This window comes from Colius striatus, chromosome 6 (assembly GCF_028858725.1).
Source record: "Colius striatus isolate bColStr4 chromosome 6, bColStr4.1.hap1, whole genome shotgun sequence".
NCBI lineage: Eukaryota > Metazoa > Chordata > Aves > Coliiformes > Coliidae > Colius > Colius striatus.
In genome coordinates, this window is record NC_084764.1 from 35,189,539 (window position 1) to 35,333,717 (window position 144,179).

Genomic DNA, 144,179 nt, shown 5'->3' on the forward strand with positions numbered 1-144,179 from the left:
AATCCCCTTTTGTTTACAGCATTTAAAGAGAGATCTAGTGTAGATCCAGTAGTGCAGAGGGCTAATGCAGCAGTGACCTGATCCAACTCCCAAGTGCTGAAACACAAACCATGCACATTTGGAAATACTTCGCATGTTCCAAATATAAAAGGAGATTCTCCTTTTATGCTTAAGTTCTCCTAATTAGGAAGAGCTGATTAAACAACTTATCTGGAAAGCCAGCAATGTAAACAAAAGCCTGTTTTCTGGAGCAGAGGTGCCAAGCTTCCTGCTCTTAGAGGGTTATTTTAATTTTTAATGACTGTTCATCAACCAAGGTAAACATGTCAGGAAGGAGAGTTACAACTCACCACAGCTAGGAAGATTTTTTTTGCAGAGATCCACAGTGAAGCAAGGTCCTTTACGCTGACTGAACATCTTTGTTGGGTGTTGGTCCACTGCTTTTATAGCAGCACTGTTTCTGTCATCTTCTTCCTTTCCCATTCCCCTCTACTCCTCTCTTACCGTTTTATTTGTATTGTTTTGCCCCTCACTGCCAGAGGGACACTGAGGGGCTGCAGTGTGTCCAGAGCCGGGCAGTGGAGCTGGGGAAGGGGCTGGAGCACAAGGTGATGGGGAGCAGCTGAGGGAATGGGGGTGTTCAGCCTGGAGGAGAGGAGGCTGAGGGCAGACACGAGCACTCTCTGAACTCCCTGACGGGAGGCTGTGGTGAGGTGAGGGTCAGTCTCTTCTTTCCAGTAATAAGTGATAGGACAAGAGGAAATGGGCTCAAGTTGCCCCAGGGCAGGTTTAGATTGGAGCTGAGGAAGAGCTTTTTCCCTGAGAGGGTTGTCAGCCCCTGTGCCAGGCTGCCCAGGGAGGTGGGGGAGTCCCCATCCCTGCAGCTATTGCGAAGCCGTGGAGCTGAGGTGCTGAGGGCCATGGGTTAGTGGTGGGCTGGGCAGGGTGAGGGGTTGGACTCCGGGAGCTTAAAGGGCGTTTCCAGTCTTGTTGATTCTATGATTCTATCCCTAAATGCACAGCCCCAACACAAAGGTCCAGCTCTCTGTTCCTTCCCCACTGCACCCCGCACCAGGGAAACAAGCAAAAGCCCAAATAATATTTGGGAGAAGAGCCCCCCTCTCCCCTCAGAATGTCGGGAAGGGCTGTCTGGTGGTTTCCACCTCTCTGCGCCTCGGGCTGAGGCTGTCTGCTGCTGAGGCTGATTTGCCCCATTGGGTTACCCTGAGAACATTGCTGTTTGCCCCACACCACAGCCTGAGGTTTTTCTTTTTTAACCAAAGTTTAGATTCTTCAGCTTTTACATATGCCTTACATATCATGCCTTAGCCAGATGCAGCTGGGAGCCCATACATACATCTGACACTCCCGTTCTTGAGCCTTCCACGTTGGTTTAAAATCTCAGCAATGACCTTGTAGCGTTTCATTTGGAGACGATTCCCTTCCATCACAAGACTTACCTCTTGACTTCTCCCGAATTAGTTTCAGATACAAACCTCCTCTAAGCTCTGGTATTCTCAGGCCTCACCAAGTTTGTATCTGAAACTCTCTGTTCTCTTGTGCACAAATACACATATACACACATGTTATACAAAAGCACACGCATGTTTAACAATGGTAAGCAGAACACAGCTGGATCCTTTGCAAACCAAGTCAACACTTGTGACCTAAAGAGGCAGAGGAAAACCTTTGAGAAGAACACGACTGATGTTTGTGTGAAACCACAAATATTTATTTTTAATGAAAAAATACTTAAAGTGTGCCACAGTGTCCATATATTCCTTTGAATAAGTAGTACAAAGATATGCATTTCTGAGAAAAAAGTCTTAACACTGTAGAAAATAAACGTGGTTCTTAAATTATGTCAAAAGAAATCAGTAAAAAAAGTAATATTTTATACAGTGGAATAAAACAAAACAATTAGAGATAATAATAAATTAAAATTACAGTATTTCAAAGATTTGCTTAACGATTTTGTTTTCAGCATTAGTTTCTACAGGTGCCACTTGTAACACGCCCTCAGAAGCCAGCAGTCAGAGTGGTCTGTCAATGGTACTGTGGGTAGTAGGATGTGGAGCTGAATAAAGGCCTGGAAGAATGACACCGCTGTTTGTTATTTACTGGTACATAAAACATCAGAACGTGGCAGTTTTAGGTTTGTATCTAATGTGTGTTTTTGTTAATGGAAATTAATTTAGCGTTGTCGGGTTTTTTAATTAACTAATCTTTTAAACTTTGATGAACTAAACAGTAATTACAGTCATTAACAAGTATGTCACCCAAGCACATTGCACAGCCGTGCTTATGGGATGCTGCGTGTTGCATTGGCTTTTTATAAAGCCAGAGTCAACAAGAACTGGGAACCATTTCAGGTCTAATTAAGCACTGCAAAATGTTTAAAACCAGAAAGTGTTTTAAAATACAAACCATTTTTGCTCTTTAGAAAGAGGAAAAAAACCCAAACATGCACTTAAACCTGAAACCTCCGTGCCATATACTGGAGTTCAATGGTAAAACATCAATTCTGTGCCATTTGGTTTAAAATCTCCTTTCCCATCCCACCCCCAGTCAAAAATTCAAACAGTGTCTAAATCGGGTTTGTCGGTATCTTCTTGGTCGTGTTTATGCATGAAGGTTAGAAGGAAAAGAGCAACATCCAGAGAGGACCAATAGGCAGTGTGCGATGTGACTGCAGACCACAATCTGCTCTCCACGAGACCTTCCCTGAGCTCGAAATCAATCCTGTGCTCCAGTTCCACTGGAAATTGAATGAGAAACAAAAACAATGTCAGCGGAAGAAAACAGCAGCGGTGTGTTTCTCCAGCAGCTTTAGGTTCTGATGCTACTTGTTGTATACAACATGCAGGTGGTATCTCTTTGCCTACGTTTAACAGTACACCGGTAGAAAGCGACTGTGATACATTTTGATGCAGCTGCATTTAGCACAAACCTGACCTAACAATAGTGCTTAGTTCTAGGAAAACCAAACCAAACCAAACCAAACCAAACCAAACCACTAACCTAAAGCTTGGAAACAGCTGGCATTTTTCTTAAGCAGCTGCCTTCCTTATAGTAACTACACTTAGGTGTTGTGTATTTATATAAATGTATATGCCTATTATATATATATACTTTTATGTATGTTGAAAGTATTTATATAGTAAATACATTCATTTATACACCTTAAGATAACTACACAGAAGTACCCAGCAAGTGTCAAGGTGCTGTGAGGAAAATCCTGACTTTGAGAAGGTGGATGCTCAAAGCTTTCTGAAGCCAACAGTCTTCTTGCACCTTTAGTGGCTACACAAGGAGGCTACACCTGATGTCACAAATCCTTTCTGAAGGCCAGCTGGCCCTACAGAGCACTAGCCCCCTTCATTTCCAGATCACTCCAAATACATTTCAGCAGTTATCCCTTCATTTCAATGGTTGCTTTGATTAACGCCACATTCGAAGCCATTTTCGCTGTGTGTTTAACTGGGCCAATGGGTAACCTATTGTTAAGGCACTTGGGCGGTTAGAAAATCTCTACAAGGAGCAATTGAATAAAAAAGACAAAACTCAAAAGCCTGCTTCGCTCCAAAACCCCATATTGAGTAAAAAATGCAGCCATTTATCAAAGCCAGCCTCAAGGAATTTCAACTCTTGGCTCTAAGAGCACACAGAGGGAGCATTGCTTGGGCACTGCATCCACCATTGGAGCACAGCAGTGCTCGGGGAACCCCCTGCCTTGTCTCTTCACCAGAGAGCAGCTCTGTGCTGCAAACGCAGCGAGGAGAGGCAGTGGGAGCCTTTGAATACCAGGAGACAACCACAGTCATTTCCACTGAGACACATCTACTGAGCAATCCCAGTGGCTCTGCAGGAAGGACACCCCGAACAGCTCAGTTTTCCTCTGACGAGAGGCCACTGCTGGAGGCTGGGCAGCAGCCAAACCTTCCCCCACAAGCTGAGCGGCTGCTCTCTCAGAAGCAAATACTTTGGTGGCAGATTGCATCATTCAGTTGCAGCCTCACTGGCCTCTGCTCCACGTTCTCCTTCTATGGAGCAGGGACAGGCTTTTCAGCAGAGAGAACCCTGTGGGAACCCTGCAGAAGGCCCTTGACGTGCCACCTACTCCCCTGAAAGGACCTCGTCAGCAGCTCCACAATATCTGCTGTCGTGCCACTCTGTTTTCCTCAAGTTTTAAAACCCTGTCCTCAAATACTGACTCAGACAGGTTATCTGTTGAAGTTAGCAGTGATGAATGGACAGCAATGTATCATGTGAACCCTATCACAAGATACAGCATACTTGTGACTCCCTAGATTGCAGAAATCACTCCCCCCATCTTTGCAACAGTGCCAGTCAGAAGTTTAGAAATAATAAGCATGAATTTCTGTAAACTATACTTTTCAAACAAACCAGCTGCTCAAATGGCACTTTCTGTTCTGAGTGGTTCAGATAAGGACAAGGACAGCTGCTGTTTTCAGTCCCATGTGCCTTTAAATTCAGATTGCTTCAGAATTGCAAATGTATGGGAGACTTTAAATAAATCCATTTGATGATAAATGGCAAGTGGGATTCCCTGCAGCAATTCCTTTGCTTTTACTAGTGGGGGTCTAGGAACTTCTCACATGCAGATCTCATTAGCCCAGACTCACACATACACACATATATATCTGGTGTACATGTATGTACACAAATATATATACAGATAAACCTCCTTTGAGAGAGGAAAAAGGGATTAAAGTGAGAAAAAAGAGTCAGTCATCAGACAATCTTAAGACATTAAAAAAAGCAGGAATGGATTCAACATTTGCCCCTTTAGAGCAAAGCAACACAATTAAACAGGGGCACATGTTGTTATGGTATTTCCAGCCTCTCACAACGTATCAGGGTCTTGTTTCGATGAGGTGTGGACTTGTCACTCACCCATGGGTTCAAGAAAGCCCGAGCTGCTGCGTGGGAGAGGTGGGGTCCCAACAGTCGTGGCCTTCTTGTTGTCCCCCTCGGCTCCATCTTTTCCTGTCTCAAGTGGCTGGGAGGTGGGAGCACTGGATCCACCAAAACTTGAAAAGAGCATCCCCCCGAGGCCCTTCCCGATACTTGCGGCTCCTGCATTCGGCACCAAGAAAAGAAACAACAAATAAGCACACGGGCAGCTAAATCAAACCCCAAATTAAGGTGGTATATGTCAATTAAAATGATAGACAAAGGAAAACAGCATTCATGCTTTTCTAGAGTGGGAACAGCTTATCTGACATGAGCCTGTGCTGTTTATCATGAGACTAATGGAGTGGACACGCAGAAGCTGTAATTTGGAAACTGTAGTTAGGGGAACAAAAACCCACAAGAACACTTCTGCAGCAAGAAATCTGGTACTTTTACAGATAGGTTGTAATTCCTCTTTCACAAAAGGTCTACAACAAAAATGCTTTATAACCACGTTAGCACCTTCTGCATGTAAGAATCCCATCAGGACATTTATGACATTTCTCTCATTAGGGACTTTGTGTTGGTTGGCATTGTCCTTACAGACGTTTCGATGTGCTGTATCACCCTTTAAAAGGACTGTTTGGGTTGCTCAGGAAGAGAGGTGTAAAAGATTAGAACAGATAGGAAATGTTTTCTCCAGACTTTGCTGCCACCTCATGGACAAGACATTAAAGTTAATACAGTAAGAGCAAAAATCGACCTTGCTTTGGAAAGCCACATATTTCTACTGAAAGACTAAACTGCTTTTATATACTTATTCTACTGGGAAGATTCCTGGCACTAGCCTTCTTCTAAATCCCACACAGAGAGCTAAAGAAAAGCCTCGGGTCAACAAGAACTGCAAGTGCATGCTAAGCTACAAGCTCCAGTAACGGAGAATTTAAGCTCACTTAAACCAGAGCTTATTTCCAATCAGAAAGCCAAAAGGGGAACAGTCTGAATTTCCTACTGTAAAAGCATGAGTTAAATGTACCTGTCATAGCTTATACAGAGTGATTCTTCTCCTCTTTGCCAATACCAGGAAATGTAGTCACAGAATAAGTTTTATTTATTTTCCCTATGAGGCAGAGTGGCAGATATTAAATCACCAGGATTTTACTTCAAGAGGCCAGACAACAACAAGGCAGCAGCAGCATAAACTCCCTGATCCACATCCTCTTCCTGCAAGCCTTGACTCCAGTGCACACAAACTGTCATTTCTTCAAAGTGAATGTCACCTGGGATCACTCTCTACAACTCCCTGACAGGAGGCTGTAGTGAGGTGGGGGTAAATCTTTACTCCACAGTAACGCGTGACAGAACAAGAGGAAACGGGCTCAAGTTGTGCCAGGGGAGATTTAGATTGGAGCTGAGGAAGAGCTTTTTACCTGAGAGGGTTGTCAGCCCCTGTGCCAGGCTGCCCAGGGACGTGGGGGAGTCCCCATCCCCGGAGCTATTGCACAGACGTGGAGCTGAGGTGCTGAGGGCCATGGGTTAGTGGTGGGCTGGGCAGGGTGAGGGGAAGGCTTGGACTCAAGGAGCTTAAAGGGCTTTTCCAACTGAAGTGATTCTATGATTAAAACAAGCCATACATCTACACAGAGCAAACTGAAACAGCCAGGAATAATTTGCTTACAGTTGCTCCTCAAACACCACACCGCAGAGCAGTGAAGCTCCACAAGAAGGTCCTACAGACACAAACCAAAGGACACAAGGAACAATTACCTAAGATACTTGCTTTGCCGATGTTCGTTATGGACTCCCCGTAGTGGCGCCGCACCATGACTGGTGAAGTATTTGGGCTCGATGCAGTTGAAACACTTTCACTATCAGTAACTGAGGTAGGTTCTTTTCTGGGATTGATAAAAATTGGCTTCATATGCTCATAAGGTAGAGGGTTTGCTGTGTCGTACCAGTGGATCTGGATAGGCAAAATGTTGCTGTAGTGTTTCAGAATTAAAGGTTCTAACCTGTAGGCCTGTGAGAGTAATACAGGAAAGAAAATCCTCAGTGTTGAGACTGAAAAATCACATTTCCATCCCAAACACAGTCCTCTACGACCTCAAATCCAAAATATCTGTAACGACTGAAGCCTAGAAAGTGACAGAACTGTGGCATTATGTTCTGATTCACAGCCTGGAAGATGTATTAGCTGCCCAAGTTGCTTGTGCATTCACTTTTGCACATTTCTCTGCAATGTTTGTGCTTATAAACACAAAAGTTACCAATAACAGATGTTTGTTACTATACATTAAAATATATACAGTCCTGCTGATTCTGTACAACAGAGAGGGAGGAACTGGTTATGTAAACATTTTGTTCGATGTCTCTTCATTGATCCCTGTGCAAACCATGAATTGATAAAAAAAAAAAATCTATTGATTTCTTTGTTTACTTAGATGCAGAGATGCATTCTGCACTTCTTATCTTAACACTAAGCCAAGATACTGTGGGGACCACAGATTGCAGCCTTACCAATTCTCCTACATGTCCCAGGAAAATTCTGGTTATGGAGATGAAGGAGACCTTGAGCTGAGCAGAAACAGCGTGTTTGGACTGAAGTCTGAAGATTCAGATACAATTTAAATGCAAGAATACCCCCAAATTACTATTCTGCAGTGAGTGTGAAATCCCAAATCAAGCTGGCATCAAAGAAGTTGCCAAGGTGATACAGATCAAAGGTGATACAGATGACAGCAAACACTGGCTGTCTATGGAACCATGTAAGTAAGGATAGGGTCAAGCTATACCAGTATTGCCCTCCCAAGTACTAAGCCCAGCCTCTAACAGTCTGTTACTCAGGTCCTTTGGGGAAAAGCCCATTATCTTTGCTTTTCTATAGTATCTTGTAAACTGCTTGTGAAGAAGCCTTTTTTAACAGGAGTAGTATCTTTGGACCAGTGATGTTCAATGGAAGCAAGTTCAATACAAGTAGGAACTTGACCGAGAAGGATTATTTCTCATGCAAAAAAAAACCCCATAGACAGAGTAATCTCAAATCTTATGCTTATCAATATGAAAAGAGAAGCAAAGTACATGGTATTTAAGGCAATTATTTGTTGGAACTATCATTCCACAGTTTACAAAACGCCAGACATTGGACAATAATCATTAACAAACAGTCCTGTGCTGGAACACCCTTGTGATGATTCACATACTCTGAAGATCACACATGATCCCAGAGCTGATGCTTAAAAACAGTCAAGGTAAAATCTTGCAATTGTAATTAAAACTCACCACTGGATCTGTTGGATGAAAAATATTTAGTAAGCGGTTACAAATGGTTCTGGGCAGAATATGATCCTGACTGCCACTGTTTCCTGGACGGACGCCACGCAACGCCAGAAACACTGCTAATGGAGAGCCCATACAGAAGAAATTCTCCACCTAGAGAAGAGATTTCATCCAGGTTAATGAGGATGGAAAGAATGCTTTCTAGCTTGGCTGGGTTGGATTTCTGTTTCAACTGATTGCTCAGTTTCAACTGAGGGACTCGTACAGTATTAGTGTCAAACTGGAGAAGATCACTATAACATACATATTGTGACAGGAAGGTTGAGTTCCCCATTTCCCTTTGCTGTCAGAAGAGTTACATGTTGTGGCGCTATGTTGTTGAAAAACAAGTTGGGTATTTGACGTGAGAGAGGTCTAGCACCCCTAGGAAGGCTGAAGCAAGAAGAACTGGGAAGACACTGAGGAAATGTGACGAATTTCACAAGACTGAAGTTTTCATTTCTCATGAAACTTCCCAAAGCTCATCTCACCTCCTTAATCTCACCCTAGCCAAGTAGTTCATAATTTGTTTTGCTATACACACCCATTGAGGAAATAGAAATGCAAGCTACAATGAGTATTAAATACAACATAGAGAATACTGGTAGTAGTCACACACACATATAGGCTGGTGTTCTGTACAACCTCTTAAAAACACCTAGTGTTAAGTGAACAGAATGGTGCTTGTCAAAAGTGTCATCACGTCCCACATTAGGAACCACCATCAGGAGCAGTTACAGCACCCTGTGAGACATTGTGGGCTCCTCTCACATCATCCAAAGCTACTGTGACTTTGCTCTACAAGAACTGCCTCTAACTGAAAGGCAACTGAGTAAACCTGAACTGCAGCCACTAACCCACCTGACAAAGGTCACTGACTATCCATCAATGCTATTGACTTTTGGTCACTATCAACCTGGGCTGGGATTCAACAGTGACCTAGAGGTGAATAGCTTTGTATCTCATTATCAGTTCTCAAACATTGTCTCCTAAAAACATCAAATGTAAAACTCTGTCGCCAACAATATTTCTCTAGGTCAAAATTACCTTTTAACCTTTACAGTAGTTTCTTATATGGCACAATTAATTTTACCATTATCAAGAACTTCACTGCAACAGTAGTGCCCAGTTTGCAGGGCACTACAGCTGAGGAACTCCTAGAGTGCTTCTACTTAACCAGCAAGAGAAATTGCTGCTTTCTTGCTAAGTACATGTGGAGGATGCCTGGATTCCCACATGCCTTCGCTGCGTGTGAGCACATGGGTGTAGGAATAATGGTCTGTTTCATCTCTCAGATTCCAGCACTGCACAAAACATTCCTCCTCCTCCTCTTCCTTCCAAAAGAATGCACAAGTCTCAATTCAACGGGAAAAACCACCAATAACCTCGGTCTTCAGCAAAGCTATTCAACGCCTGTGCTGCAAAGCACTGTTCTGTCATCTGCATTGTCCCTCTAGCCCAGTGCAAAGCTGCTCTCCTTTCTTATCATCAAGCTTTTACACAGACCTTTACATTTTTGCAGTCTGGACAAAAAGCTTTCTCATCTCATATAACAGAAACAGATATTCACAGTGCAATCCTTTAAAATGAATAAGTAACCCTTAAACCCCTCCAACTGATCCTGCTGTATTGAGCACCTGGAGTGCACAGGTACAGTCTTTCTGCTTCACAAAGAGATCAGAAAGTGACTGCCAGCTTACACTTGCTAGCAGATGCTTAAAAGACGTTTTCACGATTTCACCTAAGGCAACAAGAGACTAGGCAAAAATCTCAAAAGGTAAATGGTTTCAGTGGTTACAAGGCACATGGCACTTGTTCCATTGTTTCTATTGATAAACACGGGATTAATTGTGTCCACTGACAGATTCCTTCTTCTTGGGAAGGCACTGTTCTTTGCCATGTATTTTCTTATATGCACAAGCCTTTCGATATGGTCTTCCAGCTCTGGAAATGCTTACAAAGTACCAGCTGGTAGGTACCTTAATGAGTGGCAATGGACTAATACCAAAGCAGTGGATGTGAAAAATCAAAAGCCTGTCTTCCAAAAATAACATCCTTTGCACTGCAGCCATTAGACTCTCAGTGCTGTTGCAAAGTGGCTGAAAAGAAGGCTGCTATGACATGAAGCCTAGTTGGAATAGAAGACTAAACTCTTTCTAGAAATGATGCATTAATTTTGGTGCTTCTCCTAGAAGAAGGAGTGAGGCACTTCACAGATATGCCTGTAAATATTTAGAAACAGAGAAGACATGTTTAAGAACATGACCTTTCAGGATAGCACTTTTCTCCTGGGTATGATTCATAAATAGAAGACTTAATTTATTTGAGCCAGATAGTCATCCATTCAACTTAAGGCTGCAGTATTTCCAGAATGAAAAAAAAAAAAACCTGAGCTGAATAAGCCCAGATAAATGAGACAGTACAGCCCTTTTGTGCACAGATACATGTTGGGGACAAATGAATGTTGTTCATTCGTGATGTTAAAAGAGAGGACACAGAAGGAGATCACAACTTCTGTTTCTGTGCTGCCTTTCAGCCTGGAGGATCCCAAATGTCCTCCCAGAACAAGGAAATACAGACCTCTGCAGCAGCCTCTACTCAATCCTGCAACCCAACAATGTTTTGCAGCCTTGGAAGAAAAAGGGAACAGACTTACACAGTATTACACAGGGAATTTAACTGGGTGGTCATGTGCTGAACTGCCGTGGCACTGTTTTGCACTCAGTTTAAAGGCTTCCTCTCCCCTCAGATAAGGGATCATGTCAGCATCCCATTAAGCTCTCGTAATTCTCCTACATGTGGTAAATCACTACTATCTCATAAATAATTTGTGACAGTTGTTATCAACATTGACATCACTGTCAAATGATGCTACATAGAAACCAGAAGGTCAAGTGCAAGCTGGAGTCTCTTCTGGAAGAGATTCTGTAGCCCTGGGTAAATGAAAATGCTGAGGGCTTTGGACCAGCACATTGTCAGGTCCAGATGTAAATGAGTTTTGTTTTCAGTATTAAGGAGCAATTGCAGTATGTCCCACCCTCTCCTTCCCACTGTTATTAAAAATCATCCTACCACATGGTTATTTTCATGTACTAGAGAGGTAGATCTCACACCATTCCCAATGTTTTCATGTTCTTCAGCCCTTTATCCTTTAACTCTGATTCCTCTTACACAGTTTCTGGGGAGAAGGCTGTGCTTCCAGTCTTTACATTTCCAATGGGCTGTTGGTTTTGCTTTTGACCCATACAGCTCCTGTTGGTTTAGCAGTTTATTCAACTATGCCATCTGAGGAGAGGTAGAGGAAGAGAGACAGATATCTCATCCTCAAGTTCATATTCTGGTGGCTTATCCAATGTAGTGTTAGGACAAGACAACCTTCAGGTTTGTCTTTTTCTCCCAAAAGACCCAGTCAAACACTCAGATAGTTTCCATGAATATTAAATACCACCCAAGCTAGCTGCTGCACTTATTCTTGCACTTGTCTTGTCAAAAGCTACCTTTGTGCTTGGCTCAACATCAAGCCAGCTTAACTCTGCTTAATGTAGGACTAGTGACTTTGTCTCATCCTGGGAAGCTTAATTTGTTCCACTCCATAAAACAGGCTTCTGTATATAGGTTTCTACATTGACAGTGGCTACCCTTTTTCATTACAGCTGTATGTGACCATTTTGCTGTGTAATGCAGCCTAAGGAGATCAGTGACCAAAGACGCTCCTCTCCTGCATCACACAGACCAAAGCAATGTGTGGATCAAGCATTTGTGCTGAACAGCAATTCATGATCAAACCAGAGCTCTGGTCTGCCATGAAGAGCCAAGGTGCAGGTAGTTGGTCTCTACAAAGCAGATGGTTCTCTTTCAACAAGCTAGTGACCCTCAGTAAGCTGGACTGGCTTGCTGATGAGCAATCACCTTTCAATCATCCCACTGAAGTCCTGCCTCGGCAGATGCACTTTGTCATCACGTTCATGGAAAGCCTCTCTCTTCCCCTGGAGCTCTGTCTCAGGCTTGGAACTCAAGCAATGTGAGTCATGAGTGTAAAGCTTCACAAAAACAAAACACCTTGCTTTTGCTAAGGGTCGGAAAAAGGATGTACTGTAGTGGAAAATTACCTAGCAGTCATTTAGATAGATACAGTCCTTTTTTCCTCTTCCTTTCCTGCTCCCTCTAAAAAGCATCTATTAAAAAAAAGTCTTCAGTGTATACATGAGTGAAGAATAATCTCACACAGAGCTGAAGGAGTATCAGCCTGACCCCAGCTTCCTTGATGGCAGAGATAATAGTGCGATACATGCTTCTAAGCAGTGATGAAAAAGAGAAAGCTATGACAAATTGAATTATGGTTAGTTTCCTCTTTTTTATGGCTCAAGGCTGACCTTGGCTTCTACAAGTTCTTCTGAACTCAGAAGGAAAGAAAAATGGCAAGTTAAGAAACTATTTTGTTCTCATCTATCATGTCACATTTTTATGGTTTAATACTCCAGGGTTTTGTTGAGTAACCAGAAAGTGTTGCACATCCCATCAAGAAGCCAGAAGATGCCTTTTCACAAAGATAAGAAATTCAAGCAATTTGAAGAGCTGATTAGCATGCAATCTATTTCATGAGACTACAAGTAACTTCTGCTAACTGTCAGACCTGAATAATTTGGAAGGAAAATGCACTGCTGGAAGAAATTCAATCAGATTGGCTCAGAGATGTGACATGTTAGAAGTAGTCCCCAAGGAAAAGGCATTAGTCAACAAAGCAGAAGTGAAACTGTTTAAGAGATGTGATTAATGATGACATTTGTCAAATGGTTTTACCTTCCCACATAGTTGTATGCATGTGTGTGCAATATTAACAACCTATATACAGGTTTATATGTCTAGGTATAGACATATAAGTTTGTAATAAATAGTAATCTATGAATACAGTAACATATTTACACATAGGTACATAGAATTTGATCAACATATTAAATTATTCTACCATCATCACATCTAGGGACATGCAAAAAAAAAGAAGTGAGTAGAATAACTCATATTGCATGTGTACTTTTAGAGTAAGCAGAACATTCAGTAAAAACCTCTCAAACACACATACCTTAAATTTTAAGACAGGCGGTCCTGATATGGTGGATGCCTTTAACTCATGGAATCTCTCATCTACTTCTCTCAACCTAGAAAATAGAGATCTTCCTGAGATACAATAAAAAATGTTACCTTAACCTCTCTGATCCAAAAAGGCATTCCTGTGGGGTCCAACAGTTTTGTCTGCTGGGAAGAAAGAGTGATGGCGTCAGTATTTCTTGGAGGCAGTCCAACTGATTAAGAATAAATCTATGTGAAGACCTGTTTCTCTCACCACAGAGGAACTATTCAAGACATGACAGATTCCCTGTTTACCACCTGAAGCACCTGCCCACTGTCAGGCAGCTTCCTTGGTGTTTTTGCAGTCAAATCACCTGTTTTGGCTTGTTTCTTGTGGCCACGGTGGGTCAGTCTCTTCTCTCCAGTTAAAAGTGACAGGATGAGAAAACAGCCTCAGGTTGCCCCAGGGGAGGTTTAGATTGGTGATTAGGGACAATTTCTTCCCCAAAAGGGCTATCTGACCCTGTCCCAGGCTACCCAGGTAGGTGATGGGAGTCCCCATCCCTGGAGGGATTGCAAAGCTGTGGAGCTGTGGGACATGGGTTACTTGTTGCCGTGGGAGTGCTGGGGGTACAGTTGGCCTCCAGGAGCTTAAAGAGCTTTTCCAACCTCAATGATTCTGTGGTTATATAACCATTTCCAGAAACCAATTATGTGTTTGCTAAGCTTACAATACCAGAAATCACAGGATGTCAGCAATGTATTGTCTGTCATTTCATACTGAATTACACTAAGATGGGTCACAAAAGGGAGAGCCCCTCTTTCTATACAGAAGTGTCAGTATCAAATGACACTTGTATCACTATGGGTGCAACCTGAAGCACTTCAGAGGAGGCCTAAGGAGCTGGAGCCAGAATGTGAAAATGGTAATTTTTCCCTTATCATATACTAGTGCTATGCCTGAAGGGTCATCTTACCACTGGAAAACTTCATTAGTGTTCTCACTTCCCTTCTTTCAGAAAGACTGCACTTTATCCAGCCTTGCAGCTGACACAGGTGTCTATACCAATTCCTAATTACACACAGAGTGATTTCAAACACTGCAGAAGATCTGATGTTATATTAATGCTTCCAAAGTACCTCCAGTACTAACAGAGGTTTCAAGAACCAAAAAGAACAGTGATCATGATTTATCTTCATCTCCCACTTGAAAGACTGAGGCTTAAAACTACTATTATTAGATTCTCTACGGTGTCTCATAACACCAGGTTAGGACAGCAAAGTCATCTTAACACTGTGGAGACATCATGATCACCTGTAAGGTCCCCTAACACGGAGAATTTCCACCAATACTCACTGAAACTGAGATCCTCTTTGTCAGAGTGGGCAGGCAGTGCTGCTTTGTGCTTCAAACAGCACAAATATCTTAGATGGCAGTAGAAGAAAGCAGCAGATTAGCAACCCCATAAGTCAAATCACAGCAATTACAACATTTGTAGCCAGTTGGTGGAGCTCAATTCTTCCTAAGCTGAGCCTAGGAAGAAACTTCTCATTTTCCTCTAGAAACTTTGAAATTTCACTTCTCAGGTTCTGCTCAGTATTACAGCTCACTGCCCACCTGCAAGCTTCTCTGTTTCTCCTCAAGTATCTGAAAGGCTAGTGGCCTGGCCTCCTTTCTTCCTGGCTATGACTTGCTCCCAGTGCATCTGGTCAGTGAGCAGTGGCTAGTTGCTTGGTTCTGGTACAGCCTGTAGGATGTGAATTCAGAGCTCCTATAAGTAGTGCCTGCTCAGTCCTGTGTGTAGCATTGACCACAGCCTTCCAGCACCAATAGAAGCTCATCAGCCACAAAACCTAACAGCCATGGTTGGTTCTGGAAACATTCCAAGGGCATCATCTAAGGACGTGGATTTAATAATCAGAAGTAGATACATTACTGTTCTTTAGTGATGTAAAGTTCTTCAGCTAAACATTGCTCCTCGTCGCTCATCCGACGCTCTTCAAGCTCCTCCTTCTTCTTCTGCAGCAACTGTTCATAAAGCCTGATGGAGCTCCAGCCAGTCATGATGTCGTAGGTGATGACACAGCCCAGTGAGTGGGCCACAATCGAGACTTTCCCTCCTTTCTCCTCAAACTCAGGATTCCGGGAGCAGAAAAGTGTATACAGCCGGTTCAGCTCCTGCTGCAGCCCGTTCATCAGCTGTTTCAGGAAGGTAAACAGAGAAAGTTTAATATCTAAACATCACTTCATGTTCATATACTGAGCAGCTTCTCAAGCACACATCTAGGATTAGCATGACAATCTGCTCATTTACACTGGAAGATAAGCAACAGTTTGGTTGACTGTGGTCACTCCAGTTTGGATCATGACTCCAGTGGTTCATCTCTTCCCTCCAGACCCAGCAACAACCACTACACTGGACACATGGTGAGCCGAGAACTGCTACACTAAACAGTCAAATCATAGAATGGTAGGGATTGGAAGGGACCTTTAGAGATCATCTAGTCCAATCTCAGGCACCATAGGCTCTCAGGCACCATAGCCTAATCCTATAGTACTACTGCAATAAATGTATTTGATGCTATGAATCTCTGCAAGCCTTATCTGCTTCACATCCTACACAAAGGTACATATACATAAAAGTGTTCACATTCAGAGGAAGCATTTTCTTAGAGAGAAGCATTGAAAGCTGTGAGAGTTGGGAACTAGACAATGCAAAAATAGGCAGTTTTGCTTGTGAAACTCAGTGTGGTAACTGAGCAATACTTCCAGGCTATGGCATAGAGGAGGACAAACAAGAAACTGAAAATCATTCCCTTAATAGCAACTGTGAATTAAGGCTACAGAACATATAATTTGAACATGATTTTTCAAGAGCCTGTATCATTACTGAATATAAATATGAATGGCACTAGGACTGTCAGTGTTTGATACATGTTTTACTGAGCGAGAATCCACACATCAAACCTCTATGCCTAAAGCACTGTGAAATGATTAACAAAGCCCTGCAACAGCTTGGAGAAGTAAGTATCATAATAGCTATTTTCAAGTATTTTTGACTGTAATGCTGCCTATCCTTGCATTTGTGTCTGTATTATACAGACTTTTGAGCATCACTTTCACACATGAACAAATGATCAGCAAGAATTGAAGCTGAAAATAGAAATCAAGGCTAGCTTTGGCTAGCTGGCATATTCTCCATTTAGAAGGGTTTTATCAAAACACGGAACAAAATAACAGAGAACTGCTGAAATCAAAATGCTTTGGATTCTTGCCAAGAGCTCAGTGAAAAAAACTGCTGTTAACAAGCAGTTTGGGTGGCTGGCTGCCATGGTACCCTCCAAGGGAGCCAACACACATCATGCTGCCACTGGGGACCTCAGCAGGGTGCCTAGGACCCCCAGCCATACATTAGACACTTTGGATGGAGAGCTGGCTTCAGAGTCTGTGGTGTTAAAACCAGCAAGCAAACTGGTGCCGGACTCATCACGGCTTCCAGCATCCCTGTCACTACAGCAGGGATATGAGTGTTGGCATCCTGTTTTAAAAAACCCTAAATAAGCTGTATTAATATATACCAGTGTTCCCAAAATTTTCCTCTGGGAAATATAAGATGCAGAACTAACTGCTTCTCTTGGTTTCTTGCTGCATAAAAGTTATTGTTTCCAATGTCTTACCCAACAGCCCTGTTACCTACTGTCCTGTACTCTATTTCTGCACAGCCTATTTGCCTGGAAAAGCAGATATCTTCCAAGAAGAATGATAGTATGCCAGTTTCCCCATAGTTCATAGGCACTGTGGATAAGTAGAGTGGATAAGTAACCTTCTGGCATGGCATTTCATTACACAGGTCTTGTTCTCTTGCAATCTGGGGGCATAAGACAGCGTGTTCTTATAATGTTGTGGTTGGACACTGAGTTCTATTCTGGTTTTAAATGTCCTGCTCCTTAAAAACATGCTGTTCCTGAGGAGTTATGCCAAAACATGGTCAACAACTACAAAACTGTGCATGGATTTCCAAAGAGCTGCACATTTGGAAGTCTGCAGACCAGAGTCCAAACATTTAATTCAACTAAATCATCCGATCAAGATTGTTTCTAAACTCCAAATCATTGGTTATCTAACTTAATTATAGATTAGAAGGTCTGCTGTAGTAAAAGCCTCCAGATTTTCAGGCACTATGAATGGTCTGGTTTGCTGCTACAACAAAACCAGATGCCCTCCACCTGCAGTGAGCACTTACAGATATTTGTTTTCTTACCAAAAGTTCTGTATCAGTACTAAGATTAGAAACCGAATTCTTTGGTACACAGTGAGGAAAAAAAACCAAAGAAAAAGCATATTCATTCTAAGTCCCAGCTAAAAAGTTATTTAGTTAAGCAGTATATGAAGTTAAGATAATATTTAATCCTGATTTGCTTTCTTAGTCTTAAAAAGCATACGTTCTTCTAACTTGTTAAATAAAAGCTTGGTTTGAAAAGGGCTTTAGTCTAGCAAGTGTAACATGAAGTGCTTTAAAATCTCTTTTGCAGTTACAGCTTGATATATATCCTAACACTCCACATAAAAATACCTTCCACAAACATCCATTTTCTTTATATTTGTTAAAACCAATCACTTTTTTCACTGAGATTAAACATGAAAAAGATAACTACCTATCAAATTTTCTCTTCTAAACACCAATTAAACCCAACCTTTTAAGACACTTTTTTTTTTCTTAATCTATAGCTTGTCTTCTTGCTCACCCAGAGCTTGCTGACAGCTTCTCCTGTTCTAATTGCACCCACATCCATGACATTCCAATGACGGGAGCCTTTTCCTTACTGGTTTCCTTGGTGCTTCTGCCAAGCCCAAGCCTCACCGCATGCCAGTTCATAGGATCTATTTTGTACTTACGAAGCACCTGCTGGTTTTGCCTGAGAACAGGAAAGCAGGGATCAACCAAGATAAACAAAAAAGAAGTGGAATAGTGATATGCATCATGACCAGAGTCCTCCCTCTCTTTCCATCTCCCCTACTGTCTTCTCCCTCCCAGTTCCCATCTTATTCTGGGGACCAGTGGAGCTGAACCTTCACAAAGTGCCGTTTCTCCATCCGTGCTGTTCTTTGGCAGCCCCCCAGTAGTGCTTTCAGTAGGGCTTCCCCTCAGAAAGGCTAGACTTTCCTTGAGTTGCTGCCCAGTCTGTGTTACTATCTCCTAAGGCTTTTCCCATAGACTAAACAAGCTCAAATATCTCACAAAAGAATAAGTGTGACAGCAGTCAATGGAGTGGATTTTTTTTTCCCTGTGCAGCTGCTTCCACAAACCTTGCTTGCTACTCTGACTACTAATCTGCTGGCTGCTCTGCTCTGTTACCCTCAGCTCTTCCAGAAGGTCCTCTGAAATTCAGCACACTTACATGTCTGTTACTGAACAGATCAAAGCACAAGGGGAACACTTCCTATTTCTTCAACATATAGCCACGTCGAATCCCTTCCTCGCAGCTGACCTTTCTACCACAGCATTAGTTTAAGCATCACTCTAAGGACACTACAACATTTGAAAGAAAGGTACAGAAAAATCTTTCAGTGTTCCTATTTTCTTCCCCAGAAACGTCTTTCCTCCCTGTTCTGATTTTCAAGGAAAAGTTTCCTCTGGCACCTTTGGCAGACCAATTGTTTCAGTGCAAAAGTTCAGAGCAGGATTAAATTGCATCAAGCCTTGTAGAAGTTTCACTGCAAATACTCACAGATAATTAGAGAAAAATAAATACAAATAAAGAAAGGTTTTGCAATGCCTGAAGCCTTTAATGCAATCAAATTTCTAAGACTGATTTCATAGCAAGTAATAATCAGGCACATGAAGCACCTCACAATCCTCAGGCTGGGGAGAAAGCCCTTATGTACTATTAACTTCTCTGACTTGCTCAATCACAGTCACAGAATGGTGGAGGTGGGAAGGGACCTGCAGAGCTCCTCCAGCCCAACCCCCTGCTAAAGCAGGTTCCCCTCCATCAGGGGGCACAGGAATGTGCTCAGGTGGGTTTGGAAACCTCCGGAGAAGGAACCTCCACACCCTCCCTGGGCAGCCTGGGCCAGGGCTCCTCACCTCAAAACTGAACAAGTTTTTCCTATTGTTCAAGTGGAACTTTCTGTGTTCCAACTTATGTCCATTACCCCTTATCCTGTTGCTGGAGACAAAATCAAAAAGAGCCAGCCCATCCTCTTGACAAACAGCTTTTAAATACTTGTTAGTGTTGATGAGTTCCCCCCTCAGCCTTCTCCAGGCTGAACAGCCCCAGATCCCACAGCCTTTCCTCCTCACAGAGATGTTCCATATCCTCAGCGTCTTGGTAGCCCTGTGCTGGCCTCTCTCCAGCAGTTCTCTGTCCCTCTTCAGCTGAGGATCCCAGAACTGGACACAGGACTCAAGATGAGGCCTCACCAGGGCAGAGCAGAGAGGAAGCAGAACCTCCCTCGGCCTGCTGCCCACACTCTTCTTGATGCCGCCCAGGATGCCATTGGCTTTCTTGCCCACGAGGGCACATTGCTGGCTCATGTTTATTTGCTGCCCACCAGCACTCCCAGGTCTCTCTCCTGGAGCTGCTCTCCAGCAGGTCACTCCCAGCTTGTACTGGTGCATACCATCAACCTGGTCAATACCAGTAGAAGCACTATCTTTGATAGTTTGGCCAAGAAATAGATGGATTTCCTGCATCTTCTAGTCTGCTCCCAAAGGGTAAGGGAGAGACCTGATTTCTGGCAGCCAAAGATCTCAGTAAAGCAGAGTGAATGGAGAAAAAATGCCCCTAGACACCTCAGCAGGTGGTATGGTGCTCTTCCCCCGTGAAGCTCTTCTGGGAATGTGTTTCATTTTTGCTTCCTGAAAAGCAGATTGATTACTAGTTGTCTGAAGCTCCCTTTATCTGCTGAAGTTTTGCCAATAAATCTTGAATGCAGGAAACTCAAGCCTCTAGGATCAAGTTGCTCAGAAGTCATCAGCTTATATCTTGACAAACTGAGGTTACATGCTCTGTGCCCTTCACAAGCCAAATGAAAGGCAGAGTGAGGAATGATCTTTCTGCACGCTCACAGAGAGCCAGCGTGACAGCCACACAACTTGAGGGGAAGCCAAAAACCAGATTGTTGACCAAGGAACAGCTTGCTGGTCTTGATCAGGCCAAAACCCACCTCTGCTTTCCAGTTGCCTGCTTGACATATGGCTTCTGAGAAATCAAAAAAACCAGCCCATTCCACCCATTCAGGAGTCCTTGTGGCAAGGGTGTCTATCTTATAAAGACAAGACGGGAGTCTGAGTCAGATGAGAGACATCACTGCCATCTTGGGCAGAAGGAGGAGCTGTGGCAAGGCTGGTACTAAGGGCAGAAGGTTCATGTCTCTAATCACCTCTTGGGTATTGAGTCGGGACCAGGAGCAAGTAATCATGTAAGCAGTGAAACATGCAGAGCTGCTGTCTGTTTCAGCTGTGTTGATCATTAACAGCTGAGCTGGAAAAAAACCTGAAACTAAATCCCTGCCACCAGCATCTGAACAAGCTGTTTGTTCCTCCTCTAGTGCAAAAGAAGTCTTGTGAGACACCAGGACAAATAAGCATGCCTGTTTCTGCAAAGCAGAGGAAAGATAGCTGTGTATGTGGTGGACAAACACTTCCTGGACCCAAAACAATGAGATCCAGACAAGAAGAAACACTTCACCTCCTGCTGATTGTAGCAGGCAGATTGTTGGGGTTGAAGGGGCTTTTCAGTGCATCTCAAAAGTTATAGGGTAGAAAATGACATTTTACTCTCAATATCCAGGAAATGGAGGGGTTTTTTTCAAGAAAACAAGGAGTACAAAACTCCTGCTGGTACCCTGAGCAAAGAAGTAACACAGAGTAACTCTGCTCTTGCTCAAATTCTCAGACCCACTTGCTGATCAAACTTGGATATAGCGCTCCAGTCCCAACCTTTTGATCTGTCAAGGTCAACAAAATCAGTTGCTCTCCTCTTAGGCTATGTTGATGGTCCTCTTCTGAGATTGCCTGCAGCCCTGACCACCCCCTTGCTTTAACTGTCAGAGGTCCTTTCTCTGCCATCTCCAAAGGACCCTTGTCCACTGGACAACCTTCTCACATTGACAGCTTGAAGCCCAAGAGAATAAAATAGCTACATATGGAAAGGCAGTGCAGGAAACTTGACCTCTGCACCCCTCCAGCATGAAGAGCATGACTGTTTTTGTAGGAAAGAAATTTTAAGGAGAGCTAAGGAACAATGAGTTTTGCAAGCAGCTCTCTCCAAATGTCAAGAGAGCTTCAGAAGAAAGTGCAAATTCATTTGAAATTCAGCAAGCAGGCAATAAGAAGGTGTGTGAGCCAAGTGGAAGTAGAAGGTGGTCCTTAACAGCCAATGAAAGAGCTGCAGCTCTTCAAGGATAGATTGTAAAGGACCATGAAAGCAAAGACAAGGAGTGTTTGTTTCATGAGAACCAGGAGAGTGTTGCCAGCACACAACATGGAGATGGTGAGCCTGCTGACCTTCCAGAACACAACAGTTGTCACACTCCCTGATGGCATCACTGATAGATGCCAGAAGAGTGTCACAACAGCAGATGAGAGGCCAGAATGAGATGTAGCTATATGAACAGACAGGAATGCACAAATACTCTGTTCAGCTTTGGGTGTCTCACTACAAGAGGGACACTGAGGGGCTGGAGCGTGTCCAGAGCTGGGCACCAGAGCTGTGGAAGGGGCTGGAGCGCAAGTTTGATGGAGAGCAGCTGAGGGCCCTGGGGGTGTTCAGCCTGGAGAAGAGGAGGCTGAAGGGAGACAGGAGCACTCTCTACAACTCCCTGACAGGAGGCTGTGGCCAGAGAGGATTGATTGTCTGCTCTGGAGCTATAAGTGACAGGACAAGAGGAAATGGGCTCAATTTGCCCCAGGGCAGGTTTAGATTGGAGCTGAGGAAGAGCTTTTTCCCTGAGAGGGTTGTCAGCCCCTGTGCCAGGCTGCCCAGGGAGGTGGAGCTGAGGTGCTGAGGGTCATGAGATAGTGGTGGGCTGGGCAGGGTGAGGGGAGGGGTTGGATTCAATGAGCTTAAAGGGCTTTTCTAACCAAAATGACTATGATTCTATGAATGGCTGTGTGTCTTAGTGATGTTAAAGGATCTGCAGATCTGCCCAGACCGGACTCTCTCTCTCAGTACCCCCTCTTGCTGTTGAAAATTAGAGTCTAATCCATTTATAACCAAGACACTTGTGTTCAAGATTCAGTTGAGGTTCAGCCAGTTCCATAACCTATCCCTTTATAAAGTTGAGAATACATCCAAGGTCAATCAAATGAATTAAGTGAGCCATTAAAGTGCTGCCAAGCAGCGTGTTGACAATTAACTTCAAAAGAGTAAGAAATTACCAGTGTTGAAATAGTCTAAGTAAAAAATTTCCTGCCTCGCATCCCTATCATTTTCAAACACACATATACCAATTGTCTTTTACTGGTGAAAGTGTGTAAGAGAAAGACATTTCCATTGCAATCTCATATCAAAGCAGGATGAAACCTATAGTAAAAGGTAATATTTGTCTCAAATATTTAGAGCATAGTCATTGATTCCCCTTTTTAATAGATGTATAACAGCAAAGCATCACGTCTTTTCAAGGTGGACAGTCAAGTCTGCCTAAGGGAGCAACGCTAGCTTGGCTGCATTGCACTGCAAATTTCTTGGCCTCCTAAAGCCTATAATGCACCTCCAACACCAATCCTGCAGCCACCACATCCCAGACCCAGGCATTGTTTCCTTTCCTTGTCTGGTGAGAGGAGTTCCATACTCACCGTGTTTCTCTGCTCTTCAGCTGTGGCACCTGTAATCTATACAAATCTCCTACAAATCTTCTCAGGCTATTGCAAGATTTGCACTAAATCTTTAGGGATTCTAGGATGGCAGATGTGAATAATATTTATCATGTACTAAAGGTATTTTCTGTTAAGACACATATCAATAATTTACAGAACTACAATTAGCCTGCAAGTAAGTACAGTGGAGATCATGAAAATAAACACTTAACAATACAATGAAGGTGACAACACTACATTTACTATGCATCAATTAGTCTTTTTAATCTGTTACAGACATTTATTATTAAAGAAATATGAAGCCACAGTGACACAGATGTACAGTGAGGTCATCCTGTGAAGACAGGAAATCCCAAGACTACGTTACCATAGCTGGCACTGGCAAGGTCAGAATTGAAATGTGAAGCGATCGGTTGTTTAGAAACAGGCATATGTGGATCAAAATATGAATATATTGCTTTTCCCTATTATCTGTGTAACATTTGAAGAAGGATTCTGTTTTACTCATCATGGACCACTGCATAGATGAGGATGTATATAGCACAGTTCACTTGCAGCCACAGCTGATCTGTTGGCTGTTAACATCCTTCAGACTGAAGTCTGAGACCAGACTGAGACCTTTATAATGCTGTACTGAATTATTAATACACATCTAGTATCACACTACACGTCAGAAGGACCTTGTGGATATTTTTCTACCATGCTGCAGAAGAAACAATACTTGGAAATCAGAGAGGGGATCATCCATGATGGTCCTGTAATGCTTAGCAGAAGAATCCAGCTGCATCTGAAATGTCTCTCTGCTGTTGCATGGGAAAGCTGATATGACAAGTCTTCTTCCCCTTGAAATAAGATAGTGCCTCCCTACTTGCAAATCTCTTAATAAGTTGTCTGAGAGGGGTCAAAAGCTTTAAAAAGCAGTTACGTTACTTCTGGATGTGGAGAAAATCCTTGGAAGTACAAAGAAAATTCCTACCACAGTATTGTTAAGTGTTGTCAGTCGAATAGCAGCTTTGCTCTCCTCTAGGCTGAAATTACACCACTGCTCAATTTATTTCACAGGGGCACAGGGAAGTTTCATTCACTCCTCTGGGATAGTTCCAGGATTTCTAGATGGAAGGCATTAGAAGTGCCCACAGTATACAAATAATTGGGTAGGCTTGGTGAAGTGGAGGGCAGGGACACAAATTATGAGCCACAAGTGGCCAGGTGAATACTTGAAGACAAGGCTCATTTCTGAGCTGGACTGAGCACTCAGGACAAAGTGCAAGAAAACAGTTCCACACCAAATCTGGTAAAAACTCCAACTGTTTTTACAGAAGAATGTTTAACTTCATACTATTATTTTGAAACTCTGCAATGGTAAGTCACAGAAAATAAAACAGGACAAGGAAACCAAAAAGATCCAAGAACCAAACCACAACCACCGTTATGTAGGTGAAGGCAAAAGAAAAGGTGAAAAAAATATACAAAAAACTGTTTCATAACTATGAGCTTTACACAACTCCCAACCAACTGAGCAGAATCAAACAAGAAGTCATGACCCTGACAACTCACTGGCAGAACACGAACTCTGTAGCTGAATGAACAGGGAAACCTGCATCCCATACGTTTTGGCTGCAACACCAAAGACGCATTTCAGAAACCTGTTATTCAAGGTTTTAACATTTCATTTGTAGCAGCACTTTCTTTTTTGGAGAAACACTTGCAATTTGATTTGTACAACTCTTATCAATGCACTCTGAATATGGTAAAGGTAATGATCCACCTGCTGTAAATATGTCAAGGAAATTTACTTCCCTCAGTAACGAAAACAACTTAGTCTTTTGTAATCAGATCTAAGCACAGGCACAGCAGACTCATTTCATTTGTCAATTCTTGTACTTCAGAGATGGTGATGTACCTGCAAAACTACAGTTCTACTGGGCAATGAACTAAATTTTTCATGCATTGTTGGCCAGCATACCTGAACTTTACTCATCAATCCATTTCCCATAAGATGCCCACAGATGTGCCAAGCCTCTAATGCAGTTTAATCTGTTCTCAAGCTGCCAGAGAAGTTTTCATCACCTGCTACAAAAGTTCATGCTGATCTCAGTTACACAACAGACAGAGAAACTCAATACACAGCAGAGAACTTAGAAGCCCTGAATGATGAACTTTGAATCCCAGATCAATAAATAAGAGAGGTACAGATTTTGGTAAATCTATTGCTACTGATGGAAGCTTAAAAGGCTCATAGTGATCTCACCACTGTTGCTATCAGGAAAAGAACTAATATTAGGTAGTTTAAGGATTTTCAATTATATTGCCAGTCTGAAGGGCTTACACAAATCTCATTTTAATGAAAGGTAGCATCAACTCCTCAGGTAAACTTTGAAAGCCTCTCCTCTCCCTGCCCCAGCCCAATCACGCACAGAGCATCAAGGCTGCAAAAAGATTACTATTGCTCCACACATAATGTAGTAAATATGGAAAAAAAATCCCTACAATTACTATAGAAAATAATCCTAAATCATCCCCACCACAAAGACTTTCAGTAAGTGTGATATACAAAAGATGCTACCAGGGTGATGCACTGTACATGTTTTACAGGCTTCTTTATCATTTATTCAAAGCTTTTCCTCCCTGATTAATGAGGTCCCTCTACAGCTGCACAGATTACAGCCCACATGTGCCTACACACATAGGCAAGGTAAGATGAGAGCATCCAGTACACTAACTGTCCCGTAACAAACAGGTAACCAAGAATTGTCTTTCTTTTCCTGCAAGGCAAGTGTGCACATACACATTGCACATACTGGCTTGGGAGTGTTTGCATGTGCTGCCATCCCATCTGACATAAACAAAATGACAAATGCCCACTGATTTTGCAAGAGGTAAGAAAAGGTCCCTTCCAGCTGAAACGATTCTATGATTCTATGTATGAAAATGCTGTAATAAATCCAAGCTGGTGATGCAGACCCATTTTAGTCATTTCTGCTCTAAATAATTTACAGCAGTTGCACTTTTTACCGTTTCTCTGCTTCTCTTACTCTTAAAACTGTGTATTTTCATCACTATGGATGCACATTACATGCTTGCAAAGTTTTGGTGTCCTTTACGCAGAATGTCTCAGAAGGAAACTTTGCTTGCATTCCTAAATCCAGTTTATTTCAGCCTCTATCCCCTGCTCTGAGAAAACTTACATAAACCCACACTTACTTCATCTCTGTAAAGAGGACTTGTATAATACATGATATCCATTGCACTGCTGTTCAGCAGATCCCTTAAACCTCGGACTTTATCTGGAGTAATCGAGTCCACAGTGTCTGGGGATAAAAAAAGACAAAAAAAAGACTTGAGTTTCATGCAGGAGAATGGTAAAATCTAAAAGAGACACACTCTGGAGAACTCCTGGGGAGAATTTTTCAGACTGCAGCTACTGGAACAGCAAAAGAATCTTTAAGTCATGTACCTCCATCGAGCATAAGTTTTGATCTCCATTCAACTGGGAGGAATTCAACGTGTGTCGCAAAATTGGAAAAATACTTTTCTTCTACTTTTCTGGCATTATCTCGCATCCTAGAAAAAAGAAAAAAGAACATGTTCCTGTCCAGGGTACTATTGGTGCTCTCCTCAAACAAAGACAACGTATTCAGCAGCAAATTCAGTGTGTAATGCATGCTTACCAACACAGGTAAATGCCTGACTTCATGCTTTTCTTATAAAGTACCTAAATTCTCAGATCATGAAAAAATTTGCACATTACATGCTCAAAAGAATGAATTTAAAAATCTCTAAATACATTACACTATGGACTTAAGATAAATCACCTACATTCGACTGAAAGATATCTGGTTAATTCTGGTGGGTTTGGGGTAGAATGTGATTGAAAATTAAGAATTTTACCACTGCCTTGAAATCCTGAATCAACAATTTAGACTGGTATGGAAGGAAGACAATTCAGTGCTTTTAAACACAAAGAACACTATTAAAATATTGCTTGAAAACTCAGAATTTTACTTTCATTTCATATATCATATTGGGAGGCTTGAGAACTCTCACAGCATTTCAACCTCCAGTAGCAGATGGACAGGCCAACTATCCTTTTAAAAGACTTTTCCTTTTAAAGCATACCTGAAGCATATTTCTGAAGAGATGTGAGAAACTTAAAAATACCTCAGAAATGAAGTATATCTGACCTTCTTTGTCGTTAGGGGGAGGAGGGGAATAATGGTATCTTAAATTCTTTAAAAAATGCCACTTCATCAGTGTTGTGTGAAAGACTCAGCAAAAAGTGAAAACTGACATGAAATTATACAAGTTAGTAAGATATCCATGCACTCTGTCAAAACCATTCAGCAACCCAACTGAGAAAGCATTACGTTTTCTTTTCTTTCCTTTACACGAATCTTGGCTCCCCACGGCATCAGCATTTTTGAAGATGAGCACAACAAATGAAATCCGACCGAGGGGTTTCCAGCAGCTGGGTCCCAGTTCCAAGTGTCAGAGGGGTTTTAGTTCTGGGGCAAAACCCAGAGTTTCAACATGGATTTTTTTTTCTTCCTCCTATTTTCAAAACAAACCCCTTTTACTGATTGCTACAACCAAAGGCATGATGACATTCATCCCCCACTTGTACTTCTGCCAGTCTAAATGCAGTTTAGCAGGTTTAAACCCTTAGCTGAGACACTTCCCTAGAATATATTAACGCTTCTCTGTTCCACTTCAATAGAAATGAGACAGTTTAGCCTAAATCACTACCAACACCTGAGACACTAATCACTTAAGCTGCTCCATTTGATGAGCACTGTCTGCACCAGCACAGCATTAGCACTACACAGAGATCCCAGGCAGACAACTCTGCCAAAGTCCTGTCTGAGGTTGCAGACCCCTGTAAAACAAAGTCAGCAGTGCACAGTTGGTAGCTGCCAAAATGAAGTCAAGAGCTGACCAAACCTCCTCCATGAGGTTGCCATTGGAGGTGACAGTAGATAAAAAATGGAAGTAGTATTGACAAAATGTGTTCCTTCATCTCCCAGCGTGGCTGTTGGCCCATTCGGACACAGCTCACGGGCGGCATTTAGGCTGTACAGGAGAGCTGAAGGCAGACGTGTCTGCTGCAACACACTAAGATGAGTTTCATCCATCCGCAGTAGCTCCTGAGGGCTGCAGAGAGATGACATGGTGGCTTTGGGCAAAGTGTCTATGTTTTCATATCAGCCTTATCGGCTGCACAGCAAGAGAAACATACCTCACTGAGGAAAAAGTATGAAAGTGGATGCCTCACAAAAACATTTTCTACAAAGACACTGAATTCTTCTTGATTATGCTTTCCTCAGGGAAAAGAAAAGCCTGTTATGTTACTAAAAGAGCAGATCAAGGACATATCCTATTTTTGAAGCAGGCAGTAAAAAACACTTTTCTATAACTGAACATCTATTTTCTGATGAAAGAAAGAAAAATAAGGAGATGCAGGAGGGGGAAAGGGATGGCAAAGGGAGCATCCTTTACATCCTTTCTTTCAAAGCAACTACTGCCTGCCTAACCAAATAGGCAAGAGATGTAACTGATCAACAGCTCTATTTTTGAAGTCTGGTTTGATTGCACTCCTAATCTCTCACTCTCTAGTACAATGAGCTGGTGAACATTTAAGTAAAGCAAAATGTCTTTCCTGTGATGAGGAAGGAAAAAAACTCACCAAGAGGATCTGCTTAAATCAGGGTTCATTTAAGGCCTGAATTGATGCAGCCTTACAAAGCACAAAACAACCCTCCTCACCACCACTCTGCACAATATGCCTCTAAGGACACTTACTTGAGAGCCACATGGAATTCCTAGCTTATCAAGGAGATAAAAATTCAATTAATACATTAACATTCCTGGAGTCCTCAGTAACCAACACAAAAGAGAAACACAACAAAATCAGATGACTACTAGCACAAAGAAATGCAATTGAATATTCTTTGGAAATGCCAACAAATCTTTGGTATTGCCAAGTCAGCTGAACTTGCTCTGCATCAAAGAGGATAGCGGTCAGCTAAGACGAGTTCAGAAACAGTAAGTTTAGCAGGAAACCAGCCAAGCAGCAATCTAAAGGTGCTAGGCTTAAAAGCAGTAAAAGCAAAGAAAAGCTGGATGAATAAAGCACAGAATTCTACACAGAAACAATTACTTTAAGTGAAGGAACCAGTAAATAATCTGGTACTAACTGTGAAGGAAAAAAATATCCAAACTATTTCTGTATCAGTAGCAGTGATGTATAAAAGTTATGAAAAAATAGCTGAGCCTCTGATGTACCCATCTTCAAATATGACAGCTACAGGATTTCCTCCAGTTCAAAAGAGTCCACTAAACTACTAAAGCTTCTCATGGTCAGACTGACACAGAGTATTAATTAAGTCTCCTTTCTGGGATTTCATGGGATAGGATCTTAGATGGTAGAAGTGCCCAAGAGAGCTGGTTGATCTTAAAGCACCACTTCCTCCTAGCGCAGGATCAGTGTGTCCCCACATGAAAGAAGGCAGGAAAAGGAGGCAGGAGGCCTCCATGGATAAGTCAAGACCTGCTGGGACCACTGAGGGAGAATGCAGCCATCTATGAGAGGTGGAAACAGGGCCTGGTTTCTTGGGAAGAGTATAGGGACATTGCCAGAGCATGCAGGGGTGCAACTAGGAAGGTTAAAGCCCTTTTAGAATTAAACTTGGCCAGGAAAGTAAAGGAAAACAAGAAGGGGTTTTTCAGGTACATCAGCAGCAAAAGGAAGATGAGAGGGAATGTGGGCCCACTGCTGAACACAGAGAGTGCCCTAGTGACAGAGGATGCAGAGAAGGCTGAACTACTGAATGCTTTCTTTGCTTCGGTCTTTACAGCCAAGGCCAGCCCTCGGGAAGCCCAGTCCAGCAAGAACAGTAGGATGGTCTGGATAGCAGAGGACTTGCCCTGGCTGGAAGAGGAAGAGGTTGAAGACTTGTTGGAGAAGCTTAAGGCTCATAAGTCAATGGGTCCTGATGGGACGCATCCAAGACTACTGAGGGAGCTGGCTGATGGGGTTGCTAAGCCGTGCTCCATCATTTTTGAACATTCATGAAGGACAGGCGAGGTGTCTGAGGACTGGAGAAAGGCCAATGTCACTCCAAAAAGGGCAGGAAGGACGACTCAGGAAACCACAGGTGAAGCCTGGAACAACTCATCCTGAATGTTGTCTCTAAACATATGAAAGAAAAGATGGTTATCAGGGGGAGTCAACATGGATTCACCAGGGGGAAATCCTGTTTGCCCAACCTGATGCCTTTTAAGAGTGCATAACTGGCTGGCTAGATGAGGGGAGAGCAGCAGATGTCATCTACCCTGTCTTCAGCAAAGTTTTTGACGTTGTCTCCCATAACATCCTCGTCAGAAAGCTCAGGCAGTGTGGATTGGATGAACAGTGGTGAGGTGGATTGAGAACTGGGTGAATGACAGAACCCAGAGGGTGGTGATTAATGGCACAGAGTCGAGTTGGAGGCCTGTGGAGTTCCACAGGAATTGGTTCTGGGGCCAGTCTTGTTCAATATCTTCATCAATGACCTGGATGAGGGGACAGAGTGTATCCTCAGCAAGTTCCCTGATGGCACCAAACCGGGAAGACTGTCTGATTCCCCAGAGGCTGTGCTGCCATTCAGTGCGATCTCTGGCTTGAGAGTTGGGCAGAGAGGAACCTCATGAGGTTCAACAAGGGCAAGTGCAGAGTCCTGCATCTGGGAAGGAACAACCCCATGCACCAGGACAGGCTGGGGGCTGAACTGCTGGAGAGCAGCTCCAGGAGAGAGACCTGGGAGTCCTGGTTGATAATAAACTGAAAATGAGCCAGCAATGTGCCCTCGTGGCCAAGAAGGCCAATGGCATCCTGGGGGGCATCAAGAAGAGTGTGAGCAGCAGGTTGAAGGAGGTTCTCTCCCCCAGTACTCTGCCCTCATCTCCTGCACCCAGTTCTGGGCTTCCCAGATCAAGAGGGATAAGGGAACTGCTGGAGAGAGGCCAGCACAGGACTTCCAAGATGATCAGGGGACTGGAGCATTTTCCTTATGAAAAAACCTCTGTGCGATCTGGGGCTGTTTAGTCTAGAGAAGAGGAAACTGTGAGGGAATCTCATTAATATTTACAAATATCTAAATGGTGGGTGTAAAGGAGGTTGGGGCAGCACTTTTTTCTGTTATATCTGGTGATACGACAAGAGGTAACGGAAAGAAGTTGGAACACAAAAAGTTCTATTTAAACATAAGGCAAAATTATTTTACTGTTGAGGTGATGAAGCCCTGGCTCAGGCTGCCCAGGGAGGGTGTGGAGGCTCCTTCCTTAGAGGTCTTTAAGATCCTCCTGGATGCATTCATGTGTGACCTGATCTAGGTGGATCTGCTTTGTCAGGGGGGCTGGACTGGATGATCTCTAAAACGTCCCTTCCAACCCCTTCCATTCTGTGACTCTGATTCTAAAGCTACATATCTAAGTTTGGAAAAACAGTGCAGCCTAGCACTTCTGCCAAGGCTTTTGGGAAAAACTTCAAGTGTCCCCTCGTAAAAGCTGTGCCATCTTTTTTGTGTCTAAAAGTTTGTGAAATGCAAAACGTAATTTTACTCTGAGCTGGAGGGTTGCCCCTTGACATCAGCTGAGGTTGTCCAGCCTCTGGCAAAACAGTCCCAAACTTCTGCTAGAACGGATTATGGACAAACACTCAAAAGTGCTCAGGTATGTTTGAAAAACCAAACCCCAACTCTGTGTGCACCTTCCTTGTGCCTGGCAAAATCCGTCCTGGTACAAGTGCACAAAAGCTCCATTTCAACCACCTCACTGATGTCTAATCAAGCATGCAGCAATTGCAGGTCACTGTTTCAAGCGTGCTTCTCCACTGTGACATTCTGCACTGCACACTATGAACCTACTTAACACTCCAAGCTGCTGACTGAACATTTGCAGATTACAAACTATGTTGTTACTAAAATATTTAATTTTTATGCCTTCCACTAAACTTTCTGAGGCAATCCAGCTCAGCATTACTAGTCAAACACTGTCAGAGCTGCCATTATTCTTTCATTACTTTACAGCAGCAATGTCACAGCCATCTCCTCATCACAAGAACCATGGAGGCTTTAAAACACGCCAGCAGAACAATTGCCAGTGCAACAGATCTCATCTACAGCGAATGGCACTACAGAACATCTCCCACTGGTTTAGAACAATAGTTTGATATTATAAACTGTAAAAAAAAATGTGGTGTAATTGCCAAGTGATGTGGTTATGCTCACATGCAAAACCCCAGCCTATAAACCTGCTATACACATGCTTAGCTATTCTGCTATAAATGTGGTGGGATTTCTTTCTCCCTATCTTTTTTTAAACAAAAAATATTTGGAGCTATTTTCATAGAATCATAGAATGGTAGGTGTTGGAAGGGACCTTTAGAGATCATCTAGTCCAATCCCCCTGCAGAAGCAGGTTCACCTAGATCAGGTCATGTAGGAACACGTCCAGGCCGGGCTTGAAGACCTCCAAGGAAGGAGCCTCCAGAACCCCTCTGGGCAGCCTGTGCCAGGGCTCCCTCACCCTCATGGTAAGATAGTTTTTTCTTATATTTAAGTGGAACTTTTTGTGTTCCAGCTTCATCCCATCACCCCTTGTCCTGTTGCTAGCTACTATAGAAAAAAGGGATGTCCCAACCTCCTGACACCCACCCTTTAGATATTTATAAGTGTTAATAAGATCACCCCTCAGTCTCTTCTTCTCCAGACTAAACAGCCCCAGAGCCTGCAGCCTTTCCTCATAAGGAAGATTCTCCAGTCCCCTGATCATCTTGGTGCCCCTGCACTGGATTTTATTAGATAGCAAGTCCCTCTACTCATTTGCTAAATTAACACCAGCTGAATATATACCCATCTGAACAGGTAGAGAATTCTTCTCCTTTCATCTTGAAATATTGTCCCCAGAGCAACAAGTAATTAAATCTATACATTAAACCTACACATTGTAACAACTAAAATTTATGATTTTTTTCTAAGAAGAAAAACCACTCAGGTGCAGATGCAATCCATACCTTAGAAAGCACTTTGACATATTGCTAGTTTCCATGCAAGAAGTAAAAACAGGTACCTTGAGACTCACCATAAATAAAATGTGCTTGGCTGCCTTTCTCTGATTAAAGTAGTAAATAGACCTGTATTTTCACAGGTATACACCCTTACTTAAGCAAGATATAATGTAATTATGATCACTGCTGTGTTATGCTACTAATTTTGCTCTTATGAAACATTCACAAATACTACATTGAAAACTGGAGAGCTACTGGAGTTAACTTCAGCTAGTTCATAAATTGTATAAAGTGACCTTGATAGTTTGTAACACAGCAAAATGCCTCAAGGCTTGAAGATGTTACTTGTTTTATTCCCAAAGCATCTTTGCAGAGTCTCTTCAGTGAGATGACCCATAACCAAGAAAAAGGGAATGTTTTTTTTCAATTTAAAAAACATTACACCAGCCAACCTCTTACTCTGAGCACTTCATGTAAGAGATAGGCCTACTGTCTGCAAAACCATGTGGACTCATTCCTGGATTTTGGTCACACCTTCAGTAAATCATGCTCTAAAGCACTCCCCAACTGCTTTCACTACTCTGGAGTTCCCTCAAATATGACACAGCACCCACGGCCTCTTTGAGGAAATAATACCACGAGTTACTGAGGAAACTCGGGGTTGGCTTGAGCTAAATTTGGTAAGTCAAAGTGAGAGTGGCAGGCATGAGTCATGAAAAAATGAGACCTGCTTAAACCAGAGGAAATGAAAGGGAGGCTGTTTTCAAAAGCACAGCTGCATTGCAGTGATGCAAACTCAAGTCTCACTCAAGATGGACTTCAAAGAGCAACTGCAAGACGTGAGCTGTCTTCTGCCGCTGCTCTTCAGGGATTCATCCACTCTCAGACCAGGTTAAACTGCTGCTCTAGGACACAAGTAGACTCATTTTACTTTGGAAGAAAGACAGAAATTCCAGCACACAACCAAAGTAAGCATGACTGTGACTCACTTCATCCTTTTCAAGAAACTTGGTGTCATCAAAGGAACTCAAGCTGCCTGGTCTGGTGATTACAGGATCCCCAAGATGAGCCTGCAGAGATCCAGATGCTCCCAGTGCAAATGCCTCCTTCCCCAGCACTGCTTTCCAAATGGTGGTAAGGTTGCCCTTCAGAGAGATGCTGGCTTTGACATACAGCAGATTAGGCATTCCCTCTTCCCACTCTCAGCCCGTCTCCTCATCAGTCACTGACAGCTTCCAGATAGGCTTCCAATTTTTTTGATCAACTGCAGTGATCTACTTTACAATAGTACCACACTGACAATGATGCTGGTGTGGGCAGGGAGAGGTCAGCATTTGGCACTAATGAGAGCTTTGGGGAGGACAGGAACAAGAACAAATCTAGAGCTACACCCAAGTCCCAAACAGGCTGTTATAGCTTTTCCAATACACAGTCATGTGTTAGATAAGTAGTATATGTACACAGAACAAGCTCTTACTAGGGTACTTAATGCCCTAACTATGGCCTTTTACCTCTTGGCCTGAACTTCTCATTTAGCTTGCAAGACAAGCTCGAGTCAAAACCTGTCAGACAATTATCACTTGAATACTTAATTTCAGAGGAACATGTAATTATTACCAGCACCAAATAATGGGAAACAAACATATAATAGAGAACCACAGAATCCCAGGATGGTGGAGGTGGGAAGGGTCCTGCAGAGCTCATCCAGTCCAACCCCCTGCTGAAGCAGGTTCTCCTTGATCAGGGGGCACAGGAACGTGTCCAGGCGGGTTTGGAAACCTCCCAAGAAGGAGCCTCCACACCCTCCCTGTGCAGACTAGGTTGGGGCTCCCTCACCTCAACAACAAACAAGTTTCTCCCCGTGTTTAAGTAGAACTTTTTGTGTTTCAGCTTCTGTCCATTACTCCTTGTCCTGTTACTGGACAATACAGAAAAAAGTATCAACCCATCCTCTCGACACCCACCCTTAAGGTACTTATCAGCACTAATAAGGTCCCCCCTCTCCCTCAGTGTTCTCTAGGCTGAACAGCCCCATGTCCTGCAGCATTTCCTCCTTGCAGAGATGTTTCAGTGAGCTCAGTAGACCTGCTCTGGCCTCTCTCCAGATGTTCCCTGTCTCTCTTGAACTGAGGAGTCCAGCACTGGACACAGGACTCAAGATGAGGCCTCACCAGGGCAGAGTAGAGGGGGAGCAGAACCTCCCTTGACCTGCTGCCCACACTCTTCTTGATGCCCCCAGGATGCCATTGGCTTCTTGCCCACAAGGGCACATTGCTGGCTCATGGTTATTTGCTGCCCACCAGCACTCCCAGGTCCCTCTCCTGGAGCTGCTCTCCCGCAGGTCAATCCCCAGCCAGTACTGGTGCATGGGGTTGTTCCTCCCCAGGTGCAGGACTCTGCACTTGTCCTTCCTGAATCTCATGAGGCTCCTCTTTGCCCAACTCTCAAGCTGGTTGAGATCCTGCTGAGCATGCATGTAATGCAATGCAAGCATTTAAATGAAAGTAAGCAAAACTACTAAAAAATACAGGAAAAATATTCCAGCAGTGTGTACTCAATGCAGTGAAAGGCCTGTGAGAAGCTCTGCACTCTGTAAGGGCTTGCATATCACTGGAAATTTACCAAAATAGCTATTCTGAAGTAATTATTATAATGGCAATCCACAATGAAAATGCTTTCTAATGAGACTTGCAATAAAAATGTAATTGGTGATTACAGAATGGCAAAATGATGTTGCTTGGGCAGAGAGCAATTTTTGTGCTACAACCAGCAGCACAAGCAAATATAATTTTCAAATCAAAACAGGAGATTGAGACAGAGACAGACAGATACCAGCTTTAGGGTAAGAGCAGCCAAGAAGCATCACAATATTATAGCTATTACAGAACTGCACAGAACAGTAACTTCAATTTTCAAGCCCAGGAGATGACTAAGTTTGGAAGGTCGGCCTCAAGGTCTGACCTTTACCTCAGTCAGGTAAATCAAATTAATTTTTTTAAAGGAGGTCAGAAGCTTGGATAGTATCATTCCTTTTTAATATATGTAAGGACATCCCAGCCTTACCAATGTAGAAGCAAGGCTCAACAAAATCAGAGATTAGGCCTCAGTGATAAAAAACATCCCAAATAACAACACACAAGTGTGTACAGTAAAGTCGTAGGATATCCCAAAATGCTTTTTTTTTCTAAAGCTAATATTGTACTTTATCTAAAATTTAGTAATCCCAGAATACCACACCTGTTGGTAAATAAAATCCCCTCCAATTAAGTACATTATGCCATAATATCTTAGTCTATATTATGCAGAAATACAGAATATAGTGTCTTCTTCCTTGAATAGTCATCCCTACACTAGCAAAGTGGCTCACAGCACATTATTCCATTCATGTTAGGGCAGCTGAATCAGTGTTCCAGCCTGGAGGAGGTACTGTCTCTTCCCAGATGAGTTCTGCAGTTAATATCAGTGCTGACAGGAGCAGGTTGTTGTACCAGCTGCTGTGCTACATTTAGGTAATAAATGTGTTTAACTACACTGTGGAGAAACAGAATCATGTCACATCTACCAAAGATCTGTTTGTTCAAGCATCGATAAAATGCATCTTTTCCATTTACCTACCTCCAGGACACCCTGCCACCACAGCATCTAACCCAGTTAATGACTGGATTGAACTCCCTTCCTTAATGAAATTAGTGCATATTATTTCAATTTACCCTGGAAGAGGAGTTCTGCTTTCACCTCCGTAACCAACAGGATGTGCCTAATGATGCGGATGCATCACATGAGTTGCATCAATTTCTTTGCAAGGCAGTAACCTGAGGACAGACCATATCAGACAAGCTCTAGTAGGGTCTCTCATCAGCCTGTGTTACAGAGAGCCTGTTCCAAGTCTGGGTTAGAAAATGTGGTTTTGCACTTCTCTTTCTTTTTCTTTCTTTCTTTCAGGATCACTTGTTCAATTGAGGCTACATTTTTGTGCTAAGAACTGAAGTGTTGCCTTCACATAGGTTATAAAAGTTTTATCTCAGAGTAGAAATAACCCTAAAAAGGCAACAATAAATATATGTAGCAAAGATAAAATGCATATGAGATTTTTTTTTGGTGGATGGTAGAAGGGGAAGGCACCTGAATAAATATTCCATTATGCATTCCCTGGAGCACCATAACAAAAAAAACCCAAGTGTGATGCAGTTTGCCTCGTCTCTCCCCATCTGAGCCCAGAGAGGATTGGTGGCACTCTGCAGAGGAATGCAACTTATTATTTGTAAGGGGCTCAAACATCATCCACCCCAAAGGTTCCCACACAGGCATATGCATATGGCAAGTGACATCCAAGTCCTTCAAGGCTGCATGCGGTCCAAGACAACGAGGGGCTCTCAGGGTTGACAGTGCCTTGTACATCTCCTGATGGTGCACAGATATTGGTGAGGGAAGAACAAAGCAGTGACATTGATGGACAGACCTATAGCTTAAGTTACAGTTTTAGCATGGCTGTAACTACAGCTTTCCTAGTAAAAAATGTGCATTTAAAAGGAAAAAAAAACCCCACTGAAGTCTGTTTTCCTTAGCTTCTACTTTAACGTGTGAACAGTAAAAAGAAATTTCTCCTTATCCATCTTGCAGTTTTTCAAAAGGCAACATTTGACTCCCTGTGTCTTTAATGCAAAATAATGTGGAAAAAAAAGTAAATACATGTATCACTGATGAAGGTGCTAACACAAAGTGTTAGTATGGCTTGCAAGAGCTGCCCTTGTGCTGGCCTGGCAGACATTTCTTCTAAAAATCTCTTTCTAGAACATATGGGATGTTCCTCACTGGTAAGTTTTAAGTCATTAAAAAACAAATTAAAAAAAGATCCTTCAACTTAAACCAGTGCTTTCATTTGCAGATTTTGTACAGAATACACAATTTATGCCAATAATTAGCATTTTAAAAGGCTATGCAATATTGTCTGATATTTCTTGAGGATATGAGTGAGATTTACTTAAGTATGAAAAGTTGTTTCCCTTTTAGAGAAAAGATTTCACATAATGGGCTGTCAACTAAAACAGGACTTCTTACAGAATGAACACCTGTGCACTGTGTCCTGAGCTGAATTTAATCCACCCACACACTCCTGTATGTATGCTCAATGGAAAAATAGGGTAGGGAGAAGGAAAAAGAAGAAAATCTTAATATTCCAAGGTGGAAGTTTTATTTTTGTCACTGTTAAAACAGCCATGTGTATTTAGGGTATTTGCTTTTCCATTGGAATTGCATCCCACAAAAAAATTAAGCTTTTCCATTTATTTTGGTGACTAACTTCATCTTCTTATCAAGTGCTGTGGATCCTTTTTGCTTTGGTTTTGATTGTTTGCTCTTTAAGAACTGGAATAAAAGAGTAGTGAAGTGCCAGAACAGGGCGAAGAGCGAGAAGCAGGTTGTTGCTTTAGCATGACAAATGATACAGCAGTGAAGTCAAGAGGTCTGCTCCACCACACCAGAGGACAGTAGAGTGGAACAAGGAGCTGAATGAACACAAAAGCCTGCTGACATGATGGTGTACTCCACAGTGCCAGCACATAGGCACTGACCTACATTGCCATCCTGGATTTAAAGGGAGGTTCACAAAGCCCTCACTATGAAATCACCAATCCCAGCTCTACACACTTTCACAGGAGTCACTGGTATGTGTGCCACTATTTCTGTCAACTTTGATGGAATGTGGAAGTATTTGGGACACACATACTAAACCATCTGTGCAATACAGATCCACAATTAATGCTTTTTTAGCCCCTTCTTTCAGCTAATGAAACGTTCCTTAACACCACCTTGCACCCCACAATGCTGTCATCACGACTTTACAACTTCTGACCTTCAAAAATCTTTTCAGGGACAACATCCTCAATAGGTCAGGATCCTATTCACCCTACTTAGTCTTCTGAGTTAGCTCAGATGGGAAATCAAAAACCTTTTGCAAACGAGTCTTCACCAAAGACATTCAATGGCAAGATCCAGTGAGTTTTCAAGCATGTTTTACCTTACATCTGGCATCTATGCATGGAATTTCATGAGCAGTCTCACATCAATAGCTTCCAACTGCATGAAGTAACTCTGTCCTGTTAGCAATGCCAACATTTCCCCCAGCTCCCTGTCTCCTCTCTCTTATCAGAATGCATTTCATTTTGCCTGCTAGTTGGACAATCAGCAGGAAAAACAGAGATTCCCCTTGAATTTGACCAAACCAAAAAATCTATTCCCCTTTCAGCAAAGTTGCTGACCACAGGTGCTAGAAATTTACAGGCCAGTCCTCAAAAAGTCATGAGTGTTGGTCATAAAACCAGAATATATCTTTGGTTTTCTTGCTCTTCTGACTTGTAGCTGCTCTCACTATGTCCATAGATCCAAATTAAGAAAGTAGTGTATTCACAGTAGAAAGACTAATGATTCAGGGAAAGAGGAGGAAAAGGAAATGGGAAAAGATACAGCTTAAACCAAAGGGTCTGCTGTCATTTATAATGTCAGCCTTATAGTCAGGGCTAGAGTTGGTACTGCAAATATTACAAAGCACTCACATAGTTGTATTTTTGATGATACTTCCTTGGTCCATTTTCTGTCCAACACCATGCACAACAAATACAATGTGACTAGTCTGTGGTGGCTTGTCTTCTAACGTAGCTTCTTCTACATAGCCTCTATGTAGCCTTGTCCCACTACTTAAAACTGTAGAAAAAACATCATCCTAGATCAGTTACATTCTATGAAGTGCAACGGTCTTATAAGCTGACAGAAGCTTGACTTCTCACAGATCAATACAATCAAATGAAATTTTAAAAAAGAAATTATATATAAAGAAATAGCATTTATTTTAAAATATCTGCAACTTTAAACTCCTGAGATATTTGAGCAACTAGGTGATATTAACTGTATCAGTCAATGCATTCCGAGGCTATTTCCACTGTAATGGTAACTAATCACAGAGATGTTTTAAAAAACAACTTTTAAAAAAACAGTTGTTCATCCACTTTTACAACTTAATATCCTTCTTCTGTGTGTCCCAGACATTACATTTTCTTATATCTCCACCTCACTCCCACAGCATGGGAATGATCTGGCCACAAAACTGGCAAGCGTTGCCTGTCTTTCTCTGACCCAATTAAACAAGCTGGTTGAGAAGCTTTGTAATTTTCCACACTGACAGGGAAAACCCTATGTTTTATTTCAAGCTGATCCAACCTCAAACTTCCTCACTTGTTTTCCAGTTCAGCAGCCAAACCAAAAATCAATTACTCAGGGCAAACCTTGATATTCTCTCAGTGCCACAGGGATGGCTTGAGAAACCCACCGGCTCAGTGTGTCTCCATCCCCCTCTAGTGACAGGCCCACAGAGGACCACAGCCCTGCATGAGTGCTGGCCCTGCATGAATCCAGCAACCCCTTCAGATGGCCCTGAAGAGCAAGGCAGCATCATTCTTGCCACAAAAACTGAATAAAAGAATTTGGTTTGTTTTTAAGGAGTTTTTTTTTGTAAGTTTTTAATTTGTCTATAAGGAGTTTCTTTTTACTACAAAAATGCTATGGGCAGTTTTTATACAGAACAGGCTTCATTCACCAAGTAGGTTTTTCTTTGATATTTCTCCCCCCGAAACGTTTAGGACAGATCTTATACATTATTTATTATAGACTATGCAAATCATGTTCTGGATACAGAATACTTAATTTCTGCTTCTGGAACAGAAGCATTGAATTATATTAAAATTTGGCAAACACTAATTAAATAATTATCCAAGAGCTCTGTGGGGTAAGAAGGCATTAATTACAGAAGAATGGAGATTAAAGCCAAACTTATTACCTGATCCTGTCTCTTCAGAGACTAAGGAATGAATAAGATGTGTACATTCTTGTTTTTGCAGTTGTCCAGCTGTGTACAGGAGTACCACGAGAGAGGATAAATTCTAGTTTTACAGGCTGGAAATAATCTGCCTTTTGCTTGAGACACACCATTCCCTCTTCCAACCATCTCAGGTTGGCTGGCTTTATGACTGGTAGTTTGGAGCTTAAATGACCCTGGACTGCTACTGGAAACAATTTCTGTTTAAATCCTTCACCTCTCCTCTCAGTTCATATCCATTTATTTAACGGAAAAAATGGCAAGAGGTGGTGGGAGGGGAACATATGATCATGTGTTTAAGGATTGCATCACAGTATGCAAGTACAGAGCAGTGAAGTTGGAACACAAAAGCTGGAACACAAGACGTTCCATTTAAACTTAAGGAAAAATGTCTTTACCATAACAGTGAGGGAGCCCTGGCCCAGGCTGCCCAGGGAGGGTGTGGAGTCTCCTTCTTGGGAAGTTTCCAAACCCATCTGGACACGTTCCTGTACCCCTTGTTCAAGGGGAACCTGCTTTAGCAGGGAGTTGGACTAGATGATCTTTAGAGGTCCCTTCCAACCCCTACAACTCTATGACTCTAAGTTAAGGTTGCAAAGGGAACTGTAACTCATACATTGTAGCTGCTAGACTCTGACACTGTAATATTTTCATAAACTTACATAATGCTAACTGCTGCAAATTAAATAATAGTAAAATATGTAATTAAAAAAGGTCATAGCCCATTCACATCTAGTTACAATTATATACAACAACCTAAGAACCTTAATATATCCTTTTGTAAAAAAATGCAATGGCCAAAGCAGGCTAGTCACACCTTAAAACTTGAAACCTCCCTATAGCATTAAAGTAACAAACTTTAAATACTGGTGTTTACAATATTCTTTACAAACTCTGGGAAATATTACCTTTGGAAAACCCCAACTTTTGTGTAACAGTTCTTGCAATTTTGCATGTGGTTCCATCACTGTAAAGATACACTTCATCCACACTGTGCCAGTCCACATGGCTGCGACTCAACTTTAGACAATGAACAACTGCAGCAAAAAGGAACAACATTTAATTTAGATGGGTAAGAGGAAGAAAAAAAAAAAAGCCTCTTCAAACAGAGAGAGAGAGAGATAGAAGGGTAATTTACATACAGGTTAAAATCTAGAGCTCCATTATACCTAAATCTGTATTACTTCTTACCTTGAAAAGTTTTTACATTTAGGATTAATCTGACCAGACCAAGCATAAGTTTGAGACCACCTCTGAGGACATTTCACATAATTCTCCTCCCACCTTCAATTTAGGATTGTAGGTTTCCAAAATATTCCCTTAGCTGAAAACAAAAATGAGGGGTTGCAGGGCAGCGCATCTTGAAATACTGCAGGTTAGTGTGATGACCAGGTGGCTACCCCAGGCACTATCATCACTAGAAAAAGAGTAATTTCACTCCTTTTTCTCATATGTCTGTACAGTGAGATCCCTGGTTTTAACTGTAGTCTGCAGTAACACAGAGGTTTTTCAAGGCTCCATTACTAGAAGGCTCCATTGCATTTCTTTCATTTAAGAAATATCTTGGGAGCTGGAAACACAATTCAATGAGAAAGACACTGAATGAGTAATTTCTGGCACAGAACAGAATCTCTCTCTTTCAAAAGCCACTAAGAGCTCTAGTGGTTTTCTGTGCCATTATTGTGTTTCCCAGATTTGGAACTGACTGAGCTCTGGAATCAGCCTCATGACACACTGCCTGACTGTCAGGATTAAGCAAAGCAGGCATGTTACAATGTAAATCAGAATTTCTCATCTCAGGCTTGGAGCTCGCATGAGCAAAGCAGTGCCACAGCTGTATTGCTTGTAATTCCAATTTCACCTGACTTTGGAAATCTGCTGCTTAGGTCTTAGCTAATGTGGGACACACAACATTTGGAGAGCTGACAGCAGTGATAGCCCTGTGTCAAAAAAACCAAAAGGTTAACTGTCATCATTCTTGTGGAAAAGTTCAAAGTCATGAAGACACACAGAGGGGTTGTTCTGGGCTTGTTTGGGTTTTTTTATTTTCCCATAACAAGTGAAGCTCTGACCTGTCTCCTCCTTCATGGAGTCACTCAATTGATTTTTCATACTCTTCTAAAAACATTCTGAGAAAGCCTAAGCCACCACAATTTCATATTTTAACTCTGTTACAGCACAAACAAGCTACATTAAGCAAGATGCTGTGACCTTTCACCTGTAGCATTTTTTGTTTCTTTGCCAAGGCAGATAGACCTGACACACACTAATGAAAAACTACATGCAGCCTGTAAGAAAAAGGCAGATTAGAAAAGGATTACCCCTTTTGTTATAGTAAACAACCCATTCACAAAAATAACTAGAACTACATTGCTGTTTTACACTGACAGAACAAGAAAGGAAAAGAGACAAGCCTGACTTGGAAGAGCAGACATATCAGCTTCAGGTGAAAACTAGCCAGAGCAAGAGGCAATATAGGGACAACACGCAAATAGATTTTTCATAAACATCCCTGCAGATGTTGAGATGTCCAGAAATCTCAGTTTAGAACTGCAGGATGAAAGGAAATTCCCAGCGAAACTTCAATTTTCAGACTTGGGGACAATACAACACAGACTGTACTGTCCTGAGACAGAAATGAGATCTAGTGCCAATGGACCTCCTTGCAGATGGTCTCTGCCATCTCTTCCACCCTCAATTCCATGATCAATGTAGATGCTTTAAGACTTGCTTAGCAGGCCTTTAAGAGCTGTTCCACTTGTGTTCTGTAAACTTCTTCAAGGGAAGCTGACAGAGGAGGGCTGGAAACTTGATGCCTTTGGAGAGCGTTGTGGTCAATGTCCGAAGCATGCAGAGGAAGAGATGGAGAGGCCCATGGCTGAATCACTTATTACCACTGGAAGAAAAGCACTGTGGGGAGGAGTAATTCTCAAACTCCGTCTGAAATCAAGTCCAGCCTCTCTATTGGAAAGAATATGCAGAAAGAAGTAGGCTACCCCTACCCTGCATGAACTATTAACTTGGGAAGAACAAATTCCTAATTTTTACAGTGTTTTTCAAAAACACCTATGCTGAAGGACACAAAGTCAACCATAAGATGTGCAAGGACTGAGGAACTGCAAATGAGATATCTAACACTATTTCTCTGCATGTTTAGTAATCCCTTCAAACAGCAACCTGGAGAATTTGGACTACTGTTAACACAAGCATCACATGAAACTACCAGTAACCTTCACTAGGACCGCATGTCCTTGTCTCTGAACAACAGAGTAACTTGCCTCTCTGACGTGTTGTTAACACACACATCGCATTCAAGCTCACAAATATTTCTTACAGCACTCAGACTACACATCTTCCCTTTCCACCCAGCACCCAGAATTAACAAAAAAATGTGTTTGTTTCTGCTTCTCAGTTTTCCTTCAACTGAGGAATATCAGGGTGTTTTAGGGAAGTGGCAGCATGCAGAACAGGCATACGGACAATGCTTTTCAGAAAATCGACCAATTTGGCATTAAGATGATAGATTTTGCAATTTTAATTGACATATTTACATTTTACTTTGCATTTCTTATTAAGTTTTGTTTACTAACACGTTCACTGTTTTATTTTTGAGTGCCTGTCCACGTGCATACTATGGAGCAAAGTCCAAAACAGCAGCAGAGAGCCTCAATCACTGAAAAAACAGTGGCTGCAGGACATTTCAAAGGTACCATGTACTCCAGGCCAGCATTTTGAAGAAATGTGGACAACACTTCCAGGATGTCTATCTTACCAATCAGAAGAAGAGATGCTTCCTCTAAAAGTTGACACAATGAAAGCAAGCTAATCTGGGTGCTCCGCTTTGTCACTCTGTTTTGAAATCCCGTGGGATGCCCTGTTTAAAAGGTTTGCCTGAGCATCAATGTACTCGTCCCACAGACCAATCCATCCTCTTACTGAGGTGAGATTTCATCTCCTTTTTTAAAATTTCTATAGACATTGGGATGGTTGCTCATCCTCAGACTCTGGATATGATGTCCACCAGTGGAAAACAAATCTCCTAATAAGGGAAAAAATCTATCACCCTGAGCTCCAGGCCCTCTCAGTGTGCAAGAATACCCCTTCAAAACAGGAGTGACATCTCAATCACTATGATTATTCATTCTCAATCCTTACATAAGCATCTGTTCCAGTGATGACAATGTCTGGGGAGAAAAAATAGTACACCTTTGCAGATTTGTATGGCAGAAACCCAACTGCCTAGCAGAGATCAGTCACAGGGATAAATGATCCACAAGCCATGTGTGCACACACAGCTAGGCAGAGACAGTAGTTCTTTGTCACTATGCACAGGAGACACTCATTAGGTTAAAAAAATCCCCAATCCTGCAGTAAGGAACCTCTTCATGTGAGTCAGCACTTTACTGACTCTCAGGAGCCCAACCAAAAGGAGCTTCTGCTGCTGATAGTTTCAGTATGTGTTAATAGTGTCTTTGGAGAGGATTTGCTAGCAGGTTGAAAATAAGCATCCTAAACAAAAATATCAGAATATGAATATGGGATAACAAGGACTGCCATTGCTGCTTGGAAACCGAACACAAGGAAGAGAAAGTTCTGTTCTCTTAAAGATGATGAGATAACACAGTTTACATTCTCTTTGTGGAACAAATGGTGACTATCCTATAAAACTCTTGCTGCAGAGGTGGTCAAATTGTCAGCTTGAGAGCTTTTCATACGAAGAGATGTCACGGAGTGTCAGGAAGTCATCAAGGCATGTTGTAGCATGGCTGAGGAAGCCAAGTGTCAGCATTGAGATTAGGCAGTGGGTATGGCACAGGAGAATGCTTTTTGTATTCATTCCTATGCTTTCCAGGTCCTTCAGGAGCACACTTTCTACATTTGCAGATTCTCTCCAGGGCACCAAGCTGGGATGCTGCCAAGCTTCACCGAGATCTGACTGTTCTTATGGCAATCTCTGAATATCAGGCACAAACGATAAAAGATGGGGCTCCTGTTAAACCATGGGACAGGAATCTCGCTCCGGGTCAGACTTCTTGGAGCCTTGTTTTCACGTGAACTACTTCTATGACACAGACAACATGCACAGGTTTCTTAGTAGGTGTCTTCATAGATGCATCTTCCCCAGCTGCAGAAAATCCTTTTTCTGTACAATGCTTAGTTTTCTAGTTTGGGATTGAAAGGCAAATCCATGGAAATGAATTAAAATTTTGGTTTCCTTTGTAGCCAGAAACTAGAAAAAAACACTATTTTTTTCAGGAATATCAATCAAACCAGACATGGGTATGAATATGTGGAAGGCAAAACCCCACTGCAGATGGAAGACAGTCTGAGGCTTGACAGGAGTGACCAAGCCATGCAAAAACAAGGAGAGAAGCATAGGGAAGGGAGAAAGATTGACAAAGGGCTTCCTTCAGATGAAGGAAACAACGGTTACTATTACAAAACCTCCACTTTCATCAAGATAGGTGAACATGGAAGGAACAATCCCACTAAAAGTTTAAGTATGAAAAACGAAGAGGCAAACATAAAATACAGAATACGTATTCCTAAAGCCTTGAAGAATCTGACCTCAATTAGAATGCAAAAACTCATATGGAGTCAAAGCAACTGGAAAATAAGAGAAAGTCTGCACTACTTTTTATGCTCCTAGCACGAATCCCACAGAGAGGCTGGGGATGTACACACTGCTAGTGCAAACACTACTAAGTGCTTGAGAGTACCAAGCACAGACAGATAGGCACTTGAAAATGGCATTTAATGCAACCAGCAGTTTAAAATTAAATATCTTTTAAGTTACTTGACACTTTCATCCACCTGTCAAGAGCAAGGCATGAAGTGATTCTCTTCTACCAGAGTTTGACTATGCTCCAGTTAAAATCAATCTAGAAGAAAGCATCTTTGAAGTGCTAAGAGCTGGTATTACCTCCACCTCTGCCATAAAGGCACTGGCATTCCAGTCAGGGCTAAAGACCAGATAAGGAATACATAGTCTGAAAACCTTTTCTGCCTTTTTTTTTGGCCCCCAGGGATTTTTAAATTAATCTGTCTTGCAATCAGTAAGTAGTAGCTTCTGCACAAAAGCTTGACACATTGTACAGGTAGCTAAGAGCATAATTTGCTCCCATTGTGCTTTCTTAAACAACTCTGAAGTTCTCGTATGTAAACCTGGAGTAGAATTTTAGATTTTAAAACTTTTTCTTATTTTAAAAACAAATGCAAAACCATAAAAAAGGCTATTGGTCTTAATTAAAAAGGGCTTTTTCTCATTGCTGTCACCTTGATCACCTCTCAATTCATCAACGTCATTCTTTGTTATACAAGCAGCTACTTTTAATCTTTGTCACATTCATTACCACAACTCTAAATGATTTGAAGGAAACAAAAATAAAAATTGTGATCACAAAATAAAAGGCAGAAGTCCTTTCTTACTGCTAAAGGCAGTAGTTACACTTATTCACCCTGAACAGACCTGTGTTCCGTGTGTGAGATGAGGCAAGAGGTTTTCTATTAAATGTTTTGATTTCAGGCATTTTCATTTGGACCAAATTATAGAACAACATATTTGAAGGAAGCAAAAGGCAAACATTTATGCATGTCAAAATAAATTCTCATACTTTACAGTATCCCCAGGAGCTAAATGGTATGGCCAGAATAACTCTAAAGCTACCATGTGCATTTACATTTTAAATTGACGGTGCAGTTTTCAGGAATCTAGTTCTACAGTCACTGAACTTAGTAGAAGTTTAATCACGGCTGGCTTTAACTGGGGCAAAGAAAGACCAGTGACAAATACTTATGAGCCTTCTGCAACCCTTAACGGCTCCTACCTTGTGAAACGAATTTGCACGACATCAGCTGCTGCAAAATTGGAAGTTGTTTTCTGCCATACAGCAGCCTTTACCATACGTTCTGTAACATGTAATTTTTATATCTTGTGGCCAAAGATTTCATTCCAAAAGCTGCAGTAAAAATGATTTACAACAGAAAATTAAAGATGTGTGCAACAGCCAAACCCCAAAACATTATCTTGTAGAAACCCTCCTTGCCTTCTGACATAATTTCTCTTATACCAGGTCTGCTAAAAAAGTTGCTTTTGGTTTATTGGAAAAGCCAAACCACATATAAAGAGCATAAGAAACAAATGTTTACAGTTTTCATCATGGTCACAATCAATTTTAAGGATTATTGCATGATACTGTTAGCATCTACTTTTCTCTAAGATTCACAACACTTCTGCTTTACTTCTAAGATTTATGATGCTTTTTCCTTCCCTTTTGAAGGAAATGGCACAAACACAGCTCAAGACATTAAAGCATGTAAATCTAACACATTCAACCATTATAAGCAAACTAGAATTTAAAGCTTCCTAAGACAGGAATACTACAAAAAAAAAAGAAATCTACAGTTACTGTACCTTGGGAATACTCTCGCTTAAGACATGAAGCATCTGATTTCTCCTTATTTCCTCTCCATTTGAACAAAGAAGGGAGGGAGAAGCGAGAGAGGCAGTAGCGAACTAAAAGTAAAAACACTCAGCTTCAAAGTAAAATTTTTAAAAAGGGTGTAATTTTTCTCATTATTACCATATTGAGAATAAAAAAAGTTAGCACATTTTCTGAAAGAAGATATACACTTAAAAAACTCCTTTTGTAGCAAAAGTGTCAATTTCTTCACTCTTCATCAACAGTTATCGCAACAAAACTAGAGGCATAAGTAGAAGACAGCTGGAACAGAATACAGACACCCGGTGCCTTTGCATTTACTTGTACAAAAGCATAAATGCTCTATTTGTACAAGTTAGTACACAGTAACTCTTTGTAACTACACATTTGGGAACAAAAACAAACTCCCACTAGCTTGATTTTAAGCACAATTCAATTATTTTCCACAAAGGGTGTAAGAGGATCGTTAGAAGTTAGATCAGATAAAATATCCTACTGTTACCCTGTCCTGAAGGTCTTCAAGAAGCTTCCCTCCCCAGTGAAATGCAGCAGCATGCAAATGTTGCTGCTGAGCTTCCCCTTGATGGAAGAGTAAGTTTGTAACTTTTTATTACTCTTTCAACCATCTTATTTCAGTCCTTGTGAGGACATTGAAATACTGCATAGCAATCCGAAAGATTCCTTTTCAGGGACTCACATGTTGGTGTTGTGTGACTACAGAAGGAATGCCTTAAGGTCAGTGAAAGCTGATGCTAGGGAACAGGTGAAGTTAAGTGAGCAGGAAGCTGCTTCTGGCACTCACACATCCAGAGAGGTGGACTCCCTGTTGCCTCAGTTACAATGGATACCTTCTACACTTCTACAGTTCCCAAGAAGGCTGAAAGTGAAGTCCTACAAATTCTGTCTTCTGAACTACTGCTCTGTGGGCCCTCACTCATATAACCTGTCTTAATTTGCAAGTGTTTCAGCCTCAAAACCTGATACAATCAAGAGAGTGTGTTTAAACTTGATGAGAAATCAAGACTCTCCAGCCAGGCTTCTGAATCCACAGTCATTAAGCTGTAATTACCTGAAATCAGTTATCCTGCTGGGGTGTAGAGAGAAATGCAACTGAATGACATCTTCCCTTACAAACACCAGGAGCAGTTGCTACTCTGATCTAGTATCTCATGCCAGTGCGAGTGAATGTACTCCATGCTTGTAAAGGGCTCTAATTGCTGTAGTTACGCTGGCCCAGGATCATGCCTCTTCACATCCTCAGCTAACAGCTCTGTCAGGAGATGCCTTAATACAGATGCAAGTGAAGTACGTTACTTTAGCATTGCAGTTTTCTTGAGAGGAAAGGAAAATTAGGCTCTTGGTTACTGCATTTGGAACTTGATTGTATAATTTAATCTGTAGACTATGTAACTGGCTGTGGCAATAAAACACTCAAAGAGAATATGAAAAGGACATTTAGGACAAGTGTAAAAAAAATGTTTTGCACAGTGAGATTGGTAAAACACTGAACAGGCTGCCTAGGGAGGCTGTAGAGACTTCATTGTTGGAGACATTCAAAATCCCACTGGAAGCATCCTGAGCAACCTGCTCTCATTGACTCTGGCTTTGTGCAGGGAGGCTGGACTAGACCATCTCCAGAGATCCCTCCTGATCTGTGTGACTCTGGTTCTATGAATATGACTTTCCCAACTAAAGGTTAATTCAGTTGGAACAAAAATCGATATGAACTTTTTTTGAAGGGGGAAAATATCATTTGAAATCTAAGACAAATCAAATCAATTACTTGACGTGCATTTTTTACAGTTTTTGTGGCATCTAACCACATGCTGACATTTTGTAAGAAAAAACCAATAAATTTATGGCTACTTCAAAAATCAATGCAGTAAAAAAACCTCATTCTGATTATGACTCATAAGATTTTTTTCTATGTTTCTTACCATCTATCACAGAATCATAGACTTGATCACAGAACACTTTTTGTCAAAGGGACTGCTGGGGTTCATCTGCTCCAATCCTCTATACAGAGCAGGACCAACTTTTAAGTTGGATCCAATTTCAACTTTGAATCAGGCTGCTCAGGCAATTTCCAGTTGAATTCTGAGCATCTCTGTGTAAATACAATGTACTATATCTATTCCTATCTCACTAATACATACATTAAGCTCTCAGCTTCACTTTATCCTTAATTAGGATGAATATATCTTAAAAAAAGATGATGGAGATGATAGGTACTTCACTGTATTTATGATAGCAACAGCTAACCACATATTCTTAAGGCAGAGATATTAAGCACTTGAGCTGTTAGAGAATACCACTTACACTGGGGACTAGTTTATGGTGCAACCTTTGAACCACTGCTCAGTGGCCTGGAATGGAAGAACCAGAATTAGTCCTTGGGTTAGCCTAGAGCAGTGGGAAGTATCGCCTGCTTCTGCCTTCCCAGGAGCATACTGAGCACTGCTCATGCTCTGCTATTTGGCATCATTGCCACTATACAGAAGGCAAGAGGTGGCAGTTTTATCCTGTACCAAGCAGCTGTGGGTCCCACAGACTGAACCTCCAGCTGAAAGTTGGACTGTGTGACAAAGGCTGCTCACCCATCATTGACCTCATCCCAGCACCTGAAGCGATGGGCATCAGCCTTCTGACAGCTCCCCTGCACTAGAGAAACTCACAGCAAGGCATATGTAGGCTCAGGCCACACAGCAATAGAGAAAAATCAATACTGAAGTAGTGACTTTGACCCTCCATCAAGAAGCTCTTGGTCTGAACATCACTGCTTTTATTATGGTTAAATACTGTTAGCAAAATATCTGTTGTGAGAACCCTTAGGAACCTGCTATGATCCAAGTTCACGCTTGATGCCTTGATATTACTGAAATCTCTTGAAAGCACTGCTTCTTTGACAGACCACTTTAGATAGGTCCTGAACTCACTGCCTGTCTAAGTAGATATAAAAAGTAGTTCCTAAATTTTAGGTTATTCTCTAAGTTTTAAGCTTATTGACTGATAAAAAGGTATTATGATTCTCTTTGTATTGTCCTCAAAAGCGTTGCAATTGCAGTATTGCTTCACAGAACAAGCATTATAACCTGGGCTTTTCTCAGAAATATTTACAGAGTTCTTTTATATTGATAATATATTTCAGTGCAATCACTGGGTATACATACAATACAAGAAAGGTCAGTATTTCTGCACAAAGGCACAGAGATATAACCCATTCTCAGTGTAAGCAAATAAACACCCCAGATGTTTCCACGTTTGAGGAGTTGAAGCCTCTATCAAACATTTAAAATTTTGAACCTAAGAATTTAGATCAAAACATCACTTTCCATCTTATGTTAATACTAATTTATGAATGGTAAGCTTGAAGAATGAACTGTTCTCGAGGACAAGCAAAGCCAATATCCAAAAAAGGCTAGTGTTACTTGGATAAAATAAAGTGAATAAGAGCCCCAAACTCCTCCAATACTGTCCACCTATTAACAGAGTGGCAGAACAACAAATCAGACCTGGAAGCCCACATATACTGTTACAGCAGTGCAGCATCTTATTTAGGGGTTTAAGGTGTCATGAGTTGAGTGTTTTTAGTAGACACTTGTGAGGCAAACGTCAAGCTCTGCTCCACAATACAACTATAAAATGACAATGTGTTGGCTCTCATTTTGCTCAGAAGAATCATGTAAAATTACTTTATGTAATACCAAGTCAGAAGATGCCTTCCTGAATCTGACAATATGCAGATTTGTGCAAATCTGTGATTTGCATTAACTCCAATCCTGGCTGCTGACATTCAGTTTCACAACAGAGCAGTCCAAATGCAGCCAAACCCCCAATTACTCATCCTAAGTGTGGTTTCCTCTTGCAGCCTTATCAATTACTCTGTCTTAAGAGACAGAATAGCATTGTCCTTTCCTCTATCTATCAACAAAAAACCAAACTATTTAAATTGAAAAATGTATGTGGAATTTGGTCAGGATCAAAGCAGACTCTGGAGTGATGAGAACTGAAATAGAGCTTGGTCAAGCTCTGGAGGAGATAAGCAATGCCCTTACAGCATTTGCTTGCACCAGATATTCAGCAGCATTCCTTTGGTCTAGTTTTAGGCACCTCAGGAGGCAGAGCTCCTGGCAGAGTTGGAGAGAGAGGCTCATGCCTGCAGCATCTCCCTGGGTTTGTGGTAGTCTGGGGAGACCACTGTCACATGCCAACATCTCCCACGCATGCTGCACTTCAGAGATCATTGGTGAGGGTAGGTGGCCTTCTATACAAGCATTACAGATACCAACACATTCAGAACCAAGTATCCTTCCAGAAATCTCAGAAATGTGACCAATTTTTACAAGCAGCAGATTGAGCTCTGGTACCTGGGAACCATGTCTGTGAGCTCCTATGGGAATAATTTTCTTGGAGACAATGCCAGCTCAACTGGATATGGAAAATCTAAAGGCCACATTAACCTGCTTGGACAGTTCTAAGAAACAAAGTCCCTTATTTCTGTGTTTTGCCTTAACAAATAATTGACCCAAGAAAGTCACATCACTGCTGAGATCAACCACTCAGCAGGCTCCTGAAGAGGATCAGACACCAAGAGGAGTCAGTGACATCTGGCACTATAAATGCAGTTTATTTTGCAAGGCATGGAATTACTTTGTAAAGATAATAATCAAAATGGAAAATAGAACTTGAGAAATCATTCACCTAAATGCCATCACATCTTCATCAACGACATGGATGAGGGGACAAAGTGTATCCTCAGCAAGTTCCCTGATGGCACCAAACTAGGAGAACTGGCTGATTCCCCAGAGGCTGTGCTGCCATTCAGCGGGATCTCGACCAGCTTGAGAGTTGGGCAGAGAGGAACCTAATGAGGTTCAACAAGGACATGAGCAGAGTCCTGCACCTGGGGAGGAACAAACCCATGCACCAGTATAGGCTGGGGATTGATCTGCTGGAGAGCAGCTCTGCAGAGACCTGGGAATCCGGGGTGATAAAAAACTAAGAATAAGCCAGCAATGTGCACTTGTGGGTAAGAAAGCCAAAGGCATTCTGGGCTGTATCAAGAAGAATGTGGGCAGCAGATAAAGGAAGGTTCTCCTCCCCCTCTACTCTGGTCTGGTGAGGCCTCATCTGGAGTATTGTGTTCGTTTTGGGCTCCTCAGCTCAACAGGGACATAGAACTTCTGGAGAGAGGTCACTAAGATAACCAGGGTACTGGAGCATCTTCATTATGAGGAAAGGCTGCAGGAACTGGGGCTGTTCAGTCTGGAGAAGAGACTGATGGGGGAACCTCATTAATATTTACAAATATCTAAATAGTGGATGTCAGGAGGTTGGATCATCCCTTTTCTATGTATTTATTGGCAGGACAAGGGGTAATGGGACAAAGTTGGAACACAAATGTTCCACTAAACATAAGGAAAAACTATTTCACTGTTGAGGTGAGGGAGCCCTGGCACAGGCTGCCCAGGGAGGGTGTGGAGGCTCCTTTTCTGGCAGTCTTCAAACTCCACCTGGACACATTCCTGTGTGACCTGATCTAGGTGGACCTGCTTTGTCAGGGGGTTTGGACTAGATGATCTCTAAAGGTTCCTTCCAACCCCGCCATTCTGTGATTCTGCGATACACTTTCTGTTACCTTCAGTATTTGCAGCTTCACACTCTCCAAAACAACACTGGAAGGAAGCATGGTCCTTCTGTTACTTATGGGCCACAGGTTGAAGACTCCAATTCTGAATCTTTTTGTATTTTTGGAGGAAGGTTTGCTTTGATTAAGAGTTTAATAATGGGGCATTTGTTCATAAGCATCTTAACACCAACAAAAGGCCGGGATGAAGCTTAGTTATTTCTGTGTTAACACACTGCAATTCAGCAGAAGATCAAATCATTGGAGTGGGAAATACTTTTTTAGACATAAGGGTACTCCCCTAATGTACATCCCAAAAATACAGATATGAGGAAAGAGAAGGGGCACTGTGTTCTGAGTAGATACTCTTCACAGGTAATGTACATAGCGCTCAGTGTCAGTTTTTGCAAAGATGAACTCATCTGTATGGATGACTCCACACACAGATGGGAAGCAGCACCACTTGCCCTGGGATTAAATGAGGTGATTCCATTGCCAGCAATGCTCAGGACAGGTTGCTCAAAAACCTGAGTGTGCGAAACACCTAGTAAACTCACTAGCAATGCTGTTATCATAAAAAGATTTCAGAGGACAATAAAAACAATAAAGACAATTAAAATAAATTGTCAACTAAGTCTTGGAAACTAAGTTCCAGGATATCATATGTTACCCCAAGTTAGCAAGGTAAGAGAAAATTATCCAGAACAGGAGTAGGAAAGTGCAACCTACTCTTATCTTTTCTGCCTCCTGTCACTGTTTAGGGCATGGCTGGAGTCAAATCAGGATCAGACAGGTTTGATTACTGCATACCAACAAGATGTCTGTTGACAAGCTAGTTTTTTGTTATTCATGATGCAAACTGGTACATTCTTATGAGAAAGTAAATATGTGAAAGTACTAGGAGGCTGTTCCAGTAGACTGTCTTAATTTTGCTGAGAAATGAGATAAGAGACGTAGTTTTGCATCATTTACAATGCTTTATCATGGCACTCTGAATAGTCACTTTGCCTCTCAATTTTATTTACAAATTTACTCTAACTTCCACCAGTCTTAAATAACAGCTACCTATAAACCTTGAGGGGATCAAACAGGGGTTTCATACAGGATGCAATTATAATAAATTGCAGTGACAAATTGCACCATTTAAGAAACTTATAAACTGAATTCAGCACTTCAACTAATTATGTTTACTTCACCAGCAAAAATGCCGCTTATAAAGTTTCTCCCAGTGCCACATGCAGATGGCAATCATGGATGCCAGCTGATCAGAGATGTATTGAGCTGCACATTATAATGACAAAAGCACTTTTCATATTTACTGTTAGCTATAATTTTCCTGCAACTCTCCCATTACAAACAAAAAAACCCACGTACTGAAAGTGGTTGGAGGTGACACATTCCATTTTGAAGCGACTGCATACATTGTTTGGGTGCGGGTGTTTTTGGCTTTGCTTTTATTTTTTAACTTTTGTTTTAGAAAAGGCATTGCTGTCTGAATTTGGAACTGTCTGATCTTCCATGTTTTCATAAATATCAGAAATTATATCTTTCTCAATTTTCTCCAAAGTCTCCAACCTCAAATCTGAACATTTCTACTCCACAGTCGAGACTTCTAGAAAAATTGAAAACTCTTGATTATTTGATAAGAAGAATTCAAGTACAACTGAAGCAATGCCTTATTCCATCAGAAACTAAGCTACCAAAGCTTGGAAGCACTCAGCAGCCAGAAAGATGTGCTTTCCACGTAAAAATACCATACCCTTTCCATACCCAGCCACAACCAGCACCTTAACAAAGCTGAACTCCTTATCAGTACACTTGAACAATGAATCAGTACAAGCACACAGAGGTACAGGTAAAAATACCTCTCAGAAGGATGGTTGTACTGACAGAGTCCTGTGGTTCTGGGCTCACATATTCTTATGCACCTACCTGACAGAGCTGTTAAAGCAGAAGACTACACCGAAGGCGCATTATTCACCAAGTCCTCAGTAGCTTTCACAGGAGTTAGAAACTTAACTACTCTCTTACTGTTGAAAAAATCTCCCTAAGTCAATACATGATATTCTGTTTTTCCTTATAGAACATACAGAAGTATGTTGAATATTGACGTGCTTCCAATTTATCAACAAGCTTTTACTTGTGTGGTCATGTAGCTCTGACAGAAGAACTCCTCTATGCTCATGGCCAAAACACAGACACTCCTGCACTTGGTAACTGCCTTGTACAAAGTTGTAGTTTAGTTTAAAGAGTTTAAAAATAAAAGGTGCTTTATAACGAATAACTCAACCAAAATCCTACTAAAACATCTTGTGAGGCCTTTCTACTTGCAGCTCTTGGTTTGCAGGTTGTTCACCGAAGTTGTCAAAATCAACAAACAGAAGTGTGGAAGTCAAAAATACTGACCTTCTGCTGTGCTATACTTACTCTGAGCAACCAATTCATCTGTGTACATTAAATAATAGATCAGTATTTTCAGAAGGCTATTCTTAAAAATGTTCCTGAGACTCCCAGGAACACTAACAATGTCCTCAGCCTGGTCATTAAAATATAAGGAACTTCCATAACACAATGAATGCCCAAGACTTACTATAGTTGAAAACTACTCTGATAAATTCACAGACTGAACAAGAATAGAAAATGAAACGTGATCTGTAAAACTGACACTCCCTTTAGGGTAAAATTAGGAATGCTGGCCAGAGAGCTAGTAGCCAGTATGCATTTGGACACTGATTCTTCTTGTCCCATCCAGATATTTCAGTTTGATTGACATTTCAAACACAATTAAAAGACATGAAACGTGACATAAAACAGGAACAAGAAGTTTAACCATTAGTGTGATTTTTACAGTGTTCATCAAATGTGCTGCAGTAGAAAACCCTGCAACATCAAGATACACTGAAAAATGGGAGAGTAAGCTCATGTCTATAACCACGCTCCTCACTATGTAAGATAAAAACTGTTACAGATCATATTCTTACTTAAAAAAAATCAGATCCCAACTCTCCAGAGCAAATACCATGAAACCAGTGATTTAAACAACCTTACCCTCGTTCCTTTCAACAGGTTTTGATACTTCCATAACAAAGCTTTCTTGCAGCTGGTGGCCTTTGAAACGGTTGAGATGTTCCTGTTCTATTAAGTTACTTTCCTCCTCTTCCAGAGGTTGCCACGTGCCATCGATAAACCACTGTCCACGCATTACAGGAATCTTTTTTGTTTCTACAAATCAAACAAGAGATATATTTTTTTAATACAACAAACCACAAATGACAGGACATGAGAGGGAAAGGGAACTCTGTTTGGTGTTTTGATGAAAAAGTTGAACTCCTGTTGCTAGGGCCTCTAACAAGGTAAACACAAATGCCTCAAGAAACACCACTGTCTTTTCCCATGGGGCTGAAATGAGCAGTGAAAGTACCATTAACTTGTAAACATCGGAGCTAATGAGGCCAAATTTTCAGTGTGTGAGAGATATGGATAGAAGTATGCAGATTTTGTGACATTTATTGAGGGTTTAAGTTCAAGCAACAGTCCAGCTTTAATGGAATATACTCCTCCCTACCCAGTTGCCTTGAATTTTCAAAAAATTGGGAACTTTGTGAGATCTCATGCTCCTCTATATTTGATTGATATATTTGACTGATAACAACCACTGGTTTCAAAGATATCAAGACTGTGCAGAATGAGGGAAGATACAAAACCACACACCCTGACAGCACAGAGCCTTGTTTTCCTTGGGAACTACACTTACAATAACCCAAATTACACATCAGTTCACATAAAGGGTGCTTTTTAAAATGAAAGGGGTCTTTTTTAATTATTAAAATTGGTCTTCCACTAAGTGCTGTTTTCAATCATTGACGTTCTAATTTCAGTTTTAGCCCTCCAAATGAGGAAGCAGAGTGTCCATTTGCTGTCCACATGACAAAAGGAAAGTCTACCAAAAAAACCCCACCAACATATCCTGGTGCTCACTCTTCATCAAACTGTGCTTCATGCCCCCACTAACTACTGGGGTTGGAAGGAGCAAGAATCCTCCTCTCCTACCCATCCCTGCAAAGCAAGTTGAAACAATAATATCCATTGTAACTTAGCTGATAATCTTTCCTCCTGCATCTGGAAAACCAAGTAGAAATATTGTGCATGTCTCTGCTCCACAAGTCTGTAAGACCTCAACCTTGAGCCTGAGGAGACCAGCACAGATACAGGACTGCTGAGGCCCCAGAGCAGTGGGACCACTGACCTCCAGTGCACGCTAACGTGTGCAAACATCTCATGTGTGTGCATACTAGCTGCACAAGTTTAGCTCTCCAAAGCAGTTAAGAACTCAACCAGAGATGAAGAGGCTCAAAAAAGGAGCTGAGGGAAAAAAAGGAAAAACAGGCTTTATCACTCAAAGACCTGTTCCTAACTGGAAGGTGAGGAAAAAAAGATGGTAAGAACAGTTTGGAAAAGATGCAAAGAAATGGTAAATCAAAATTAGGTAAAAACCAAACGACATAGAGATTTTAGAGTTAATGAGCAAAGGAAGGGCTCTATCTGATTTATCACTAGATCAGTTGAAGTGCAGCTGTGTGAGGTGACCCAGCCAAAGGCGATGTTAGCACAGACACTAGTTCAGGTTATAAAGCATCTCTTCCACAGAGCACTATACTTGGACCGGGCACTAAGCTTGATGGTGGCTCAGATATCTCTGCACTGCCCTCCACTACAGATACTCCACTAATGCTTGTTGTGCCCATGGACACTAGTACACACCACAAGTGTTTTTCATACTAACTGCTTGCAGATGAAAATGTAACAGAGCATTGCAAACACCTCCATAATTTACTTGGAACCTCCAAACTATTCCGAGTTCTTCATCCCTCAGACTATTGCACCTGCAAACTTGGAAACTAAAAGGAAAATCTTGCAATCTTTTCCTATGTTTCAAAAAATGTTCCAAAGCCAATGTTGAAACCTTTTCCACAACAGATTTACTGGCAAACGCTGCCTCCACAGGACTAGAAACTATGATAAGCTTCTAACACTACACCTCTGTGACAGAAGGAGGGCACGTTTGTGGGTGATGGCACCCTTAAGTTAGTCCTGAAGCTATCAACAAGGAAAGGTGAATAGCAGGAAAGCTCATGGCAGGGAGAGAAGCGGACACTGGAGGCAGACTCCTGGAGCAAAAAGCCCAGATTACTACTGGACCTTCCTCACTTGGTGCTGGCACACGTGCCCTCCCAGTTACCAAGGAGTTCTCGTGACTGGGAATCCTGCAGACAACCCTAAAAAACAGCCCTTCTGTGCACAAAAGGCAGAAAGCAGTGAGTGAACTTCTCCCAAAAAATGTCTCTGAGTACTGTCAGTTTCTCCCATACTCACTTCCCATAGATCCCAGTTTCCTTTGGCAGGCATTGGGCATCCTGGTTCACCCCTCCCAAGTGCCCCATAGCCCTGTTCAAACCCTCCATCCTTCCTGCGTCATCATCTCTGCATATATATAACATAGACGACTCTGGTCTCGTTGGCCTGACCAGAATGCAGACAGAAGCAGAACAAGACCCAGTTCTGCCATTCAACTCCTGTTTTTACCACCAAAATAGCTACAGGAGTCAATTGTTATGCATTACATTCCTAATATTTGGGATGTTGACAATCCATCAGCTGAATAAAGAGGTTGAGGTGTTCAAAGGGGCACGCTTATTAAATGGAAATGAAACCACACATATCAGATGAACAAAAGGTCTTTAAACTGTAGAAGTTAACATTCACTACAAGTGACACAGGAAATTCAAACTAATTTTGGAGTCTATACCCCATCAATGAACTGTGAAACATGAGTGTTTAGTTTTCTTCAAATTCAACTTAATCATAGCAATACTTGTCGCCATATACAAGTAGCCCCTTGTCACACACTTCATCAACCTTTGCTGTATTCACCTACATTTGACACCTGCTAGATACCAACATTTGCCAGTAGAGCTAATACACACAGATCTAGTTAGGCTGCCTTGACAAACAAAGCACTGTCTGTAAGAAAAAATGAAACACACATAATACGTGAGCGTAGATAAAGGATCTCATTGTTGCTGAAGCAATGACATAGCTACGTCAGATGGTAACACACACTGGGAAAATCTGTAAGCAATTCCTTAATTCTGGACCAAACATTCTGATGAGGCTCCATTCATTCAATTTCTTTAAAGAAAAAAATAATAAGTATACAAATGCTATTTTGTACTCCAACCCAAACGAATACAAGATTCCTCTTTTGCAGTTTTGAAGGGCTTTAAGTATTTCACATGGGAATTTCCACCTACAGATTTCTAAAATTCTAAACATAAAGCATTAAAAGAAACATTTTCAGGCTCTTTTTGCCTGAGAAAATTTTTCCCATAGTGGTTCTTTAAAAGAGTAAACTGTAACACTCAACAGCAGCTCTCAAACATGAGATGGGCAGTGCCTTTTCCAGAAAGGCTCAGCCAGGAAAAACTGGCATGTTGGAAATAAAAAAAGGTATTGTAAAATCCTTGTAGGACAGTTTAGTTTGGTAGTAATGTATCTGGCTGTGGGTCTGGAAAGAACAGTTACGTGGAAGTATAAATCACCTTTAGATTCGAAAACATTATTATGGAGCTTTGCTTTCAGGTTAGAGCTTTAAAACATAAGTGAGGCAATTCTGTTTTCCAAAGCTCAGGGGAATTTTAGGGGGACATAGGAGCTGTTTGCTTTTTTTCCCTTTGCCCCCTCCTTTAAACCATTGCAAACTACGCATGCAACCACAAGACCCTGAGCTATAAGCTGGTCTTACTTCCCTTCACCAGCTGGATGGCAGGTTTGATCACTGTGCTACTGGGAAACAAGAGAAATCCACCTAGTTAAGGAAGCATGGAAAATATAATTCCTTCCATCAGAGGCACAGTTGATTTTGAGAAAAACCAACACTGTCTTTCAGAGCTGAAACAATCACATTTCATGTTACTTCTCGAGGATGCTTGGTAAAGTGGGGAAGATCACCTTCCCCTTACCATCTCTGTTTTCAAAACTGAATGACAATGGCTACATATTAGAAGTGTGTAATAGTGGGCTTCATTCAGCTAAAAGTGTAACTCCAGTCATCACTATTATGATCTACTAATCCTAAATGTCACCAGGTCCAAAAGCAAGGGGCATTGCAGTTGAGAAGAAAGAGAGGTCTGTTAACAGTAACTACACAGAATACTCTGGGTTGGGTGGGGAAGCAAAGTGACCGCAACAGCAGCGGATTCCTCAGTGTAGTCTATTGACTGTGGGAAAGAGCAAGGACACACCTTTGTAAACAGAACTCCTCTCTTTAATCTTGGACAGGTGCTGTTATTTAAAGACTCCTCTCTGATTCTCTGTAAGAATTTGATGCAAGCAATTACAGTAATGACCATTAAAAAGTGATAAACCAAAATTGCCCTTTTAGCACCCAATTTTAGTCACTCCTATCCACCCTCAATAAATATAATTAATGTCCAGGATATTCAGAAGATTTCAGAAAGCTTAAACTACGTTCTTATAGTTATTTTTGGTTTATGGGCAAATTAGAGATATTTACATCACGTTGTAATTTAACTTCTTCTTGACAACACAGAATTCTGAATCTATAATATGAAGTGTTATTTATCTTTGTCCCTACAACCTTGATCCCTAGGAAAGGATTTGCTTTGATTTCTTTACTGCCTTAAGTCTTATGCTATATAATCTGCAGTTGGCAGAGCTTCGAATTGAAAGTTAACAATATATTTGGGCAGTTACACACTTGCATGGTTTATTTATACAAGAATTCCTAAATAAATTTGAATGGAAAGGATTACCAGCTGATGAAAAGCGCTTTTAGTCGTCACACATTTTATCACTTTTAAAGAAAAATAGTTTAAGAGATCTAGATGGTAACAAAGGATTTGTTTTTAAACAAAGGTCTTTTCCCTGAAAATCCAAAGAATAAAAGAATACAAGTGCTAATGTGAAGGAACAAGAACATGAGTGACTTGTGTTATGACAGTCACCTAAATCCTCTGAAGAACAAAAATTATGTTAAACAAATTGCACACAACCTACAGTAAACATATCCAATAGCTCATGTATGTATGAGCCAAGCGACTCCTTTTTTTGTTAATATATATAAAGGGTGGGACCATGTTCACTGAGGTCTCAAGAGACCTTACTGAACATAAATTGCATGAAAAAGCTACACAATCCATCAGAACACAGTATGAAAAGTAGTAACTGCACAGAATTTGCTTTCCTTATTACTTGGTATTTACCAAAATTTAGATATTGTACAGCTCAAACTGTGGTTCATATTCTCTTCCCCCAAGTAAAAAGTTTCCACAAGGGGAAACAGCCAGGAGAAGTTTAGATTGGAGCTGAGGAAGAACTTTTTCCCTGAGAGGGTTGTCAGCCCCTGTGCCAGGCTGCCCAGGGAGGTGGGGGAGTCCCCAGCCCTGGAGCTATTGCAAAGCCGTGGAGCTGAGGTGCTGAGGGCCATGGGTTAGTGATGGGCTGGGCAGTGTTAGGGGAGGGCTTGGACTTAAGGAGCTTGAAGATCTTTTCCAACCAAAATTATTCTGATATAAGCCTCTTTCACCATACTTGACAAGTTACTAAAAGTTCAGAAATAAAGCTTAAACAAGCAGCCAAAGGGAGGTCTGTTTCAGAAATGCCAACACCAGCTAGCATGCAACCTGCAAGATTAAGAGAATAAAATAAGACAGCAAGATTCAGTAATCTTTTATTTCATTGCTTCAAAGATTAGGTCCTGCTTGATGGCAAAGTTAAGGCGTTTCTGGTGCTATTCACTCAGTCTCAAGACAGCTATAACAATTTACCCACAAATGAGATCTAAAAGGTTGATATAATATTCAAAGGCTCAGAAACTTAAATTAAACCTGGTGTTTTGCTGAAATTGGCAACCCCAGTTTCCCAGCTCAAAGAGAAGAGGCTGGACAAGAAACACAAGCTCATAAAACACTGTCAAGCTCAAGATGCTCTTCAGTAATTTCAGATTCCAGCTTTTCAGTGTAGTAACTCCTGTTCCTTAAATTTGACTTCCTTATTACTTGAGTTGCAAACAATTTACAGTGTATGAGGATAACATCTACACAAGCTGTGTGGCTTGTGTACTGTGAGGCTACCCTATGTGACCTCTCAAGCTGGGAGGTATTTAAGTAACAAAAAGAAGTGCCTACATACTTAACAAGGGTAAAAAAAAAAAAGAAAAGGAAAAAACTGACCCCTTGCTTCCCTTCAAAGGTTTGCTAAAGGTTCTGAACTTCATACACCTTGGAGCACAGCACTCCCAGCAATATACTGCAAGACACACAAGAACCTGCATGTTTACATCAGCCACTGAAACAAGTATATTCCAGAATAACATCCACAATAGTATTGCAGACTTGAAAAATTTTACTATCCATTCCTACTGTACCAGGTCTAAAGTCATATTTTGAGTCTATTAACTACTGCATAGCCCTTAAGCCTTTTCACTAGTGGAAACACTGTGAAGTCCAAGGCCAGGTACTACTGCATCTCTGTGCCAGCATGTCTCCTGCCCACTCTGCAGCCATGGCCACTGTGCCTCTACAGAAATAATGAGTTGCAGATTCTATTTTTGCCAATGCAAATGCACAGAGCAGCAGTTTGCAGGGCAAGATCTGTTCCTCTTACTTGGTTCCCTCATGGCTGGCTTTGTAGAAGCCTGTAAAAGAGGAAACAAAACCCAACTCATGAGAACAGGAATGAGAATTCTATGAGAATAGATGGTCACAGAAACTGAGCATGAGATTGAAGATTTCTGTCAGTGATACAACAGTCCAAAACTAAAATTTCTTTTATTTCACATTTTCTAGGTAACATAACAGTCTCTTTAAACTATTGGTTTTAATATCTTAATGTTCTGCAGCTTTCTAACTGTCTTCCTTAACATATTATTTCAGAATAGAGTAGGATGCTGACATTTATTTAAATGGAGCCCTTCATTTAATCACAGTCTGGGTGACTTGCCTTTGTTTAACCACAAAACACACGCAATTTGTTCTGCTCTTTCAAAAGTAAGAACATGACCTGAAGAGGAGTTCAAGGGTGAAATTCTGGCCTCAGAAAATGTAACAGAGCTACATGAATTTACAGAGCCATACTTCTCTGTTTTATTGTCTGTGATGAAAAGAGATTTCATTCACTGAGCAGTGAAGGATATCATTTTGCTGGTGAATCCAAGTAACTCTAAACTGCTTTATTGAAGCAATTTCAAAATTACAGGTGGAAGTTACTTTTGAGTTTCACAAAGACTAAGCACCTTATTAAGAGAAACTGATTGGCAAAGATGGGATTTTCTTTCCAGACTGGTGTTCAGAGTAGCTACATGTATCAGTCTTTGCCTCAGTGTTGGTTGCAGCATGGGAGGAACATGTGCTTTGTTCCACCACCAGTGTGAAATTTGCTCTGTTTTACCAAGACCACCCAAAGTATTCAAGCAGCAGCTGGTAACTGGTTTTCCCTGAACCATTTTTAATCCATTTACACTATGAACTGAGCGATCCAAAACAAGAACAAAAGGTTGATCTTAGGGCTGGTTCAAATGTTACGTAAGGAACCCCTCAAAAATAAATGAGTGACCTCAAAATCAATGACCTCTCTCAACTGCTACATATCACCCAAAATATAGTGTGTAGCACATTTTTTAAGAAGGATTTTTCTCATTTAATAGCTTAACATCTCTACAATTGCTTTTTACACGGACTTGAACCTGATGGCTCAAGTCAAAACCTCAAAGCTCACCTTACTAGTCATGCCAATGATGAGCAGAAAACTCTCCATCAAAAAACCTTGGGCTGTTGAAACACAACATGGGGCAGCAGTTTTTAGGTTTGGCACTTTATTGTGTTCTTACTTTATTGTCATTGAATTCTTATCAATTGTTTACCAAATGTCAATATTAGCACTCCAAGTGAAGCACTTCTACCACCAGTGTTTGCTGCTGGGGCCAGTAAGCTGTAGCAGCTAGCCCTTTATCAGCTCTTTTCTCACCCAAAGAAACTTGCGTTTTTTGAAACTGCAGTAGCTGAAAGCTAAACCAAAAGAATGACTGTGCCACGTGACAGACATGTGAGCACCTCCTGAAAGGTAAGCCTGTGCCCAAATCCCATTGAAAGTCATGGGACTTTTGTACAATCACCCCCTCAGCTCAATGCGTGTGCTCTCTGGTAGGCGCTCGTCAATTAGTCTTTGTTAACAAGCTCTTCACCAGCACCACGCAGCAGATCATGTATATGTACAGTCTGAGTAAGTGGGTTCCTATACCGGAATGACTTTTAAAAAGAGAGCAAGATTTTTTCCTGTGGGTGTCTCAGACCTACGAGTAATGAACAAGATGAAGATATTCAAGGGTACAATAACCCTTGCTCTAAGTCACTTCCCTCTTCCTGCTTTGCAGCAATTTTTTTCAGCACTCTCTCTTAACTTCACTTTTTTTCTGTCTACTGCACCTCAAGTCCTGATTTCCCTACCCTTTCATCTCTAGACTTCACTTTCTCCTTCAAGTTTTTTAACCTACAGGGTTTCCAGCTCCTCTCCACCCTGCACCCCCAGCAAAACCAGCATAATTTGAGTTTCTTTCATCTTAAATATCCCTTTCTGGGATCCCACTTGCACCTCATAATCCTCCATCCTAGCCCTCACTAACCACGCTACTTATAGCAGTTACAATCTCTGGAGCTTCTCCTCCCTGGCTACACACCAGGCATACTCTCGTATGGCTTCAGCTACCCACAACCCACTCAAAACATACCACACCAGTGACCTTTTTGCTGGCCAACACTCAAACCCACTACTGCAGCTTCACTTTTTTCAGCCTTACATACCACTGACAGAACCACTCAAAGTGCTTATGTTAATTTCTTGCTCTTCTCCATCTAGTCCTTTTGCTTACTAACTTAAATGGTGTCAGCCCTTCCAGATTCTTCTTGTGCTGCTCTCAGGGCAAAAATGAGTTCTGCCTAAGGTCTCCCTTGGCCTTTAGTATCTATTTTTTTTTCCCCTAGACAGCATCTCCCTCTCACACACATATGCACAAAAATTCAGCTGTCATCTATCTTTCATCTAGCTCTCTCACCTCTAAATTAAATCCCATCCTATTTCTTTGATATTGCCATAATTCAATCAGTATTCAAGCCTCAATTAAGTCAGAAGTCCTGATCCTTCTCATCCCGCTAACATTTTCTGCTTTCTCAACTACAGTTGACAACACCCTTCTGCCTGTCACTCACAACCTGTAACACAAGTACTCCCTGCATCTTTGCCTTCTTCACTTTAGAACACATCCAGCAGGAAAAGTGCTGGACAACACCAAAGGGCAAGTACAGCTTGCTTTCTGAGCTTCCATTGTTAGCCAGGTATAGCTGACACCTCCGGACAGCAACTCTGTGATGCTGGTACCATTTACAGGAGTAAGGGAACACATTCATTTTGCCTAAAATAACGTTTGGAAATCACAAAAAATAAAAGCTGAGGACACGGAAGAAAGTTTTCTCAAAGACACATCCAAGCAAAGTGCTGACATCTCCCATCTGTTCTAGTAAAAGCATCCTAAATGTCTCAAGTTCTCTGTGCTGAAAGAAGGAAAGTTACCAGAGACCATAGACATGAACAGCACATGCATACAAATTAATGCAATTTGTGTTTTAATGCATGAAGCACTGCAAATCTTGTTTCATCTATGTGTGTTAGGGAAGGAGCTGGCCAAAACTAAGACACAAGCTACTTTTGGAAGGATGGTACAGTAAGAACAGAAGCAAAAAAAGTAAAACCCAGTAAAGATTTTGAGCAGCAAAAGCAATGCTTTACCTTGCTATATACATTATCAGTGTTTTAGTTGCAAAAGAATTACATACTTGGAGAGAAAAGCAAGGAGCAGTGTTCAGGAATTCAGCCTTTGATCAAAAGGTCTATTACATAAAGGAAAACATATCAACCAAGTTCAAAGACTGTCCAACACACCAAAAGCAATGCTGTAAAGCAACAAAAAATGTGTTCTGCTGCTAAGAACAGACTAAAACCAACGCAAGCCACAAACATACTGATAAACTCTCAATTCTAAACCCTTATTTTTCATCTTGCCTCATGTACCTGTTGTAATGCTATTTCTATTTCAGAATACAAACCAAAACCCCATGAAGGAAACAACCAGCCTCAGAAGAAATATCAGACATTGATTGAAGTAGCCAGGCAAGAGGCCTAGTGGGACCCTGAGATGGGTTTAGGGTTGCCAGTCTGTAAAATGTCAGCTCAAGGGAAGGCACAAGCACCCAACACTCCTGCAAAAAGCACCTTACAGCTCAGAAATGCTGATTTTTAGTCTTGCCAGTGCCTCCCAAAGAAACACCAGTGGTTCTACAAGTACAAAAGGCTTCCTAGCTTACTGCTAATGACTATCTCCTACATCAAAACAAGCATATGATAAAAAAATAAATCCACTGAAATAGTCTTTTGTAATTATCTGGTGCCAAACAAACTACTATACTCCAAGACTTCTCAGTAATCTTGACTGACTGACTCAAAGTTCAGAGGGCAGCTAATATCTCATTTTGCAAAAGCTCAACCTGCAGAGGCTTTTTACAAGGTGCTAATGACTGCCTCTTCTTCCAGTTCACATAGCAGCTGGCAGAGAGTTTACAACAGAAAATACAGGGTTTGGATGGTCCTTTCAGCCCAAGCTTAAAGGCAGCTGAAACAGTTTCTAAAAGCTGTCCAATTCCAGCCTGAGCATACAAATGTTAAAACTAAGACCCAGTGGTCCACTCTGTATCCACAGGTATTTCCAGGCTAGGGTGTTGTATCAGTACAGCAGAAGTTACTCTTACATTTTCACTCTGAAAGGGTCCTAGCAACCAACTTTTAAAAAATACAACAGGCATTTTACTTCTACAATTATTAAGTACAAAACCACACACATTAAAAACCAACCAAACAAAAAGATCACCCTTACCAAACCTGTGTCTGGGAGCAGAGCACTCTTATCCTTCCCTAAAAGGTAACACTCCACACTCCCCAACGGCTTTAGAAATGTATCTTTTAGCTGTTGTTTCTCTCTCCATATTATCAGACATATTATTTGACAAAAATGCTACTTCAAATTTTAAAAACTGTTGCAAGACAGATGTCAGCTGAGGTGATGAGTGTCCCCAACATCCAGTCTCTCAACTGAAACTGGAGAACACACCGGGATGAAGATGACTACCTAGAGCAAGTGTTGTAAGAAAACACTGCTTGCAAGAACTAAATACAGGCAGCTTGACCACATAACCATCAAAAAGCAAGGGATAAGCGAATACCTAATAGGACAAAAGTTGTGTGGGACAAACTCACAAGCCAAGGAACAGGAGGGAGTCATAGTCCAGACATGAAGAGACGGGGCGGGGGGGGTGTCATAATTTTTTTCTGTTGTATCTAGTGACAGGACCGGGGTCAATGGACAAAATCTGGAACACAAAAACTTCCATTTAAACATAAGGAAAAACTATTTTATTGTAAGGGTGAAGGAGCCCTGGCGCAGGCTGCCCAAGGAGGGTGTGGAGGCTCCTTCTCTGAAAGTTTTCCAAACCTGCCTGGACATGTTCCTGTGTGACCTGATCTAGGTGGACCTGCTTCTGCAGGGGCTTGGGCTGGATGATCTCCAAAGGTCCCTTCCAACCCCTACCATTCTGGGATTCTGTGAGTCACCTAGAAGTCCAGAGGTTGTAGATTTAAGACTCACACAGGACTGAGACTGAATATGTGTATAGAAAAATGGTTGTAAAGCAGCCCATTTCAACTGGGAAGGCAGAAGGAGGCTGGGTAACCAAAGAAAATTCAAACAGAATACCCCTCATATAAAATACCAGTCATCGTTAGGTTCACAGAAGACAAGCAGCAGCCCAGCTCTAAGTTACTCATTTATCTGGAAGCCTACACTAATAATTTTAGTCCTCTTATGCTGCCTTTGCTACTTCTACAATACTAATTAAATAAATCCCAGAGGTCACAAGGTAAGGATAAAATTCTCAGTAATTAATCTACTCAAATTGTAACCCAGTCTGATACTGCACACAAGTCCTGTGATGAGTTTAAGATGTCCGAAGATGTGGAGTGAAACAGTACTTCAGCACACACCAAGCTATAATCAGCATTTCCTTGTCATTAAGGTGCCACAATAGCTGAAGAAATGTCAGCACGTTCAGTCTTGTTGCTGTGAGATAGCAGATTTCCCTGAAGTACGGCACATCTGTGAAAAATAACAACACAACAGGCAAGAACAAAGATAAAAGCTTCTGACCTTTGCTCTGAACTGAAAATGTGAATCAGCAAAACCAAATTGCACTTTCTGTGCACTTTAATGTGCACCTCAGAATATTTAAGTCAATTGTACTCATTAGCTTCCTCACTCATGGGCTTTGCTTGTGTGAGATCTGGTTTGCTATCATCATCTGGATCTACACTACAGTGAACCAATGTAGTAAATATCCTTCGGATGCAAAATTACACACCCACTATGAAACTGGAGTAACTTAGGAAGACCAGCTACACCCAAGGCCTTCAAAAGCAGAGATGAGACTGAATGCTTGGAATCTGGCCTTGCAGTTTCCTCAGGTCTGGACACTGCAGCTGGGAGGAAAGAACGGAGAGAGGCAAGAGTGCTCACGTAGAGGGAAGAGAGGCAAGAAATCATAGAATCATTAAGGTTGGAAAAGACCTTTAAGATAATTGGGTCTAACCACTAGGAAACGTGCAAGTGAAGGAGTGAGACCAGAAGTCACTGACAAACCTCTGAAATACCAGAAGTTTATCTTAGTCTTGCAAAGGATTGGACTTGCTAATAAGAAAAGACTCGTGCACTCTCCATAATCAGCTTTCTGAGGACTAGAAAACATCCCTGTCATTAGTCTTCTCAGGACCATGAGTTTATTCCTTCCGTGCCTAGCACTGCTGCTGGTGCTAACCTTTGGGAATCTCTCCTTCCAAGCATCAGAAATCATCTCTGCACAACATATGTCATTATTTGAAACATCTGCTCCTCAGGCTTAATGAGACTGAATCAGCTTCTGAACTGGACAAGGCATAGGGTCAAGAAATTAAACCTTTAAGCTGCTGATGACTACAGCCTCACTCTCCCATTACTGGGAGCAATCCTGCCTCACCTGACAGCTCTGCTCACTTGTTCCCTCTCTCCCTATTTCACAGTTACAGGAGGTATGGCAATAGTTTCCTCATCCCTTGGATGACCTGTATCATCTCAACCATGCAGCAGATGCATCAAGTACCAAGAGTGAGGACTTGAGGGTAGTGACAAGGAGAATCACCTCTACTTTCTGCTCAAAGAGCTGTGCCCAGGCTCCTCCAACTCAAAACATGTGGACTGAGACCTCTGCTCACCCCTGGAGCTCAGTGTCTGTTTGCTGGGACAATGATGTGAAAGACAAATTGTCACCCACAGGTGACTTCTACCACGTGGTATTGTCATTTATGGATCTCCTTTCTGAAAAGATGCTGATAAACGAGAAAGGAAACAAACAAAAGCCATAGTTTTCATATCTGAAACAGTTCTCCTCACCTGAGTGTCAAATATACGAAGAGGAGATGAGAGAAACCTGACTGCCTCTCTCCCAAGTCCATGCCAGGAGTGTCTACTGCTCAGCTACTCTGCATCTTTCACTCCATAACATCTCCCTTGTCCTTTAAGGAATGCAGCTGGAAAGTAAGTCCACAGGGATGGTGAGTGAGCAGTGGCACGGCTTGTCTGTTCTAGGAGAGCAGACGCTCACTTTTCTAGCGAGATCCTGAGAGACATTTCCCTCCAAAGGAAGGGGCAGAAGAGCTGAGGTGTCTGCTCTTTTCTCATCTATTCTGTGAGGTGCCCTCTTCTCCAGCAAAGGACACATGAATGCAAGGGGAAGGGTGGGATAGGAGGCGCATCATCACCTTATTTTGAAGCTGAGAAGGCAAGGTAAACTCCCCTCTCCTGGAAGGATAAGAAGACTGTGTGTGTATCTGATATGCCTGTTGCATCCCCTCTGACAGAAAAGAAAATTCCCACTTCATGCTCCCTCCCAGTGGACACGTGATGGGAAAGGGGAGATGAAGCACAGTATCATTTTTCTAGAGGAAAGGACAAGGTAATAAAGTGGAAGCCAGGTATTGGCCCTCTCGTTCATCATTCCTCATTGAAGAAGGATCAAAAGTGTGAGGCAGGGGACAGAGAATTGCTGTTTTTACCATTCTCCTTCTGAAGGAAGGGTGTGCATTTTGAGGGAAGGGAGGGGAGTGCTGAAGGCAAGTATCCACCCTCACTTGTCCTTTGTTTAGGAATAGACAGGCAGAAGCAAGAAGTGTGTCAGTCAGTTTCCCTCCTGCCGCCTTCTGCACGCGTTAAAAAATGAGAAGATACCCAGATGTTGCTTTCCTATGTCTCTACATCAGGTGTGAATGCCCACATATCAGTCTCCTTCAGGTGTATATGAACAGGGAGGTGAGAAAATGCCCATTTCTCTTTGCAGCTGAAAGTGCGTGAAGTACACCCTTACCTCATGACCCTGGCATGGGAGGTGAGGGGTACTCAGTACCTCTCATCCTCTGGGTGTGCTGGGAGTGTGTGTGGAGGAGTACTGCGGGGTCCAATGTCCTCTCTCTCAAATGCACGCCGAATGATGTCCACAACACTTCCCTTACGAGAGTGCCTATAAGGGTGGGATGCCCACTGTCACATTTGCCCCCTAACACTGAGGCTTAGAGAGAAAAATCCCCAACTCTCCTCACTCAGGTGTGTGTGAGAGACGGTCACCAGGGTCTGCTCTCCCTGGAGCACATCCTGTCCTGTAACCCTTGTACTCAAGCACACATGGGTAGCAAGTGGTACCTGGTCCCCTTGGCCAGGCTGGGGTAAAGGGGAGTGCTCAGGGCTCTATTGGGGGGGTTGACAGGAGAGACAGAAGGGCAGCCTGGTGTCCCCATGGGGTGGGGGGGGGGGGAGAAACTCAGTGCAGGGTCTCTATGCACAGAGGGGGCCCCCTGAGTCCCTTCCTGAAGAGAGTAGGAGATGAGAAGCAGCCCGGCCACCCCCCAGGTGTCTCCCATGGCCCCGCTGCGGTCGCTGCGGGAGGGGAAGGAAGAGGCGTCCCCCGGTCGCAACGGTAGGGAGGGCGGCACTCACGGTTCCAGTAGACAGGGTAGCTCTCTGCGTTGACCACATCCACCTCGTAGAGCCCGCTCCGCACGCACACCGGCTCCACTGCCGCTGCCTCGGCGTCCTCCGTCCCGGCTGCGCCGCCGGCTCCGAGAGCGCGGTAGGCCAGCTCGATCCGCAGCGAGTCGTAGCCGATAAAGGGCTTCCAGGTTTTCTGGTCCTCCCGATAGAACCAGCGCACCTCCTCGGGGTCCAGTTCCCGCAACACCTCATAGCGAGGCCGGCTGCCCCCCGGCCGCCTCCGCTCGGGCAACGCGGCCGCCGCCAGCGAGAAGTCGCCGCTGCCGCCGCTCTCGCTGCTCGCCAGCCCCGCTCCCTCAGCCTCGCCGCCCGTGCCCATGGAGTAACGCAGCGACGCACCGGACTCGGCCGAGTAGAAGTCGCTGCTGGCCTCGTCGTTCAGGCTGGGCTGCCGCGGCAGGGCGGCCGCCGCCTCCGTCTCCCCCTCAGAGAAGGAGGCGGAGAACGCGGTGCGGAGCGGCGGCGCGGTGCGCTGCTGGGGGCGGCGGGACGGGCGGGCGAGGGGACGCTGGACGCCGCGGCTCGCCGCCTCCTCCGCCGCCGCTTCCTCTTCGCTGGTGCCCTGCGGCGAGCCGGCCTCGGAGTAATCCATACCGCAGCACGCCCAGCCCGGCGGCGGTGCCGCCTCGCCCCTCCTCGCCCGGCCCACGGCCGCCTCAACGGCCGCCGGCGGCCTCAACCGCCGCCGGCTCCGTGCGGGCGGGGGCGGTGCCTCATCGTCACGCGCGGCGCGACGCGGCCGGGGGCGGGGCGGGGCGGCGGCACGCGGCCTGCGGGCCCGCGGCGGGGCGGGGCGGAGCGGGCCGGGCGTGAGGGGCGGTCCCGGCTGCGTGTGCGGGGAGCCGCTGGCACCGCCGGCAGCTCCGCGTCTGTGGGGCAGCCTCAGGCACAGTCAGCAGCCCCGGTGTGTGGGGATGCACTCAGACACTGCCTACAACCCGTATGTGTGTGTGGGGGACACACTCAGACACAATCTGCAGCCCCATGGGTGTGCAGGATGTCCTCAAGCACAGCCCCGTGTACGTGTGAGACAGCCGTAGGTACAACCGACAGCCCCAGGTCTATGTGAGAGACACCTTCAGACACGGCTTGCAGCCTGACTAGGTGTGACACCTTCAGATGCAGCCTGCAGCCTTGTCTGTGTGTGAGACGCTAAAACACAGCCTACAGCCATGGGTTCGTATGAGATCTGCAGATGCAGCCTACAGCCTGAGGTGTGCTCAGATACAGTCTGCAGTCTGAGACACCTTCAAACACAGCCTACCGTCGTGTGTGTGTTTGTGAGGTGTGCTCAGACACAGCCTTGTCCACGTGTGAGACACTCTCAGACACACAGCCTACACCCCCAGCTCCACGTGTGAGATATCCTCAAACACAGCTGACAGCCCCAAGACTGTGTATGAGACACCCTCAAACACAGTTTACAGCCCTTTCTGTATGGGTGAGACACATTTAAGCACAGCCCCAGCTCCATGTGTGCATGAGGCATACAAACTGTGGCCTCATGTAATGCTCTTAAAGCACATCTGGCACCCTTGTGCATATGTGTGTGAGAGAACACATCCTGCAGCCCCACGGGGGATTGGTGTGTGAGAGATCCCCTGCACTCATCCACCTGGCTTGTGAAAGTGTTGGTCTTGGTCTGTGTGTGCATGTGTGCTCCTCCCAACATTCTGTCAGAAAGTAACTGAGATTTGACCTGTTAAGTGTGGGTGTCAGGCCCAACACACACCTGGTAACTTAATAGGGTGAGTGGAATACACATGTATGCAAGAGATACAATCCCAGCCAACACTCTGCAGTGTGCCAGTAAGTGCTGGGGTGCAAGGGTGAAAGTGAACCTCTCATCACACTCTCCCAATACCTAATGGGAGGGTAGCCTGTTCATCTCCGTGTGCTATCTCTGTGTGCTGGAGTGTCATATGTAGTGGTTACCAGAGTGCAACAGGGATCCCTCCTCTCTGTGTGCAGCCCTACCACCTCCACCAAGGAAACCTCATAGGCTAACAGTTGAAAATCATGCACAGGGTGACAATATGTGAGATGTCCTCACCCAGCTAAACACCCCCACAGCCTGTCAGAGAGAGGTGGTTGGGTTCGGCCTCTGCTTCTTGACATGACATCCCTTTTGCCTTGAGCCAGGCACTTCTTGGTTGCATAGAGGGTGTGTGAGACAGGCATACCCTAAACATACACTCTTGAAAAGAGGGGGCAACAACCTTTGTGCAGAGAGACTTGACTCTGCCAAACCCTAGTTATGCCCTCAAAATTAGAGAGGTTCACCTGTGCTTATTTGTGTGTGTGAGCAAGAAACAGCTGCCTCCATTCCAAACAGGCACCTCGTAATCAACAGGAGGAGGTGCTGAGATACATATCTACGTGATAAAACACCTGGCAGCCTGGAGCAGAAAAAAGAGGAGGGAGGGTGCCCAGGTTTTACACCTGTGTGAGACAACTCCCCGTCTTAACACACCTTCCAGCTGAGTGAGGGGCAGCAACAGATCACCAGTTCCCCTGCTATCATTTCTCATGGGGTGAGGGGTGTTGTGTGTGTGGGAAAGAGAAACTCCTCTAAACACACCCTGGTTTACTGGGGTGGGGTGACCTGTTTATGAGACACCCCCTCTTTTCGCAACATGCCCAGAAGGAAGGAGAGGGTATGTGAGTGATACTCCTATCTCAGTTACACCCCAATGGGTGAGGGAGCTGATACCTGCCGCTTGTCACCTTCTCTGTGTACAACATCCCAGCTGCCTTACTCACACACACAAATTAGAGCCATCAGCTTGAGATGCTCAAAACTCACTCAGAAACACCCTGCAGCCTGAGAGGGGGATGTGGCTGTGCACAGACTACCTCAAGCCAACCTTTGTACACGGACACACACTTTTTCCTAAGGGGAGAACAGTGGAAGAGGAAATGACTGGATATCACCCCTAAATGTGGATTACTCAAAACAGCTGGTAGCCTGTGCTGGACTGTGCTGGATGGCTGTGTTTTACTCCACCTCAAAGAGGCAGATACTCCGTGTTTTTGTGTATGTGTGTGTGTACAGTCAGCATGCAGGAAGAAGAGTAGTTGGTTGAGTGTCATATACCTGTGTGTGTTCTCACCTCTCACCTGTCCTTGATTTACAGCAAAACCTCTCATAGCCCTGCTGCAAGTTGTGAGGTAAAAAACCAGGGTGCAGTGCAAATGTTGGACCTGCTTCTGCAGGGGTATTGGACTAGATGATCTCTAAAGGTCCCTTCCAACCCCTACATTCTGTGATTCTATGATTCCCCTGTTTCTTACACATTCAGCTTGTCTCCATCCTACAATCTTCAGTAACAAGGGGACTTCTGCGTATTGTATGGCATTGTATGCCCAAAAATAGGTTCATGCCCTACCTCCCATGTTTGCTTTCAGCCAGGAAATCCTGTTAATGGAGTGTATTAAAATACAGAGAGACACCAGATTAAGTTCAGGCTGGAAGGGCAGGTGAAGCTTTTAAAAATGTTTGCTGATGGTATGTTGTTTCCCTGAGTCATTTAAGTCATGCTGAAGGACTGTACACGGATCCTTGAATGCATCAGCAACACTTCTCAATCCTAAAAGCTCCAAGAGCTCTGTTAGCATTCATGAATCCCCACTGCAGGAGTTTTGTGCATGCTTGTTCTACCTTTTCAAATGGAGAAAGTGAAGAAAAAGAGAGGAGATAAACAAGGTGCAAGCAAGAAGTCGGAGGAGGAGGCTGTGCTAGGGTGTTTGACCCTATTGCTCTAGCAACAGGGACATGATCTGTTTAGTTAACCTACCTTTTGCATTTCTAATGATTTCCACAAGGTAATCTCTCCATGAAGCCTGTCCCAGATTTTATCTACATTGGAGAAGAAGAGAGTGTTACACCATAGATTGATTTGAAGACCAGATTTCAGGATTCTCATTTTTTTTTATCCTCATTTCCATGAAAGCCAAAGGATTTCACCACCTTTTTGCATTCAACAAGTGTTTTACCCTTCTTCATGTCATCCTGACCATGTTGTCCCTCCTTTTGCTTCTGGTCTGATGAAGGACAGATCATCCAAATGAACAAGGGGAAATGTGAATGTTCTTTCTTTTTTTTCCTATATATTATTTCTGATCATTTATTTCAGATATGCATTTCTGACATTGTATGTCTGCTCTCCATATGCAGAGCCTACATACTTGGGCATAGTCACTCTGTGGACAATAGGCAGAGACTGAGAACTAATGGTTCATCCTACTCAAGCTGAACCACTGCAGGGAGAGTTGCAATGTGACAGTTCTCCACTACAACCACCCTGGAGACCTACAGAGACATGTGGCCTGAAAACTGGTTGATTAAAGGCAAACCAAAGTGAACTCTAGAGCCTAGAGCCCCTGCCCCTACCCTCCTCAAAAAGTCCCAATGGCTTTCACTTTGGTTTTGTGAGGAAGATTTTTGTTGAGTTGCAGTAGTATGAATGAAGTTGAGAGCCTAGACCTCTGTCATTCGAGCTCAAAAAAGGAGTGATTTTTTTCCTTTTTACTGGTAGCAGCTCTGAGTTCACAGGTGTGCAGTACCTTGAATGTTTCTAACGTGACACAAGACTCAAGTTCCATCACCACTGAGTTGCACGAAATGAAAAATAAGATCAAACATATAAACTTCATTTACCACCAAAGCAGGAAAGTTTCCTTACAGCAGAAGGATGTAAAGGTCTACGTGGAAGTTTTAAAGCCCAGTTATCTTTATTTTGAAATGTCATTTATATAGCACTGTCAATTTCCATGCAGATTAAGAGCAGTGGATGCTGTGATCCTTCTGACCTGAGACCTTCATAGAAGACTTCTTAGCCCCTAATGTATACGTTTAATTTCTGCAGTTAATATACTTGGGAATTTCCTGGAAAAGAGGCAGAGAAGTATCATAAGGAGTTCCCGAGAGAGCTTTGTCTCTCCTTTGTCTAAGAAGTAAAGAGGCACCATGAAGGTATCTATGATGAAGGTACCATGAAGGTAGGGAACATGCGTGTCATTGAAAGTATAATGCATTGTAAATAATCTCTGAGCATCCTGCAGTTTTTAATATCACTTAAAAAACATGTGCATGCAAGAAATGGGATTTGAATTTATGCAGCAGCTTTACCAAAAATGCAACCCAACAATATCTCTCATTTATCTTATTCATTTGCCCAAGGTTGCTGTTAGCTCCAGTGGCTCTTCCTTTAACTAAGCTCACTTTCAAAGTTCTCCAAATTGTCCTCGTCCCAGAAGTCTTTGTTTGCCAGACAAGCTACTCCTGTCAGTGCAATTTTAAGTCGTGTAGTCAGTTTTGAAACTACCTTTCACAGTTCACAAATGGTGCAATCAGCTTGTGTTTTCTTGGAGATCCTAAATAAAATACAATGAATAGCACCAGTGCTTGTAAGAGTCCATTAGAAATAGTCTTTATTCATTGATGAATCCTTTATAACAAAGCCATTTTAAGATCTTTCCATTAGCTATTTTTAAACCATATATTATGCACTCATATTGATTTTGTGTATTTTTTCCCCTCAAATCTGGATACTGTGCAGCACTGAGTCAACACAGTTACTGCTATCAACCCTACCTGTGATTTTGTTAAAGAACAAGATGAAAATTGTTCTTTGACGGGAACTGTTTCCCATGAAAGCTGCTGATTGTCCTTTTACTACAACCTCACTTTCCACTTCCTTGTTAATTGGTACAAACCACTTCATTATACTTAGGTTAGAGCAATAGTGGACTAGCCAGCCTGAAATTACGTGGCTTTACCTCAGTCACACTTTTCAAATATTGACACGGCACTGTTTTTCTCCTTAGAAATGGTCTCCTAGACCATTTATAAACTCTTACCTTCCCACCTTATGTGAGAACAGTCATCTGAAGAACCAGCTCTTGAAGTGCCAGCATGCAAGTCCTCTAGACCTGCCGCTTTTAAAGTGTGGGTTGTGCCGTTTGATGTTCTTTTTTAAGTTGCTTGAATACGAAGCATTTCATCATCTATTATATAATACGGAAAGAGCTTTCAACTTTGTCCCAACTACAGGCAGGAAATATTTATCAAACACTTCTGCTTTTTCAGTTTCACAGCTATCCAAATATATTTGGATATGATGCGAATATTAGTAACTGGACTCCACTAAAATACTGTTCATCTAATTAAGTAGGATTCCAAAAAATCTTTGCTTGCAACATGATATTTTCTGCACAGGAAACATTAACTCTCTGACTTTTTTAGAAGGTGTGTTGGTCAACTGTGTTAGAAGTCCCACTTGCAGGTTTTACCCTACTGCCAGACATGGGAGGATTCTGTTTGATTTTTTATTTTTCCTTGAACACCAGCAATAATATTGCTACTCTTATGGCAAGGTCAAAAGTGCCTTTCACTGGATCTGAAGTGTTCTCCCAGTGCCACAGCTCCATGTTCCTTTACCGCTGCTGCAAGCAGCAGCAGAACATTCCCCCTTAGCTCTAAAAGATGAGAATTAGGAGGCAAAGAGAGGGTCATTTCTGTGATATCAGATGCAGTCTCTCTCAATGCAGCATTGTTAAATTGTACAGGCTTTTTCTCCCTTTTTATTCCTCGCTGCATTGTTCCACGGCAAACAAAGGACAAAAGCAAAGCAATGATCCCTGACAGAAACATTTACCCTTTCAGACTTTGATCTGGCAAAGCCCCGGTGTTCACCTTGGTGTCGGTGAGACTCACAGAAAGCTGTGCACAGGCGGATTGCTGGCAGCACTTGCAAAGAAAATGTTGAACTGCACCTATGCTGCTGGTAGGTGTTGATTGTGGACTTGACCAGACCAAGTTTGAAAACAAGGGTTCTGTATTCATACTGTGCCAAACACTAAGCCAAGAGATGAAGCACAAAGACTTTCCAGAGGAAATCTTCACAGATCTCTGGGAAAACATAAACCTTTGGGAAAGGAAAGGAGAGGAGAGGAGAGGAAAGGAAAGGAGAGGAGAGGAGAGGAGAGGAGAGGAGAGGAGAGGAAAGGAAAGGAAAGGAAAGGAAAGGAAAGGAAAGGAAAGGAAAGGAAAGGAAAGGAAAGGAAAGGAAAGGAAAGGAAAGGAAAGGAAAGGAAAGGAAAGGAAAGGAAAGGAAAGGAAAGGAAAGGAAAGGAAAGCCATTATTATGCACCAAACCCACCTGTCTGGTGAGTGGCTGAAAAGTGAAGAACAAGAGGTGGCTATAAACTGTCAAAAACTCCTCTGCAGAGGAATTATAAGGGAAAAAATTGAAAAATACTAGTTCACTTGGGAGAGGATTGGCATGCACAAGGCCGGGGCAAAGTGAGTTTTGTAGGGGTGTGAGGCTGTGCTAGGAGTCACAGCTAAGGATCTCAAGAGCAGAGTCAGATGGGGAATGAGGAAATGTTAATGCCCTCTGTACCAGTCACAAGACCAGGAGGGTTACACACAAATGTTTTGTCTCTAAATATCACCCAAAAACATTGCTGGAGTTGCAGGACCTTGGGAACAGTTGGCACTTAAAGGTGATTTTCAGGTCAATGTCAGTGTGACTGTGTGTAAAACCCTGGTTTTACTGAGAGCAATGTGAGTGTTGCCATTGATGTCAGCAAGGCTAAAAATTTACCCATTCTCTGTGATTCATCCTTTCCCCTCCCAAACATTTACTATTGTCAATTGATCGTGATCCACTGGATGCATTTCTGTCTCAAACTTGAGATAACTGTTATGGATGCTGAATCTTAAGAGATATGAAATATATTACCCAGTCTTTGTGGTACCTGTCCTTCTAGAAAAGCATCGTAGCAATGCTCACCATTGCATCCTTGATGGAAGTACAAAGGGACATATTTGAACTCAGGCATGACAGTAGTAATGGAAATATTCCTGTAAAGTCAGGTATTGCCTTAACTATCTTACTGAAATAGAGTCTGATTGAGAAGACCTTTAAGCTGTGCATATCTGCACATTTGGTAAGGTGACACTTGATAGTAGGTGAGTGACCTTGGATCATCTGACATAGTCATATTGCCCCAAGGGAATGTCCTTATGACTTGTGTTTGAGTAAGGATCTTTGCTGCCCGTGGCTGTAGCATGTGTGAAAGCATGCAGGAGGGTTGTGGAAAGCTGCTATGGTAGCATGCAGTCAAAGACACAGCAATGTCATCTGACTGGAGTCTGTCTGTCAGCTAGGACCAGACCTCAGCTATAAATACACCACGTTTTATTCATTACAGGGAATTGCTTTCCTCAAAAGCCCCCAGTTCCTACAGGCCTCAGGACACTCCAGTTTTACTCTTTGCTGACTATCCCAGATACTTTGTTCTGCCTCCTTTGCCAGATTTATTCACTTCTCCTCTAATGTACTGTTAAAAAGATCTCCTCTTTTATGTCCTCTGGCAGATGGATTGAACTGTAGTTTTGTAAGCCTGAGAGAGGCTGAAGGCCAACTATTCCTACAGCCCAGGCCAGTGCTGTGGGCTGGAGATCTCCTTTCTACTTGTTATAGTGAGTAGTAAAGTGCCTGGCAAAGAAAGTCAAGAGAGGGGCCTTGGAGAGTGTGCTCTTTCCAGTTTTAGCCTCCACATTATCCAAGATTGCTGCTGTCTTATGGGTTGAAATGAGACAGTGTGTAATCATATGGTGCAAGGGGATCAAAAAAAAGAAAGAACAAGCATCTGATGTGGAAAATCTTCCTCTGGTAGAAAATCTGACTCTGATAGGAAATCTGACTATGGTGGAAATCTTCCAAGAACTCACATTATTGAAAAGGCCACATGAAGAATTTTCCTGCCTGTTTCTTTGCAGAGGTAGAGATGAACATCTAACTGTGAAATATACCTTTAGCTTCCCAATGATTTGCATTCTTTTACATCAGTTTACCATCCCCAAATGTCCCATTTATACCTTGCATAGTGACATATAAGAGTGTTTCCAGCACCTTCTGGCTGGGAGGTGTGGATGAGAGGACTGTGTGGCTGCTTGAGGGACTGGATTACTCCTGCTTCTGACCTATGAGTCTGTCCCTGGACTGGCATAAATCCAGTAACTGAAACCTTTCAGAATATTTTCCCTTCTTCAGTAGGTTGAATCATACCCCTTTCCAGAGTGTTGTGGCTTTCCAAGGCCTTCTTAGGAAAAGTCTATTGGCTCTTGACTATTTAAGTCTCAGGTCACCTTAGCCCTCTCACCCCAGGTGAACTATGTGAGTTAGAAGCTTACAGTCATGTACATCATGTTTGTAAAGCACGGTGTAATGGGTGGATCTGCAAAACAGCCGTTTCTTTAGTGATCCTTGCCCTGTTCTCCAAACAGGTAGTTGCACAGGAAAACAGATACCTGCCCTCTCGAGTTGTCTCAGCACAGGTATGGCATTTTAGGTGGGTGAGGGATGAGCAAACATTTTGTGTCGCTCTCCCTTCATCTGATTTCACGCCCTGATCTGAGGGTTTGTTTTTCTGATGGGACTTATCACTTGGATATTAACATGGGATTCGTACTTCATTAAGGAAGATTCTAGTAACAGTCACATACCCAAAGCTGGTGTTGGTACTGCAATTGGCATGCTTAGCAGCATGAGTAATGATAGGTTAAATGATGTGAACATCTGTATTCAGGCTGTAATGTCTTGTGCTTCCTTCTCTTTTTTTCAGTGATTTAAAGTCAGCAATTTCTGATGTGGCAGGGAGTAAAATCGGGCTTGAGTGAGTGGCCAGTGTTGTAGATCATGTCTTGGGAAGGTAAAGCACAACCAGCCAAAGTGAATATGCTGCAATTAGACCTCTCTGGGCAGACAAATCTCTGAGCAGAGGGTCTATTTCTCCATACCTTTCTGTCAAGACCTTAGGAAAATGGAGAGGAGAACATTTCTACAGTCTGGTATCTATACTGATATTTGCATTGAGTAGGCTTTATCTGATGACTTCCACATCTGTGAAGACCTAGGCCCTTAGCAAGTAACAAGATCCTAATATTGGACCTTTCACTGCCTTGTGTCTGAGACATACTGCAGTGAGAGTAGCCCAACAAATGTGACTGTCCTTTCTGCTGCCTTATACTGTGCCCTGAACTTTGCTTACAATGAGAGACACAATTTCTCTGCTTGCTACTGTTCTTGCAAGGTTTTCTTTTCTTCTCCAGTTTTCTTCAATTGCATATGCTTTCCTATGGCCTATCAGAGCCAGCCAAGAATCCACATTTTGCAACTGTAGTAACTGTTTCTGGTGCTGGAAAAGCAGCATCCAAGGAAAGAGGCCAACGCTAGCAAAAATGTGTCAGGTTTCAAGACTCCTGATAAATTGGGAGAAGTGATTCCCCAGAAGCCAAATCACAAATGACAGTTGAAATCAAACAGTGACTTCTATTTTTATTCATCTTTTCTCTCTACCTTTCATGCATCACATCTTTCTGTAAAAAGAAAGCGAGAGCTTTTTGCTTGTACTGCCTGGGGAAAGCCAGAGGTTTGGGGTTTATTTGCAGAGCATCTGTCTGTTTGTGAGACCAAGAGCAGAAGCCAGGTCATCAGCCTTCTCTATGGATGACTACATGGAAGACTAAATGTCTTCAATATGGGCTAACTCTGACCATCTGATTTTTGAAGGATTTGGTTAAGCCTCACAAGATCACTTCACCTGGATCAAAGTACTAGAATGTGCTTTTTTCCCCCTGTGGCTCTGATTATTAAACATCCTTGTTTTGATATGAGTCAGAGCACCTTCACTGTGTACTTTCAGGCCAAGGATTGCAAAAACCTCTGAGCCATGTTGTCCCAGCAGAGAGCTCCTGGCCACAGTTTTGGGTACAGCTGTGAAGCCAATTCAGGTACTGCAAACATGCCATCCCTCCTCCTTTATCCTTACACACAGCTCAGCTCCCACTGGTATAGGCTGCTGCTCCTGTTTTTGGTGGTTCCCTCTTCCTCTGACAGGACACTCACCCTCTTTGTGGGTCAACTCGAAAACACTTTGCTCAGAGCAGCCAGGAGAAGCTCCTCTTTGCCCCTCCAGATGCTGATGGCTGTTATAAATCAGTCAATAGTGCTCGAGTGGAAAGACTCTTTGACTTGATGTGAATTCATTAGTGAGCTTCTCTAAGGATTTGATTCAGACAAGGCAGCAGGAGCCTTTCCAGGAGCATCTCCATCTGCTTTGGGATCCGCCTCTCTTGGTTTATTTATTTTATTCAACTATTGGTACCTGAGGCACCTCTAGCAGCTGCCCACTCCACCCTGAAGATGACACAGGGTCTTTTCTCCCTCTTTCATCCAACCTTGTTGTGGATTTCCCTCCAGCTATGCTGCAACAGTTAGATGGCCTTTTGCAGCCATCCCCCATCCAGCACCATGGAGATATGAAACTGGTGGAGAGTTGCACCACCCTGAGCACCAGGCTCTCTCATTGCCTTGGCTCCTGTGAAATGAGATGAGGAAGCCCAGGAGGAGAGAGGGCTTCCCTGGGAGATGGCAGGCACCAAGCTGGTCCTCGGTCAGGAGGCAGCAGGACAGGGCAATGTGAAGTGCAAATTAGCCACCATAGAAACAAACCTCTTTATGTGGCAGAGCAGCACAGAACGTGAAAAGCATCACTATACAGCCTGCCCCTTCCTTAGCCTCTCAGCAACCCATCACAGACTGTCAGAGACCAGCTCTTTCCAGGACGATGAAGGACAGGCGGACCACTGCTCTTTGAGCAAGTGACAGTTTATTGCTTCTTCTTATGCTCTTTTTATAGTCAGTACATATCGCAAAGGTCATCAGTATAGGTTAACAAACAATATGAGTACGTATATTTTCTATATGCTACAAATCAATCAAATGTTATCTACAAAATTTATGGTACTGTTTACTACATTTTTGTGATATATGTTCCGTGGCTACAAGACATCTGGTGTCGTTATCATTGTTGTGTATACAGGATGTTTTTGCTTAAGTTAGGGGCTTTGTTTAAGGAGCCAACCCTTTCAGGCAGGCTTCCTTAGAAAAGATTAACCCTTACCAGGCAAATCCTTTCGAGGGCCATTCTACCCTTTCAGGCAGATTGGTCTCATCATTTCACCCTTTTTTCTTTTTATTCAGTATGTATTGTAGCGGGAACGTGTTGTGTAGCCATTAATTGTAATTTTTTTGTTTTTATACTCGTTTGTTTTATCATATCATACATTAAACGAAATATGCAAGGTAATACTACAACTAGGACAATTATGCATAAAGTTGCTCCTATAAGGCAATAGATTCCTTTATAAAATGAAGATAAGGATGGAAAAGAAGCTTTTAAAACACTAACAAAATCATGAGCACGTTGGGCGAGAGGCAACTGCAATTTTTCTGTATTTTGTAGAGAGAGAATTTCTCCATGCAATTGTTTTAAGTTAATTGAAGAGTTGGCATTATTCCATATTATGCTAAGCCAATAAGCAAAGATCTGTAATGATGACCAATAGTTAAAATCATGTTGTTGTGGTCGAGGTTGTTGTGGTATCAGCATCAGGCGTTGAAACCTCTTTCGGAGCTTGCCTATTTTCGTTTTTGGCATGTCGAACACAGCGTTCTGGAATCCAACGAGGTACAGGCTCATCTGTTGGGAAAATACAAACATACCCTCTACCCCATAATAGAACCGGGTCAGGGCCTCTCGTGGATCCATCAATAGGATCTTTCCATAATACTGCAGGTTTCTGCTGAGCTGGGGATTGCCAATGACGATCAGCAGCCGAAAGGCCAGCTGCATCGAGAGTAAAAAAGTTTAAAACAAAAAGAGCATGATTTAACAAAGACAAAGGAGTGTCCTTAATCCCCCATGTCCCCGTTTTTAATTTCTTTAATTGTGTCTTCAGAGTAAGGTTAAAGCGTTCAATCATGCCTTGACCCTGTGGATTATAAGGAATCCCTGTTTTATGTGTTATAGAAAAATGAGCACAAAATTTTGAAAATTTAGCACTAGTATATGCGGGGCCATTATCTGTCTTGATAGTCTTTGGTATACCTAAGACTGAAAAACAGTGTAACAAATGTGAAATTACTTGTGCGGTTGATTCTCCAGACAAAGGAGTGGCTACTGCAAAATGAGAAAAGGTATCAAGGGTTACATGGATATAAGAGAGGCGGCCAAAAGAAGGATAATGAGTAACATCCATCTGCCAGAGATCATTAGGTAAAAGACCTCGAGGATTAACTCCATAATGAGGAATTGGTAAAAAAGAAACACACGAAGAACATGTTCGAACAATTTCTCTAGCTTGTTCTCGAGAGATATGGCACATACGTTGTAGAGTAGCTGCAGGTAAGTGATGCAGAGAGTGCAAACGCTGGGCTTCTGCAACAGTAGCAACAGTAAAACGAGTTAACAAATCAGCCTGATTGTTGCCGTGACTCAAAGGTCCAGGTAATTTAGAGTGACTACGAATGTGTCCTACAAAAAGAGGTGCATCTCTTATTATTAAGAGAGATTGAATCAGACCAAAATATCGTTGTATAAAAGAAACTTTAGAAGCTATGACAGGAACTGTTTCTAAAAATTGTAATGAAGTGACAATGTAACGACTATCAGAATAGATATTCAAAGGCTCAGAAAATTTCAACAGTGCTTGATAAATTGCATATAATTCAGTCATTTGTGCAGAAACATTCTCTAATTTCCAAACATATTGGTCTGTAGGAGTATACAAAACTGCTTGTCCATTAGATGATCCATCTGTAAAAACAGTCAATGCTCCTGTTATAGGAGCTCCTTTAACGACCCTAGGAAAAGCTAAAGAATGATAGGTAGCAAAACTAAGAATTTTATCAGAAGGGAACTTTTGTGTTATTTCTCCAGGAAAAGCAGCTAAGGCTACAGCAAAATCGTCTACAGTGGCCATCAGCCAAGTAATTTGAGCAGGTGTGTATGGAATTCCAATTACTGCCGGTTCTCTCCCAAGATGAGTAATACATAACTTTCGTCCTTGTTTAATTCGTTCTGCTATCTTTTGAGGGTATGAAACAAGAACTCCTTTTGCAGAGTGAGATCCATGTATCCAACACAGAACACCGTCTTGATACAAGACTCCTGTAGGAGTCATTACTGTAGGCAAGATATATAAAGAGAAAGACTTTGTTATGTCTGCATATTGTAATTGAGCATTTTCTATGGCTTTTTCAACCAATCGAAGAGCTTGTTTTCCTTCTTCTGTTAACTTGCGAGGAGAAGTAGGATCAGGGTTTCCCTCAAGTATTTTAAAAAGAGGATGCAAATCGGCTGTTGTTAACTTAAGAAAAGATCTGAGCCAATTAATGTCTCCCAAAAGTTTTTGAAAATCATTCAAGGTTTTTAAAGAATTTGTTTGTATGGCAATTTTTTGTGGCATAAAAGATTTAGGATATAGTTGAAACCCCAAATATTGAAAAGGATATGATTTTTGTACCTTTTCTTGTGCTATTTTCAAACCATGTTTAGTTAACATCTGTTCAATATGAGCATAAGCATGTTGCAACTTATCGATAGATGAGGCTGCTAAAAGGATATCATCCATATAATGGATACAAAGAACATCAGGAAATTGTTGTCTAGTCGCTTTTATACTTTCATGAACAAATTTTTGACAAAGAGTAGGACTATTAGCCATTCCTTGAGGCAATACTTTCCATTGGTAGCGTTCCATAGGCTCACTAAAATTTATGGATGGAATGCTAAAAGCAAATCGACATTTGTCATCTGGATGTAAGGGGATAGTGTAAAAACAATCTTTTAAGTCAATAATTATTTTTTCAAAATTTTGAGGAATGGCAATAGGACTGGGTAGACCAGGTTGTAACGCTCCCATGGTACACATTGTTTTATTGACTTCTCTCAAATCCTGGAGAAGTCGCCATTTCCCCGACTTCTTTTTTACAACGAAAATAGGTGAGTTCCATGGTGATGTGGAAGGTTCTATGTGACCTAATTGTAATTGTTCCGCTACTAATTGACGAGCAGCTTGCAATTTATCTTTAGTTAGAGGCCATTGATCAACCCAAACAGGTTGATCTGATTTCCAACAGATTTTATCTGCATACATAGTTACTGATAAATTTATCAGATTAACTGCTAGGCGTATAAAGGTATGCACCCATTTGTGTCAAGATATCTCGGCCCCAGAGGTTAAGAGGCAAGCTTTCTAGTACATATGGTTGAATGGTACCAGAGTGTCCCTCTTTGTCTGTCCAACTTAACAACTTACAGCTTTGAAGAGGCAAATTTGCAACTCCAATTCCTTTTAGATCAGCTGAAGCATGCTGTAAAGGCCATTCTTTTGGCCATTGTTTTAAAGTCATTACCGATACATCTGCTCCGGTGTCCAAGAGTCCTGTAAAATTTTTACCATCAATTGTTAACTGAAGTTCAGGTCTCTGATGATTGATGGGCTGTAAAAGATAAACGTCAGTAGATCCAAAACCGCCTGTTCCCCGAATGGGGGAATCAGCTTTTCCTATAGATGAAACATAAGGAATTAAAAGCAACTGTGCAATCTTTGTTCCTGCAGGTAGATTAAAGACAGAAGTTTCAGATTGTAACATAACTTTTAACTCTCCTTCATAATCACAATCAATTAGTCCTGGTATAACTCGCAATCCTTTCATGCTCAGACTACTTCGTCCCAATACCAAACCACATGTTCCCGCAGGTAATGGGCCATATATCCCTGTTGGGATAGCTTGTGCCCCCATTTCAGGTGTTAATACGAAGTGGGAGGAGGAACACAGGTCCAGTCCGGCACTATGACTGGTGGCTCGGTGGAGTTGTGAAATGGATTGTTTAGCTGGTGCTCTGAGGTTTGCACCTGCACAGGATACATCCCCTGTTTGTTTGGGTGGGCCCGGGGCAAGCCCATTGAGAAGTTTCCCGACTGTAAGGAATTGCCGTTCTTATCATATTTAGATCGGCATTCATTAGCCCAATGATTACCCTTTTTGCATTTTGGGCATAAACCTGGATTTTTTCCATTATTACTTGGAGTCTTTTTATTAGGACATTGACGTACTTGATGCCCCATTTGTCCGCAATGAAAACAGCTACCAGGAGGGCCTGCAACCCTTCTGTTTTGCTTAAATTGCATTGCAGCTAAAACTTGCTCAACAGGTTTGCCCTGTTGTGCTGCGGCAGTGACTATGCCTTGAATATATCCAGAGCTAACATCAGAACATAATCTGATATAGTCATTTAATGTTGATTTATTTTTCCAAGGTCTTAATATGGATTGACAGATATTATTAGCATTTTCAAAAGCTAATTCCTTAACTAAAATCATAGCTGAATCGGTGTCTTGTATGAGCCTAGATGAAGTTTGTAACAAACGAGATACAAAATCATGATAAGGTTCATCTGGTCCCTGTCGGACTTTAGTTAATTCTTCCCTAGACGTTCCATGTCTAGGTAGCCCTTTCCAGGCTTTCAAACCAATTTCTCGAATGGCATCATATGTCGCAGCAGGGTAAGTTAATTGTTGTGCCAGATCAACATGCGGTCCTGTGCCAGCTAACATTTCATGAGTAATTCCTTGTTGGCGAAAGTGTGGTTTTTGAGAATAATCATAACAGGAATCCATAAAATCTGTAAGCCATAACAAATATTCTCCTCCCGTTAAGGTAGCTTTAGCTAAGCCTTTCCAGTCCCATGGGGGAAGAACTTCAGCTGCAATGGTCTCTAAAATAGCAATAGTATATGGTGCAGTTGCACCATATTGAGCAGCAGCTGTTTTCAATTCTTTAAGATTCTTAAATGTAATGGATGTATATGTAGCAATTCTAACATTGGCTTGAGTAGGGTGAGGAGCATATGTTATAGGATAAGCATGCAATATTTTTGAAAACCCACTCACATCTTCACCTTGTTGTTTAGCTTGTAGCAATGATAACTGTAAGGGTGAGTGAGGTGATATTTGATGGTATATGTCAGGAGGGGGCGGACGTCTACCAGCTTCTATTGCTGGTAAAACAACAGGTTCCTTTTTTAAAAGTGTTTGCTGTTTCTTCAATTTAAAAGGCGTGTTAACAAACACTTGATCATCTTCATTATGATACTGAGCAGCTTCTTTTTCTAATTCAGCTTCCTCATCGGAGGATAATTCTTCAGATAATTCTATAGGTCTCAAGGCGCTCTTGCTTTGTTTTAACGGTCGGCATTTTTTACCTCCCGTATTTGAGTACATAAGAAAGGGATTTTTAAATTTAGATTCCTGAATATCTTTTTGTTCATTATTGATTATTGATGGATATTCAGGTGGAGCAGAGGGTTGTGAATCGGGATTAGTAACAGCAGAAGGTTTTAAACCTGAATCCGCTGAACGAGATCGAGGACGTGTTTGTCGTTGCCATTTATCATATTCAGTATCACCTTGTAAACATTCTTTAATTAAAGTCCATAAAGGAAAAGCATCTATAGGGATCTTATCAGGGCCATTAGCAGCATAATAGCTTTTAATGTTTTCACCAACCTTATTCCAGGTTTCCAAGTTAATAGTGCCTTTATTCGGAAACCAAGGACACACAGTGTCTATAAATTCTAAAAATCCACCCACTTGCTTGGTGGTTACAGATATATTTCGACTTTTTAACAATGTCTTGACCATAGCTACAAACAGCTGTCTTTCCGTACTATGTACATGTCCCATATTTTAAATTGTAAATGCTGAATATGAGGGAGCCCTACCGTTGAGTCACGAGGTTCAGTTTGGACCCCCTTGCTTTCTAAGACACCTTATAGAAAGGGCTTAGGTGCGGCTGGATCCAGACTTAGTCTCAGACTTGGTCAACGGAAAATCTAAGACAAAAAAGGGATTTTTGTTTTTATTTTACTGAGATAAATTTCTACTTTCTTATATTTTACACCTTCCTAGTAGTTCTGCCCCCCTTTATTTCCCCTTTTCCTTACCGCGGTTCTGTTGATTCGGAGGCAGCTCACCCTGGTCAAAGGCAACCGAGTTCCCGGGTTTCGGCACCATTTGTCAGAGACCAGCTCTTTCCAGGACGATGAAGGACAGGCGGACCACTGCTCTTTGAGCAAGTGACAGTTTATTGCTTCTTCTTATGCTCTTTTTATAGTCAGTACATATCGCAAAGGTCATCAGTATAGGTTAACAAACAATATGAGTACGTATATTTTCTATATGCTACAAATCAATCAAATGTTATCTACAAAATTTATGGTACTGTTTACTACATTTTTGTGATATATGTTCCGTGGCTACAAGACATCTGGTGTCGTTATCATTGTTGTGTATACAGGATGTTTTTGCTTAAGTTAGGGGCTTTGTTTAAGGAGCCAACCCTTTCAGGCAGGCTTCCTTAGAAAAGATTAACCCTTACCAGGCAAATCCTTTCGAGGGCCATTCTACCCTTTCAGGCAGATTGGTCTCATCAACAGACTACCTGAGTGTATGGAGAAAGATGACTCTAGACAGCAAACTTTGGAAATGTAGCCTTCCTTCTGAGCTGATTTCAGCCTGGCAGGTGAAGTTCTGCTTGGTTAATTGCTCTTTAAAATATAAAATGGCTTTCATATCACAATTTGATTTGCAGATAAAGATGCAGACAAAGATGGGAGGTTCTGCTGCTCCTCTGCTCTGCCCTGGTGAGGCCTCATCTGGAATCTGTGTCCAGTGTTGGGCTCCCCAGCTCCAGAGGGACAGGGAACTTCTGGAGAGAGGCCAGCACAGGGCCACCAAGATAATCAGGGGACTGGAGAATCTTCCTTATGAGGAAAGGCTGCGGGAACTGGTGCTGTTTAGTCTGGAGAAGAGAAGGCTGAGGGGGGATCTCATTAATAATTACAAGTACCTAAATAGTGGGTGTCAGGAGGTTGGGGCAGTACTTTTTCCTATTGTATCTAGTGACAGGACAAGGGGTAATGGGATGAAGCTGGAACACAAAAAGTTCCACTTAAACATCAAAAAACCCCTATTTTACTGTTGAGGTGAGGGAGCCCTGGCCCAGGCTGCCCAGGGAGGGTGTGGTGGCTCCTTTCTTGGAGGTCTTCAAGACCCACCTGGACATGTTCCTGTGTGACCTGATCTAGGTGAACCTACTTTTAGCAGGAGGGTTGGACTAGATGATCTCTAAAGTCCCCTTCCAACCCCTACTAGTCTATGATTCTATGCTCATTTATTTTTGATCATGCTTTTAGCAACAACATAGCTGGTGATCCTGAAATTCCTAGTCAAGTTGAAACTTATTTAGCAAGTCCATGAGGCTTTTACAGCTCTTAATAAATTTGATTATGAATGGTTTAAAGGCCTAATGAAGACAGAGCATCACTGTGATGTGTGTGGTGCCAAACAGAGAGGTGCAACCGTGTTTGCTCCTCAAAATATGCAAGCTCTAAGGCTAAACTGAAAAATGAAGAAAAAAGAAGTGTTTTAACGTGTTGGCAGAGAGTAAAGTGAGGCACTGAATGATTGAACAATTTGTGGGAGGGCACACAGGGCTCTTGCAGAGTTTGGATATGAATCCAGATAAGAAGGTATCTATCTGCTTCCCAAGCCCTCTGGCAGGGAACTTTGCATCAACAACAACTATTCTCTTTCTCATATCTGTCTTTAGACCCCCTCTCAAAGGAGTGGGGAAAAACATCCATGATGAAAACCACACTACAAGAACGGGAAAGAGCTTATGTCTCCTGCAGATGCTCTTCCTTCACCCCTCTTAGCAGGAGGAGAATAATAATAACGCTGGAGAGAGAGGAGATTCATGCCCAGACCTTTCAACCAGCTCAGGGAAGCACAGCTGAGCCCATGCTCTGAGAAAGGCAAGTTCAGACATGTGAAAGCACAGCTAAGCTGGCTGCATTTCTGTGTTAGATGCATGCTATTTGATAAAAAGCTGCCAAGTGTTCAAAAAACTGCCTCAGAAGTCTGTTTATTTCTTTCTTCCTGGAGTCTTCTAGTTTTTCTGCATCAGGACCATCTCAAGCATTTGGAACCCATCTGCAGCATCTGTGCATCCAGCATTGTCCAAAAAGACAAGATGGAGGGATCAGAGATTTAAACTTCTCCTTATAAGCACTGTTAGAAGCAGGCTTTCCAAGTTTACCCTGTCATGCTGAGACACTGCTTTTTCCCCTATCCCATCTCCACATTTTCATTTCCAGGTTTGCCCACCGGCAGAAGGAACCTGTCATGAAATGACAGCCCTTCATCACTGTTGGGGAAAATGCTGATGTGGCTTCTGTGAAACACCACCAGGAAACAATACAGAGAGTGCCTTTAGAAATCCATGTAGAAATCTCAGCAACAGATCTAATTGCAACCAACGGTCACTTAGCTGAGTCTCACACACAAAATCTGCTGTTTTTTTTGGCTGCACCTTTGGTCTCTGCAGGAATCTGACTGTTTAAATGGAAGAAAGGAAATATACGAGCAATTAAAACCCTTCTTTTTGTGGGATGCTTTCTAAGATACTCAATGTCCTAAAGACATCACCTGCAGTGTATAATAATGAGAAATACCTAGTAGTCCTGAGGAATTTGAACTGTGCCCGAATCCTTGCTCTGCAAAGAGCCTATAGCTTACTTTCAGTGCAAAAATTGTATCATGTGGGATTGCTTGAAGGTTGATGACTGTAGATAAATTTTCTTATTGGGCAATGATAATCAGATTGAGGCTGATCTAATCAAAGGTGCAAGGAGTTGGCTTCAGCTCTGCTTGGCAGCACAAAGCCCCCTAATCCAAGGGCCACAGATGCTGAGACATTCTTTCATAGGGTACAAGCCAAGCCCTGCATGCTGCCAAGTGCTTCCTCTGAAATTCATGGGAAAAGAGAGTGTGTGGCACCTGGCAAGACTAAGCTTGCTGTGAAAACTGCTTGGAAAGGACAGGGTTTGCATACCAGAACGTGGTGTAGTAAACTGACTGTGGCCTCAGCCTTGCTGTTTGACAGCACAAGCCGACATAAGGATCATGGTGTAGGAAAGCTTGTAAAGCAGAGTGGGGAGTCTGCAGCCCGAATAGTTACAGGCTGGAATTTCATTCATACAGCCCTGATCACATGGCTCATTCTCCCATGGTTTTACAATAGAATCTTGGCTAATGTGTTAGGCAAAGCCTATTTTGCCCTGAGAAAGGAAGAGGTTCCCCAGCACTGTTACTGAAAAACATCAGATCCATTGCACAACTCTGCTGGGAAACACGCAGAGGAATACACAGCAACAGCTTAGCCAGCCTGTGCCTAGACTTGGCACTGACATTGTAAGCACCACAAGAGGCCTGAACTTGATCAAATCTTCCACCATATCTGGATAGAGAACAGCAAAAAAGAAGATTTTTCTTCTTCCACCTGTTATTGCTCACTCTTTAAACTCCACAATCCAGATGCACAAAATGAAATGTGCTGATGAATCATAGAATAGAATTGTTTCAGCTAGAAGAGACCTTTAAGCTCATTGAGTCCAGCCTTTTCCCAGTCCTATCAACCACTGGACCATTTCCCGAAGTGCAATATCCTCTTGTCTCTTAAACATCTCCAGGGACAGTGACTCCAGCACCTCTGTAGAAGGGCAGCTCAAATACTGCTGGAGTTGTGACAATAGTTAGGAGTCACTGGGAGAGGATGAGATCTCATGGCCAAGACCAATGGCAGAACAAAAGAACCAAAGGGCAAAACTGGAGGGCCAAACCTTTTGGCTGATATTTCTGTGTATTCTCCTGAAACCAGATTCACAATCATTGTCATGTTTTGGTTTTATTTTAATCATTCCTGCAGCACAATGCTGCTACAAATCTTACCTGGCATCTTTTCATGCTGGTGATTCTTATCTCTGAGTTGAGCAAAGTACATGAAATATGCTTCCATCTGATCTGGAAGAAGGTTGAGCTAAGAAGGAACTGGTTAGCCAGTGTGAGATGCAAGGGAGATTACAGAAACCTTGCATCAGCCCTGCACAAACATTGAGCGGGCTGACTGAGCCTGTGACAAACAAGGACCAGGGTGCCTGCTCCTGCAGCACAAAGCAGGTATTTTTGGGTGGTTACTCTCATGGATCCACACAGTGGGCATTATGCTACTTGATTTTTTTTTTTTCTATTATCTCACCTACTGCAGCCCCCAGGAGCTGGACAATGAAATTTGACCTAATTCTGGAGACATGTAACAGTCTAGCTCTCAGAGACACTAGAAGTCAGTTTAAGTGACCTTGTCTCTCCTTACACATTTACTGCCCTATTTCAGCCTCTAAGTCCCTCTGCTTTTTGCTGTTTGCAGATGGCAGCTTTTCAGGGGAAAACTTTTGGATTTTTTTTTGTTATCACATGACATGAAAGTTTGGTCCAAAATCTACTCCAATAAGAAAAGTGTATAAAAAGAAAGTGGCCTCTTAAGATATGAGGACCTTACACAACACAACCCTGAAAATTTTGTGGCAAGAGCTAGTTCAAGGGTCCTACTTTGGCCATGAACCTTGCTTTGCTTTTGAGACAATGTTTAAGTGGAATTTTTGTGTTCCAGCTTTTCTCCATTACTTCTTGTCGTGTCACTTGGGACAATAGAAAAAAGTGTTACACCATCCTCTTGACATCCACATTTTAAATACTTGTAAATATTCATGACATCTTCCCTCAATTTCCTCTTTTCCAGGCTGAACAGCCCCAGGTCCTGGAGCCTTTCCTCCTCACAGAGATGTTCCAGTCCCCTGATCACCTTGATAGCCCTGCACTGGCCTCTCTCCAGCAGTTCCCTGTGCCTCCTGATGAGACCTCACCAGGACAGAGCAGAAGGGCAGGACAACCTTCCTCAACCTGCTGCCCACACTTTTCTTGATGCCCCCCAGGATGCCATTGGCCCTCTTGCTCACAAGGGCCATCCATACATGAGAGTTCTTTCCTCTGCACTGGAGAAAGTTAATCATGTGTAGATTTTAAGTTAAAAAGAATAAAAATGGACAGTGTTATCTGTTGACACTCAAGCTTCTTTTTGGTCTTCAGGTTTTGTCAGTACTGCACACATTCAACTTCTCTGCGGGAAGTGCAGCATATCTGTTAACTCTGGATCAACTTGGCATGTTCTGTACTACACAATGCTGCCCCAGAGAAGACATGGTTTAGAGCAACCTGCTGCCTCTAGAACTACTCAGCATTGGACACCAGCTTTGCCACCGGACTGGTACAGATCTATAGCCAACAGACCACAGATAGCCATGAGATGATGGTGGGAAGCTGGGTATGTGAACAGTTCTAGGAGCGATGGACCTTGCATGGGACTCATGTCCCATTTGCAACTGTCACCAGAGAGCTGGGGGGCTTGGTGGGCCATCAGCTATTTTTTAGAGTCAAGATTTCTGATTTACTAATGTCTTGCAAAGCATAGGCCAGAAAATCTCCTTCTGAACTTGGCCTTTTCAGCAGCAAAGAAGACTGGCTTTGAAGCCTGCAACTTTTTTCTTAGCTAACTCTAACCTTTGTGCCACTGCTGGCTCTCTCTCAGGTGGTACCAACCACATGTCATATCAACGTGCAGGTATCATGTACTTATTCAGTGTACAGGTATCAATGCACAGTGTGGAACTCAGAGCTTTACAATGGTAACAACACAAATGTTAAAGGTCCATTCCAACCTCTACCATTCTATGATTCTATGATTCTATGAAGTGCTAGAATTGAACAAACCTTTTAGTCAGGTAGTTGCTGGCCACAATGACATGCAGAGGACAAGGGAGAAGGGTATGATGTGTTAGTTATACACATCAGATAATAGCCAGACCAGCGCAGCTTTGGGAATGTATATGAAGTACATGAGCATCTTAAGTCCCAACGAAACTGTAAATCATGGTGAATGAATGTGAGATAGAGAAAAGGACAAGAGCTTAGTCCTGATAAAGAAACCAGCCAAACTCCCATTAGCTTCACGAGATCCAGGGTGTTACCATGGGACTCCACGTACCACAAGCTGTTCTGTGCAGATGGACCTCTGATTTTTCCTGGGTCTGCAGATGGCTCTGAGATCTGGTGCATGGAGCAGGTGCCCATAGGAAGGAGCCAACAAACAGTGTCACTGACTTGGAGGGGTTGCAGTGGGCTGTAACATGGCCCATTGGCTTTTCGGACCCTGCAGCTTTCTGAAGCCTCCTTGTGTGGGGTGGTGGGACAGAGGGTCTTAACCAGGACCTGGGGAAGAGAGCAGAAAGGTTCAAACCTGAATTTGCTTCTGAACACTGCTTGGGTTTCCCTGGAGCTATGAAGGCTGACAAGCAATATTAAACACTCCTCTGCTCCCTTAAAGCCCACCTTTCTCAAATGTCACTTGGTGGAAAATAAAGCATCTTCTCTAATGTGTGGTGAAAAGGTCAAAACTGCTGCAATTTGGGAATATGATGGTTCCAACCAGGGTTTCCTGGGAGAATAAAATAATTTCCCCAACATTTTCGACGTAAGCAGTCGTGGAAAAGTCCTGCTTGAGCTATGAGTGGTGGCAGAGCTGGAGGGAAACACCCAGAACGATGTCTCACACTACCACGAGATGGCAGCTGGAGTCTGGGAAGTGTTTTGCAGGCACAGTAGCTCCAGTGGAAAACGGAGTCATTTGCCAACCCAGTTCTAAATCGCACCAGACAGGAGTCTGCATTTGGGAATATGCACCTGCACCGCTCTGGCTTTGAACCTTCCGCGTGTGCGCTCAGAGCGGGCGAGCTCCGGAGTATCTGGTTACCCCTTTCATTCCCCGGCTCCTCTGAGCCTTCCTCCATTAGTCAGGATCAAATAAATGGTTTAACCAATGTAATCCCTGTTGATAGGAAAACAGCAGTGCATCTGGTTTAACACTGCTGTTAGGATCTAGCCGTTCCAACACCTAATTCAACAGAGATCTGCAGCCAGATGCTCTGCCCTCCTTGTGCCACGTCCTGCTTCTGTCTAGAGCTGTACTCTTCGCTGGCCTCTTTAAATGGCTGGCTCTGTGTGTTGTTAATCCATGATTGTGTTTCATTCCAGAGGAGACCACATTTCAGCAGCAGTTTAAGGGAGCCCTAGGATGTCCTTCATCTCTGCAATGCAATTCAGATGGGCTCGGGCTCTCCAAAGGTCTGACCGTTCACGAGTGCTGCCCTTAACCAAGAGTTTGGAGATGATTGACAAACAGAGTTAAACATCCCTCGATGCAGGCAGCGTGAGGCCTGAGATTTCCCAGTATTGTTAAGATCATCACAGAGGCCAGAAAATATAAACTTGTAAGTGAAGGTGTAGGGGTGAAATTAATTATCCTGGTTGAAGGAAGGAGCGAGCATTTACGTAGATGGATTTTAAGATCGTAGAAGAAGCACATGCAGTGGTCAAAGTAGTAATTTGGAAGTCCTGCTGTAAAGCCATTTGGTCTGGAGCCAGTGTGGATGAGAAGTGTCAGTGCATTTGGCTGCTTTCCCCAGCAGCGACAGCATGGTAGGCTCACTCCCCACCTTTCGCAGCTGCTCGGCACATGCCAATTCTGCACGGGAATTCTGCCCTTTGCATGATGGAAAATGTGCTGATATTTCCATAGTTCTCTCTGTGGGAGGTCTCCACGTGACATGCAGCTATCACTGCCCATCTTCACTCCAGCTCAGCTCTGGATTTCCCTGCTGAGCTGCTGTTTTCCCAATTGAGCTGGTGATAATGGGCGTCAGGCTGCTGCCCTGACAGATAATTTCTCAGCTGAGCCAGGTAATGGCACCTTAAAAAACAAAAGAAAAAGGTATTCATTTTCTGATTTGTGTGATTGTGGCACTGGTTGACACAACTGGAGCTAGAGGAAGGTGAAGTGATTTCACCCACCTCAAGCTAGGACAGACCTGTACTCCCTGAAGCTTGGTACTACCCACAACCAGCCACACCACACGTGCCACCTCCTGCCAGAAGAAAACGTACCTTCCACTCCTCCCTGAGCCACTTTGCTTTCACATGCCACGAGCAGATAGTTCCTGGGAGGTGCCACGCTTCTGGCAGCAGCGGGAGGGCTTTCTTGGCAACGAGAAGGTGGCAGGAAATGGCTGCAGTGGGGATGTGGGATGGAACAAGGAGGAAATTGTTATCGGCCACGGAAAAAGGTGAAAAATCATCAAGCGCATCCTGCGATCGTTGAATGGGCTGGTTTGTGGGATGGAAATCACCACTGCCCTCGGTGAATGTGTTTAGCAAGCCTTCCTCTTTCTGAAGAGCGTAAGCTTATTTTATAGGACAGGGGAATGCAGCCAGATATGAACTCTGAGCTGCGTTTTTTCTCCTGACCTATTGTGAATTATTTACTAAGGTTTAGGCCGAGTTAAAGCAAAGATGAATTTCTGAGCCTGCTGGTTAATATCTTGCAGCTGCTCTTCTGAGGCCTGATCCAAAGACCAGTAACGTTACCAGGCACCTTCCCTCTGACATCAGGGGGCATTAGGATGGGATTTATGCATTTGGCACAGGTTTTATAATAATTTATTTAAACACTGGAGAGAGCAGCAGTGATTCAACTCAGGTTGAGGGTTCAAGATTAGAACTCGCTCGAGTGCCAAGTCCTGTGGGTTTGCGTGTTTGGAAACGGGGCACTAACCTTGTGAATGATACAATTCTGATGAGAAAGGATCAACTCCTGCCCCACTCTCCCCTTAGCTTCAAAGCTGTTGTATCCTGATGACATCCTTTTGCCCTTCCTATGGCTCTGTGGGCTCTCATGAGAAAGATAGAAGAGCTTGTACACTGATGGAGTCACACTGCTCACGTCCCACTGTTTTCTGAGCACTATCTGTAACCAGCAATTTAGCTGTCCATGGATGCAGGAGAACATCACCTTCTCAAGATGATTCATCTGTGCAATGTGATGCCCAATGGTCTGGGTGTCTCCATATGAAACTGGTTCTGCAAGCAGGAGCTAGGATACTAATCAATGTGCTGCACAGAAGAGAGTGAAGAGAACAGGAAAGCAATCTCATAGATCACATTATGAATGGTAAGCTGCAAAGCTTGAAAGTCAGGAGGTGGTTATGGAAGATACAGATGCAAAGGATTCAGTGGAAAGGAGATAACCGAGGCTTGGGTTCTGTGAAGACTAAAGGAAACATTGAGAAAAGTTAACCAACCTGGTCACTGCAGAGGGCAATGCCTCCCTGGAGCACAGCTATTTGCAAGCTGCAGTGTTGTCCCTGGGAAGGCAGCTCTGCTGGGATGTGTCACACTGGTGAGCTTTTGCTCTGCTAAAACATACAGATCTTCCATGGCTCTCGGATTCCCCCTTGGCATCTCCTATGCCCCCTATCCCCTGCTGCTCAGCAAGAGGCAGACACTTGGAGGCTCGTGCTTGTGTTTGATCACAGTGGCACATGTAGGTATAAGCTCACAGATGCAGAGCGAGTGCTGAGCACAGAAAAACCGTCCCAGCTCTGCTCCCACGGTGCAGATGTAGAGAGCAGGTCAGTGGAAAGAGGTGTTGGCTGTGATACTCATTGCAGTTATACTCATTGCTGGAGAGGACCCAGTGTGAGGCTGCTGGAGTTCTTTTTGCCTTCCTGTCCTCGTAGGCCTTGAGCTGAAGGTCCCTTAGCAAGCTTGAATGTGGTGCAGAACAAGTTGTATCCTTCACAAAGACAGCACATGAACCCTGCCCTCCCGTGCAAAGCTGCAACAACTGTGTATGATTTTGTGTGTATTTGACAAACCAGTGGGCGAAGCACTTGGAACATTTCCTGGTTTTAAGACCCTTGAGCACGCAAAGAGCAGCTCCTTCATGCAACATGCTCTCTTGGGGCAACAGAGTGCTTTGCAGCCACCAGCATCAATCTCTTGTTGGGATATTGTTTCTGCAGCCTAGCTAAGGGAAGCAGTTACACAACTGGCAGCTCATCCCTTGGCCTGGTAGACAGAAAATGGGCTGCTCTAAGTCCTGCCTAAGCAGAGGCAGGCTTGTGGCTGTGCCCTAGTTGTGTGAAGGCCTTGGGTTCCTAAACAGACCTGAAAACTGGGACATCCCTGAGGGTTTGTTTCCATAGTCATTCTCAGCGGTAAATGCTGAGGCTGTGATTTCTAAATCACAGCCTGCAGATTCTTTCTGGTGGGTGTCTGGGTCCTTTTTCTCATTGCACTCTTTCAATTTCTCAGTGCATGTTCACAAATTCCTGTGAACAATGTGTAGACCCACAGTGTGCAGTGAGCAGGGCTCTTGCTTACCCAGAGCAACTGGTTGCTGAAAGCAAGAGGAGCAAACAGGGACATTCCCAGCCTCTCTGGGAAACTGAAACCAGTCAGCTTCTTCTCTGAAGATGTGCCCTTTAGTGCCACTTCCTCATCTCTTTCCAGCAGCAATAAATAGGAAGCGAAATCAGTGTTTTCACAGCAGTGCCCATGGCTGGAGTGAGGTTTCTGGTGTGGAAATGGTCCCCTTGTTGTTGTCACTTCATCCATGGGAGGAGAGTGCACTCCTGCCATCTCATGGACGTCTCGGAGAACAAGGAATAATTTCTCAACAGGAAGAGAGGATCATGATGAATTTTTCTTCAAATCTATTTCAACAGTTGAGAAGTTAGCTAAGTATTAAATAGATTATTTTTTTTCCCCCTGCCTTTATGCAGGCTTTTGATTATGCAGTTTTTGTAATGAACTCAATGTGGTTGTTTCCGATTTGGCCCCGTAGCATCTGGCAGGGAGCCTCCGCCTGAATGTGAGTCTTGCTGCATCCAGATTTGATTCCTTTTCCTTGGCACAGCTTTCCCTCCTGCTGATGGAAGCTTAAAAGAAAGAAAAAAAAAAAAGAAGAAAAATACCATGACATCTGAAACACTGCCAAAACCCATCAACATGCTTTCTGGCTGCCATCTATTGTGCAATGCAAACCTCTTAAGATTTAATATTTCTGAAACTGCGGTGCACCTGCTTGCAAGAAAAACTACCTTGTCACATGATGACATGTTTTGTTAAATCACTTCATTTATTTATTTATTAGCTTCAGAATGTGGGGTTTTTCCCTTTCTCCCCTCCTCCCTTTTTTTTGTTTCCTCCTCTACCCCAAGATTTCTCCATGAAAATTTCTCCTACAATTGTAACCTGTAATTATATGATGCATATCCAACCCTCCTGTTTTGACAGATCCTTGTCTTCTTTCTGTGGTGATGGTGATGATGACTGGGTGTAGTTGGTGGTGTCCTAAAGGCACTGCTGCCTGCTATACCCAAGCACCAGATAAACCCCAGCTTGGCCCAACTGGGAGCTTGCCAGTGCCTGCAAGGTCACATTGGTTCAACCAGCTCTTCACTACTTGCTGCTGGACTGAAGAGGGCTCTGCTGTCTGGCCAAAACAAACTCTCTTGTCCTCCACAGAACAAAGTTTCTTCTTCTGTTTGATTTTTTTCCTCCCCCCTAGCTGTTTTCCAAGGCAAATTTCAGCTCCACAGGTGCTCTGTTGGGGTGGGAATCTGAGAGGAACCTGGGTGTCGCAGGTGGGCTCAGCTGGGCCAGGAGATCTCAGAACGGAGAGGTCTCCTGAGAAACATGTGGGATCCCTTCATTTTGCTTCCACCTGGTAGATCAAAGTAGTGCTCAGTGATAACACCTTGCAAGTCGTCTTCCAGCTGTCACAGAGATAAGGCTCTTTGCTGCGGTTACACTTACCTGTTGTATGTATGAGCAGGCACAAACAACCTGTGCTTGTTTCAGGGATTGTCCTTCAAAGACCATTTCCTAATTTTCAGAGGGGTAGCAGTGTGGCCTCACCTCAATCTGCCTTGGTCCAATTGTTTTTTGAGCCTCTTTCTGCTTCTTCTGCCCTCAGAAGGTGACACAGAGACTAGAGATCTCCATAAATAACCCAAAAGCCCCGTTGCTTTGCTTCAACAGTGTCTGGCAACCTGGCCCATGGGAGACTTGGGACTAGGGAGTCTGTTGAGTTACAAGACCTGGGGATCCCTGTCACCTTTCTGGTCACTCTTGTTTTTCATCACATTTGCCAGTTACACAATGGCAACCAGCAGAAACTCCCTGAGGGGCAAATACAGCCTACTTTCTTGCGTATTTGGACCTGTTCTGGGGGTCTCAACAGTCTGTTGAAAGCAAGATGGGAGACTCCCAGGGGCGTGTAGGAGCTTTGGACATCTGGCCTCTGGCCACTCAGTCCCTGGCTTACTCTGGTCTGTCATCTCCTTCCGCCCACAGCCCACAAACTGCTTTTGATTTTTCACAACTGGAATGGTAAAAGTGCTTGTTCAGGTTCCTTCACCTCTCTGGCTCCTTGGCCTTTGGGAGAAGGATCATAAAGAGCTTTTGAGTTGGATGACTATAGCTACTCCATCTGGAAAAAAGACAAAAAGAGAAGATTCCTTGTTGTTCTGAGGTGCTCATCAGGGAAGATCTCAGCAGCTGCAGGGGGTGACTGCAGTTTCATTTGTATGGTTTGGAAATAGTAATCTTTCCTGCATGCATTTACAGGTGAGGAGCTGGGACACAGAAGGTGAAGGAGACCTGCCCAAAGTCCTGCAAGAACCCAGCAGCAAAGGTCAGTGCTCCAGTTCCTTCCAGGGAGGTGTTAGCAGCTTCCAGTGTCTGATCTCTAGCAGCAGGCTGGGGCAAGGAGGAGTTCGCACTGCTGCTCTGAGCCTTGTGTCTGTGTTACTAGTCCCTGTGATATTTAATTAGAAGAGGAGGACACAAGAAACCTCTTTCTTGCTCTTGGCTGTGGGCTGTCGTAGGGATGGGTGGCAGCTTGTGGTGACAGACAGATGCATCAGGCTACTAAACCACCTGGTGCTTTCAGCAGCTGCCAGATAAATGGAGAGCCGTGCAAAGTTTGTCAATATTTACCCTTTGCTGCATATAGCAGCTGAGTGTCAGCTAATTACAGGCTGTACCACCACAGACAGGCAGGCTCTGGTTGTGCAGAGCCAGGCTTGCCAAGTGTCCTCATTGATGTTGCCTTCATCAGCTGTGCTTGCTAGTAAATCAGCCACTTCAGCTCACTGTTTGCCTCTGTGGAGGGGCTGGGAATTATCACAAGTTATTGCAGACATTCTCATGCAATCCAGAACAGGGTGGTGATACAGAGATCACTGTAGGAAGATGTAACTTACTCTGCAGTGACCTGAAAACCACACTGGACCTCTGGAGAAATTCAGCCTACCCTTGCTCATGAGGCTGTTTCTTTGAGTCGGCCAAATTCTCTTCCCCAGGCTGAAGCTGACCATTTTTGTCCCAAGCTGACCCTTCCCACTCTCTAAAAACATAAAGGCTCTGCCCGAGTCTGTGCTCAAAGTGTGGCTGTTTGTTGTATGTAAGGGGGCTGGACATAATGGATGCCCAGATGTGATTAAAGGACCCGCTTTCCCCATGGCCAATTTTGGTCCTTCCAGAAGAACTCCCAACTTCTCCCTTCCTCCAGCTTGTGGAGAACATCTTCTACGGGTGGTGTTGGGTCAGGATGGTGGATGCTCTGTCTCGCCATCCCACAGGTGTGAGCCTGACTCTTATCTGTGTACTTGTTGGCCCTGGATCAGCCCTTTCAAATGACAGTGAGCAAAAGAGAACATCTCCCCTCCTGCCTTTTCCACCCTGCACTTGAATAGACACAACATTTCTCTTCATTTGCCACAGAACACAGGTCCTAGTTCCCATATTGTGAAGCCCTCTGCCATAAATCAGCCTGATAGGTTTATTCTCTACGTAATGGGAAATTATGACAAATGCAGCTGTATAATCTAGTTAGTAACTCACCATAATGACTGCTTCTGGGGTGATTTATGGGTTTTGTCATATGTGAGCTTTCAGAACATTAGAGATTACATTTTTCACACTTTTTTGTTGGAATCTCAGTTTATTAGACTTAACTGCAGCATTAATCACTTGCAGTACAACCCCAGACTTTAGAGATGCATCAGATCAGCACAAAAAAAAAAAAAGACAGGAAAACAGGAACTGTAGCAAATTAATGAGCTGAATAACATGTGTCTCACAAGCAGGGATGAAAGAACCTGTATTCTTCTTCAAGACACAACAGAAAGCCCTGAAGTCTGTGATTTTTCCATGTAACACAACAGCAGAGAACTGAAACACCACAGCCAGGCTCGGAACCTGAAAGATCTCTGAGGCTGAGTCTGTTCTAATTAATGGCAAAATGATGTGTGAATCTGTCCTAAATGTTCAAATAAAGAAGATTGATGCCCAGTTATAATATGGCTTATAAGCCAAGCACTAGGATTATATAGGAGAAATGCATGTGTTGTGAAACAACCGATAAATCAGAGAGACAGTTCCAAGGTCTACTGTGAAGGTCTGGGAAACATTCAGAGTTGCCATCTATGGAGTTCGGTGCAGGATAAACCCACCCAAAAGGCCAGCATTACCCAAATTACTTTGGTTTATGCTGAGTTTTTTTTTTTGCAAGAGGCCCTTTCAGATAACACATTATAATACTGTAGGAAATATGTTGGGAAGGTCACCATGATCTATCAGAAACAAGCAGAGGGGAAGGCTGGGGGTGATGCAATGTATTCCCTGCACTGTGAGGGTGGAAAGAAGGAAGGCCTGTTTTGGGGCAAATCAGCATGGTTCAGGGAGGCAGCTCACATCCACTGTAAAACCTTGTCTGGCAAAAACCTTGGCATGTAAAGGTGGGCAGCAGCAACCACCTGACTCTGATTCTCAGTGGGTGGGTAAGATGATCTGCAGGTGATGAGGGCTATCTCTGTTCCCTGAGCACCTGGAGAACTGCAGACACTGATAACTGATAACAGCATCAGCCAGGGAGGTGACCTGGGGTTGGTGAACTAGTCCCAGTATCTCCTTTCCACTGCTGCTTTCTGCTAAAGATAACAGCCTGCTACCAAGCTCTTCTTGCCAGGGAGATAAATGGCTGGTGAGATTCGGTGCTACATGTCCCTGTTTTTTGCCTGCACTTCTATGCTCAGCACCAGGAAGAATTGGGTCAGAATGGAGAGATTTGGGGTCTTGGAGCTGGAACTGAGGAGTACAGCCAGACAGAGCAGCTGGAGGCATCACAAGCCCTCTGCTAAAAGTCTATTAATGCAAGAAAGATATACTGAGCTGCACTATTAATGTACTGATATCTAAGGGATGCCACAGTGCTCAGGGCAGCATGTCTTCAGAGGAGATCCTGCCCTGGGTTGAGCTTCTGGGGATATTCAAGGAGCAGCTTGGGCACAGGTCTTTGCATCTCCTGTGAGCCAGGGCTGTTTTCTTAACCCTTTCTTTTCCTCTTTAAAGAGTACCAGAAATATAGGGCCACACAATCCTTCATCCCTCTATAAGACTCTTAATCCCATTGTAGGTCATGGTAACTCTCCATGGCTACTGAACCTGTGAATGTTGAGATGTTGGGTCTTTGCTGGGAGAAGAGAAGGTGAAAGACGAAGCTGCTGAGACTGGAGGGTGTCCTGGAAGTGGACCAGACCCTACCTAACCACAGTGCTTGTTTGGCCAGCTGAGCTCATGAGCTATGCACGGACAGTTGTCTGTGTAAATGTGGACAAGTGGATGACCATTGATGGGCGTGAAATGTAGTCTCATAGTAGAAATAACTGTGCTGAATGTTCTTAAAAACAGGCCCCAACTTTGAATCCTTGCTGTCAGGAACAACAAGCTCCATTCTTCTTTAAAACAGAGCTCCCTTTTTTATTCCTTTGAGGAACACAAAGGACTTCTTGTGTTTATTTCATTAGCATTTTTAATTCATTGTTTGGGTAGTGCAGAGTGCCCTTTGTGTGAGAAGCATGAACCATTAGATATTGCCAGTGTGGCATTTGCTGTAAATGTTATTGAGTCTCTTTTTGGAGGTTTAGAGATGTGAGACTCAGAGATTCATGTCCTTTGGTGACTGGCAGAAGATGAGAGACCAGCACCACACAGCCACAGAAGATGACTGCATGCCTTCTGGGAATCCTGGGGTGCATCATGAAGAGTGTGGACAGCAGGTCGAAGAAGATTCTCCTTCCCCTCTACTCTGCCCTGGTGAGCCCTCATCTGGAGTCCTGTGTCCAGTTCTGGGCTTCTTAGCTAAAGAGAGGCAGAGAACTGCTGGAGAGTGGCCAGCACAGGGACTCAAGGGGATTGTAACATCTCTGTGAGGAGGAAAGGCTGTGGGACCTGGGGCTGTTCATCCTGGAGAAGGCTGAGGGGAGATCTCATCAACACTTACAAGTACCTAAATGGTGGGTGTCAGGAGGATGAGGTGACACTTTTTTCAGTTGTCTCTAGCGCCAGGATAAGGGGTAATGGGCACAAGCTGGAATACAGAAAGTTCCACTGGAACAGGAGTAGAAACTCCTTTGATGATGAAGTTAGGGAGCCCTGGCCCAGGTTGCCCAGGGATATTGCAGAATCTCCTTCTCTGGAGGTTTCCAAACCCACCTGGACACGTTCCTGTGACTGCTGACCGAGGGGAACCTGCTGTAGCAGGGGCTTGGGCTGGATGAGCTCTGCAGGGCCCTTCCAACCCCCACCATGCTGTGATTCTGTGACGTATTTTACAGCCTGATCTTCCCTGTCAGATAAAACCAACTTTGCTTGTTTCAATTTTGAAAACAATCAAAGAAGATGAGACCCTACTTCTGTATTTCCATCTTCAGCTTGATTCTGACTTTTTCCATGAGCTTGAGGCACCTGTACCAGGCTTCAGACTTCCATGCTAGTCCTGCACAGATATAACTGTGCCTCACAAGAGACCTTGACAACTCGGGTGCAATTTGGTGCTGCCTGTACAGAAGTGCATGGACTGGAGCTTCCTGTGGAAGGGTTGGACAGAGACAGCCCTGAAAGGCATGCAGACAGACTACGGAGCTTTGCTTGAGTCCTGCAGGGAAAGTGTGGTGGCAAGAGGGTAAAGACAAGTAAGGCAACAAATATAGTTTTTGGTGGCTCTTTAGCCATCCTGATTGAAGTGGTGAATGTGAAAAAGTGGAGACTTCAACGGACAAACGTCATCAAGTACCATTCTCTGCAGGTCTAGGATGATGCCAGCAGTGTCCCCATGGAAATCCAGAAATGAGGTAAACAAGGACATTCCAATGGCTGCAAAGATGCAGGTGCTCACGCCAGTATTGCCTTGAGCCCAGGAGGCCAGGCTGCCTCACTAAAGCCTACCCTTCACTGGTGCTTACCCCTCCACACAGTACAAAGTCCTGCACCAGCTGAGCCCTCCTCCTTCTGCATCAGCTCTACCAGGCCAAAAATACAGTTGAATCCCAGTCTCAGCCCACGTGACATGGCAGAGGTTTTAGCTTCGATCATCACAAGCACATGATGTGCAGTTAATCATCTTTAGACAGGCTGTAGGCTTTGCAGCCAGAAGTGGCCTGTGGGGTGGAGGATGAAGGACATGGACACAGGAGAAAACCCCAAAAAGCACCTTGAAGCATCAGACCTCTAGGTAAATCAGTGTGGCAAGGGACCAATCCAGCTCAGAGCTTCTTAACCTGTGCCCATGGGTCCTCAGAAGGAGAGTTGGGAAGGATGGGGAGGGGGAGAAGATCTCAGTGTACCTCCCCAGCTCTCCCTTGGTGGTGGGAGCCCACTGGTCTTGTAGTACCCAGGGGCAGGTAGGGAGGCCTGGGCTGCTTTGGACAGCTGCCTGGTTTGCCTGTGCCTCAGGCCAGCCTGGCTGGATGCCCTCAGCTCCGACACGGTCAGGAGGAGAGAAGACAAGAGGCATTCCTGATGTGTGAGGGGGGAGTGTGGGGAGCAGGGCTGTCCCCCAGCACCTTACATCATGTCCCGCTGACAGATACTGGCTGCAGCAAAGAGGTTATGAACCAAAAATAGCTCTTTCCAGTACACATGAAATAAATAGATGGGAAGGCATACATGCACCTGAATCTCCACATCCTGGACTGGACTATGCAGTTCTCTGACAGACACATTTGTCATTGGGAAGCCTCAGCAGTGGGGTGGATGTGGGATGGCTGGTGTAAAGGTGCCAGTCTGGCCTGATCCTACATCTCCATGCTTAGCTATTGGTCTGCAGTACTATGTGCATCTCCCATCTTCCACCACCTCTGGAGTCTGTCCATATCACCTCAGACAGCTTTTCCTCCTGGAAGGTGTTTCTAATAAGTCCCATGAAATGTTTTACTTCTATTTTCTATACAGCACAGAGATAAATGTCCCCATTAGGCTTTCTGGCTTCTTGTTGTTGCTCTGCTCCAAGTCTATTTCTGCTTTGCTTCCTTCCTTCATCTTTCAGTTTCCAGAAAACTGTCTTTTATTTCGAGCTGGGAAAAAGGGAGACAACTCCTCATCCCCAGCTTTGAATGCTGAGGAGTAAAACACACATAGATGGTGGCCTAATGCTCTTAAAATTGCGTTCTCCCCATGCCTACGAGTCCACGTCTCCATTGGCTCCCAGCCCAGGGGTGCTGGGTTGTAAGCAGTGGACAAAGACTGGAAATTTGAGGGCAAAGCAGTGAAAAGGCTGCATTGGACCTTGAGTCGACAGATCTGCTCTGAGGTCAAGGAACTGCTTCTTTTGCCAGGAGAAATAGCCCAGATGTTTTTCAATTTACACAGACAAGCTGGCCAAATGCAGGTTAGCACTGTCAAACTGCACATAGTTGATGGTAAGGACCCCCTCTTTGCAAAGTCCCTGGCATAAAATAGATGCTGTGAAATGGGAGGTCAGAGTGCTGAAGTGATTTAGGAGCCTTTGTTCCGACTCAAGGATTTCGAAGGGGTCTTCGTGTTTGTTGTGTTTCTGGGTTCTAATATCAATGAGAGAATTAAATCATTATATTAAAACATCAAAACACTAATGCTTTGTTTTTGTTGGCACGAAGGAAAATGATCTAACTCAAAAGCCATGAAATATCAGCCTTTTTTCTTTTTCCTTTTTTTCCTTGATGAATAATAAGATCTCTGGCTGCTTGTGATAGTAAATTTAATAATGTCAGTGATTTGAAAGGTTTGATTCCTAAACGTGAAGAAATGTGCTTTACCCCCTCCACCCTCTGCTTTTTTCTCTCCCCTCCCAACCCCTACTGTCAGGAAGTTTTGTGGTAAATAAGCCAAAATGCACAGATCAGAAGCCCATCGGTCTCATACACCAGGTGAATGCCAAACTCTCCGTACCCGGTGCAAACCTCCATCTCCCAGGTGGTCTGAATTTGCTTATAGCTGGGTCCTGTAAGCAGATTTAATATTTCATAAGCACTGCTCCATCTCATGCCTATATTATTGACACCACATGGAAGTCAGGAAATTGGTTCTTTCTGGGAACAGTTTGCAGAAATATGCAGCCTGTCAGCTCCTTTCTCATGGGGTGCATTAACAGAGGGGCTCGCAATTACAAGTAATGAACCTTCTCCAGATGTCTGCAGTGACTCAGCTCCAACTTTATCTTCGACGTACGAGATGGACTTGACAAGATGGATTATTTGTGGATGTAATATAATAACTTTGCAAAACCTAGAATTCCCAATTATTGCAAGGCAGGGGAGGTAGTTGGTAGGAGAGGGAGTGTCAAGGTTTATCCACTGGATAAACAACAACAACCCAAAAGGAAATACACCGTGCCATTTCCCTCTCTTGAAACTGCAAACGTTCCCATGCTGTTTTAATTCTTCCCCTTTACGATACCGTTTATGTTACACACATTAAAGTTAAGTCATGTCTTCAATAAGATGGGAGCTGGAAGTGAGATTTTTGAAGGAAAAGGAGCTCAGCATCCTAAATTTACTCTGTGCTCAGAGAGCACAGAAAAAACCCAAAACAACAGAAAGCATGGGATATACCAAAGAAAGCAATTTTAATTGTCATCTTCCATGGAAAATTAAATCCAGTCATTCCCCACTGCTGTGAGTGCCAGTGTCCTGTGCTATATATGGCTGGGTGCTTATTTTAGCCATTCAGCTGTACAGTAAAAAAAAAAGTGTAACCAAAGTGAAATTTCCTTGGGTAAAGTCCTAGCTGCAAAGGGTTGCTTGGGTTATAAATTTCAAACCGGGTATTTCGAGGCCTGCATCAAATAATTGGGACAAATCGGTTTTACTTTGGGTTTGATTAAGAGGAATAATTTCATGCTGATGCCCTCCAAAGGCATACTTGTCAGGCATGGATAAAGAGATGCTGAATTATCTTTCTTTTAAATCACAAGTCTCCTGGTACCCAAGTTATAAGACGGTGGGGGGAGGGGGGTGTCTCCTTGGGGAAGTATTTGTATATCTTCTTGGTCTGAGCTGCAGGTTTGTTTGATGTGGATCTTTGAGATAAAATTACTGCGCTCCAGATGTTACAGTTTAAATGTTTTTACGTAGGGATTTCCTTGGTTGTTGAAGAGAGGAGACTCAAAACAGACTCGATCATTCATGCATCTATTTCTAGCACATGTTTTGCTATGTTTGAGGAGGCGAATGTCAAGTGGAGCTTTTATAAACAGGCCTTTCTTTCTCAGAGCACAGTTTGTTTACCAGGTAATGTGCAGAGCGGGATCCTTCAGTGCTAACAGCAAACTGTTGATTTAAACTATCATGCCTCTCCTACCAGCTCCAAAGATCTTCCTTTCTGGTCAGGATGAGAAAAAGAAAAGGGAAAATTCTGCTTCCTACCTGTTGCCTGCCAAGGGTGAGATATGCTTTGCCTGCATCCTCATCAGCTGCCATTGCAGCTTCTGTGGTGGCTTTTCCCAGGCGTGGGAAAGTCTGAGCTTCGGGGATGCTGGATCCTGCTCGGCCTAGGTTCACACAATTGTTTTGGACCTTTACGATCCTTGAGTCCAACCCCTCCCCTCACACTGCCAAGCCTAACCCATGGCCCTCAGCACCTCAACTACATGGCTTTACAACATCTCCAGGGATGGCGACTCCATCGCCTCCCAGGATTGTGTTAACCAGAGGAACCCCGCTCCCATTCCTGCAGTCAGGCTCTGTGCTCCCCTCAGAGCCTCCTCATGCTCCCCTGTGCTCTGCTGTTCTGCCAGCCCCGTGCTGTGTTCTGCGTCACCAGGCTGCTGTGAGTACCTGGGTGGGAGTGAGTGCAGCTGTACGCATTTGCTGGCTGCATCCTCTGTGTTGTGTCAGTCTGGCAAAGTGAAACACAGCTGGGATATCAAATTTTAAAATGCCAAACTCCATGCTATCAGCCAGCTGAAAGGACAGAAAGACAGACTCTTGGAATTTTGTGACAGGGAGGAGGCAGCAGGGACGCTTCATGGGTGACTCTACACCGGTTTCTTCGTCAACATGGGACAAAAATACATCTCAAAGCAGCAGCAAGCATGTGTGGAGTGACTTCAAAGGGAACAAAAGCATATCAATGTGGTTGATAATTACCAAAAGGAAAAGCCAGCCCTTTGTAAATACGGGGGGGAGAGGGAAAAACCACTGTAGAATGGGATTTATCCTGATCCCAGTTTTGGTGGCACTGTTTGCAGCAGTGGGGGAGCAGGGCCAGATCCCCTCTCTTGGATATCTGTAGAAGTCAGGGTAAGGGGTGTGGTGTTTATGCAGGCACTGAGTGAGCCTGAGGCTAGCTCAGCAGTTGTTATTCTGGTCATCTGGGCTGGCCTTGAAGTCCCAAGTGATGGCTTTGTCAGCATGGAGATGCAGGGGAGGAGTTTAATTCTTCACTTCCATGTATCTACAAACTGCCTTTGACAACAATTCAGAAATTTGGGCAAGAATAGAAAACCCTATTAAACAGTGGGACAGAGAAGAGGTGAGGACACGGGGAAGGAGACTGAGATGGTTGAAAGGAGACCTGCCAATTCCCCACAGCAAGGTGAGGAAGGGTCTATAAAGCATTATTTGAGGTGAAAGCAGAAAGCAACCACACTTCTCCCCATCTTCCCAGGAAAGAAGGAAGGCATCCGATTGTGAGCACCACATGAAGCCGCAGAACATATCCCCTCAGCCACAGGCTCTCCCTCCTTTTCCCTGTGCACAGCCGCAGAGCTCTGAGCCACGTGAGGTGAGGCCGCTGTGCGCAGCCACCTGCGCCCGGCACACGCAGCCCTTCCCAGCCACAGCATCTGGGACTCAGGCTGCCTCTTTCCGGGCACCTCATCCTGTTGTCCCTCTCCATCGATGGTGGTGGTCTCGGATGAGATGAGCCTGTGGCTCAGCATCTGCCAGCGAGCAGGACCAGTGGCCCCAGGGCGCAAGCTGCGGCCTCCTCGGATGTTTCTCAAGCGGCTCAAGGCATTTGTAGTGAGAAAAGAATGTTCTTCCTGTCCCGCCCCGTCCCCTTTTCAAAGCCCTGCATTTCCCAGCCATCCATATGATTCTCTTCCCAGTATATTCTTCCTTTCGGCTGTATTTTACTTTTTTTAGGGTTTGCACCAGCCCACAGTAAAAAAGGCGACTTTTGTGCTCAGGAGAAACATTTCTCTGCAAAACTCTGCAGAGGAGAACTCACCTGCTCCCACCTTGCCCAGGAGAGGGAGGAGTTCACCTGCAGAGCTCGTGCAGACACCTTATGAGGAGGGGCTGAGGGAGATGGGTTGTTTAGCCTAGAGAAGAGGAGCCTGAGAGGAGACATGATCACTCTCTGCAGCTACCTGAAAGGGAATTGTAGTGAGGTGGTGGTTGATTTCTTGTCTCCAGTAATGAATTATAGGACACAAGGAAAAGGGTTCGAGCCAGGAAAGGTTTAGATTGGACATTAGGAAGAACATTTTTACTAAAAGGGTTGTTAAACATTGGAATGGGTTGCCCAAGTGGTGGAGTCACCATCCCTAGAGATATTCAAAAGACACATAGATGAGGTGCTGGGGAATATGGTTTAGTTCGGGGATGGGCTTGACAGTGTAAGGTGAAGAGTGGGACTCAATGACCTTAAAGATCTTTTCCAACTGAAATGATTCTATGATTCTGTGATTCACAGCTGGTTCAGATAGAGCTCTTCATTTGCTCTTGCTCTGGAAGGTCCAGGTAGGCCTTAGAAACTTGGTCCAGTTCCCATGGGAATGGCAAGAAATCTGGTGATTTGATAGTCTTTTAAATGATGTAGAATCTCCTTCTCTGGGGGTTTCCAAACCCACCTGGATGTGTTCCTGTGCCCCTTGATCTAGATGGACGTGCTTTAGCAGGGCTGATGGACGAGTTGGTCTCTAGAGGTCCCTTTCAACCCTCACCATTCTGTTATTTTGTGATTCTGTCTTCACCATGAGGAGTAAGGAAGGTCAATACTGTTTTGTTGCAGTGCTACGGATGTCAGGTCTTGGCTGGCCCGAAGATATGCTTGGTAAGCTGAAAGCCTGAGGAGATAATAATCCTCTATACAACATCACTAGTTTTGGGAGCAGAGAAGATTGGTGCATTCAGGTGCCGACAAAAACAATGGGAAAGTCACAGCCTTCCAAAAACTTGAAGGCTCTATTTCTTGGTGGTTGTGGCAACTTTGCACGTGTGAGACAGAGGAAATTTGAACTCCTTCACAATACCCTCTCTAATGTGACTGTGGTTGCCCAAAGAGCAACATCTTCCCTGAGAAACTCCTTCAGGGTGAAATATTCCCAGACTGCAGTCAAGGGCAGGGGTTGTGTTGAAACAGGAGGGTAAGGGGCAGATTCACTCAGCTGTCCTGGGTGCATGAAAAGCAGCTTCACTACGGATGTGGCCGTGCAGTTCCTGGCTGTGTTTTTTGTCACCACCTCATCCAGAGTACTTGTCTTGAACAATGGTCTTGAGGCAATTTGCATGAGTGCTGTAAGCTCTTTGCCCACTGGTGACCAAAATCATCTGGAGGATGTTCAGGGTGAGCTTTGAGAGTGAAGCCCTCATGCACATGCACAAATTTGGTGTCTTCCTGCAAAAATCCAGTTGACATTTTTTGGATAGGAAGATGCCTCACATGAAGGTGTTCCCACAACCAGATCAGACCCAACATGCACCAGAGCAAAGCTGGTGAGCACTTTGAAGGGAATGGTCTTGGCAGCATTTTTTACACCTTCCAACCTACATATAGAGAACTGGCTGGCTCCATCCACCCTGACTGCTCAGTCACACCACATGTTGCCACATATTAACCTTGGCCCACAATGGCTGTGTGTGGCTTGTTGGTCCCAAGGAGGACAGTCCTCGACTCCATAGAAGGGTTTTATCTACTGAGTGAATTGAAATGAAAACTGGCATATATTTTAGCCTAAAGAAGAGGTGGCAGAGAGGAGACGTGACCACTCTCTGCAACTACCTGAGGGGGAGTTGTAGTGAGGTGGGGGTCAACCTCCTCTCTAGTAATGAATAATAGAACACGAGGAAATAGATTTAAGTTAAGCCAGGGGAGGTTTAGTTTGGAGATTAGGAAGAACTTTTTCACTGAGAGAGTTCTTAAGCATAGGAATGGGCTGCCTAGGAAGGTAGTGGAATTCCTGTCCCTGGAGATATTCAAAAGATGCATAGATGAAGTACTGAGATATGTGGTTCAGTGGTGGGCTTGGCAGTGTGAAGGGTTGAACTTGATGATCTTAAAGGTCTTTTTCCAACCATAACAATTCTATGATTCTATGATACGCAAGATAGGAGCTAGGATACAAAATCATTTTGGGGTTAAATCAGCCAGGGAATGATGGGGTGGAAAAATGGGATAAATAGGGTGAAAAAGTAGCCTGACAGTAGAAATGTTGTTCTTAGGGTTAAGAACCAGCATGAGACAAACAGGTACAATTTTTCTGAGGTAAAAGGAGCTGTGTCACTTCAAACAGGGTAAAATGCCGCAGGTGGCCGTGTGGGCTCCCTTGCAGGGCAGCACTGTGCAGCTCTCCCTTTAAGCCATCAGCGTGGGAACCCAACACCACAAGCAGCACGAGGGACGGTTGCAGGTGGCCATGTGGCTCGTGTCGCTGTCCTTGGCTGGCCGGCGGGCCCCTTTGTTCCCCGGCGTGTGGCACTGGAGGAGCAGGACCTCGGCGCGGCCGCGCAGCCGGAGCTGCAGGACTCCCACCGTCCCGTCCCGGAACACTTTGTCCTTGGATGCTGCTCGCGGTGCGGCTGAGAGGACAAAGACCTACGAGCCAACATAAATCATCGTTTGAAGTCTGCAATGACAACATGGAGAAACATTAATGGGATGGTTTAATAAGATCCACATTGTTTCCATCGGGAAGCTGTATAAACAGCACTATCAGGGGCTGCCTAAGCCAGCCCTTGAAGGCCGTGAATGCGTGCTGTTGTTGCATGCGGAGGGAGGCAGGGAGCTGGATCGAACGATTGATTAATCAAACAGTAGTTTGGCTCTGGGGTGGCTCACTTGGGAACTGGGATGCTGAACTAACACACCCTTCCTTTCAGCAGCAAGCTGGCCATCTCCTCCTCGAGCCCAGCTGTAGGTGAGGGATGCACAGAAGAATGCGTGACGCCTTCTGCCTGCCTTTACCCTCTCATCCAGCCAGCACCCATGGGTCTCCTCTGGGACTGGTCCTGCCCAAGAGATTCTCCTCCTGCTCTTCCTGGGAAAATCCACTCAGTTAATCGACACCAGCTTAAATTCTTCCTGCTCACTGTTGCTTAGGGACTGCGAACCCCCTGGGCCAACATGCCATGTCTGGAGTAAGGCTGGGTGTGGATATGTTCATGCATTTTGGCCTTCAGCCAACAGCTAAATCCATTTCAGTTTAATGATCATGAGATGTATAATGACCCAGAGGGATAAAGGAGTTCTCAAAGCTTACCCCTGACAGACATCACCCAGGACAATAATGCCTGTCTCTGTGAATATTCCCTACAGGATCATTTTTGGCACAAGATATACAAGTTGCTGTATGATCTGAGGGCTGGAGTACCTCTCCTGTGGAGACAGGCTGAGAGACTTGGGATGTTCAGCCTGGAGAAGAGAAGGCTCTGGGGAGATCTTACAGCAACCTTCCACTCCCTAAAGGGGTGAACAAGAAAGCTGTAGAGGGACTTTTTATAAGGGTCTGGAGTGACGGGACAAGGAGTAATGGCTTCAAACTGAAAAAGGAGAGATTTTGATGAGATGTGAGGAAGAAGTTCTTCCCTGTGAGGGTGGTGAGGCCCTGGCACAGGTTGCCCAGAAGAGCTGTGGCTGCCTCATCCCTGGAAGTGTTCAAGGGCAGGTTGGATGGGGCTTGGAGCAACCTGATCTGGTGGAAGGTGTCCCTGTCCACAGCAGGGGAGTTTGAACTGGATGAGCTTTAACGTCCCTTCCAACTTGAACCTATGATTCTGTGAAGCTGACACAAGATCCTTGTTGAAGGGTTTGCTGATGTCAATGTGCCAACTGCTGCCTTGGCAGAGAGTGTTTTCTCAGGGGAACACAGGCTGGAGGAAGAATGGGCTGTCTTGTCCATATTTTGCATAGGGATGAAGCATTTTCAGGGCACTTGGGGAGTTCTTTGTTTTTATAGTATTTTTAGGATCTGCAGATCTGAACTTGATTGCTCTGAGCAAAGCCTAAAGATGGGCAGAGCTGTCAGCTCACAGGACTCTATTGCAGACTCTGTGGTATTTCTTAAGTCCCAGTTCTTGGAGTCACATGACTACATGAAAATGTCAATATTTGTTTAAAATGTGTTCTCAAATAAGGTGTGAAACCTGAGATCACCTTCAAGACTCAGAAAAGAACAGAAGATGGTCTTTAAAAAAACAATTTGAGTGGGTGTCACAGTTTCAGGGAGCTGGACTTGATTTTAAATATGGAAAGTTGTGCTGAGCAAGTGTATTTTTAGTAACAAAAAATGAAAAAAAAAAAATAGAGCATGGTAGAACAAGAGTATAAAAGGCCATCCCTTGCAAGAGAGCTGAGTTTTTCCTGCCTTGAACCTGTCTCTGACCACTCAACATGGGTCCCTCTGACTTGTAGGAGAACAAGATCAAAGAGCAATATGGGCTACCCCCAAACCCATGGCACTGCATCAAGTCTGGATGTTTCTCTGTGACACTCCTCTCCTCTGCTCCTGGACATGCACCAACATCTATGAAGGTCTGACTGCATCTTATCACACTTCAGGTGCTTTCCAGATGATCCAGTCCACTCAGGCACCTTATGGAGTTGGTGGGCAGAAATATGTGCTCCCAGGGCTCCATCCACTCAACATCTACTGCAAAAGGGAAAAAGAGGACCTTCAATTTGTCCATTTCGCTGTGATGTTTATTGAGGGAGACTATGAGGACCTACTTGGAGGAATCTCATAGGATTTTACTGTGAGAATGACAGAGCACTGGCACAGGCTGCCCAGGGAGGGTGTGGAGTCTCCTTCCTTGGAGGTCTTCAAGACCTGGCTGGGCACTTTCCTGTGTGACCTGATCTAGGTGAACCTGCTTCTGCAGGGGAGTTGGACTAGATGACCTCTAAAGGTCCCTTCCAAACCCTACCATTCTATGATTCTATGATTATTGGACCAAGTTTCTATACCCTCATTGCTATACCTTCTGCCATAAAACCTGGAGAGTTCATAGCCCCATCAGTGCCAACCTTAAAATGTTTCTGAGAACATCTTAGCTCTCCTTTCCTCCTTTAACATCTTAAAGATGTAGCTGAGGGAGCCAGAGCCAGTGCTGCTATTGCCGTCACTGCTCATGGAATTTCCTTAGCAAGGCTGGTTTCTCTTCCCTTTCTGCTTCCTGCTGCGTGCCTCCTTTCAGTCATTCTCCTGCCTCTAGAGATCTTGGTGGACTCCATTCTCCAAAACCCCAATTGGCCTTTCAGCAAATCTAGAATTTCTTCCTGTGAGTCCTCAGGTAAAAACTTGTGGCCATTGCACCTCTCAGCAAGACCAAGAAATTTGGTTTACGGACCTTCAACGTTTTCCTGCCCCCTGTAATTAGTTTATCTTTTGTTGATGACCACCATCCGTGCTGAATTCTGGATCTAGCATGGATGACTATTGCATATACATTGAGTGTATAAAGCAAGACACTAGTTCCCGTGGGACCTCTTGACTTTTGATGGCATTTGGCTTCCATCTCTGCACTGGTGCAATTTGCAATCAGATTTGTGGTTTTGTTGGAGTCAAACCACGGTGATAGACATCTCAGAGTAGATCCATTCTCAGTTCTTCGGTCTTCTGTAGTTTCCCAGACATCTCAGCTCTATATTAATAATTTTTTCATCAGTTACTTTTTATTTGCCTGGTTTTCTTCTGAAGCTGTGCATTGTGCTCCTTTGGTCAGCCAAGCCAAACACTTAGGTGTTTTTATTTTCTTTTGAACTTTACTTTTCTCTTGAAAACCGAGTACAACCATGCTTGCTTAAAGAGCTTTCCTGTGACAGAACCACTTCCTATCTTATAGACAGCATTTTGCCTGGAGTATGACCTTGGTCTGGCAGACACAAGTGATTTCTGCATTTGGATCCAGTGGTACTGAGAGTGCCCAGCCTTGTACTGCTTGGACTCTGATATGAGAAATGGATCATAACATCACAAGTCAGTGTGTTACTGTGTAACAAATCAAACCCAAGTGATCCACCATCTCTCCTGCACTGCCATAGCTGTGGTTTTCCTAGGTCCATCATTAAGCTCAGACACAGTCCTGGGGGACTGATTGATGCTGAAAGCAAGTTGAAGGCTGCTTCTGCCCCTGCTCCACCTTCCCAGTGCACTGGGAACAACCCATGGCAGAATAAGATGATATTTCTGAGAATTTCCTGGTTAGTTGGTCAACAATTTGGCAGCCTTCAGCCACCTAAAATGACATCGTAACTTTAAAGAGCATAAAAGAAAACAGAAGAGAGAAAGAAAAATCTTCGCTGAATCTAATTAGTTGAATCTAATCAAGGGCTACAAACATAACCATGCTTGAATTATAACTGCGTCATTATTTCTTGACTGTAGGGCAGAGTTAAAAAAGAATATCCTGAAGGAACACACCCTGGACTGGTTTGGATTTCTTTTCCATTTCAATTTAATTCTGCTTTTTCTGACCCTAGCTCCTGGGGCTTGGGATGAGTCCAACATCTCTCTAATGGTTTTACTCCACCTGCAGCCTCAGCTTCAGCCTGAATGTCTGTCTGAGGATGCATATTTGTTTGAAAGCGCAGTAATATCTGAAGACCCCCTCCAGAACCAGACCCCATTGTGCAAAAATGTGTGCCAACACTTACTGAGGGGATGGCTTCAGCTCAAAAGGCATTTGAAGGGGCAGTCCCATGCATTGGCTGAGACTGACCTGCTGCCTTCACTGCACTCTTTTTGCTTCGCCCTTCTGCTAACACGGAGACTTGGATCCCACTGCACTATGTGCATCCCTATCTGTCAATAAATCCCGCTTTGTGACTATGCTGTGGATAAAAACAGCAACAGAAGGTTCAGTAACTCAGGCTTTAGAACTGGTTTAGCTCTGTGTCTAGGCTATAGAAGTGGGACAAATGCTTATGGAGAATGTACTGAGTGTGATTCATGAGTATTCTTTCTTGATATACATTTTTTTTATGATGAGGACAGTCAACCATTGGAACAGGTGATCCAAAGATGCTGTACAGCCTCCATCCTTGGAAGTTTTCGAGGCTGACTGGATAAAGCTCTGAGCAACCTGGGCTGAGCTCAGAGTTTGGATTAGGGATCTCCTGATGCTCCTTCCAGCCTCAGTTATCCTGTGATCTTATAACATTTTTTTTTTAAATTGGATCATTGTCTGGGCTATGTGGTCACCCATGGCTGATGCACCCTGTCACACCTTTATCTCAGTCCCTAGATATGCAGGCTGTCACAGTGAGTATTCAGTGAGTATATGAACCTCATCTTGTCTCCTAGTTCCAGCTTAGCCACATGCTGGGAACTTGCCTGGGCATTGGGGCCCAGAGACCAGGGTGCACACTCATTGGTGGCCATCCCATCTCTTCCTCTTCATCTGTTCTTCCGTTCACTGATGTCTAAGGCATGGACAGGCCTCCAAGGAAAAACAAGGCAGGATACAAGGAGTCTTCACATCCCAGGGCAGCAAGTAGTTCTTAAGATGTGTAGATGTGGCATGGAAAACATGGGCTGGATGAGCAACACCTCACACCTCAAAAATCAAGTCAGCATAGCATCTGTAGCATCAGTCTAGGATTAGGGTACAGCTCTACCAATGAAGGAAAGAAGCCCTGGGAGACATCCTACTTTCTTAGGACAAAACCTTTCAGGCTTTGAAGCAAAGTGAAGATGTGACTGTGAAGTCATGATAATATGTTTAAAGAGCTATAGGCTGTCTTCCTTCCTGGAGCAGGAATGTGGCTGTCGGGCACTCAGACCTCAAGGGATTGCTTCTACGTTGCTAAAATTGCCAAAACTCTGCATGAACAGCAAAATGAACTGCAAAGAAATGTCAAATAACATTCTATCAGAAAGAATCCTCTGATAAGAAGAGACACTCTCCATGGCTCTGGTATATCTGAGTGTATCACAGACTGAAGAGGAGTCAGCTGTGCTCTGCCTTTTGCTAGCAGACATCAGACCTGCAGCACATGAAGACATGCAAAGTTATCCATCTGCTCCACACAGCCCCAGGAAGACCTGGCTGGATATTGAATCCAGCTTTTGGCACTGCACTTGAGAAAAGATGTAGACTCATTGGAGAGGGTCCAGAGGAGAAGAACAAAGAGGAACAGAGCTCTAGAAAACACAACCTGCAAGGAGACACTGAAAAAAGTTGGGGTTGTTTAGTCTAGAGAGGAGAAAACTGAGGGAAAACATGATAACAGCCTTCAAGTATTTCGAATTTCCCCACTGGACAGGAGCTAGGAAGCATTTGTCTGTGTCTGCTGGGGCTAGCACATCAAGTGATTAGGCTAAGGATAAGGGCGACTGCGGTCAGACTTTAGGAAATGTTTTCCAAGGGTGAGACCTGGGGTTGCTTGTGTGGGAGGCAGTGGAAACTCCACCACCAGAGGCTTTCAAGAGCAGGTTATTTAGCTGTGTGTCAGGACAGACTAGGTAGAGAAGACCTGCAAAGATCAGAAGACCTCTTGAGGTATGTCTGGCCACTCCCGTGCAGCGTGAATTCACAAGCTGAGCTACTCTACCTTTGTCCATGTAGAGTTTTAAAACTGCCAGGCAGTCACTCTGTCTTCTGGAAATTCCATCCCTTCTCCCACTTCCCACCTAAGCACTACCCAGCAGCTCCAAAGAAAGAGAGAGGGCAGGACTTGCAACTGCATCCATCCTTGGGCTGCCTGAGGTTGATGTCTCCATGAGGGAACGCTGAGGCATGCAAAGAGGCTGGACATTGCTGCTGCAGAGCTGGGTGTTGGAGGAAAGCAGCCGCGTCGGGGGCGGGAGGTACTGTGGGTGGTTTCATTGTAGTTGTGTTTGTAATTTATGGCTGGTGAGCCTGGAGTCTGGGAGGAGTGCTCCTTTTTCACTCTTTTGTATAAATCCAAATAAATTCAGGGAGATTCTCTTAGGCAACCAGGACCCGGCCAGCATATAGCTGTTAAGATTAATATCTGCCTCTTGAACTGCGCCAGAAGACCAGAGAGGGAGCTGGCAGGGATCTCAAAGCACTTTTTAGAGTGTGTTGGAAAGTCTGGCGAGTTATATGGTTCTCCAGTGGGAACTGAGTCGTTGGGTAAAACCAATCTCAGCAGAGGGTGGGATGTTCCAGCTTAAAGTGTTTACCTTGGGAAAAAGCTACGAGCATTTCTAGAAGAAGGGAGACATCCCAGCTTTGGAAACCACTCTGCTCTGAAAATGCCACCAGTAGGTTGAGGTGATGGTGGGGGCTGTCACCCACTTCTGTCCCCTTCGATGTACAGAGAAGGGGAGTGGGAGATAAGCCAGGCAGCCCAGGATCACTTCATCCCCACCATGGTTTTAGCAGATAGAGGAGGACACCAAGGCAGAAGAGCATTGGTTTGCTAGCAGAACAATCAGAAGGCCAACTTATTTCGGAGGGGAAGAGGGTGCTGCCAGTAAATTGTCACCGCCCAGTTGAAGTTGCGACAGAATAATGGATAGGGGTGAGCCCTGAGGAAATTTTGGATCCTGAATACTCTCAGACACCGTGTTCAATAATTTTATGACACGGGTGTTCAGGGGAGTTTCTCCCGGAAACATTTGTTTTATAAATGGATCGTTTTCTAATTACATTCTGCAGGACTGAGCAGCAACAAGAAAAACGAAGGGAAAAAAAAGGGAAAAGAAGAAAAAAGGGAGGGCCACGAGAGCTGCCAAAGCTGACTTGACGCAGGCTTGCTGCAGCTCGCACTTTGATGTGACGCTCAAACACCCGCCGAACGCAAGTGGTGGCCTCGTGGGAGACCTCTCATATGGGGAGCCCTGCACCTGCAGGACCAGGAGCAGTGAGGTGACCAAGATGACTTTAACAGGGTGTACCCAGGATAGGGGATCCTCTGCTGCAGGCGGTGGCAGCCGCTCTCCACAGGCTCCCTGCCGAGCCCCGTTTCCCTCCCACGCAAAGCCATCTCTGTGGTCTTGCCTGCTCTTGCTGAAGAGTGTGTTTGCAAATGAATCCCATCCTGGGGCGGTGAAGGAAGAGTTAACCACTTCCTTCCAAAAAAATAAAGCAAAAGGCCACTGTTTCCTGACATTGGGCAAGAGGAGCGGAGCAGCAGGGGCTCACGGGACTGACCTTCCTAAGTCCCCTTCAAAGAGGGGCAGGGAGAGGTTACAGCATTGCTGGCTGCAGTGAGGGCCCCAGCCATCTTCTTTCGGCATGTGTCCATATTTACAGGACTCTTTTGGCTCGGCACTGCGAGGCCAGGTATCCTGGGAAGCTGGGCAAGAGCAACTTTAAAGCATCGCCTGTAACAGGGGAAAGAGGGGAGTTAAAGGATGCGGCTTGTCTTCACACTGGAAGGGAATCTGGTGGCCACATGTATCTACGTCCTTCGGCTTGATGATGATGATGAAAGATGTCATGCTAGGAAACTCTGGAGATCAGAGACATGTGGACCACATACTGGCATTTCAACACGAGAACACAGCTCCCAGCGTCTGCCGAACCTCGGAATTTGCACCTTGTAGCACTAGAAATGGACATCTGTAGACGAAAGAAAAACCCTTGTGTACACACGGATTTTATGAAGCAAGAAGGGGGGGGTGGAGGGGGTGGGACCTTTCATCCCTCCAACGCTGAGAGGGCAGCCCTGCTGCCAGCTCTTCCCTTTTGGATGTGAAATGCAAGCTTAGCAGCGCTGGTGCGAGCGTGTGTGCGCGTCTACGTGCGTGGGTGCACGCGCGCCTTATTCTGGGATTAGAAATCTTTTCCAGGCTCAACAACAAAGGGTGGCACATGGCAGCTATTGTCCCCGCTCAGCCAGGGTGATGTAGGGGGAGGTCACAGATGTCCTGACCATATTTAGCTTTCAGAACTGGATTAATTTAGTTTAGCTTTTTTTTTTCCTCCTTCTTCTTCTTTTCTTTCTTTTCTCTCTTAGGAAGAAATTGCTGTCTGGCTGGCAGGAATGCGAGTCACAAGTTTCAGGACCAGTAAAGTTGGTACTAATCCTGGAGGAAGTCTTAGAAAAAAGGAATTTTTCAGGAGAAGGGCAAGATCATGGTGCTGGAGTCCTGGCAATCCAGCTCACCGGTCACCTTTGGTAATCAGGGAGCTGTTTCACACAAAATCAGGAGTTTTGGCTGGACTCCTTCTAAGCAAGCATAGTTATCTTCTCCTGACTCTCTCCCCTGCAGCTGTTAAGGTGAAGGGGGACAATGTCCCCCTGAGTGACTTCTTCTACCAGCTGTTTGCAACTCTGCCCCCTTAATGAAAATACGAGGGAGAAATAAAAGCCTCAAACCAGTGACACTTCTTCTTCTTGCCAGATGAGCTGTTCCTCAAAAACACCTGTCGAGTAAATTAGAGTGGGAATTGTAAACGCCAAGCACAGCATATTTTCCTTCGCCACTAATACATTGAAGTTGCACATGGTGCCCTGGGGGGAAGGCGATTGTTTCAAGTCAGATTTTCAAAAAGTGAGCAAATCCTAGGGAGAGAGATTCACTGATTTACAGTGGATCTTGAGAACACATCACCATCCCATGCCTTGGCTAAGGAAAACACAGAGCAGGAGTTGGGGGTGTTTACCAGGACCAGGACCACCTCTCTGGCCACGATGCAGAAGAGGACGGTATCATAAACACAGAGGCTGGAAGTAGAACCCAGGTGATTTCCAACTAAAACACAGATAAGACTTAACCTATAAATTAAGAACCAAGAGCTGTCCCTTCTGCCTTCAGATGTTGAGGCTGAGGCCAGGGAGACCCTTTAGCCACATGCAAATTGCCATTCCCAATGCAAACAAAAGAGAAGTAGCAGAGAGAAACTGAGAGGCACACAGGGTGTTTTTATGTTCCCATTTTCATGTCTCCAAAAGTGATGATTCTGATTAACCCCACCACCCCAGAAATGGGAATTCCTACACAGGAGCCTCGCACAAACCCTTTGGATACAAATATGTAAAGGTAAAGTGTCTGAGGGCTTTCAGATTGTTTCTGAATACATGTTAATGCAAATAAAAAGCATTTAGGTAAGTGTTTTGTCATTTGGTCCCTTCATAGCTGGAATAAGTGATTTTTTGAGATTTATGTGCTAGGTGTTGTTTTTCTTGGCAGTTTGTGGAGTGCTGTGGTCTCTGAAGGCTTGCAATTTTAGGGATACTTTCTGATATTTAAAGAGAGCATTTTGGCTGAAGTCCACAAACTGCCTATAGTCACAGATACTAAAACTTCTTTCCAGTGACTGCCACTAATCATGTAACACTTTTGTACTTAACATCTTGCCCTCGAGTTGACCCAGGGACTAACGGATCCCCATTCCTGTGTGCTGAGGTTGCGGCTTCCCCAAAAACCAGTGTGTGGGTAAGTCCAGTGCGGCCGGAGCAGCGCGGAATGCTGCTGCCTCTGACAGGTACTGGCTGCAGGAGTTCCATTTAAGAAAAGAAAATGATATATAGATATAGGTGGTTCTGTGAAAAAAAGAAAGAGAAAAATTGATTTGATTGATAATAAACTAACCGTGAGCCAGCAATGTGCCCTCATGGCCAAGAAGGCCAATGGCATCCTGGGATGCATCAAGAAGAGTGTGAGCAGCAGGTCAAGGGAGGTTCTCCACCTGCTCTGTTCTGCCTTGGTGAGGCCTCATCTGGAGTCCTGTGTCCAGTGCTGGGCTCCTCAGCTCAAGAGGGACAGGGAACTGCTGGAAAAGGCGAGCACAGGGCTACCAAGATGATCAGGGGACTGGAACATCTTTCACATGAGGAAAGGCTGAGGGGACTGGGGCTGTTTAGTTTACAACCATCTAAATGGTGGGTGTCAGGAGGTTGGGACATCCCTTTTTTCTATTGTATCTAGCAACAGGACAAGGGGTAATGGGATGAAGCGGGAACACAAAAAATTCCATTTAAACAAAAGAAAAAACTATTTCACTGTTCAGGTGAGGGAGCCCTGGCACAGGCTGCCCAGAGGGGTTGTGGAGTCTCCTTCCTTGGAGATCTTCAAGACCCGCCTGGGCAGGTTCTTATGCAACCTGATCTAGGTTGATCTGCTTCTTCAGGGGAGTCGGACCAGGTGATCTCTAAAGGTCCCTTCCAACTCCTACCATTATGTGATTCTATGATAAAAAGACTATAGGTATTTGCTGGCTGTACCCAGCACTGTGCAAACGTGCTGAGGCATGAGCTAGTAAAGAGCTGGTGAGAAGAAAATTTGTTTTTTATTTAGTCTGGGCCATCAGTGGGGTTCAGCTAGTAGTGGAAGGGAATAAATGGAAGGCCACATGGAAATAATAAGAACAAAAGTAGAGAGGAATGAAGGGAAGGACAGGTGTTTTTCAATATTACTACCAGAAATGGGCCAACAGATTGGTTTGGGTTTTTTTTTTCCCCTGAATTTTAGCTCATTAAAACAGGACTTTAAACTTTATGTGTCAAGTTCAGGCATTTATATCCCAGTTGAAGCCACCAAAGAGAAGGAGGAAATGCTGGTCCCACCTGTGCCTTGCCCCGGGGAAGCGGGGCCACGTCACGCTGCTTCATACACTCATTACCAACCCTGCTAATTTCATTTCGGATTATTTACGTTTGTTCATGAGCGGCCATTAAATGTTCATTTGTTAAAGGCTTAACACATTCCATTACACCACAAAATTTATATTTGTAACAAAACGATGTCTCAGAGTGATTCAGAATTAAATTAATGTGACACGGGCCATTTATCAATATGGCAGGTTGGCTGCTCAGGAACAAGGGATGATTTACTGGCATGTATGTGTGCAAACCTATGGGCTCTGCCCTGGTATTTCTCTCATACTGCAGAGGAACTGATAAAATAATCCTCCAAAGTACCTCAACATATGGTTTAGATCATCAAAGAGAAAAATACTTGTAAAAGCACAAAGAAGGAAACCAATAAACATGTACATCTTACCCGTTAACTCCCTCTGTAGGAAATGTAAACCATGAAGGATGGTGGGTTTTGAGTCAAATTCTGTCGTTTGTGTATTTTTTTAATTACAGTAACATGCTGACTGGAATTACAGCATGCCCATTCAAACAATGGCAGTGCAGGAAGGAGGCAGAGGCTGGTGCAGATCAGCAGCCCTACGCTGATTTACACTGGCGAAAGACTGAGACCTCAGTTGCTGCCCCTCTGAACCTGCGTGGGTTTGTCACTAATCCAGGCCTTGCTATCTTGTTTTTACTAAAAGGAGAAATTCATGATATAGTGCTAAGTATGGCAGCCTTTTTTATTTTTACATAAACGACAGCTTCCTTGTATACAAGATTTAATGTTTCTTTTTAGAGGGGAGCAAGGCGAAAATCAACGTGTGTTTTGGCAGGTTCACATCAGCACCTATCATGAATTTTATCAGTTTCATATTATTTTAAGGAAGTCTCTATTGAAAATCTTCATACATTTGCTATATATTTTAGACAGTGATACTGCACTCAGGCTTAGCATATTGAGATTACTTTTTAAAGCTGCATCCCCTTTGGCTACGTGGCATTGAGTCAGCAAACTACTTTCAACGATGCAATTAAGTAAAAATAAAGCTCTCCTTGCATTTGTTTGCATATACCAGCATTAAAATAAAGCAGCAACTGTCTGTGGTATACCCAGACACCTGAGGCAGTGCTATTAGCACACCTGAATTAGTAATTTCCCGAGTTTTCCAAAATCAATTGGATAATTGTTGAACATTTACAGCACGTGAAGCGTCAGGTAAGGCTCTCAACAGCAAATGAGTTCAGGAGAGGATGAATCTTTCCTCTGGTGGAGTTCTCTTTATTTTCCCATATCTCTTTAGCCACATGGAAATTCATCTCACTTTTTGAATCCTTAGCAACGTATTGGAAGATCTACCTTGACACTGTGTGTTTCAAATACTTTCAAGATCTACTCTTTTGAAAGAGCATCCAACGTTCTTCACGGATAAATCAGCCATTTCCTGACAAATTTCTCTGGATTCTTTTCTTTTGTGTTGTGTCAAACTTTGTGGTTATAGTAGTGTGGGAGTTATTTATGATTTCCTTGAACATCCTCCATTTCCTAGAAGACATTGCCTGTCATCTGCAGTAACTTCAAGGAAATTTATGAGGCGCATCAATAGCTCCATTTGTGATGATGTCACTCCGTTTAAAGGGAATGACTCCTTCACTTACTATCAATATTTCAAACTGAAAGTGCCAAACTTAACCTTAAATGGATTCCACTCAGATTTCTTTCTCATCAATCATATAGATAAGCCTCATCATTTTGTATACCACAGTCTCAGTCTTCTGAAACAACGAAGCAGCCGATTTGCTCACCCTGAGCTCAGCCAAGAAACCCCTCCTGCATACCCCTCCACTGCACCCTAAAGCCCAGGATGTGAGTCCGGACCTCACATGGACCCCTCCACACATCTCTTGTCTGCTTGTTTTGCAACAGGTTTCATTGCATCTGGTAACTAAACACAGTGGCTTTGGATCATCGTTGTCTTTGGTTTTTTATATGAAACCCGCTGGTCTCTGAATGAGATGGGTAATTCTTGGGCAAACACTGAAAGGGACTTTCATCAGAAATTTACACATTTGCCATCAAATCTACTGAACAACACACCCCTGTCCCAGCGTAGCTTACCGACTTACCAAAAGACCCCAAACTGAGGCATATAAAGATCTCAAAGTTCAGAAGTACAGTTTCTACATTTACTGATTTCACATCAAAATGAGGAAAATACATTAGCAGCTGGAAATCCTCCCAACCCGGGAATTTCACCTACAATTAGAGAGAACCAACAACTGTGTTAACCATCTGCTATTTCTTTCCCGAAGGCGATCAAACACTTGAGAAAAATGCTCCTTTGTAAACCATTGTCAAGGGAATAAGTGCATGACATGGGTCCATATTTATCTAGGAAAGCAAATAAACCTGTGGTCTTGCAAAGAGAATTAAATGGAAACTCCCAAGGACACAGATCATGTGTGAAGTCAGTCACAAACCTGTTTTGGGATATTCATGGCCTCAGTGTGTTTCTGTTGTGTTTCTCTTCATCACACACCTGATGTGACTAACATGCCTCAAATGCTCTGCAATTGCTTGCTCTCCAGCCAGGCTGCCACGTCACTGTGTGCACCCTGAATTCTTTCAGTCCTCTGTTTCCTTACACGTTTTAACTTTTGTTTCATGCCATAAACCTCTGACAGCTTTGTTTTGTAGCCTATCTGTTTGAACAAAATTCACACTGTCTGGCACCCTTCAGTGACTGTCAACACTTAACGTGCACCCAAAGCTGAAGACCACAGCGTTGTAAGAAATATGATGGAAGAAAATGTGTTGCATATAATTTTACACCAGATTTGTAATAGATAATTTATTTTAATGTTTTTTTTTTAATTTAAGGTATTTATTTATTTATTTTTGGGGAATCATCTCTCCTTTCCCCCAGGACCATGCCTAGTGTTTAACCTATCCCTCCCAGTTATCTTCACCTGCTTGATGCTCCAGACAACCACAGCTCCAAACCATGTAATTGTGCAGCCTTTGCATTTTCAACCTGCTGTGGAGGAAGCCCACGTGTCGGTGTTTGACATCATTCTGCCTCATGCTTTCCATGAAATGAGGGCTTTAGGCTGGGCTTCCTATCACTTCAGCTCCCTTCTTCTGCCAATGAGATGAGCATTTTCCTAGGGGTCAAGGACGGAGGGTGGTTGCTCTGCACTCAGATTTGGAAAGGAGCTGATTTCCTGCAAATGTGAGCTTTTTAATGATTTTCCTGGAAACCCTGCAGGCATCACAAACTTGCCACAAGCCAGGAGGTCTTACCATGCAGGCTGGTGATTTGCAGCTAAACTGTAGGTAGCAAGCGTGAGAGATTATCTCTCGAGTCATCTGAAAATGTTTGAGCAATGTATATCTCTCTATATACCTACCTACCTACCTACGTACCAACCTACCTACCAGCTGCTCAAACTCATGCTGCATGCATGGGACTTCACATCTCCTCTCCTCAAAGAATGAGCCCAGGCATGTCCCACCTTGGCTGTATGGACAAACACAGGAGCAGCTTGGAGGCAGTGGGCTGTTGGACTAGGGGATGCCACGGGCAGGTGGCCAAGGGGCACTCCATGGTATCCCAGCTGTATCCACACCACGTGGAGGTGAGTCTGGGCATCTGTCTAGCCAGACCAGAGGAATGCAGATGAAACCTCTTTCCAATACATAATAAAAGGAGAGTGAAGCCAGCTGGAATATCCTGTACATTAAGTGTGATGACTAACTATAGCAGATGTTGGTGCATTTGTTAAAGTTTCCACCAGAGAAGGAGGGACTAGAATATGAGCATTTGAAAATCAAAGGTAGCCCATGAGCTAGTGAGGAGAAATGGGAGATGAAAGGGAGGGAAAGCAGCTGCTGGGTTGGTGAGGAAGATGATGGTGGAAATTGTGGTCTGGGGTAAGGGGCCAGGGGAAGTTTGCAAAGTCCAGGCAAGGGGTGTGTGTAGGGTTCCTTCATCTGGAGGGAAGGACTGTGGAGCCTTCTGCAGCAGAAGGATAAATGGCTCCATTCCCAAGAGTGAAAGAGATGGAAAATCACACTCATGACTTTGGGCAGACATGGAAACAAGTACTCAGGAGCCACATTCACATCTCCCATCCTGAGCCACCATCACAGGAAGTTCTGAGGTCCCTTGTCACAGCTCGAGCCCAACTGTGGTGCACCAGGGTACTAGAAACCAAGAACCATTCTGGCAAGGCATCTTCTTTGCCTGTCGTGGAAATATTAGGTCTTGCTCCTTAGCAGGTATATTCCTTTTGGTGTGGTTACGATATACCTGTGTGAACCCTGAAGTCCCTACGTCTTACACACAGAAGAAGGGATAAATGCATTTAATTGTTACTGATATTTAAAGGTAATTGATGTACTTGCTTGTCAGTAGTTGTTTTCTGAGGAGTGCCTATTCAGTAAAACGAGCCAGTTTCTCAAAAACTTGACATGAACTTTCCTGATTGATCTTTCTTTCCAACAAAAGTCCATTGTAGAATTGCTCAAAAACAAGTTAGACATGGTTTTAAAAAAGGGTTAGGAAGCTGTTGTTGTGTCTTAAATGAGATATACGTTATGCTGTTTCATCTGCTTTGGATTTCCTCAACACTGTCAAGATTATATTGGAATATTTTGTTTACAGGATAAATTATGTGCTACAGACAACATAGCTTCCAGTGAGCAAAGTTAGCCATACAAAGGAAAACACCATTTTCTGGAGTGCTTCACAAATATTTCTTCCAATTCTGTAACTAACTTGGTGTATTTTAAAAAAATGCAAGCTGAAGAGCATAATCATCACTTTTTGCCTTCTCATTCACCAGTCAAACATTTTGCAAGAATAGGTCTGTTGGCAAATATTTCAGTAAAATTCAAGGAGAAATCTTGTCCCTTGAGAACAGGCTTATGCAAATGGAGTAGGAAGCACCCAAAAATAAAGTGTTAATATAGCTGCACACCTATTCAAACTGATTTTTCTTCCTTTAATGTTAAAATAATTATAGTATGATGTATCAACTGATGTATGAAGTAATTTCCCTCAATATTTAGTAATTGCCTGCTGTGGTTCTAATTTAACAGTTTCTCAGATTTATTCAGCCAAATGTTCCTCTCTGCACAGGGCAACACAACTCACAGTTTAAATTCCTTATACACACAATTGTAAATGGTAATGACTAGAGGATACATAGAACTGATCTAAGTGTTCCTGAAAAAAACAAAAAGCCTTCTAGTTATTCCACACAAAATAGTGATTCGTCTGTGTTACATGACACTGCTGGTGAGTCTATGAGTAGTTTCAGCAGTAACTGTATGATAGTTTTAGAAACTATATGATGGCAGCAGTTTGAGTGAGTGACTCAAGTGTCTTTTACAGTCACTGTTTTCAAAGTTAAAAGTCGAGGTAGATGATCAGGGCTGGTTAAGGTAAGTTTTTCTTTTAGCCCAGCGGGCCACACTAATAAAAGGGTTTCCACTTTGGATATAATGTAATATTGCCTTAGCCTTTGCTTGGGAAATGAGATGAACATCAGGGGGGAAAAAAAAAGGCACCAAGATTCATCTTGGAAAAATGACAGTTCTGGAAGAAAGATTAAAATAAATGAAATATCACTGGCTTGGCTAGCAGCAACCGAGAGAGAATGAAACAAATATTGGAATGACATAAATCCTGAGGAATTATTGAGTTATAAGGATGGGCTGAAAGTGAAGAAGGTAAAATTTTGGCTGTCTAGCCACAAAAGTTTCCTGGTGCAGATATCCATAAACGAAGTTGTCTTATGAGGAAATGGTGAAGGATATATAACGTATGACATTTATAACTAGACTAAACAAAAACTACACAGTCCTTCCTTCACAGACAAGTGCCCCAAAAATCCACTCCTACATCCCATGCAATCCCATGCGCTGCAGGAGCAGCCACAGCCCCTCGGAGCAGTGACTTTTTTCTTGAACCACAGCCCAGCCAAACCTGGGCTTTGAATGATGCTGAACTCTGACGAGAATGGTTTGAGCTAGAGCTTCGGTCACAATCAGACCTGAAGCAAAATATTCTCTGGCTCAAATCCCTGACCCCAAACCAGGCTTTGGCAGGAGGTAAAATCCTGACAATAATGGAGATTCCACCCTTCTTGGTCTTTTGACGCCAAAGGCCTTTGATGACTTGGGATGACTTTGGGTTTTGGTGATGCTAGAAAACCCTGAAGGTCTTGTGATTTGCTAAAAACTTGGCCTTTCCCAACAGCTAACATGACTCCAAGCCTGCCCTTACATCTCTGTACCTATCCACCCTCTCCTCTACCTTGATAAAATTTAAGTTCTGCTTTGATTAGGGTCTCATTACACCCCACCACTACCAGACCAGAACATAATCACCAGTATCACATCTCTCTTCCTTTTTCCACTTCCTAGTGGGGTGAGTAGGTACATTCTCCTATGTGACACCGTTTGCTCTGTGAGGGTCAAGAAAGGAACCTTCTGCTGCAGCAGAAGGTTAGAAATTGCTTCAAGGGAGATTAACCCTTTTTTCCCCCCACTGTTGAAGGCCTGGAGAAGCATTTATCCAAGGTAACCAATAGGACTGTGATGCCTTTCTCATTGAACTGTGTAGGGGGTGTAACGAAGAGAGGTTGCAAAAGAGGTTTCTGCAATGATAAATCCAACTTCCAGTCTTAAACTCTTCTTGTTGGTGGTCTTTCTCCACATGCCTGCTCCCTGTTACATATACTACAACAGCTTTTACGGTACCTCAAGGCCCAAGGTTTCTTTTTGTCCAGCTCTCTCCTCATTTTATCCTGCTTCTTGGAGGTTTGTTTTTTACATCGGGAACTGGAGACAACTCTTTCTGAGGAGGATTAGGCTCTTTAGAGCTATTTTTCTGGCCTGTGTGAAGTAAACTTTGTAAAATACTGAAGGGGTACATGTGGCCATTTGAGACCAGGATGCAAGTATGGACCCAGCTGAAATGACTCATGTGAAACTGTACCTGAATGCCAGGACAGTTTCATCTTCCCAGTCTTTGTGCAAGGTCGATGACCAAGACTGAAACAGTGGCAAGCAAAGATATGCAAAGCACTTCATCAGTCAGCTACAGCTCCATTTCCTCCCTGCTTTGTCAATACGTTTTCCATGACAGATAGACAAACTACATCACTCTGAGAACCAAAAGAGATAAGCAAATATATCTCCCTTAACTCAGTGGTACAGCAAGCTGGCCTTCGCAAATGATTTTTGTTCACAGTTAAAATGAGATTTCAGCTTCCAAAATCATCTTTGGACACAAGGCAGAGGAGAAATCAGCTCTCTGTTACACTGCCAGTCCAATGTGCAGCAAGAAAAGCCTCACATATCTACCACACATGTCTCCTGAAAGCGAGGAGAGACAATGAGGCCCATCTATTGTCTTGCAGTTGCTCAGGATTTTTTTTCCAGACAGAAAAGAATTACATTTTGTATGGTGACTCCTCTGTATCCCAAGGGGCAGCAGTGGGAGAAATGTTCTCATTCCTTGAATATTATTGTACTGAGGTTCCCTCTGCAGCATGTACTCCTAAGCTGGTGGGACATCTCTCCATGACTCTGGCAATTACACCTCATTCAAGAATGGATGGGAAAAGATTTGTGCTACTCATCTCCACAGGAGTATTGTTAAATAAGAGTTAAATACAGACCCAGGCTTACTGGAATGGGGAGGAAACTCTGATGATAGCTTGCAGACATCAGATGTGTTTCACATTGTCTCTGTGTGATGGGATCCTCAAACAACATCTCTTAAAACTGATGGAGACAGCTAAGTGCTGTTATTTCTGTGAATTCATATTCCGTGCTCAGGAAAGCTCCTCATGAACTGACTATTACAAATCCAGTGTCTGTGTAGAGAAAAGGTGTTTGTATTAAGGTAGGAGATGTCTCAAGTAAAATGCCAGTGGAAGTTACCCTGCTCTCCTTAGCCAGCCATGCAAGCTGGAACTGGTGAGTTTTGTCTTGCCTCTTGTTCCCACTCCAAAACACAGTTTTTTAGGAACTCTTGCCACCACTTTAGCAACCTTTTACTGGGTCTGGTTGTGCAAAACATAATAATCCAGCTGGGCTGCTAGCCATCTCCCCCAAAAGCCAGTCTACTGGTGACCCTACATGTGGTCACCGAGTCCCAGTCCTTCCAGGATAGAGAGTCCTGGGAAGAAAACCGTATTCCTCTGTGGATATTGCTTAAGAGATATTTAATCTGGGTCTGTGGTGTTCTTATAAGCATGAAAAACAGATCATCCTAAAATTTATGTCTTCCTGACAATTTGAGTTTGCCTCTCTGAGCCAAGTGGCCACCAGCCTAAAGGTAAATATTGGGATAAGAGTTAATGCCTGTCCCATGCCTCTATGCTCAGGGTTGCCAGGTGATTTGACAATAGATCACTATTTTGTTTCTTAAAGCTTCCCTTCACCATGATAAAGAATTGCAAAGAACTAGGGCCAGTGTTTGTCATAGATGAGCCAAAGCAAATTGTTACCATCTCTGTTACCACTGTTGTCAGTGTTAGTATCATGGCATGATCCCCAAAATCTGTCCTGCTCATTCGGGGACTCCACAGCAGACTGGATCCTACCCCTCAAACCCTGCAAAACCACCATCTTAACGTGAAGTCTTTCATCCATATCTCCAAACTAGCCTGTGGCTGGAGCCACTGTTGCCGTCCACTGTAGGGAGAGGGCAGCATCCTGCCCAGTGATGTTGCCCAGGGTGCAGAGGGATGGGGCACTGGTCATTAGCATGGTTCGAGTGACAAGCCCTTGCCCGGTTTCATTAAGTGTCTGAATTGCTGACATTCCTGTCAAATGTTAAGCAGGGACCTTTTCAGGAGTGGCAGCTGGGTCAAGATGCAGAGGCTTAATGAGTTAATACAATTTGGTCCTTGGGAAGGAAATTACTTTTCAGCTGGGAGGTTTTCAGTGAGGAATGCATTTGGTGGTTCCTTCAGCAAGGGGAGGGATGGACTCTGGACATGTGGGGTGTGCATGGGAAGAGTGCCAGGGAGCTGAGATGCAATCTCCTATGGCCATAATGTGTCTCTTTCCCAAAAGGAGATGGCTGGGCATAGGAGAAAAAAACCCCCAGGGACTCTTTAGTGGCAAACACCAGGCTCTTTCTGGTCCTCATGCAGTGGATGGAGAAGACCGGTGAAAACCAAAAGAATTAGAAATGGGCTGGGGAGGTAGTTCTCAGGTGGCCTTATGCAGTTGCAGCTGAGAAGCAGAGTTGTGGCTTGAACCCCTGTACTCTGGCAGGATGGCTTTTGAGCACAGTGATGCCACACAGACCAGGTGAGAGCCCCTCATGATTTCCATCACTGTTTTCACAGCCAGTTCTGACTTGACAATATAAATACCTCCTAGGAGCAAAGCACTCTTTCCCTCCCTGCTTATCCCCTTTCTCATAGGAACAGAGGGAAGCAGCTCCCAGATGACTTTTGGGGATGCAAAACGTCACAGCAATTCAGTGTTAGTGGCAAAGATGTCTTGGATGCAGTGCTGGATGTGCTGGCAGACAACATAAATGCATTGCAGTGAGCATCTGAAAAGCTCTATCATGAATAGAAGGAAGAACATACTGAATCTCTTCATTATCATTGCCTTCCTTGGGAAATACAGGGGAATAACTCTGATGTCTCTCAAGCCTCAACTGACTGCTGTGGCAGCTGAGAGATGGGGTGAGGGTGAGGGGTTTGGGGTTTTTCCACCATCCTCTGAATTGGGACCTGGAAGAGCTTAACAGTACAGTTTTAAAAGGCTCTAAACCCCAGGATTTATGCTGCAATAGCAATAAAACCCACTGGGGTCTACGTTACAGAGGCAGCTAATACACACCTCGGGTGGTGAGATGCATTAAGGCCATTGCTGTGTGGATTAATGTCCCCATAAAACACGTCCCGTTGTGCGACATTGTTGTGAAGAGAATGAAGCAATAATTCTGGGCCGCGCCAGGCGAGTGCCCGCCCCAGATCCGTGCTTGCAGATGGGTCCCCAGCCCCAGGCTTTCAGGGATAACACAAAACATTTGTTACAAAGCTGCCCCTCTCTCCCATCTAATGCTGAACCACACACCCCAGGGCCCCTTCCCTGAAGGCTCCTGCTCCTTCTGTGCCTGCCACATCTCTGGCATCATCAGATCCCTGGTCCCCATCTGGGGCTGTGTGCATACCCAGCTCAAGGCAATCCTTCAGCAGCCAAATATGGCTCTGGGTAAGGCCAGGAGATGGCAAACAACAGGTTTGGCAGGGCTGAGGGTGTAAATAAAAGAGCCTGACTCAGCCAGGGCTGCTGAGCGGATGCCACAGAGAGCCTTGAAAACTGGAAAGTATTATATCATTTATTAATAGGCATTTATGCTACACTCCCCACCAGAGTGTGCGTGTCCCTGATGACAGAAGTGCTTACTGGTGCTAATGAGGCAGAACGGAGAGGAAAAAATGGCCCTGTGGGTCAGGGACTGGCTGGGGAGCTGGGAGATGTGAGCTCAGCTCCTGGCTCTGCTGCTGAGGCTGCTGAGCCTCGGCTAGTGCCTCATGACCCTTGTTGCCAGCTGTGGTGGATGCAGATGCTCTGCCTTTACCTGTGGGTTTTGGGCACAGAATGACTCCATAATTAATAAGGAGGATGATGACCAGGTATCTGCCCACAAGCTACGCTTGCTTTTGCCTCACTTCTGCAAGCATTTTCAGGACCAATGTCCTCTGTCTCACTCCTCGTGCTTTGCACCATCGCAGAATGGGTTCTTCTGTAAAGGTACAAATGCAAAATGCAAAGGGGAGAGACAAGAACAGAAATTGCAACAATCCCCAGCCATCCAAGGCTAGAGACACCCTCTCAGTACTCCCAACTAACACACTTCGATGTCTCACCTGAGTTTGGTAAAACTCAGGTTTTAACCTGGGCAAAGGCAAAACCCCAGGGATTTGCTTTTGCCTTCTGGGCATAGTTTGACATATGAGACACTAAAATATCCTCTAGAAATACACATCAGCATAGACCTGAGCTGTGCCTGAGATGTGTCCGAGGCATGCCAAGGAGCACTGACGTATGTACCTGAAAAGCTGGGAGGGAGTAATGGTTTTTTGGATGGGATCACAGATGCTTACAGAGTATTTATGTGTGCTATTTTAAGACCTAATCCCAAGGCAACTTCAGAGTCAACAGAAAGCCCATTAACAGGCTGGGATAAGGTACAGTATGTTGTTTGGAAAAGCAGTGGGTTGGGCTGTGTTTGTCTTACAGCCACTGCTTGAAGGGGCCCTGGCAGCATGGAGATGCACCCTGCCTTGGAGAGGGATGCTATGGGTCACCCACTTCGGTCCACCTCACCTCTGAAGCCTCTTTCCTCTCTATGTCTCTGCATCAAAACTTCCCAGTAGTGGGTGCAAAGTTTTTGGGGTTGGGACAGTGGACCTGGTATCATACAGTACCTTGAGGGAGGTTGTAAGCATTGTGTGAAGGCTTCTAAGGGACCACAACGTGGCTGGTCTGTGCTGGCCCACCTTGGTATGAGCACCAGAACCACACCACTGGAGACATCCAGAAGCCAGGCTGCACAGGCATGCATGAAACTCATGTGCTACATGCTGGGAAAGGCAAAGAATGAGCAGGCTGCAGTGAATTTCTACATCTTTAATTTTCTCCCCTTCCTCAGAGTGGCAATGTCTGATCAGCACATCTTATGAGCAAAAGGCAGCTGAAATAGAGCAAAAATAAAGTGGATAGCTGAAACAGGAGAAGAGAGCACAGCTACAGCACAGCTTTGTGTAAAACCTCATTCCTTTCTGGTAGTAAATAAAAATAGTTGTGTTTTTTTTTTTCTCTCAGTGACTCACAGCACAGACATTGCATGGAAAGGGTACTAGAATCAACAGCCAGGAGAAAAAAACCCCACAGAAATGGAAAAATGATCATCACAGTGCATTTTTCCCATTCCCCTTTCATCTCTTACACCTGTGTTTGACTTCAGCCAACCTTACATAAATCCTTTAAACATCTGTCTAAGCCACTTATGAAATAAGCTGAAATGGTCTCAGCCAGGCTAACAGTTCATTCTGTTGGATATCTGTATGTTTAAACCCAAACAGGTTTGCAGAGGTTGCCAAGCCAGGCGGGCAGCAGGCTTCCCATCAAACCTTACTCATTCAAAATGCTCAAAACTGTTTGTGCCAGAACTTCTTCTGCAAGCACCACCTTATGAAAGACCCTATTTATAGCTGTGAACTTCAGACAAAGGCAACAAAAGTTTGCTAGAGTGTAGTGGCTGACTCTCATAAAATCACTCTGCAGAAGATTGTTTTGCAGTCTGACTGTACCTGACAGGGGGTGAGCATCATGGGGTGGGAAAACAGCAGTTTGGGGCAATCTTGGAAAGATGCAATCCTGCCTAAGGGGTACAGCAGTACTACCAGTGGTCACAGACTTCCAATGCAATTCTCTCCTATGTGAGGTCATGGCAGTGTGTCCAGAAGGTTGAGCGAGGTTCTGCTCCCCCTTTACTCTGCCCTGGTGAGGCCTCATCTGGAGTCTTGTGTCCAGTTCTGGGCTCCCCAGCTCAAGAGAGACAGGGAACTGGTGGAGAAAGGCCAGTGCAGGATTACCAAGACGAAGAGGGGACTGTAGCATCTTTCTTTGGAGAAAAGATTGCAGGACTTGGGGCTGTTTAGTCTGGAGAAAAGAAGGCCGAGTGGGGATCTCATTAACACTTGCAAGTGTTTGAAAGGTGTTTGTCAAGAGGATGGGGTGACACTTTTTGCTGTAGTGCTCAGTGACAGGACAAGGAGTAATAGGCACAAGCTGCGACAAAAGAAGTTCCACTGGAACATGATGAGAAACTTGTTTGTTGCTGAGGTGAGGGAGCCCTGGCCCAGGCTGCCCAAGGAAGGTGTGGAGTTGCCTTCTAGGGAGGTATTCAACATGTTCCTGTGCCCCCTCATTGAGGGGAACCTGCTTTAGCAGCAGGTTGGGCTGGATGATCTTTAGAGGTCCCTTCCAACCCCCACCATTATGGGATCCTGTGTGATTCTGTGATGACTTTGTGGTTACACAAGACAGAGTTATGCTGTTGGTCTTCCCCTTTGACATTTCATCACTGACTATTTCAAGTGATTATATCCAAAAACATCTTTGCAGACACCACCTCTGCTGCCTGGAGAAATTAATTCTATCTGCAAAGATTATTCCCTTCCATTCCATCTTCTCTGCACTCCACTGAGTGAGTCTCCCCTGAGGAAGACAAGAAGTAAGAGGGTGTTTTAAGTCTGGGTTTTGTGTCTTGACTGATTTTATATCAAAATATTTTGAAATCTGCTGCTGAGGAAGGTTAGTCCGTGGCCTGTGGGTTTTAGTGCTGCCTTGCTAGAGTAAGCGGGACTACAGGCAGGGACCACAGCAGGATGCATCCAGTGCCATAACACACATGCATCCCAAATAGAGAGAGGGACTCCTGGGCATGTCATCCATGTTGGGACCTCAGGAACGAGCAGTTTGCCTCCTTGAAGTGCCCTTGCATTGTATGGCCCATGTTCAGTGCTAGTCCTGTTGCTTTTTGCAAAAACAGCCCTACCCCTGCCTCTCCCCAAAAGCTTAGCTCTCCTTTCAGCTTAGCAAAGGGAATGAAGGCTAGCAGCTGCCAAGACGAAGTCTCTGGCTCTTCTTGATTTGCTGGTGAGTTTAGAAGAAATTGGAAGGTTTTCTTTCAGGGGCAAAATATGTTTTTCCCTTGATGTCATGGTTTTGTGTGGAGCCATTTCTGGTAAGAAGGGGCTGTAAAGATGGCTCCTGTAAGAAGCTCCTCTAAACTCTTCCCAGCTCTGAGTCAGATCAGTTCTGGGGCTGAGACAATTAGGTGCCTCCATGATCACTTTTTAAGAAGAGGAAGCCAGAAGACGAAGGTTCATAGAATCATTGAATCAAAGAATGCTAGGGGTTGGAAGGCACCTTTAGAGATCATCTAGTGCAATCCCCTTGCTGAAGCAGGTCAACCTAGATCAGGTCACACAGGAACAGGTCCAGGGTTCTTCCTCTTCCTGCTTGTTCTGCCCTTCCTTCTTTTCCAGCTGGTGGTGATGCAGAGTTGGAGGAGAGAGAAGAGACCGTGTGGACCCCAAGGCCAATGAGGGAAGAGAGGAGGAGGTGTGCTGGAGCAGAGACTCCCTTGCATTCTACAGAGAGAACTGGTGAAGCTGTGATTTGTTTGCATTTTGTTAAAGAGCCCACATCAGGGGCAGTGACTGTGCCCAGAGGAGGCCGTGTCCTGTGTGAGCGACCCTGTATTGGCAGAAACTGTAGCTGCTGGGAAGAACCCACACCAGAGAAGTTTGTTAAGACTGTGTCCTGAGGGAGGGACCCTTTGTCAGAGCAGGGGAAGAATGCCAGGAGTCCTATACACAATGTTACAGTCACCTGTAATACAGTAAATGTTACTTTGTTGGGTTCAAAGAAGGATCCAAAATATAACTAATGAAGTCAAACATGATCCTGAATACTACATAGGTGAAAAGAAAACATCTATGATATTGCATTCAGGTGCATACACAATACTAAATGGGAGCTGGAATGACAAAAATACCAGATAGATTATTTATTCCTCAAGTGTTTTATCATATTTTCCTTGGGAACACTATGATTGCAAGTGAAGGACAAGTGCACAATCCCACGTGTCTGTTCCTGCAGATGCATGTGGAGATGACTGGATGATCACAAAGAAGGTTGTATGAGAAGATGCAGGATCAGGATGAAAAATAGGCTTGAGATGTTTTTGATAAATCAGTAAATAGACTAAAGGGGAAAAATACCACTGCTGTGAAACACTGGCTGGTCTGGCTTTGCTGAAAACTCCCTGGTCTCACAAGCACTGTGTTCCTGGTGGCTTATCCATATTGTTCTTAGAAGGATGTTGCATTCCTGGGAGATGAGATTACTTCAGGACTGGTCCAAGGGAAAGGGCTTTGTAGATGAAGGATGCAGAAATTCAGAGATGTTTTGATCTCAAGCCCTGGAGCAACCCAGGTTGAGTCATCACATCCTTCTGGACCTTGTCTTTCCTTAGTAGAGCAGAGATAACCTTTCTTTCATTTCTCTAAGTTTGGGGTGATTTTTTTTTTTGCTGCATTTTTCAAAATGGAGAGCTTGATTATAGCTGAGAGCACAGTAAATGAAAGATTGAAACAAGGAGTTCCTAGGGGAAAGAAAGGGAAAATCAGCAAGTATGGTTTTGAGCACTTACAGTTAACACACAGGAATAAAGATTTCCAAACTGACATTGCTATCAAAAGCAATGGTAGCCAAAGCTCAGATCTGTAATGAATTCTTTTGTACTTGAGTTAACCAGGACTGCTGGAATGGGCGATAAAGTCAGACAGGATGGAAACCTGCAGTGCTGCCAAGTGTAAACCACAGCGTTGCACTGCATCAAACAGGTCAGTTCAACATGTCTGTGCTGGTTGGGTGTATGAAAAAAACCAAGCTGACAAATACTGGGCAAAACCTCTGGTGTAGAACCATTTTCATTGTCAAAATGTCCTATCCCTACGAAGCAACGCAGTGGGAAAGGCAGACAGCGACTCTGTGCCACCTTGTGAGGGCGCAGAAGAGGGCTGGAGAATTCTGTGACAGCCACGTAAGCATTGCAGGGCATGTGTACATTAACAACAGGAAGGCAGACCACCCACTGCAGGCAGCTGGGCCCCAGACAAGACAGACCTCTGGAAAAACTCTGTGAATGAACATCCTACACCTCGATTTAAAGACATGCTTCTCTTCTCAGCCAATCTGTAAAGTGATTTTTCAGCCCATCTTTTTAGTGATTAGGCATTGTTGCCTAATCACAAAAGGCCCTGCCAAAAATATGAACTGAATGCTGCCATGAGGGTGGAACCTTTCTGTGTTCCACCACAATTTGCTTTTGTCTTGATGATCTCTTGATTGAATTATTGTGGAGACCAAGACCATTCATCTGCTCATGTGCTCAGGTGCCTGCCCGTGATCTTGACGAAGTTGGGAGCTGGGAGAATGATCTCCCTTAGACATCATCCAGGTACCAGGCTGTCTTTGCTATGTCCTGCTACACAGACAAATGAGCCGTAAAGCTCTCTTGTCCTTGGCCTTGTGCTGGTTCTCAGGGAGGAAAGGGAATGGAGCATCAGTGGCACTAAATTAAGTTGGAGGCCTGTGGCCAGTGGAGTTCCACAGCAATCAGTTCTAGGACCAGTCTTGTTCAACATCTTCATCAACAACCTGGATGAGGGGACACAGTGTACCCTCAGCAAGTTCCCTGATGGCACCAAACTGGGAGGACTGGCTGATTCCCCAGAGGCTGTGCTGCCATTCAGCGGGATCTCGACTGGCTTGAGAGTTGGGCAGAGAGGAACCTCATGAGGTTCAACAAGGACATGAGCAGAGTCCTGCATCTGGGGAGGAACAAGCCCATGCACCAGGACAGGCTGGGAGTGACCTACTGGAAAGCAGCTCCAGGAGAGAGACCTGGGAGTCCTGGTTGACAATAAACTGAAAATGAGCCAGCAATGTGCCCTCGTGGCCAAGAAGATCAGTGGCATACTGGGATGCATCAAGAAGAGTGAGGCCAGCAGGTTGAGGGAGGTTCTATTCCCCCTCTCCCCTGCCCTGGTGAGGCCTCATCAGGAGTCCTGTGTCTGGTCTGGGCTCTCCAGCTCAAGAGGGACAGGGAACTGCTGGAGAGATAGGGCCACAAAGATGCTGAGGGCACTGGAGCATATCTGTGAGCAGGAAAGGCTACGGGACCTGGGGCTGTTCAGCCTGGAGAAGAGAAGGCTGAGGGAGGATCTTATGAATCCTTATAAATACCTAAAGGCCTGGTGTTAAGAGGATGGAGCCAGTCTTTTTTTCTGTGACAGCCAGTGACAGGACAAGCTGTAACACAAGAAGTTCCATTGGAACAGGAGGAGAATCTTCTTTGTTGTTGAGGTGAGGGAGCCCTGGCCCAGGCTGCCCAGGGAGGGTGTGGATACTGCTTCTTTGGAGGTTTCCAAACCCACCTGGACACGTTCCTGTGCGCCTGGATGGAGGGCAACCTGCTTTAGCAGGGGATTGGGCTGGATGAGCTCTGCAGAGCCCTTCCCACCCCAACCATTCTGTGATTCTGTGATCTCCTAAGGGAAGACCAGGGTATTTCCCAGAGTTGCTCCCTAAAAGGATTCAGCTAACAATTCAATGTGCTCTATGCAGCATGACCTCTCCCCATAGGAACATTTATTTCTGTACTGTGAGGGTATCTGTTTAGGTGCAAACAGTTAATAACAAAGTGGCAGTATCTTACATCCACAACTTCTGGGTTTTGTAGCATGAAGTGCACTTCATTGCATTTATACTGATCTTTTCCATCTGCTCTTTACTGCCTGCAAGGTATTCCCACTTGAAAAGTAGCTCAAGCCTGCCGTTTCCAAGACTCATCCAAAAATTATGTCAAGCATGAACATTTTATCATTAAGGGCACTAATACTTTGCACATATACAAAATTTGTCTTCTGATTATCCCCAGCTTGTGTTGCAGTGCCTTTTGTAGGCACTTAGCCAAACATTTTACCTTCAGTCAGATATATGGCCTGCTGTTTTGGAGAGACTGGGGGCTGGTCCAAAGCCTACTAGATCAAGAGGAGCCTTTGTGCTGGTTTAGCAGAATTTGGATCGGTCCCTAAAGGCATCACAGATGATCTGAATTATCACAAGTGATCCTAGGCAGTTGCGAGTAGGTAGAGATCAGTTTGCAACTGCCAAGGTATCTGAAGAAGCTGGATCAGACTGTTTTAAATCATCTGATGAGAATTAGCTCAACTTAATCAAATCACAAGGCAGTTGGAAATTCAATCTGGATTGGATGGAATAGGTTTACAGACTATATGGGAAATCTAAATATGCTACAAGGAAAACAAACAAGCAAACAAATGAACAAGGACAAAAAAAGAAGATCCATTAGCTTGAAAATGAAGCTAAACAAATTCTGACCAGGAGCTAGGTGTGCATGTTTTCCATTTGTCAAGAATTATGTGTT

At 43.7% G+C, this 144,179-nt stretch overlaps 1 protein-coding gene across 2 annotated transcripts; it reads right to left on the reverse strand.

Annotated features, from left to right (window-relative positions):
- Positions 1-1,710: 1,710 nt before the first annotated feature.
- Positions 1,711-73,044, reverse strand: DDHD1 (DDHD domain containing 1). 2 transcript variants are annotated; one of them, XM_061998927.1, is made up of 13 exons: positions 72,300-73,044; positions 57,152-57,325; positions 48,450-48,551; positions 41,944-42,072; positions 39,720-39,867; positions 26,581-26,687; positions 26,328-26,434; positions 15,237-15,499; positions 13,313-13,388; positions 8,197-8,346; positions 6,685-6,937; positions 4,918-5,100; positions 1,711-2,758 (listed from the first exon to the last, which is right to left on the reverse strand). In XM_061998927.1, the coding sequence occupies exons 1-13, from the start codon at positions 72,943-72,945 to the stop codon at positions 2,577-2,579; spliced, it is 2,520 nt and encodes an 839-aa protein (XP_061854911.1). In that variant the 5' UTR covers positions 72,946-73,044; the 3' UTR covers positions 1,711-2,576. The 2 variants fall into 2 exon arrangements, with proteins under 2 accessions (XP_061854911.1, XP_061854912.1); XM_061998928.1 differs by lacking the exon at positions 48,450-48,551.
- Between the last annotated feature and the right edge of the window lie 71,135 nt (positions 73,045-144,179).

Coding starts and splice junctions, on each gene's coding strand:
- DDHD1 (XM_061998927.1), bottom strand. CDS start 72,945: ATGGATTACTCCGAGGCCGGCTCGCCGCAGGGCACCAGCGAAGAGGAA. Junction 57,326..72,299: donor CTACCCTGTCTACTGGAACC/GTGAGTGCCGCC, acceptor TTTGATTTGTAG/AAACAAAAAAGATTCCTGTA. Junction 15,500..26,327: donor GTCCTCTTTACAGAGATGAA/GTAAGTGTGGGT, acceptor TTCCTGAAACAG/CTGATGAACGGGCTGCAGCA.